The 139,583-nt window shown below is 56.7% G+C and overlaps 2 protein-coding genes across 2 annotated transcripts; one reads left to right on the top strand and one right to left on the bottom strand.

Moving 5' to 3' along the window:
• The first annotated feature begins 52,239 nt into the window (after positions 1-52,239).
• On the top strand, positions 52,240-121,516 carry SMTN (smoothelin). The gene is made up of 22 exons (XM_044444193.1): positions 52,240-52,354; positions 53,866-54,035; positions 74,447-74,595; positions 75,276-75,375; positions 75,984-76,062; positions 76,237-76,340; positions 79,212-79,305; positions 79,957-80,369; positions 81,068-81,122; positions 85,232-85,324; positions 86,551-87,144; positions 88,593-88,699; positions 100,399-100,557; positions 102,082-102,157; positions 104,214-104,366; positions 105,421-105,483; positions 107,603-107,666; positions 108,766-108,936; positions 111,350-111,473; positions 111,570-111,721; positions 114,438-114,506; positions 119,552-121,516. Exons 2-22 carry the CDS (start codon positions 53,985-53,987, stop codon positions 119,700-119,702), a joined length of 3,021 nt encoding a protein of 1,006 aa, XP_044300128.1. The 5' UTR covers positions 52,240-52,354; positions 53,866-53,984; the 3' UTR covers positions 119,703-121,516.
• A 1,073-nt stretch (positions 121,517-122,589) lies between these two features.
• SELENOM (selenoprotein M) lies at positions 122,590-131,162 on the bottom strand. The gene is made up of 5 exons (XM_044444360.1): positions 130,999-131,162; positions 127,830-127,865; positions 127,048-127,082; positions 124,734-124,812; positions 122,590-123,919 (listed from the first exon to the last, which is right to left on the bottom strand). Exons 1-5 carry the CDS (start codon positions 131,125-131,127, stop codon positions 123,728-123,730), a joined length of 471 nt encoding a protein of 156 aa, XP_044300295.1. The 5' UTR covers positions 131,128-131,162; the 3' UTR covers positions 122,590-123,727.
• Between the last annotated feature and the right edge of the window lie 8,421 nt (positions 131,163-139,583).

Below are 139,583 nucleotides of genomic sequence, written 5' to 3'. Positions count from 1 at the left end.
GATGACTTGCCTAGAAACGTGTATCTATTGCTATTTGATATAGGTATTGTGAAGGCTGACCCATTATTTTAGATCGTAAGCAGAAAGGAAAAATGGGTACTTTTGAAACAATTACAGTTTCAGGAAATAAAGAGGGATTGGCATTTTTCTGACTGTAGATATCGGCAGTGTACATTAATTACACTGATGGAATGCAAGACCTTTTTAAAAAGGAATTGCTTTTCATAATAGGCCTTTGTCCCATTAGTTTCAAAATCACTTGGAACTTAGATTAATCCAATGTACTCAACATTTTAGGTCCATATGGGCACATGCGGAAACTTGAGAAACTTTTATGGACACAGCCACAGAATGCCTAATCAGTAGATTGCTACTTTGCTGCTGTGTTTACCTGTTACATCTAAGGATCTTCTTTTGCAAATTCTTTTGTTTCATGTCTGTTAGTTACCATTTCTCTTTAACAAGTGATTGTTTCATTCAACGGAAGTGATGTCACAATATGGTAAATACTTTTAAAGCTAAGTTTTGGTAATGTTTAGTACTTGTTTCTTTTTGGTGGAAGGCTATTACACATGTTTGGTACTAGAACAATCTTCTGTATTCACATGTTCTTTTAAATTAGTTTTTGAATACTTTTTGAAGGCAGCCTTGTGTAGACTTAATTGGAATTGTTCAGAACTGATTTATCTAATGCATGTCTTGCCTTCACTTGATCTGCATTCTTCTGGAACAAGCATAGTTGGCATAGCTGTGTCAACTGCATAAAGGTACTCCTGGCTGTTGTCAAGGATCTCTACAGCTTTCCTGGAATGGGGTGGAAGGGATGGGGAGAGATTTGGGTGTTATTTGCATGTTGGTAACATGAAAACCTAATACAGATGACCTGTTGCTGCTTCATGTAGATGTTTAATAGCATGCAGGATAACTAAGATCCTGAGGGATATAGTAAGCTGACAACCAAGACATCAAGAAGTGCTAGCATGAGCTTCTGAAACTTTCACAAAGCTGTGCCTTCAGGCTGCATACCAGGAAGCCAACTCAGAATGGTACTATGCTATAGAAATTCACCTAGAGGTCCAGCCAAGCCAACAGAGATTACGCACTCATTCCTTCAGATTCTTGGCATAAATCAGGGCTCTATCAAGGCTCTGTCAATCCCCAGTCAAGATCTAAAGCTGAATTGAAATCAAAATCAACTGAATACAAAAAAAGCTGCATGTTCTGACGTCTAGAAATGCATTATTGGAGACTCTGCAGAAAATCTTCAATATGTGTAGCATAAGGATTTAGGTTTTTTCCCTTTTTTACTTTGGTAACTGTCTCACTATAGCTGTTCAAGCAAGCTAAATGATGAAGCATTCTCCAATCCTGATCTCTGCAGCCCTCTGACTGCTCTTAATAGCTAAGATCATTACGAGTCAAGTACATACATTGTTGGTCTCACTTTTCTAAGAATTCTGTCCATATCTTTTGGTTTTCTATATAGGAATGTCTGCCATGTAACTGGACATGCAGGTTCTAATTGCACCAACTAACATAAGCAATGAATATAAATCTTATCTGCCAAGTGTCAAGCAAATTCATCACAGTGGGCTAAGAGCTGTCCTGTCCATCTTTTGGTTTAAGGCAGTCATGGCGAACCTTTTAGAAGACCGAGTGCCCAAACTGCAACCCAAAACCCACCTATTTATTGCAAAGTGCCAACACTGCAATAAAACCTGAATATTGAGGTTTTGGTTTAGAAAAAACAACTCGCAGCCTGTCCAACAAATCTATGTATGTATCCTTGGCAACACACCGACTGTCCATGCGAAAGCTCAGACGAGTCGCGGCTAATGAGTCATGACATCACCTGGCGCTGCTACTCCTTTCTGAGCATGCACATGGCCCCTATGTATGCTGTTATCCGGTGCTTGGATGCTGGGGCGACTTGGCTCACGTGCCGACAGAGAGGGCTCTGTATGCCTGCTGCAGCACATGTGCCGTAAGTTTGCCACCACTGGTCTAAGGTATAAAACAACTCAGAACAGTCCTGCAAGCTTACTTTGTGCATACAGTAATGGTTAAAAAGTGTGGGGTGACAAGATAAATCCAGGCAGACAGTGATCTGTTTGACAATGAAAATATATGAATATTTCCCCCACCTCTGGTCACCCATATCCTAACCTTATCCCATCTCTGCCAAAATACTTCAGTTGTGTGCAATGGAGTGTGTGGAGCTTGGAACTACCTGGGGGAGTTGCACTGATGTCCATGAACCACAGCTGATGCAAAGGCTTCTGTGTTAACACTGACTTTTCCTAGGAGATCCAGCCTGATTTACTCCCAAGATCACCCCTGAGGACCCTGTGGCCAACTCGGACAGCAATTAAGCCAGCACCTATCTGTCATTGCATTGCATACTGATACTCCTTCAATGGAAGAAACAAAGCAACGTGATTACAATAGAAGAATGACAGAGCCAATGATGTCACTCTACCTAGTACAGGGACAAGATACAATTGTGCAATCTTTTTGTTATTTCTAACTAAACCTTGTATCCATCTTTTCTGTTCTTTTGCAACAAAATTCCCATGATGAGAACAGACTGGCTGAAGTTTCTGCCAAGAAACAAAAATGTCAAAACAACGCACAACTTACAGAATTAAATATTGAGGTTTTTTTTTTTTTTTTGGTAGAGCTATGGCGAATGGGGGTAACCTGAGTTGTTGTCCAGTGTATGTGGCAGCACCAGATTGAGGAAAGCTGTTTCAGGACAAATGGATGAAGTGAACTGACAACACCAAGAGCCTTTGTTCTACAGGAAGAAAACATGCATGGGCAACAAAAGTGGAATAGGCTAGTTCTTTTTCTTAATCAGTTGTCACTGGAAATTTTTCTGATCAGAAACAAACAGTGAACTAATGAGATAATTCTATGAGCTTTTATGGGTTATGCGAAGGTGGAAGAAGGTTTAGTGATAGAGAACAGATGTTGCCAATCACTTCTGAAGAGCAACTCTTAACCCTTGCAGTTGTATTTCTACTCATTTATTCTTTTAATAAAGATCTGTTTGCTTATGTGTTGGGTCTGTAATATATGATTTCTTTAGTACTTTCATTTTTGAATACACGACCGGCCTACCAACCAGAAAGACTTCTCTGTGAATGACTTTGGAGCATGTAGAAACTCAACAACTGGCACTAAAAGCTGCACATTACATGATTATTTATTTATTTAAAACATCTCTATACTGCCCCCATCGCAACAAAGCCTCGGGGTGGTTCACAACAAAAAAACAAAATCATATAAAAATTTATACACTAAAAATATTAAAACCTGGTGCATCTCGGCTTAAATTTTTTTTAAAATCCTCCATAATAAATTAACACTTAAAATAAGTTTTAAATAAAAAGGATTGCTACAGATACACTGGAATATTCTTACGGCACAAATTAAGCAAACTCTTAAGCAGTTGCCCCTTTCTTGACAAGCAAACAGAACCACATCACAGAGGAAGGATACTTATAACAACACACAGCTAGTTTTCTGTAGCTCAGTTGGAAAGCAGTACCAATGCTGAATCCATGAACAATTCAAACATTCAAGTGGAATGAACACACCCATACTGGCACTTCTTGAAGTATCCCAAACAGTAATACTATTTTCCATATAAAGCTTTGGACAAAGAAGAGGTCTTTGCAAATAGAGAACAGTTGGAGTTGCACGAAGTTTACAGGACTAGGATGTGCCTATTCGCAGGAAAGAGAAAGTATGGGAACTGGAGGTGGTTTGTTTGTTGTTTAGTGCCCTGGGGAAATGGCAAATTAACCATCATAAGGCAAGACTTGCTCTTTTATCTGCTTAGCTAGTTAGCAAAAATGATGTCAGATAGCAAGAAGAACGGGTAGAATTGATGCCTCACAATTAATAAAACAGTTTTCTACCTGTATAACTGTACTAATGGACAAGAACCATTTATGGAGCTTTTGAAATTCTTTGGAGCATGATCACATTGGCAAGGAATGCTAATTCTATGGAATATGCTGGTTTAGGAAGCACATAGTCTCTGATGCGAACCCTGGATACAGTATTCTCCAAGAAAAGGCTGAAGGGATGCTGACCATACAGAATGCATGCTATAGTCGATTGGAGCTGACTATGGATCAAAAACTTCCGCGCTCTGTTTCTTTGGGTGATTGCCAGGGCCTACTTGTTTTCCTGACTTTCACCATTCTCCACTGCTAAGTTTGAGGCAGGGTAGGCCTGAACAGCTTGCTATCTCTATATCATCTTTGCTAATCTACTGACCCATAATAGGTTGCAGACTATTGGGTATAATGGCATGAGGGGGGCCTACAATCATCCCAAAATGTTTGCTGGTATCAGAGGATGGCATGCTTGTATGGACTGTAGTGATTTTGAGCTTGATGTATTTATACTTGATCTAATAGGTGGAAAGATTATGAAATTTGTGTTTGTGGCTTAATGTGGTATATATTTAGATTTTCACATGACACCAGGTATCTTGGGAGTACTGATTATTCTTTTGATCCTGTTGCCATCTGCTATAATTTGAGATGGTTGATGTGTGCATTAATACCCTACAGCATTATTGAGATGAACAGGGGTGGAATGTTTTCCTCATTACAAACTAATACTTAATATCTCAAAATAATATGCAATAATTTCCAAATATTGTGAGCTACCTGAAATGTTTGCTTTCTTCAAAGAGCTCTTGATTAGTCCAGCAAATCAAGTTTGCTAACTCATGGAAATGTTTTAAAAGGAATGCTACCCACATATAAAACCAAAGGGAAACCAAAAATTTTAGCAGAAATGTAACTGGCTCTATATATGATACTATGATTTTTCTGGAAATAACTTATTTATGCGCGCGTGCACACATATATATGTGTGTGTATATATATGCTGCCTATAACTGCCAAAAAGCCTTCTTAGGTGGCTTACAACAACATATTGAACATAATAAAACAAAATATTAAAGATAGGTATAAATAAAATATTTAAAACATATTAAAACATCAATATAATGATAATATAAAATGTATTTACAGGTATTTTTTTTAAAGGTATGCCTTTGCCTGGCACCAAAAAGAAAATAAAGACGGTGCCAGGTGAATTTCCCTAAGGTGGGAGTTCCAGAGATGGGTAGAAAAGGCCCTTTGCCTATTTGTCACCTCTCTCACCTCCCTAAGGGGTGGTTCTCACAGAAGGGCATCCGGTACTGATCTTGGGGGTGTGGGTAGTTATAGATGGGTATAGATGGTCCTTCAAATAGCTGGGTCCCAAGCTGTTTAGGGCTTTATATGTCAATATACAGTGGTACCTTGGCTCACAAACTTAATCTGTCCCAGGACTGGTCTTGAGCCAAATTGGTCATGAGCCAAGTTAAATTTGCCCATAAGGTTCAATGTAAATAAGGTTAATCCATTCTGAAAATATTTTTTTAATCAGAAATATGTGAAGCAAAGTGACAACATCAAAGATTGTGGCCAACTCCCTGCCCACCCCAAGCAGGAGCGCAGCCATCTCCCCTCTCCCACATTGCAATGTGGTGCCCCCCACTCCCAACCCACCCAATCTGTCCAGAAGGACACCATAGTCAATGGTGTCAAAAGCCCTGAGAGATCAAGGAGAACTAACAGTGTCACACTCTTCCTGTCACTCTCCCTGCACATGTCATCATAAAGGGCAACCAAGGCCGTCTCTGTCCCATACCCAGGTCTAAAGTGTGATTGAAATGGATCCAGATAATCCATCTCCAAGCGTGTCTGAAGCTGCCAAGCCACCACCTGCTCCAGCACCTTGTCCAGAAATGAAAGATTGGTGATGGGCCAGTAGTTATCCAGTATCCCTGGATCCAGGCCTGGCCTTTTTAGGAGTGGTCTTACCACTGCCTCCTTCAATGGGGCAGGGACCACTCCCTCTCTCAATGAAAGGTTGACAGTCTCCTGGACCCAGGGCTATAACCCTGTCCACATCCTTGGGTTGCAACAACTGAAACTCATCCAATGAAGAAACGTAAGACAGTGCACTGGACACTACCAGAGATTGATGTATAGAAAAAATAGAGCTGAGCTCTTGATGAATCCGAGCAATTTTTCCAGCAAAGTGCTGAGCAAATTTGTCACAGCCATCGAGGGCTCCAGAGTCTCGTCTGGCAAACCAAGAGGCCCCAGACCACCCCAAATAACTCAGCTGAACAGCACTGTGAGGAAGCAATAGAGGAGGCAAAGAAGTCACACTTTGCCTGCTTTATTGCCACAAAATTGGCTCAATAATTAGCTCTTAAATATGCTTGATTGAACTCATTGTGAGACTTCCATCTGCACTCTAGTCTCCCTTCATGCTTCATTGCCCTCAGCCCATCACTGTACCAGGGTGCTGCATGGGCTCAGCAGAAAGAGAGAGAGTGGCTGGGTGCAATTGTGTTGATTGCCCAAGCCATTTGCCTATTCCATGGAGCAACCTGGATGTCAGCAGGAGCTCCCACTGAATCAGCCAGATAATCCCCCAGGGGATCTGGAAACCTTCACAATCCATCAGACTTCAGAGGCAGTTCATTCAAATTGATCCTCCAACTTTGCAGACGGGAAAAGGAGGTGACACTCTAAACCTGACCAGGTAATGGCCTGACCATGACAATGGGGTAGATGTTAACCCCACCACTTTGGAACCACCATCCTTCTTGACCATTGAGAAAACAAGATCCAGAGCATGGCCTTCCTCGTGTGTTGGGCCAGTGACAAGCTGAGACAGCTCCATAGTTGTCATAGCAGCCATGAAGTCCTCTGCTGCTCCAGATGAGGAGGCCTCAGTGTGGAAATTGAATCCCGAAGGACTAATATCAGGGGGACCTCAAAGCCAGATAAACAAAACTATGCAATCTACCATAAGCTCCTTGCAGTAAGGACAACATAAATTTATTTATTTATTTAGAAAATTTCTATGCCGCCCCATTCGCCGAAGCCTTGGGGCGGCTTACAAATAAATCAAAATACTATAAATTAACAATATAAAACAAGTTAACAATATAAAATAAGTCTGATTTCTGTATCACTTCAAACGGCATTTGTCCTGTTACACTAACAATGGACTATTCTCTTTATGCATGTGGTGAACAAGATACATAGAATCATAGAATAGTAGGTAGAAGGGGCCAAGAAGGCCATTGGGCCCAATCCCTGTTCAGTGCAGGACTCCAAATTAAACCATCCTTCTCAGACCAGATGTACTTGTGACCCTCCAGAGGGCTTCTGGACTACAACTTCCATAATCCCCAAGCTGTCTAGGAGCTGGACCCCTAAACATCTGGAGGTTACAGGTCGCCTGCGTCTGTTGCAGAAAGACAAGGCTGGAGGGGGATCATGCAATCACTTTCTATAGGGAAAGCAATTTTGCTGTCTGTGCATTGTAGTTTGGGTCATTCAGGTCACTGCTAGTGCAAACAAAACAGAATAACATGCTGTCAAATGGTTATGTTGCTGTTGCATTTCTGCATTAGTCACAATAACTCTGGTGATGAGGTACCATCACTCCAAAACTGCCTAACACAAAAACATGGTTGGCTAATGCATTCTTACCATTTCCACATTGCAAGTATATGATCCCATCTTTAATTCAGGAAATAAAATGTACATCAACCCACAAATGTTTGGGAAACCATTTCTTAAAATAATTTGACTTTATTCCTTGCATGTAGAAAGATAAGAGATTTTGACTGCTTATAGAAAAACTGGGAACCTAAAAGGAAGGGGCATTTTCAATTCTTTACTCTTTTTACAACTTTTCTGTCTAATGTACTTCTTTTTCCTTTTCCTTTTGTTGAATTCGGTATATTTTTATTTATTTATTTTTTATCCGGCCTTTTTCTTACAAAGAACTCAAAGAGGCTTACATCATTTTCCTCCTCTAAATTGTATCCCCACAACAACCTTGTGAGGTAGGTGGGGCTGAGAGTCTGTGACTGGCCCAGAGTCACCCAGTTGGCTCCACGGCTGAGCGGGGACTAGAAGCCAGATCTCACACTCTTAACCGTTACACCACAGTTTTTGTGGTTGTGGATGCTATATTATATGGAAACAAACAGTGGCATAATCAAACACTGAAGTTACAGTACTGTATTACAACTTTAACATATCTATATAGATACACAAAATATACATCTAAAAGCGCTAAAAGTTAAATGAAATAAAAATCCAGTCACTGTTAATTAAAATAAATGAGGTGTCAGTCCTGGTATCAGGATGTGATAGTTGTGATCCTCCCAGATAGGTAAGCCACAGAAGGTGAGCTGTCGGAGGTCCAGAATCTTCTCTTGGTAGAGCTATAGATAAAACATAGAGACCAAGTATTTCCAGTCTTCCTCAGAAGCATCCCTTGTCATAGAAGTATTATCTTAAAATTTAACAGCTACCATCAGGATAGAAGCAGCAGCTATTCATGCCTTATTTCAATGGATGGTTAGCAATGTACCCTTGCGGTATTGCAGCACCTTAACGAAACACTGCGAAAACATCTGGAAAATCTTTTGAGTGTCATCCATCTGTGCTTTCCTGATGCTCCACTAGTTAGCCCCCCTCAGTCTAATGCACATGCATGCAATCTCCATCAAGTATGGAAATTATTTACATAATTAAATATTTAATCATTTCATTTAATGATATTGTTTGGGCTCAACATCTTTAATATGTTTCAACTTGGCTTTATAATGTTATGCTTGAGAGAGTGTGGACAATAACCAGTTGGTTTCTTGTGTGGTTCCTCCTCCTTTCTCCTGAACGTGAGCTTGTCTGTTCAGCCATTCTTTGCAAGAGAATTACTGCTGCAGGCAGTTGATCAAATAGCAAAGAAAAGGTCTTACTACAGAACTGTGTAAATTATCATTTTTGTTATTAAATTTATATGCAGTTTATAGCGCAAGAATAGCCATATTCAAGAATAGAAATAGAGTGTGTATTTCAAGGGAGATTGAAGTTCAGTTAATCTTCCTGGATGAACCTAAGTCATTATCTTTTTATCTAGCCTGCTTCATAAATTGTGAGGATAAACAGAACTATGCATGTTGCCACAGGTACCTTGCAGTAAGGGCAACATAAATGTCTGATTCCTGCATCAATTCAAACTGCACTTACCAAACCCAGATTGCCTTTAGAAGTAAAAAGGAATGTCTGGACCATTTTAAAGCTACTTGCATTCCAGGCTTGTTAAGAGCTGACTTAAAAGCTATACTCACTGTAGCATGCCATAGAATGTCTTTTCTCTTTTCCTTCAGTTGTTGGATGTTGTAACATTCAGTGCTTATTTGGAAATAACCGTGTCCTCCTACCTCTGTATCTGTATGTACATTCACAGCTGCACTTTCTGTGCTTTTGTTACACATTGAACAGGAAAGAAAAACTTAAAAGCTGATATTTATTGATCCAAATGCCCCCTTTGGGTTTTTTATCTATAGATAACTCTTTAGCATGTGTCAATCTCATACAAATCCAACCCCCGCCCTCCAAGCAAAACCCATAGATAACAGGAGGAAACAAATTCCAATCTCCCTCCTCAAAACTTTGAATTCTACCATCCCATTTACAGTACTGCATGTTTCTTATGTTCAGTCACAGCATGTAATTTGCATAATTGCCACTAAGATCACAGAAAGATTTTTAAATTAAACCCATATATGGTAAAAGATGCTCAAAACCCGCTGCACTTACTGAGAACTTGGCAGAACCATCAAAATAGACAACTGTGCCTGCAAATTTAATTCAATTCTGTCAAGAAATAATCAACATCCCTCCCCTCACCCCAGCAACTTCTAAAGTCACATTTCACAAGAACACTTGTTTGCAGACTTCATCTCTTTACCAAGAGCTAATATCTAATTTTGGCAAAGAAGAAACAAAAGTTGTGATCATTTGTTGATTTCCAGTAATCAATAGATTTGGATTCATACACCCCCATAGCTGAATTATGCTCTAATTCAGACTGAGCCAAACTGGACAGTGTCTGAAATGTCAAATCATGTTCCAAACTGTATCTGGTGGCTAGTGCATACCTTTACTACATATCAATTGGGATTGGGGGTGCTCAAGGAGGAGGAAACAGAAGAGATAGAAAACAGAATATTCTATTTTAAAATGTGTATTAAATTTGTATACTCACCTGGTAAACAGATTGGGCAGCTTGCAAAGCAAAAGGAACAATTAGAAGACAGTACAGTATAAAACTATTAAAACTGGCTAAAGGTGCAGTCCTACTGAAATTTAGAAAAGAGTCCTTTGCTGGCTGGGGCTTGCTGACAATTGTAGTTCTTTTTCCTCCCTAAACTTGCAGAAGATTATGTTCTAAGTAATTTATATGTTGATAGGAACTCCACACCTCCATAAAAGGGAGTAGTGATTATTCCAAGTTGATGCACATTTCTCTTACTTAAAATATTTAGAGAGAACAAAAACATTTGAAAAGTGTGGGCAATAGCAGAGGGGAGTGCAGGCAGACACAGAAGTGAAAGCAGAGAAAAATGGTAATGAGATAATAGTGCAAATGAGTAGCAGTTCAGCAAATGAAGCCAATATCCTGAAATCTAAGGTGTTCTTTTAGGGTAAAGCTGGTAAACATTAAAAGTGTAGCAAAAGCCACATCTAATAGAATGCTGGCTGTTATGTAGCTGCGTGAAAATGCTTGTCTCCTTCAGATGGTAGTCGAACCTTACAGTGGAACAGAGAGTTAGTTTCAGTATTCACCTGCACACACATTCTTCCATAACCTGTCAGACTCTAGCTTCTTGGGCCAACCACAGCTTGTCCTGGCTAATGCATGCCTGTAGAGGGACCTTGGCCTTGCCCAAGAATACTGCCACCGAATCTATTCACTAGGAAAAGCTCTTTATAGCTGTATGAAGGGGTTTTTTTAAGTACAACTCTAAATGTGCACCCAAAGAACTACAGCAGGTGACTGCTTGTTATACACACCTTCCAATCTGTATTTCTACTTGTAGAGAAACCAATTCTCAGAAATATTGTGGTGTCTTCCTTGGTGCCATACAAAAGGAGAAAAACTGGACAGGAATCAAGGTCAGACTTGACCCATCTCTGTGGAGAATTCACATGTTCTGTGTTCTCATGGTAGGGGTAAAGAATGAAGTACTGGGATCAGTTTCATAGAATCCTAATTTCGTTCGATCTTTATTGCATTTATTTCCCCTTCCTGGAATAAAGCCAAACCAGTCAAGGACAAGTGTTGCCTAGCAGAAGCTGGAGACGAAGAGCAGTTCTGATTTAGACATGCAGGAAGCCAAGAGTTGCACCTGTAAGAGCAGTTTCACCAGCATCTGCTGGAATTACTGCCTTTATACTCTCTTAGCCCAGGTAACCCCTGTGGCTCCACATTCAGTATGAATGTCTATTTTTGGGAATTCTGAAATACCAAGTATAAATTCTGCTGGAATAACCAAAGTTACCAAGAAAAGTCTGAAGATACTGGGCAACGGTAGTGAAGGACCTTGACAGGAATCTTCTCTTGGCAAACTATTAGACAAAAAATAGGGAAGGAGGGGTGTTGCGTTAAGAGTGTCTCTAGAAGATTTATGAAGAACATCTGGAGATGGTCAGTTGCTTAATCTTTCTCTGGGTGCAAGAGCCAAAATATGCCCTGTACTTTAAGGCTCCCAAGATTAATAAAGCCCAGTAAACATTCCATCATGACAATGCATTTGCTTTTCTAAATACTCTGAAAGTTTGCTTTGTGTTTTGGATATCATAGATTAAAGATTACTGTGATACCCTCAAGCCATTTAACTTTTCATCTCTTTGGCATTCAAGCTACAATTCCTCCTTGTTCTACACATCAGTACATGAATATAAAACCCTAAACCTCTGAATACTTGTGCATGACACATGCACCAGCTAAAAGCTGTGTGTGCCTTTTTGGATTTGACTATTAATCATGGGCATTAATAGCAGTCACTCTGATTCTCTGTCCAAATAATTTCCCCATTTTCCCCATTTAGGGTCTGAGAGGAATCTTGCAACTCTATCCACTAATGACTCAGAACCTTGGTATATATAACATTTAGGTTTTTATGTCCTTGTAAATGTTTTGTTTGAAAGGAAAATAGGTTGGCCAGTCTTTCCAAAAACTTAATGTGGCTTGTTCCAGCTATGGAAATTGGTGGGATTAGTGCTTTTTTAAAACTCTGAAATCTAGTGCCATAGACTGGTTGGGCCTGGTAAGATCTCATTGACAGGGTGGTACAAAATACCAGCAAAATAATCAACTACCTTTTTCAGAGGGTTCCAGTATCAGACATTGTGAAGTTGCACATTGTGTTCAGTGTGATAAATGAAGTTGAGAGAAGAATTTTCCTTTTTCATCCCACTCTCATAATTTGGATGACTAACTAGAGATTGGTGGGAATGAAGTTGATTGGTGGGAGATTCAGGACAGATAAAACCTCACAGAGTACATAGTTAAATGATGAAGTTTGCTACCACAAATACTGGATGATTTTAAAGGGGGATTACACAAATAAATGGCTACGAGTCCTGATGGTCATAAGTTACCTTCTATAGGAAGGGCAGTAGGTCTCTGTCTTCCAGTTCATGGGGAGCATGAACAGGATGATTGCAGAATTCCCACTGGGGCATCTGCTTGGCTACTGTGTACACAGAATGCTGGACAAGGCCTTGTTCTGACCCAGCATGGCTTTCCTTTTACTTTAATTCTGATGAAGAATTACGGTTTTAGTCCTTGCATAAAGACATTAGAGAAATCTGCAGTGAACCCAAATGAATTTTGATTTCTGTAAATCTGATCTTCAGGTTCCACAGGATTGTAATCTAACTCATCCTGGAGGCACCAGGCTGGACTGCTATAAAGCCTTGCTTACAGGACTGACCTTGAAGATGCTGTGGGAACTGCCAGTGGTTTAAAATGGAGCAGCCAGTGTGTGGATTGGGATGGCTTGTTGGGAACATGCCTCACCAATCTGGGGAAATTTTCATTGACTGCTGGATAATTTCCAAGCCCAGGTCAAGATGCTCATGTTAAGGACCCCCTTTAGGACCACCTGCCTCCTTGTCTATCTGGATGTCATTATATGCACCACTGGAGACTTGGCAGGTGGCAAGCCAGGTGTGGGTTCATGCATGCATGTTGATTCATAGCTCATTCTCCATCCTATGCGCATTTTTCCCTGTCTAAATATGTATGAGATGGTGTATGAATATGTGTGAACAGCACTGGAGGTTGAAACTCCAAACAGTAGTTCTCTTCTCATACCAAAAACCTTAAAAAGTGACAGATGGCTGCCCTTTTCTTGGTGTCCAAAGTCTGCCACCTCAGCCAAGATCTTCATCCTTCCTTAATGATCTCAGTCAGGGTGGGCAGCTGAAGCTTTGGCTGCAATTTCTGTCAGCCCTAGTTAGTGAGCCAATGGGGTGATCATGGGAGTCATGAACTGAAATAGCTGAAGGACCCCAAGTTGTCCAGCTGGCTATAGCAGGAGGAATAAATTCTGCAGGTTAAACTTATCCCAACATAAAAAGTACAGGAGTCCTGCTAGAAAAAGAAAAAAAGAAAAGGCAGTTGCTTAAATAAGGGGCAGGCAGCCTTCAGAATTGAAGAACCTACTTTGTTTTATTAGAACCTCCAAATCTGCCATCTGAGTCTGATATTTTAAAGGTTTTTTAGTGCCTATGGAATTCTGAATCCAGGAATTTGATCTGAGTGAGAGAACCAAATGAATTTCACAGTTCTTTCACACACAGGATTGCTCCTTGATACTCCAAACTTCCTTGATTTCAGCAATATAATTTCGGGGAGGTGGGAATAGGGAATCATTTTGTTGTCACTTGCTAAACACTCAGGAATCAGAAATCCTTGCCAGTCTGTTTGTCCAGAGAACCATTTGTAGATCCAGATCTACCATTTGTCCAGAGGTAAAACCAATTTAAACCAGTTAGTGCAAGTGCTAGTCTTCAAAAATGTGGAAAGGGCTACAAGCCTTCAATCTTAAGGCTTTGAACTGTGCTGATTCAGAATTGCTTATGACCCATTTTCTTTTTCCTATTAAGAAAAGTGAAAGAATGGAGCATTGCTTTAATTAGAAGAAATATTTATACTTTGCTGTAAAAAGGAAAGGGCACAAGATGCCAAACAGAACAGTTTCAAGATTTATATCATTATCTGAAATGTTCATTTTTATCACATTAGAAATATCAAATAAATAAAAAGCACTCTACTTCAACCAAAGCTGCAAGATTTTGGCAGTGAGGACTGGAATCCTATTACAGTCCGAGAAATGTAATTAAATAAGCAGAGTTAGTGGAAAGTAGGTCCCATTTGATATAGTGGCATTTACTTGTGAATAGGTGTATATTGGACTGTGCATCTGAATAGATGAGATCAGATAAGAGGTTGTTTTGCTTCTGCCTTGGAAAGTCATTGCTTTCCCTTCTTTATTACGCTGCACCTGTACAAGTGGTCAAAAAGGCAGCACCAGCAAGGAGGGAGAGGAAGACTGGCACATGTCGATCACATGTATCAGGTGGAATCTAAGGAGGCATTATGAAATGGTTGGAGACTTTATGGATGGAGGAGTCCAAATGGTTTGAGCAAGGAACCATCTCACATACCTCAGGGCCTGAGTACAAGCTAAGAAGATAGCGGTGGACTATTTGTGGCCTAGATCATGTCGGGCTCCGTCAACCATCCTCCCTCCCTCCTGACTGTGCTTCCCAGGTCAAGCCAAAGGTGTGACCACTTGACTCAGCTATCAGCCCTGGGAAGGAGCAGATTTAAAGACTGACTTCCCCCTCCCTGCCAAAATGAACACCCAGCTCCACCTGCCAGTAGCCCTGAGTAAAGAATGCTCTGGCCTCATCCAGCAACCAAAGAGCCGCCAGGCAGGAACACCATCCTGGGATGATCGACTTGACCTGAAGTGCATTCAAATATCTCAGAACTCACAAGTTGTTCTGGCCTTGAAAAACTGATCCCTCTCTTCTCACTTCTCAAAGGGCTTCTTTTTCTGCTGCCTCCCTTTCTCTTGTATTGATATGAACCCATTTGGGAGAAAAGAATTGTCTGAAAAGCAAGCTAAACGTATGGCAAATAAATTTTAATTAAAAATAACATCTATATGGCCTTAGGTTGTCCCCCTTGATAGAAGAAAGCCTATCCAGTTCAAGGAGGTAGGAAAGGCAAACAGAGAAGAAAGAGAGGATCTTTTGGTACACCAGATCATATCCTGCAAGTAACATTCAGCCTGTCACAGCTACCTTCTATGTTACGGAGGTGCACCTCTCTCTGTCTCTTGTCGTTCTCAGTTCCTCTGCGTTCAAACCTTTGGAGACCTTCAATTGCTCTAAAGATTCTGGAGCTCCAGAATCTCCAACAAGGCACCTTCCAGATGTTTTGAACTTTAATTCCCATCATCCCCAACCAGCATGGCCAGTGACCAAGAATCCTGGGAGTTCAAGGGCACCTGCTTGCAGTGCCTGCTGCTGAAGAACATCTTGGCTCAGATGGCAAGTTGCAGGGGCAGGCAACACGAACCAGAGGTAGGATAGATCTGCAACAGCATCCACAGTGCTGCGGACATCCTAGAAGTTCACTTGGGGATCACCACCTTGGCAGAAACTGTGAAGTTTTTTTCTTCCCACTTCCCCATCCTATCAAAAGTATCTCTGCATGGCAAAGTCTACTTCTTTCTTTCTCAGGACATAATAAACTAAGCAATTTTTTGGAAAGCAGCCCAACTCTTGGGATGAGTGCTGAGAACACCCGCTTAGCAACTTCTCTTTGAATCATGGCAGTGCCTGGGGAAAGTGACTGCAATGGAAACACAACAGGCCAAGTATTTTTTAAATCAGTAAAAGGGATAAAATGTTCATAAGCATGTTTGTTTCAAGCACTTTTATCTCACTCTATAGCCAAGGAGGCAATCAGTAAAAGAAACACAGTCCTTCCCTGCAAGCTTATCTATCCATTCTTAAAGATGGAACACAAAAAGAAATGGGGTTGCAGAGGAAAGAGCAAAACAGCAATCTTGGGTATCAGTCCTGAAAGTTAAGTAGCTGGTCTTCTAATGACCAGTGGGAATGGAACCAGTTCAGGATAGGAAGAGCCTAAAGAAGCTGGTCTTTCAGCAGGGCAAGAACAATGGTTCAGGAGCCAGTTTTGAAGAAAGTCACTTGTGCTTGAGGTCTAGATTAAATCTAGATTGCCTTTTGGTGTCCCCTGTACCTCAGTGCCTCTGCTGACATGGTGATTCAGGATTTCCCTTTCTCCTCCCTTCTCTTGAATTGGCAGCTTTGGGTCTACCTGTTCCCCAGGCCAGGGTAGCAGGAAGTCAGGCTGGAGAGTTTGAACAGAAGAGGAAGAAGCAAGCTGGCCTGAGATCTCAGCCAGACAAGGGGCAGAGATCTCTAGGAGAAGAATACTGCAGACCCGCATCTTGAGCTGAGTGTGGACAAACCTTTCGGGAAAGGACCTCCATTGTTTAGCATCTTCCTTCCCAGGAAGCCAAAATCCAAGTAAGCACTGGAGTCCCTGAAACTCCTCACCCCTCACAAGCGAGGTGCAGGAGCGTAACCATAGAGCACCATCTATGGAGTGTACATCAATCCCACAAGGCCATTAAGTCCAGGGTCTAAAATTGCCCACCGGCACCTTGCTTGCGGAAGAGCTGGTGGAGTAGCACTGTTTTCCATCTCCCTCTGCCCCAGTCTGATGGAAGGGTTGCTGTCTGGTGGCGGTCGATGCTGGCTTTACCCCAGTAAAGCTGGCCTTGCAGCAGAGCTGCTGCTTTGCCTTAGCTTCAGGTTCCATGTAGCGGCTGAGACAGGCAACCTAGCTGGGCATGGTGGCTCCCTTGATATTAGTAGACCCTGGACCTGGCAGCTTTTTGACAGGGCCTCTTGTCTCCCTCACTGCAACACCCTTTATGAGGCACCAGGGGATGACTGTGTTTTCCCTCTCCAAATTGATCCAGCTTATTCTAAGCATGTTGATTTAGAATCCTATCTGACTTCAGTAAGACTTCCTTCTGAGTAAGTGTGCAAGCTTTTGTGTGTGCATAGACATTGGACTTACTCACCTGCCTCCATATTCTTAGTTCATGGCAACCTTAAGCACAAAAGGGGTTTTTCCTCAAGGACTTTGAACTTCTTTATTCAAAGACTTGATAAATAAATGGCGTAGATGAAATGGAATGTTACTGCTGCGCTGCGGTTTTTGGAACCTGCAACCTGAGTTTCTATTGTGCATTTCCACCTGCCTATTGATTTGTTCAATACACCATTTGCACATCTAATTTCACTTTGAAGTTGACACAGATTTCTATATATTCAGTGGGAAAAGTCTGTGTTTTGGATGGCTTGGTTCTGAGAAGACCCATGTTGTATTTCTGAATGGCAATATTGCACCCTAACCTTTAACTGAACCCAGCTGCGCCAACAAGCCATGCCTTGTTAACCACGGCAACTTATAAAGGGAACAGATGGTGTGTTGCTGGGTTGTGCATTGTGGATTGTTCAGCATGATTTGTTACCTTGGTTCGGTTCAGCCGTGATACCCCACATTTCAACAACAATCTCAATTAAGCAACCACCCACACTCAGTCTGTGCCCACGTTTTGTGTGTGGAGATCATGTTGTGTGAACACACTCACCCTCCTCTGGAGGAGACCTATCAGTCTGCAGGTGAGAGTTATGGTATGCCCTTACTTACCCCTTTCTTGTAGTGCCGCACCTTGTCCCTGTCACGTGTTCAGACCTTGCTGGGCAAGGACCACAGACACGTTTGCTCAACAACAGGCTGCTGTGCAGCCTTGCTATACACAACAAGCAAAAGTTCCTGGGTTCAAAATTCTTTTACCCCAACCTAACAACCAATCTTATGTGTGTCTTCTCAATGGAAGCCACATTGAGTTCAATGGTATGTACTCTTGCCTAACTAAGTACACTCGGGCTGCTGCCTACATTTCTGCCAGTTTCACTGGACTCTATTTCCTGACACTTGGGGATCCTGTATAGGAAAGAAAGGACACATCTGTAGACCAGATGCCCACCCATCACTGATCTAGAGAACTGCACACATGCTCTTCTCACTGGGAGGCTATTAGAAAACCTCCTTCCTATAAATGCCAGGCATGTTGTACTCTTGCCACTAAATCATGGACAATGAAACTAATGCAACTGGGACCAAACTGAGTTGGTGTAAGCAGAGGGATCTTAAGCAAGGTCTCTGAATGACAGCTACAAACCACCAGAGGGCGGCAGCAGCAGGCACCCCGCCTCTTGCTGGAAGGGATGCATGAGCATTCCGTGTGGGGCATGAAAACAGATTTCTTTTAGATTCTTTGGTTCAAATCATGGATATCATCCTGGTTTTCCCCTGCCTGCATTCATTCAATCCATGATGAGTCATGCCAAAACAGAGATTCTCCTGTGTTTTCATGGTGGCCTTTTAAATAATTCTGAAGAGAGGAGGGAAACTTTTTCTCATCCTCCACTTTGGTACTTCCTGAGTGAAGAGGAGGTGTGTGTATTTGGGAGTCAACTTAGAGGGGTTTTTTATTACTTATGGAATATGTCTTTTCTGGGCTAATGCAGAGAGGATGCAATCTGCAGTGACATTTAGAAGAGGGGACTGCCTCTGCGGACACCGGGCCATAGCAGGTGGGCCCACTTGTGATCATGTTCATTTGTGCAAGATCACCAAACTTTTTTTTTAATGATGATACCAAATTTCAGCCTCCCCTCTCCATTCATCAATATTATAATCTTCCCTGCAGAAACTGAAACACACACACAGAACTGGGAAAAAATCCGCCACTGTCCCATCAGGTTAGTTTTAGGTACACTGATGCCTGCCTGTTCTTTTGGGCTGCAGCTCCTTAACAGCCGTGCTGGCAGGAAGAATGGGCACTGCATGCCAACACATCCGGGGGCACTAGACAGATACAGGGGAATAAGCCCTGCCTGGCCTCATCCATGCTTGCTGGATGGGATCCTGGAGGATGCCGTGGCTTCCAGAGGAGCAGCTCTGACTCATCTACTCGAAATTATAAGCATCCAGGTGCTTCGGTGGAAAAATTAATGATCCTGTATAATTATTCGGTTCCAGAATGCGCAGGAACACTCCTCTTCTGTTTAGCAGACTCAGGTGACTTTTTGGAGACTTCCAGGCCGTCTTGATGTTTCCAGCACCACTTTCCAGAAGAAATCTTAATCCCAGGAAACAGTGTTTAATTCCTAGGAAAAGAGATGACTCTAGTGTATCCCACAACTTGCAATCTGGAAACACTTTAATCCCAATTCCTGATGCCTGAGGCCCTGCAGTGGTGAAGAAAATGCACTCTGCACTGGCCAGGGGCACTTTTTTGACTTCTTTGTTCTTGTGAGGCCCGCCATGTTATTGGACAGTGTTGGGGAAATCCTGTCTGAAAAGCATTACTCCTGTGTGCCTTTGCATTGTGGGATCAAATCCTGTCTTCCTTCTCAAAACCAAGCAGTCACTGTTTAAAATGGCCTTACTCCCCCGCTCCTTTCTCTCACCTTTAGCTGTGGGCTACAGCAGACAGGCCATTCAGTCCAAATATACATTGTAAATAGTCATTGTTGGAATTCAGTTTACAAGGAAGTATCTTTTGATAGCCCAGAGGCTCCATGTGCCCTGGCCAATTCAGAATGTCTAGAGTCTAGATAAGAGTCTTGAGTTCATGCATAGTTTCAGTAGCTTGAATTCACATGTCTAAGCAGAGCTGGAGATGGGTTCAAGCTACTGAGCTAAAGTGTCAATACAGGCAATTAGAAATACTGTAATCTCATTGTTACTTTGTGATTGACTGACCTTCCTTTATCTGTTCTGTATGTGATGACCTCAGAATCTTATTGTAATCTCTGCATTCTGTCATCAATTGCCCGGTACCTGTGTACCTATAAATGCCCTGTAATGGTATTGAAGCTTTGCAGCAGAGTTCACTCTGCCTGCCCGGTAATGCATTATCGTGAGTATGGACCCACGGGGAACCTGGGTAATACAATAAAGCCTCAGATGGTCTGGACGCTTGGACTTTCCCACGAACCCGAGTTTTATTTCCTCTTCTCAAATTGAGATTCTGGGATTCTGACAACAGTAATCAGGGATTCACCAAGGAGGTTAGTGAAGCAGGATGAGCATCCCTGAAAGGGGGCTTGCTAATAGCGACTGATCTTCTGTGCAGTGCAGGAGAGCTTTCTTGGGGGGAGAGCATTCTAGCTCAACTTGCCAGTTCACATGGGCCAATGGAGAAGGCGGGGAGGGGTGGCATGAACTCCCTCCTCCAGTTCCTTCCTCCACTTTCTGTGGGAGGAAGTTATCAGCAACACATGTTAGGAATCTCTTGCAGAGGCCTTATTTGGCAGAATTTGTCTCCCAAAAGATATCAGGAAAATTGACATCCCCATAACTACAACCTCATGTCTTCTTGAAACACTGGCAATTTGCTTTTCAAAAGCTTCATCCTCACCTTCTTGACTGTGCACTTGGTAATAGACTCCAACCACAGTACTCCTTTTATTCCTTGCGCCATTCATATTAATACTGATGAGGCTACTAAGCTCATCCTCCTGTGTTTCTGTGCAGAGATAAGTATCTTTAACATATAGTGTGACTCCACCTCCCTTTCTGTTCCTCCTGTTATTCTTGAACAGGTTCGTATTCACCCTCCTGTATTAAGAGTGTGTGCTGTTTGTTTCCCATATTCCGGACATCACAGACTTTTTGCTTTATACTCTAGCTTTCTTCCTATATGTTTTCCTATATGTCTTCCTATAAGACTAGTATTGGGCACTTTTAGAGCTACTCTCTCTGTTATGGTGCATAAGCCTTTGTCTATTGCTATGCCCCGTTGTACTTCTCCCTCCCCTGCAGGACTCAGTTAAAAGCCCTCCTGATAAACTTCTTCATACTCTGGTCAAACACACTCTTTCCAGTCCTTCTAAGGTGCAGCCCATCCCTTGCCAGGAGTCCACCTTCCAGGAAGCATAGTCCTGGTCCCAGGATCTAAATCTCTCCCACTGGCCCCACATTTACAGGCAGACTCTCACTTGGAGTATTTTGCTTTCCCTGTCTTTTCCAAGAACTGGAAGGATTGAAGTCCCAACCACGTGGGCCCCAAACTTCTTGATTTTTCTCCTTAAAGCTTCAAAAGCTGACATGATTTCTTCAAAGCTTTGCTCGGCACTGTCATTGATTCCCATAAATTTAAGAAGGAAGGGATACATTTCAGTGGGCTGTATCAGCCCTGGCAATCCTTCAGTTACATCACTTAATCTGTCCTCCAGGGAGACAGTATACCTGAAGCGTTCACAGGTCTTGCGGCATACATGTGTTTCCATCACACGCAACGGGGGTCTCCCACAGTTAACACTCTTCCCTTCTTGTTCTTGCAAGCCTTGTTCTTAGAAGCTCTTTGGTTGACCTTCAGCCTCTTGTTCAGTGCTGCATGTGATGACTTGCGGTTCTTCTATGGCAGGCTGCCCTCCAGTCTCATCCTCCAGTAACTGATAGTGGTTCCATTGTTCCACTGGTGCAGAGTATCTTCTAGTTCTTCTTCTGCCCCCGTCACCCTTTTCCAGGAAGTCTCCCCCTCGTTTTCCCGTACCTCAGGGTTCTCCTCTTCTGCCTCAACTTGCGGTTGCATTTCTAGTTCCTGGACTGCACCTCGCGGTTGCAGTTCCACTGCTCTGTCTAAAATCTCGTCACCTGCTCTTACTCCTTTGAGGGTCGAAGCTTGCTGCTCTAGTGCTCTCACCTTTTCCTCTCGCAGGGCTCCTGGCTTGCAATCGCCTTGTAGGCCTTGTTGACCGCAGACAAGGAAACAAACATGGCACAGACCGTACTCTTTTATTCGTATGGGATGCTGACGTCACCCGTCACCCGTCACCCTGTTTCCTCTGAGTCTAGCTGCAACCCTTGCAGTGGTGGGGAGAAATGCCTTTCCCCACCCTGCTGGGCTATCAAGTGCTTTGGGGTGGACTGGTCCTAACAACCAGTTCAGACTCATTTGCCTCCTCAAAGACCAGCTCTTAGTGAAGAATGGATGTGCTAGACCTGATTTGCTCATATGGATCTACTCTCTGCCTCCAATTTTTGGACTCTCCCATGGGCCTGGTGACAGACTGTCTGGAAAGGCCCTTCGAGAATCACCACAGCGCTGGTGGTTCCACGCCACACAGTGTCTCTGACCTCACAACTCTGGGCTGCATCCGTGAAAACCCACACACTTTTCTTCAGGTTGTGCCAGTGCAGTTTCAACTGGCCCCGCTTCTCCAAATTCCTCTGTACCTCAGGGGGTGTGCTCTTCTGAACTGGACAATCCAGGGTGCGGAGCTCTCCCCACTGCGCTTTTTGTGTCGCAACGAGTGGGTGCAGCTCCACCCCCGCCAGAAACCGTTGTCTGGCTGGTGCTGCCCATGAGCCGGAGTGGTCGGTTACCGTTGCCTTCCCCAGCCCACGGCCCCCCAGATGTGTTGGACTGCAGCACCTACCGCTCCCCTCCTGAATGGCCATGGCTACGACAGGGGCTGCTACCAACGCTATCGGGAGGGCAGCTGCAATGGACTGCCCCGGTTCACAGCCCAGCGCCATCTTGCTTTGGAAGGCTGAGTGGCAGGGATGATGGAGCAGCAGGCTCGTTGACCCCCATGCACCAAACACGGCCCTTTCAAGCAGTTGCCTTAAGCATCATTTTCTCAGCAGGGGGGACACTGCTGACGCTGTCCAGGGGGGCTCTTTCTCGGGGCTTAAATTGGAGGCCCTGGGATTTTCATGAGAGCCTCTAATTTTGTCCCAGTAGTAACTTTGCTGCCCCACCATGGGGACAAGTGCTTCCACTGATTCCTGTTAGATCAGGGAAAAATAATGTTCATGTTTGTGTTGGGAAGCCTAGGCCTCTGTAGCCACCTGGAGTTCAGTGGCAGAGCCGCTGGCATTCTCAGGCATTGCTGGGATGCCATGAGCAGAACAGCTGCACCAGGTGCTCCTTAGTGCTTCTCTCAAGAACTACATGGGGCAGTTTGCTTTCTCATGCCGTCCCTAGTCCCTCGGCTGTCTCCAAGTCATCTCGGCCATCAGGTGCTCTTCAGTATCCGTTTTGGCCCCAAAACCTGCCCTGGCCTTGCAGACGTGCCGGAGAGCTGCAGTCCATCACAGAACAGCAGCTCTCAGGGCCAACAGAGGTCAGGGCTGTCCCATCCCCACTGCCATCTAGAGCAGAAGGAAGAGAACATCCGGCATGACCCGGCTTTGCTATGTTGGCAACCAGGACAAACCAGGCTGCTTTGACCTGCTCCCTCCTCTCGGACACGGAGCTGCCTTTCCTTTCTTGGGCACAGCTGGACTCGCCTGCCAGCAAATTCATGAGCTCAGAGATAGAGACAACAAAGGAAATGGCAGGGGAGGGTGAAAAGAGCCACATGGGCAGATAGGAAGGGCCTGCCGGCTGCACTTTGTCCATACTGGATCTGAGGCCAGTTTTTAAAAATACGGCCCAGCAATTTGACACACTCCCAGGATGCGGCAGCCCTCACTCTTCTGAGTTGCATCCTCATGTGGTGCAAAACAGTGGCACATGGCCCACGCTGAAGGACAGGTGCTCGTCAGGTTGGTCCCCAGAGCAAGTTCCCCCGCCAGAGTCCAAACCTGCAGGAGGATGCGTTGATCCAGAGCAGCAAACAATTTGAGTAGTTTTCTTCTCCACAGAGAGCTGGTCCTCTGTGAAGCTAAAGGGCATTCAAACTGTCCCAAAACACTTTGCATGGCCACAGAGAACTGGCCGTAGTTGCTGGGGAAAATAATTCCCTCCCCAAGTACAGTGCGGGTCACAAGCCTGTGACGCAAGGTGGGAGCCAGTGACGGCCCCTGCCCATGCCCTGGCTCCCCCACCGCATCAGCGGTGCACAAGGAGCAGGAGTGGGGGCATGGCTGGAAGCCATCCCAGAGCAGGGATGAGAGGGAGTGCAGCCCGCCCCACTGGGTGAGGCCAGGAAACCGCCTCAGCCGACATCCGAAGCAGCCAAGAATACGTTTCCAGGAGAGCCACCTCCGAGGGGAATGGGATGTCCACCCCTTTCATAGCTCCCTGGCATCTGAGCTCAGATGTGAAAATCCAGGGAGGAGGGGTCGAGAAATGAAGAGCGAGCCTTCAGGGAAGGAGAATGCACAAAGGTGGAAGGGCTGGAGGAAAAATGTGAGAATCTAAGGAAGGGTAAGCAAACAGGAGAGCATTCTGTGTAGGGCGGGCAGCAGGAGGCAGGATCTACATGCTGCATGTATCTCCTGTATGGCTGAATAAACTGTCAATGTTCTTTTGATTCTGGCAGACCCCCAAAGGGCTTTTTCACTCTTGTCAATATACGAGATCAGCCATCCCTCTGCCCAATAGAAGGACCGGCCCTGGAAAGGGTCTAATGCTCATGAAAGGACCGTCCAGCTTCACAGCCAGGATTCATAAATCAAGCAGAGCAGGTTCTGTTCTGGCATCTCTCTTTGCACCTGCTGCTGCTCAACCCAACCCTTTTGGTCCAGCCAGTGCTTCCCTCAGTTCCCTGGAGCACGGTCCAGAGAACATGCAACGCTAGCTTGTTCTAGTGGCAGAATGCGGTGATCCCCATTGGGAATGTATCACCTCGGTCTACAGTCGTCTGAAGAAGGAGTTTGTACCCAGACCTCCAGATCACAACACGTGATCCCTCAGAAGCTGCGCCAGTAGCCGGCTGAGCCACTGAGCCTCATTCTGGTTGTCCCGCAACTCAGCACCACTCATGGCCACCGGCATATTCATGGCCCCGAAGCCTGGCTCAGTGCCAGCTCCGGATTTTGCAGGGCCTGCGCAGCAGGTTGCCAGGCCGGTCTGCTCCGTCAGGCCACAGGTGCACACTCAGGAGGCTCCTCATTTTGGTGGGACTGACAGCTCCGACCGATAACGTGATGCTGCTGAACGGTCCCAGACCCAGCTGCAGCCCGCGCCCCGAGTCCCCGCCTGTGCCTGCTGTGGGGGAGATCGCGTCAAGGGCAGCCGAGGGAGCCAGTCAACCCACCCGTGGGAACTGGGGAGAGTAATAACATCTCAAGGGAGGAGACTTAGAGATGGGGATCTGCTGCCTCCTGAGGAGGTAGACCTGGCAGTCTGTCGTCACAGTTCTAGGGGGGTCCTGTGGGGTCTCTGAGGGAGGAGTGCAGGTGTGCCTGCTTCCACAGCGCCCTCCCCCGGCACATAGAAACATAGAAACAGAGCGAGTCAGAAGGGGCCTCCCGGGCCATCCAGTCTGACCTCTGGCACCAGCCGTCTCCACTCACGACATGCCCACCATGTGGACGTCCAGCCTATCCTTGAACACCCGCACCGATGGGACCTCCACGACCTCCTGGGGAAGCCCATTCCACACCCTCGGGGTCCTGACTGTCAGGAAGTGCTTCCTGGCATCCAAATGGGACAGATGCAGGAGAGTTCATAAGGAAAGCCTTGCATGAAGAATGTCATGGGGTTCAACACTTTGCTTTGTCTGTGCTCAGAGACCTGCATGTGAAATGAAAATGTTTGGCAAAGAAGTGCTGGTGGGTGGAAGAAGCTCGGCTCTGGACAGATGCTCTCTGTGGGTCCCTTCTTCCGGGATCCTGCCTTCTCCCGGAACAGCCACCAGCTGCTGCCATCCTTTCCCCTCATGGCCTCTGCTCACTGGCTTGAAGGCAGAGGGCAAGGGAGCCCTTTCCGCTCCTCCACCCCCACCGTGTTCTGGGCCAGAGTAAGAGGCGGGTGGCAATGGGGAGAGGAGGAGCACATCCAGGGGCTCTTGGAAGCGTGCCCCTGCTGGGAGGTCGGCTCTTGGCAGCAGCCCCCACGCCTGCCTAGGTGCTGCTCCTGGGCCACTGCTGTTCTTTTCCTGGAGGAAAACCGCAGGCAAGGAGCCACTCTGAGTGCGGGTTGCAGGCGCCACCATGGTCTGAGAACGCTGTGGGTGGAGGGGAGGCGCTGTTTGGCCATGCGTGGAGCAGGAGTAGGGCGGCTCCCTCCCACCGTCTCAGCGTGTGGGTGAAGCAGCGGTGGGGGAATACAGGCAGTGGGTTGTTACAGGCAGGGCCGTGGTTCAGTTCAGAGGCTGGTAAGAGAAGAGAGCGGCTGGGAACTGCACCAAGGCTAATGCGCCAGCAGGTGGCGCCCTTCGTTCTGTTTCAGTGGAAGCAAGGGCGAGGAAAATGACGGGGAGGAAGGAACCGTCTGTTGCAGAGAGGGAGGCGAAGGGACTCTGGGAGCAGAGGCAGCCTTCCCCCAACTTGTCGTGCCCCAGATGTGTTGCACTGTGATCCCCCTGTTCCCCAGCCAGCATGGCTGTGGCAGTCCACATCTGGAAACTTGCTTGGCATTGCTTTCTGTCAAGTATAGGGTAGGGAATTTTTTTGGAAAATTCTGATTATAAGGGAAGTCTGAAGAATGACCATTTTTGGCTTCGCATTCAGCAGGAACGCTTCTTTCCAGGGCATGTGGAGTTTCTCCTCCAGCTGTTACTGAAGGCAGGATTAGAGGCCTTCTCTTGAGGTTTTAGATGCGCTCTGCTTCCAAGGATGAGTTTTGCTCTTTTCACTCTTGAGCTTGAGCCCAGTGCAGGACAAACTGGCAGGGAAGTGAATACGGCCACCTTTCCTAGCTTCGCGTCCTCCAGATGATCTGGGCTACAACTCCCAGCCATGCACATCTGGAGGGTTCTACGTTAGAGAAGGCTGAAGTTCAGCCATGTTGCATTCTTGAGGACATCTTTGCTGATAACGTTATGGTTTGGGCACATTCCCTGGAACGTTGTTCTTAAACATGGGGACGTGGTGGAGGCATAGAAAATCATGCATGGGGTGGAAGAAGTGGAAAGGGAGACCTCTTGCTCACTCGTTTGCTCACTCTCTCCTAACAGTAGAACCGCATGGAGTCTTCATGCGAAGTTGACTGATGAATAAAAGGATGGACTTCTTCGTGCAGTGCAGGGTTAAGCCATGGGAGTCTCTTCCACAGGATGCAGGGATGGTGGCCCATTTGGCTGGCTATAAAAGCAGATTGGCCCCATTTATTGTATTTATTTATTTATTAAAATATTTTTATGCCGCCCCATTCGCCGAAGCCTCGGGGCGGCTTACAACAATAAATAAAAGTAATTATAATATAAATTACAATAAATATAAACATTAAAAATCCAAAAAATACAATATAAAATAAGCCGCCCTGGCCAGATAAGATCAAATAATACTAACAGTTAAAATGCCGCTTAAATAAAAAGGTCTTCTCCTGGCGCCAAAAAACAAATGACGACGGCGCCAGGCGGGCCTCTCTGGGGAGCGCATTCCATAACTTAGGCGCCACCGCAGAGAAAGCCCTTCTCCGAGTACTTACTCTCCTAATTTATTTCACGGAGGGTTCCCGGAGAAGGGCCTCTACCGCTGATCTCAAGGCGTGGCTGGGCATATATGGACGTAAGCGCTCCTTCAGGTAACCAGGACCCAAGCCGTTTAGGGCTTTATAGGTCATTACCTATATTTAGGAAAATTTACCATTATTTAGGAAGGACAGAGCTATCCATGACTACTAGTCCTCATGGCCAGAGATGACCTCAAGTTTCACAGGCAGCACATCTCCCCTGACTGGATGCTGGGAACACGGGGGGCAGCTGCGGGCAGGTCCTGCTTGTGGGACTCCCATCATCTTCCGGTTGGCTGCTGTGGAAACAGAATGCGGGACTAGGTAAGCCTTTGCCCTGCCCCAGCCTGGCTGTCCTTAAGTGTTCCATGGCTGCACTTCCCTATTGCCACACAGCCGAGACAGGGCATGACAGTGGCAGAGTGTAGTTCCCTCCTCCCTGAGGAGCCACACGGCCGACACACAAGGGCGGGGGTGGGGGGAGGAAGAGCGAGCAGTTGGGGCTTCGGTTAGGGATTGAGACTTCCAGGGCAGGGTATATTGGATTGCAGTTGCTGCAAAGGTCGGAAGACCCCGCCTGCACATCTCTCTCCATGTTAGCTGCAGAAAAGTCACTCAGAAGTGAATAGGCAGATTCATCGCGTGTTACTATCCATGACTAGCACCAGTAGAAAAAGATGGAAAGAGTTGCCATATTCAGGGGCAATCAAATAATCAAAAAATCAAATAATTTTTTTTCAGGTGCTGCAGGGGCTGAGGACCTTTGCAGCAGCCCTGCATGCCCCTGCCAGTGGCCTGGCCTTGGTTAGGGATGGGGGAATGGGCCGGGCCATGCCTCCGCACCCTGCTTCCTTACGATGCTTTACAGCCCTTAGCGCTGCGACAGCAGGGGGCACCTGGCAGGCATTTCCTGCCATCAGCACCACCCTTTGAAGGAGGTGCGCATCCTCATCACCAGATTTCGAAGGGGAGGTGGGGCTGAGGCAGGAGCTGGCCAAAGGCACAGCTGAGTTCCTGGCAAGACACTCTTGAGGAAAAGCCCCTGCTCCATCCCTTTGCCCTCATGCCCACCAGGCCACCCCAGTGCTTGCTGAGGTTGCCCTCCCCATGGAGGGAGAGACGCCCAGTGTGGGGACGCCCCTAGCTCCACTGCTGCAGGCCCAGATGGCACAGCGCCCTTTGCCCCTTTCAGCTGGCTCACCAGCGGTGGCCATTTGGGTGGGGGAAGGACCATAACTCGGGGGGGGGGGATGCTTGCTTGGCATGGAGAGCGTCTCTGGGAAGGGCAGGAGAAACGCCTGCTGGGAACTCTGGGGAGGTGCTGCCACCTGTCTGCGCCCACAGTCCCGGGCTGGACGGATGCAGCCTCGCTCTGCTCCTGTCCCAACGAGTGCCCGTCTGACTGGGGTGCTGCAATGCCTTATGCGCAGGCTACCCTGGAAAGGGCTCCAAATGGCAGTTGGCGCCAAATAAGAAAGCCAGCACTGGGCCTGGAGCGACCCATCCGGAGGGCTCCAAGTCAGGGGGGAGGTGGCCTCTTCAGGCTTCTGCCAGCGCCCTCCTCCTGTCTCTGCTAGGTAGCAAAAAGGAAAGGGCTTCCTCGGCAGAGGTGCCCCCTGCTCCCTGCAGAGCCTCACCCGGAGCCAACGCTGCGAAATGTTCACCGGCCAACACCTGTTCACCCCCAGCATCTTCAGCTCTTGTGCACGTGAGTTGCTTTACTATGGACTGGATCCAGGTTTCGTAATCAAGGAGACCCCTTTGATTCAGTGGGACTCCAGTCCTTATCTGCAGTACGACTGAGGAGTCCACCCGAAGTAGCACTAAATTTGCAAGTCTCAAAGGACAAAGGGTGACATAAATGTGGCTGTGGGTATGTCATGGACGCAGGTCATTGGAGCATAAGTTCCATCCTCCAACACGGTGGGTCATTCACACAATCATTGTGGCTCAACAAGCCACTGGGAGTTGTTTAAGCTGCGGTGCCCTCCAGGGCGTGCCAGGGGTGAGAAGCCGCTCCCGGACACGGCTTGTCATGTCACCTGAACCGGGTAGCACAGCCAATCACCCAGCAAGCACCTGTGAGCCTTGTTTAACCTCCCAGCAACCCCTGCTGCCCGTGTTCAGAGGACACAGCAAACTGCCTGGCAGCGACCACTCCAAGCCTAGCCAGCCTATGCCTTCGCTCAAGCAGCTGTGGCTGCTCGGATGGTGAAGAAATCTTAGAGCAGGAGCAGGATCGTCTCCCCACCCCGCCCATCATCCCGTTCCTTTCCGCTTGTCTCTTTCCTGCTCCTAGCCCGCAGCAGCCCTGTTTCGCCAGTGGGGCGGGCAGGATTCCAAGGGTGCAGCAGAGGGATCTCCCCCTTTAGCGGTCCCTCTTCCTGCAGGCGCCCAAATGTCTAATGAAGAGCCACTACGTGCATTAAGAGAGGGTAGACAAGCACGGAGAAGATCCAGAGACACAACCAGAAAGGTCGTGATGGAAGAGGCATTCTGGCCAAGTCCGAGCACGCTGAAGGACTCTTATTTCCCTTCCTACATGAACTTGATGCACCCCGGAGGTCCGAAGGCGACAGCTGTGAAGTGGCCCCCTTTCGCACAGATTGCTTGCTAGTGAGGACCCTTGCAGGACTCTGGGGGCTGGACATGCTTCCCTGGTGAGCCACGGTGGCCTCTGCCTGCCACCCAGAAAGGCAGGACAAGCAGTCGGCTGTTTGCTTTGGGCCACTTGATAACTCGTTCTGTCTCTTCTGCAATCTTCAGGACAAAACCTCCACACAGGGAAACTCACCAGCCTTCCCCAGCCTGGTAACTTTTAGATGCAGTGAAGGGAATTGCCCAACTCACCTGGAGCATGTAGTTAGCCGGACAGAAACTGACATCTGATGGGGCAATGATCGGGAACTGGCAGCAGAACATTTCCACCTCCTAAGCACATTCTGTTCAAAGAGGGCTCCTCAAGCCAACAACGGCAGGTTCCCGTTGGAAACTGCTGCCCGGACACACAGCAAGAAATGTGCTTCTGCCTCCTGCAACCTCAGCTGGGAAGGCAGGTTTTTATCCCACTACAGGTGCTAATTAGCTCACCAGCGCCAGTGGGGGAGGTCGTGCTGCCCCCCCCTCGACACCGAGGCCGGCTCTTTGGTTGCTTTTGAGTGTCTCCCGGAGCTCCTCATTTACGAATCCCATCCTGACCACCTCGCTACATCACCCCAAGTCCCTGAGGGGTGGGAGGCTTTGGAGGTGCAGCTGCCACTCTTGGCCAGGAGGGTTCTGGGAGTTTTGTGATCCCTTTGCAGGCGTCCGGGTCAAGCAGAGACGCAGGGACACTGCAGAGCCTGCTGAACCCACATCGGCGCTGAAGGGCAAAGGCCTGCTCTTCCGCTCTCCACATTTCTGCCTCGCCCCCTCGCTTGCGGCACGTTTCCCCAGACTCCTTGCTCATGCGATCCTTCTGAGAAAAGGCACCCCCGCTTTCTGAAGGGCACTGGGTTGCAGAGGACTGGAGAACATCAAGCTAGGCCTGGAGAGGCCCTGGTTCAAATCCCATTCAGCATGATGCTAACTGGGTGTCCAGGCATGGCCACTGCCTGGCTAACCGACCCTGCAGGCTTGTGGTGAGGACAAAATGGAGGAAAGGCCCTCTGCGATGAACTCCGTGGAGGGGAGCTGGGCAAAACAGACTGGCCGCATGGTGTTTGCCTCACATCCATTAGCAGGGCACGGTTTTCCAGCGCAGACATCTGGCCGTGCTAAGCCAGTGTGTCCTGATTCCAAGCCTTCCTGTGCCGCCCGGCCCTGCCGATTCCCGGGGCGCTTCACAGCAACGCATGGAAACACAGCTAAGGATGCTTGCAGGGGGCTGCGGGGAGGCTCCCAGGGCACGGGGCGGGCGTTGGGCGCAGGCCTCCGCAGGGAGGTTTTGAGGCTGGTGAGCCGGAGGGCGAGTGGACCTCGCAGCCAGGCCCGTTCCCAGCGCAGGGAGTGTGCAGAAGAGCTCGAGGAATGCTGGCAAGCAGAGACAAGCGGCGGTGACGCACGGGGCACGTGTGGCTGAGAGCACGGAGAGGCCGGGCGGCACGGCCGGATGTGAGCCGGGGCCCGTGAGTGTCAGCTGCCTCTCGTCACCGTACGCCGTTGATCCCGAGTGACATGGCAATTCCAGCAGGATGAGGCTTTTGGCTCAGGGGCAGAGGGACACGCGGGCAGGAAGTGTGTTCCGCCCTCAAGAAACACAGGAAACGCGGAAGGCCTGGAGAGACGGATAAGAGCCACACTTCTTTGGATGGGACTCAGGGATGGGAAAGCCCCAGTCATGCAGAGGAGGAAGCACTCTGTACATACTCAGAGGCAGCCTGGTTTTATAAACAGGGTCCAGGCACACAGAGGCAGGGGGGATGAGCCAGGAGTGTGGGGAGAAGTGAGGAGCTGCTAGGCATAGTCAATTAGAAACATATCCAAGCATTATTTTAATGGTGCCAGTGTGCAATATACAAAATTCAGATCATGAGAAGAATAGATGTGGGGCAGCCTTTGGAAATTATCCCACTGGTTAAGCAGAAACCAAAGGCCATTTGGCCAAAGAAGCGTTGCATGAACAGTAGAGATAGCGAGGAAAGAGGAAAGAAAAGGAAATACAACATAGCCACCTTCCCCAACCTGGTGCCCTCTAGATATGTTAGATTTCAGCTCCCATCAGCCCCAGCCAGTATGACCTATGTCAAGGATGTTGGAAGCTGTACCTCCCAAATCGCTCTCTTCTCCAGCACCTTGGTGGCCTGCTCTGCTTCATGGGAGAGCCAGCCCTACTGGGATTGGGTGGGAAGGGTTGCTATTTGGGGTGGGGGTGGGGGGCTGAAGGTGTTCCTAACGTGCCCTGTAGGATAACTGCTGAAGGGAAGGAGGGCAGCCCCTCCCCAAGGCAACACGTCCAGCTGCACCTCTGCAAATGAGCAGCATAGTAAAGGCAGGGCTCACAGTGAGCAAGACGCAGGTGCCCCGTCAGAAGCCCTCTGAGCTGAGCCGCCATCCTCCCAGCTGAGCCATTCTCCAAACCGCCAGGCCAGGCCAAACCGCCAGGCCATGGCTCCCGGGTGCCATGTGAAACATGGTGCGGGGGGGCGGGGTTGGTCTGGAGGCCAATTCACTCGGCAGGACAGCTGCTCCTGCGAAGGGAATCTGCTGGAACGGGCTTGTGGATGCGGATCAAGGCTGGGCCTGCGATTTTCCACTCCCAACGGGCACCAGCACGTCACCATTGGCCACTACTATGAGGAGGTCCAAACTCTCTGCCCTGCTGGAAGCAGGTGCACCAACGTTGTATGGGGGAAAGTACAGGTTCCAACAGTGGCCTCTTGATACCTACCCATAATACACATTATAGCACCGAACTGTGAGGGCTTCCGCTGCTTCCTCTCTAGGTGCCTGTGACTGTGCATGGAATGTCAGATCATCCTTGAAAAGCCCCTGGGCATGTGCAGAGTGACTTTCCGTCTCTGGGTCACTGCAGGCACTTCATTTTTCTTTCTTTCGAACAGCAACAAGGAGCACCACCAGCCCCAGGACAAAAAAGAAACTTTTCCTGCATGGGATGTACGGGGCCACACGCCTTGGCACACGGTGAGTTTCGTGCCGGACACAAACCGCAGGAACGGGCAGCCATGTGGAGGCCAGCAGAGAAATCAGGGGCCCCCTCGCCCGGCGTCCCTGCCCAGTGGTGCCAGGGGTGATGGCTGCCTGGGTTCTCCTTGGGATGCTCCGTCCAGATCCCTTTCTCCTGCAGCCAATACCGAGCTGCCCCGTACTGGGCTGCCAGTTTGAGTCACGTGCTGAACCAAAGGGAGCCTGAGCAAGAGGGAGGCTGTGAGCCAGGTCCAGGGCAGGGCTGCGAGGCCCCCTCCCGAAGGAAGTAGCACAGCACCCCGGGCTTTTTGTGTTCGCTGGAAAGGCAGGAGGGGGCTGAGCAGCGAGATGGAGGCAGGGCTGGCAGGGATCCTGCCCTGGCTCCTTTTCTTAACTAGCAGGGGTACTGATCGCATCATCTACCAGCCCGCTGCCCCTTCAGAATTCCCCGTTCCTCTGTGCAATTCCCAGAGTAGCTGGAGGAAATGAATTTTCCCAGCAAAGTTGTTCCATGTTACAGTGCAAAGTATTTTGGTCTCCAGTGGGCCATTAAGAAGCATCGCTTTACAAAAGACTAGAGGCAAAAGCTGGTAGGGCCGGCTTGTTGTCCCGGATCAACCCAGCTGCCTGAGCATTTGGACCCTCCTTGAGATCCAGGTTGTGAGGGGCTATCATGATGAGCGCCCACACTTAGAAACTCTCCAGCACCCCACTGGAGGAGCTGAGACTGAGATGGGCAAAGCTGGGGGAGAGCAACAACATCCAGCTCTGGAAAGATGGGCTAGTGCCATTTCCCCAGCACTGGGAGAAAAGGGCCTGCAGCTACTGTGCTGGTGAAATGCTCTCTGCGCATGATCCGATCTTCTTCGTGTTTCCAGGCTGAACTCTGGAAAGAGAAGAAAGACGGCCAGATAAACTCTTGGACACAGGACTTTAGCCCGGCTCCTCTTCTCTCATGTCAATGGTGCCCCCGGGGGCTGGGTCTGCAAATAATCTCTTGACAAGTTCCTGCAGCTGTCCAAGGGCAAGGAAGAGCCAGCCTCCACTCCTCTGGAGGAGAAGGCAGATCCCCTGAAGGCTGGGAAAGGGAGGCAGCTGGATTTGCTCAGTAAACACACACGGCTGTGTCCTCTCAGTGACGCAACCAGCTGTTCAGCCTGCTCTCGACTGCTAAGTGCATGGGGCACTTTGGACCTCTCGCTTTTCCCGGGCACCATGAAAAGGGGCTCCGGAAGGGAGCCTGTCACCTTTCCAGTTGGGCCGATGTGTCGAACTGCAGCTGGCAAAGACCTGATACCAGCAGGTGACACTCCCCCAACAGATCTCCATTCCGAAAAATAACAACAGCTAAAATCCTAGCTCACCATTGGCTGGGAATATGTAGTCACTGATTGGATTCATATCCCAGTGTTTTCTTTTTTTAACGAGCTCAAAGTGGCTTGCATCCTCCTCCTCCTGCTGCTCTCGGTCTTACCCCTACAACGACAACCCTGTGAGGCAGGTTGGGCAGAGACGCTGTGATGGGCTGAGCAGGACTAGAACCCAGTCCTGTGCTCTTAACCGCACCACCGCTCTGGCTCCCCTCTCGTGTATATATTCACAAAGGATCGAAGATGGTTGTGTAATGGATGTTCCGTAACATTCAAAAGACAACAAGCCTGAGGATGAAAAAGGCAAACACACACAACCCCAGACCCAGCCATGGAAGCAGAGTTCCCCGGGACCTCTCTGAAAGTCCTCCAGTCGTGCCGTCAGGAGTGGCTGTGGAAGGAGCACCACGTACTGAGCAAACAGGCGTCCCTGCTGAATGCGGAGCCGAAAACGGTCCCTTTCCAGACTTGCCGTGTTATCAGGGCCCTCCGGGAGGAACTCCCAGCCCAGTGCTCGACTGAGTGGTGCTGCTGCCCTCCCAGGGCAGTTCCCTCTGGCCGTTGCTCCCCTGGAATGGCAGGAATTGCGGCCAAGCACGTCTGGGGAGGACCCGGTTGAGGAGGGTGCCAGGACCCTCTGCAGTGAGCGCAGAGGACTCCGGCCCAGGTGCAGGCGGGGCGATCGGAGGTGGCACGGAGCACTGGCACAGCGCAGCCGCTGGACGGAGTGAGGGGCACGGCGAGGCAGAGGCGCTCAGGAGTGTCCTCCGGCTTGGCAGGGTCGAGTGAGACATCCCCCAGTCTTGGCCCCAGAACGGCAGGCATGCTCGGCGGCGCTCAGGGGCCGGCTCAGCTGTCGGGCTGGCCCTTCCCCCACGTTTGAGTGAGGCATTGTATTTTTAGAAGCTCTGCATGGATGTTTCTCATATTAGTTTGGAAAGCAAACTTTTGAGTGCATGGAAAACTGCTCCGAGGGTGGCAGTTCTTTCGTGGCGCTGCCGGCGGGGCAGTTGGCTGCACGTAACCCAGCTGCGCTCCAGAGCTTGACCCGAGAGGACAAAACGTGCGTTGGCACTAAATGCCAGGACGATTCGTCCAAACTGGCCTTGCTGCTCTAAAAAGGCTACATCTGTCTTCTGCCTCAGTATCTTACGTATTTATTTGCTATTTATGCAGCATGTGTAATGTATGGGGTGCAGTGTGTAGTTTTTGCCCACCGTCTAAAATGCACGAAGGAAAAGAGGGTGGGGAGGGAGGAGGAAACAAACGAACTTGGATATCTGTTTAAAGTTATGCCACTATCTCTAATAGCGAACGTGGCCAGTGGGTAGCAAGAGGGTTGCAGCCTCTGGGAAACGAGGTGGAGCCATAAGCGCACTTAAAGAAAGGCCGAGGCTTTCCAGAATGAACAAAAAAAAAAAAAAAAAAATGAAATCTGACTTGAAAAAGCCCCTGCAGGGGCTTCTTCATACCCCCCTCCTCCACCTTAGGCCACTGAATATGAGGCATGTTTGGTGTGCACAGAATTGGTGCATTTTGGGGGGAAAGATACTGAAGATGAAACTTAAATACTTTGTCCACCTAATGAGAAGGAAGGACTCCCTGGAGAAGACCTGTTGCTGGGAACAATAGATAGCAAAAGAAGGGGGTGGCAAAGGATGAGGTGGCCGGATGGGGTCACTGAAGCAGTGGGTGTGAGCTTGGGTGGACTCTGGGGGATGGTGGAGGACAGGAAGGCCTGGAGGAGTGTTGTCCATGGGGTTGCGATGGGTCAGATGTGACTTCGCCACTAACAACAAGGGGGAAATGGGGAAATGCCAGGGGTGGGGATGGAACGGAGTATGCCAGAAAAGGGGTTCTGGGTCGAAGCCTGAACGAGGACACTCCGTGCCACAGTCCTTCATTGCCGCAGCTCTTCCTCAGCCGCCCATCAGCGTCTGCAGCCGAGCCCAGGGTCCCGCCTACTTTTCGGAGATGGCGAAGGGGGCTCCTTGCAGCAACAAGACTCATCTCGTGGGCGCCCACGATTCAGGTGCGGACGACTCTGCTCTGCCTGGCCAGCTGCTGCCGCTCCCCCCGTGCCAGGCCCCCCGTCGACGCCAAAGCCAGCCAAGAGGCTGCGTGGGGGAAAGGCAGGGGTCCCTCCCTGCAGAGCTGGAGCCGCCGGGCGGCCTCTCCCCCACCCGCCTGCCCCACCTTTGCCTGCACCTGGGGACACTTTGAATCAAAGGGTGCCGAGCCCCACGGTTCGTTCTGAGCATCAGAACCAGGCGGACTCGCGTTCTTCTGTGCACAAAGGCCCTCCCGGTTCTGACCCAGGCTGCTTCCACCTCAGCCGTGGAACTGAGGCAGCGGGGCGCAAGTCTCTCTGTGGCTGTCCTTGTCAAAATGATTGGGAGCGTGATGGCCCTGCGCCCCCCACCCCGGCGCTGTCCAGTGAGCTCCCCGCCGGCCTGGATCTGGTCTCTCGCTGCCCTCGCCCTGCAAGGTGCTCAAAAGTGAACTCGGCGGCTGCAGGTGTGCCGGAGACCATGCTCCACACTGAGTTTGTAAGTACATTCCTCTGTCCATCTGCTCAGAAGGAAACACTGTCGAATTGTGTGAGGCTTTCAGCCCGGAGCTGCAAGTCACAGCCGTGCATTTGGGAGCAGGAAGCCAGACCCTCGGGCTGCGGCCCAGTCCGGCCCACCTGGGGGCTCTGTTGGGGCCTCTGCGGTTCCCAGAGGTCCAGGGTTGCTCAGGCGGCCACGGCCCCTTCTGGTAGCCCCACCCTTTTCTCCTGATCACCAATCCTTGGCTGGTGTCCTGCTTTTGTGCGGTTTTTCCACACTGTGAAAAGTTGGGGTACCTTTCCTAACAGTAATGGACAGGAAAGGCTTAAGTTAGCCCTGGAACTTTGACCCCACCCCTTTTGGCCGTGGCCCCACCCACCACCGGAAGGGGGCCCCTGAGAGAGTCTTGGAAAAGGGTCTCAGTCCTGTTCCGGGGCGCTGGAGCAGGGATGTAGCCTGAAAACCCCAACGGGAGAAACTAATCCTAGGGCAATGGCAAAAGGACAGCCCAACCCAAAGGCGAGTGGGTGACCTCCCAGGGCTCGGGGCACAAAACTTAGGCCCCGCTCCTCTGGGTCAGCTGCGGCTCCCTTTGTTCGTGAGCAGCGCATCACCGAAAAGAGTTCAGAAGAGGGTGCCGATGCACATAGAACGTGCCTACGCTGAGGCATGTGCCTAGATGCAGCTCTGGAAGGCATGTCCGGGCTTCCTTTGCTTCCTTCATTCATGCAGTGCTCCACATCTGAAACAGGCCAGGCAGGCAAACAACAAGGCAACTGAAAGGATGAAGCACTGTGTTGAAACTGTCCGTAGAACCAGGGCTGGTCTGTCAAGGGCAACTTCTTGGAATACAGAAGAGCCCAAAGCACCCAGGGCAGGGCAGGGCAGGGCGGCCACGGCAGGGGCCCCGCATGCTGAGGGCCCTCCTCTGGGAGACCTCGGCTGCCACCCTTTGTCTTCCCTAATTGGGCAGGTTGGCAACGTGGCAGGACCTCTCGCAAGCATCCTGGTCGCAAGTCGATTAGAGCCTCCTGGCCCAGGCCCCAGCACCCAAGCCGTAAACACAGAAACAGAGCGAGTCAGAAGGGGCCTCCTGAGCCATCTAGTCTGACCCCCGGCTCCAGCTGGTCCGCTCATGTGCAAACCTGGCCCAGAACCAAACAGGTGGCCAGTGCAGTTCCCTCTGCAAAGGAGTTGCCTGCTGGAAGGGCAGCTCCTGCCACCAGCCGAGCTTCTGCGCCCTGCGCTGGCTCCGGCCCCCGGAGCAGCTGGAAGGACAGCCCCAGCGAGGGAGCTTGCGGTCGCCCCGTCTCGAGGCTACTGGGCCCGCAGTGCTGGGCCATGCGCCGTCCCTGTCCAGTGGGGCCAGAGCTGGGGAAAGGCACTCTGAGCTCCCGGCCACACGGGGCTCCAGAAACTGGGATGGACCGAGGAGCACCCCCTAGGGACGGACCCCAGCTTTCCGGGGAGCACAGCCCTGCCCACAGCAAGCCCCAGAGTGTCCATCTGGCTAGAATCCATGCGTGGCTGTTGGCCTTCATCCCAGAGTCCACTCTGGGACGTGCACAGGTTGGATTCGGATGCGGCGGGAGCTAGAGCCTTGTGTCCTCAGCGTGCCGATGCCCCAGGTCCCCTGCCGGCCACTTCTGCGGGCTTCCCATGGACGCTGAAAAGCACAGGAGATGAGAGGGGACCCCACGGAACCCCACACACCGCCACGAGGGGCCAGGCAATAGTCATCCGGTGGCCCCACCCAGCGGACTGGAGCGACTGCCCAGGGCCCTGATCCAGGGGAATATCAGGCTGATGGGAGCGAAGGCCAGGGAGAGACCGAGCTGGGCTCATGCGGCCGCAGCTCCCCTGCCCTTCTCTCAAGAGGGGCACCTGCCGGCCGGATGGAGGCTCATCACGTCTTGTAAGCCGGTTGAAATGCAGGCTGCAGTGGGGCTGGAAGCCGGAATCCTCCAGGAGCACCTGCGGCACTTGCGGCGGGCTGGTGGCGGCCAAGAGCCGCAAGGCCCGGAGAGGGCTCCTTCCGGATTTCCTCCCTGAGGACATCAGGGGCGAACCACGTTTACGCAGGGCGGCCAGGAGACCTGAGTGGCTGCCTGTGCCCTCTGCTGTCCAGGGGTGGCAACCTGGAGGCTCAGCCCTTCTCCCTTCTTAGGGTTCTTCCCCGCACAGGATGCCTTCAAGAAGAGGACTACCTTCTACAAAGGAGGACACACGGGCACCCTGAACCTCTGCTGTGGAAGCAGGGGCGGCCAACTTGCGGCCAATTTCTTACTTTGACTGCGCTGGCTAGGCCTGGTGGGAGGTGTAGGCCGAGACGCTCGGCAGCATACAGCCGTGCCAATGCGGAGCGACCTGGTCCACGACGGCTGGGCGGTGGAAACGGCACCGTTTCCCGAGCCCTCTCCCCGTGTGCTACGAGGACGCCGCCAGCCGGGCTGCAGGGCATGTGGGTTGTGTCTGGACAGGCAACCCGGCGGCTGGGTTCAGCTTCCTGCTGACAGCACTACTGTGGCTCTTTAACGGAGTGACGTCATTTCAGAACGTCTGAAGCCAGAAAGCGTGTGCCTCCAAGGCCTGAAGGCCTTCCTTGCGCGCTCGCTCGCTCTTCCGAGCCAAAGTATGCCGTGTTTCAGCTTGTACCAAAACCATCATAAATCTCTCCGTTTCCCCAGCCCTTCCTCCGTTACATAAATAGCAAGCTCTTGACCATTTTCACACTCGTTTTGCCTAGAAAAGCTCCCTGCAGCTGCAGTCTGCCTGGGTCGCCAGAGCAGCAGGCCCTTTCATCCATTTCTTGTGAGGGTTTGCACAGGCAGAAGTGCTGCTGACCTCTAAAGAAATATTAACAGAACTGGGGGCCCACAAACAGTTACAGGGCTGTGAGCAATCGCCTGCCTCCTCCACTTGCAGGGGCGGGCTGGTGGGAAGATCCGGCTCGCTTGCCAAAACAAGGAAAGATTCCTTTTTTTGGTAGAATTTGCAAGCCAAGGGGACATGGGGGAACGCGTGGATGGGAGCCATGCCGCCTGGCGGGAGGAGGACCAGCGGCGGAGATAAGGGCTGCAATGAGAAACGGTGACTTATTGATGAAAGTGAGTCACACGAGGAAAAATGTGCGTGCTGTTGACTGCATTAATAAGAGGATCCCTGTTTATCGGCACCCTCCCGGCTTTCTCATGGACATCCTGCCAGAACGCTTTCCTCATCTTGCCCATGTTTTGGCCTTTGGGTGGCGATGCTAAAAAAAAGAAAATCGCGGGGCAGCATCACTGTTCATATGGACAGAGTGTGGTGCAGGGCATGTGATGGGGAAGCTGAGCCGGTTGCGGTCCAGTCAGGGCCTGGAAGGCCGAATGCACAGAGCCGTGAGCTGCGTGCCGGAGCGCGGCTGGGCCACAGGCGTCCTCCTCCAAAGAAGCGTGCGCAGCTGCTGCCCGTCCATGGTCCCTCCGGTCCTGCGGAAACTCTGGCCCCACCCGTGTCCCCTGGCTCGGCTGCCCCGGAAGACCTCCGGCTTCAGAGAGGTTCCAGTGGGACTGGAGGCAGCTGCGGTGGACCAGGAAAGAGCTCGTTGGGGGGGCGGGGGGGAGTGTGTGCGTGGACAGCACCACAAACATCACCCCCACATGCAGCTGCTGTGGAAAAGGCAAATGCTAGAAAAGGAATGGTTTATTTATTAGATCTATATCCCACCTTTTCTTTTTTAAAGGATTACAGTAGCACTGGCGTTGTGCTCATGCTGTCCAATAAACTGAGGGGGCATCCGCCCTTGGAAGACTCTGTGCAGTTCTGATCACCTGAAACTGATCACATTATGGAGCCGGGAAAAAGTCATGAAGAGGCAGCTAAAATGACTGAGGGGCTGGCACAAATGCTCTGCGAGGAGCGTTGCAAGAATAGTTTTGCTAGAAACCCAGTGGGGCTTCATTTATCATAGTTAGAATCCACTTTCTTCCTTCTGTAAGGAACCCAAACTGGGCTACATGATCTCCCTCTCCCAGTTATCTTCACAACAGTCCTATGAGGTGGGTTAGGCTGGGAGTCCACGGCTGGCTCTCAGTCACCCTCCGAACTCCATTGCTGGGCCTCCCAAGTCCCCAGCTGAGCATCCTCCACGCCACACTGCACCGCAAGGTTGCACTTGGTTGTGCAGTGCGTACGTGTGTGGGGGGAGGGGAAGGGAGGGGATTGCTGTAAAGCATCTAATGTCAAGGAAGATTTTTTCCTTCATTAAATATGTTCTTTATTTAACCCCCCTGATTTCAGTGCTTACAATTCCCCACACAGCATGTATAATGTATAAACCTGCCCCCCCCCCAAATACTCCCTGCATCTGATGCAGTGGGCTGCAGGCCACAGAAGCTGGTGCCAAGTGGGGGGTGTTTGCCTTCCCCTTCTCACCTCTGGCAGCCCCTGAGGTGATGGACGGGGTGCTGCAGCCAATCCAGGAATGAGCTCAAGAATGAGGGGCAGAGCCTCCTTCTGCCATGAATGAGTCCAGCGACTTAAAAGCTGACCAGCCCAGCGGCCTCCCCCCAACGTACAGCACTGCCTCCTGCAAGCTGGCTTCCTCCGCCCCGGCGGGAGACGTGGAGGGGCCGGTCCCTCCTGAACACGGCTTCGCTGGGTGGTCCTCTGCTTTAGCATTGCGAGAGAAGGAGAAAATGCCCAATCGGTGCTCTCCGAAATATATAACTTCCACTATGCTTCCCCCGCAGCGGAGGAGACTGGTGGTTCCCATGCCAGCAGGGTGGTGTATCCACCAGCCTGGCCTTTTATGGTGCCATCCATGGTGCTGAACCTGCGCTCTCTTGCCTTTGGCCCTTCTTATCACCGGAATGCAGCCCTCCAGGGCTTCTCCACAATTAATTGTGACCCTTGGGCTGGAAGAGTTTGAACACCCCTGGCAGAAAGGAACACGCCTGCCTGCAAGAACACCCTCTTCCTGTCAATGTTTTGTTTTTTGCAAATGTTTGCACGTCTCCGCACCCCTGGAGCCAAATGGACGTCCAGGGCCTTGTTGCAGCCAGAGTCTAATGAGAGGCATGTGTGGTCACGAAGTTTTAAAACAATTAAATAGTTAAAACAGATGGAAAACAGACCAGTGATGTCTGGTGGTCATTCCAGCCGGTTCTTATCCCACGCAGTGACTTCTGCTCTCGGAATGGATACGAAAGAACCACGTTGCCCGGGCCACGGATGCGCAACAGCTTGGTGCTTGCTTGGAAGTTCTCTCCCAGCCGGGCTTGCCGCTGGTGGCCTTTTGTGCCCTCGGAGTGCCCCCCCCCCCGTGTTCTGGATCGAAAGGGCAGGCTGCGTGACGGTCCCGGGAAGTTGCTGTCACTCGGGGTCAGAGCCCTGGCCTGCATGTGGAAGGCTCCGGGTCCAGCCCTAGCAACCTCTCCAGGGAAACTCTAGGGCTGGCCTCGGGCTGAGAGCCAGGTGGATGCGCGAAAAGGCAGGTTGCGAGGCTCCTTCCAGGCAGGTGAGGCTGCAGCTGGGGAGAGCATGTCCGTTGCCCACAGCAGGCCTAGGGTCGTTCCCGGGGGTCTCCAGGTGGGGCCAAGAAGGCCCTTTCTGCAACTCAGAGGGCTGCTGCCGGGCACGAGTGAGATGGCAGGATGGAAAATCCCGCTGGCCACCCATGTGGAGAGCTGGGGAATCTCATGTTGGGGGGGCTACCCAAGGTGACGCGTCCCGGTGGCTGCAGGCCACTTCCTGTGGCAGAGGAGAGCACCGGGTGCCCCAGCTGCTGAGGAACATGGTTGCTGGTGCCCTCATGTCTGAGCTGCGGGTTTTCGGCTGTGAGCAGGATGGTACACAAAATGGACCCTCCACTGAAGGCTGCTTCCCACGTTTGGATGCAACGTTTTTCCTATAGGAAAAGCATGCTCAAAATAATCCGCCCATGAGAAGCTTTATCTTATGGAAGCAGCTCCTGAAATACAAGGAGGGCGTGAGAACGGAGGGCAGCCGGCCGGCCCCCCCAAGGGTGCAGCTGGCAAAGTTCCCCCATCCGGCCTCTGTGGCATTTGGGCTGCTCCACATGGCAGTGCCCCCCAGCTCTGGCATGGGACCATCCATGGGGTACTGCAGCCCCTGCATGCCTCTTTGGACCTGCCGGGTTCCTTCCCCTCCTGATTCCTGTTTGTTGAGGCTTTCGAGAACCAACTGGAGAGGAGGTGGGAGCCAGGGAGGACGCTTTACCTGTGCTAGTTGGCTTGCTTCGGCACAGGGTGGGGGTGGATGTTTTCCTGCTCTCCGTGTGAATTTCTCTGACCACCACCAGTTTGCCTCCTGTGATGTGGGCATTGGGATGGGAAGCAGTGGGCTGAGAACAGTGGCTTCGTGTTTTCAAGCTCAGACTCCACCGGCCTCGGCCTCATGAACAGGCTCTCGAGCATGTTTCTTTCTCACTGTTTTCGATTCTGGGAAGCATGTTTTATGACCGGTCATCCCCACAGCCACAGCCGTTTTGTGAGCCTCTGCATGGCTGTCACAGAATCCCCTCTAGCCAACAAGGCTCAGGGCTCTCGACCGACGCTAACGTGGCTTGCGGGACAGAACGTTGAGCTGGCACCAAGGAGGCCTGGGCTCAGATCTTCAAGCAGCCATGACACTTACTAGGGGATGCTGCTCTTTTCTTGTAGGCGGTCCTCCCTGGCAAGGTGGCTGTGAGAGGGAACCAAGCAGAGGAACAAGGTCTTGGGCAGAAAGCCTCAATAGAAAAGCCTCCATGGCAGAGGAATTTCCCTGGGTGAGTTTCTCCGGTGGAACTTTGTTTAGGCTGAACTGTTGAGCTCTTGCAATAGTGGGCCAGTGAAAGAGGGTGGGTACAGAGAGAGCAGGAGCCTAGGAGAGGCTGGATGGGGCTGGGGGGGAGTGGAAAGAACCCAGCCCCAAAGGAACAGGGGATTTGGGCAACCGCGCTTAGGAGGGCAGTAGTCCAAAGGAAAGACATGGAGGAGCTGCACAGGGGCAGGGAAAACAGGGAGGTTTTGCATCCAGCAAAATGAAAAAGAGAGCACCGGTCTCAAATCCAGGGAGGGAGGATGGAAACCTTGAAAGGGCGCTAATATAGAGACTCTCCAGCTCAAAATGCCACATACGTCAGACATCCCAAAGTTGCTTGGTTTCCACACTGGCTTTGAGACAACCGGACACCCAGGGTTGTTTTTCGGCACAGCATGCGGGAGATGCTGGGGTTGGTCCTGGCCTGCAAACCAGCCCTGAAGTAGTTAAGGGGCCCAAGTGCTGTGGATGCTGCGAGCAAAGCCAAGTTTACACCCGGATTTGGGGGCCTGCGCCAAGCGAAGCCCGAGAGGAAAAGAGGTTTCCATGATGGGATGCGTCTGTGTTTTTCATTCCAGTGGAAGCAACTTCTCTCGTCAAACAAACAAGGCTCCCTCCCACCGGCTTCCCTGCCAAGCCCAGGCCGAAGGCGACTGGTGGATCTCGGCGCTGGGTGCGCAGCAGGGAGGGAAGGAGAGATGAGAGCCGGCAGGGGTTGGGTGGCCACATCATACCTGGGGGGACGGCAGAGCCCGAAGGTGGATGGCGCCCTCCTGAACCCGGGGCAGCTGGGGAGAGCTGGGGGACGCTCCCCGGCCGGGGCTGCTGCAGGGCTGCTTGCTGTGCAGGCCTGGCAGGGCTGAGGCCCGGAGGACGCGGCAACAGCAAATCCGTGCTTTCCCGGGCAAGGCGGCCCCTCCTGCACGAGCAGCCCCAAGCCTTGCGAGCAGAGCAACGTTTTTCGGGCCCCCACCCGAGGAGTGGGCGGGGCGGAGAGGCACGTTCGAGGTTCCCCATGCAAGATCCGAGAGCTGCACTCGAGCAAACGGAAAGCTCTTTCCTGGAAGCCAGCCACGACAGGGCCACATCCCACCCTCGATGGACAGGTTGTACGTATGCCTGGCCCTTTTTCCTGTAAAGGGTCCAAAGTGGCTCACATGAGCCTTTGCATGTTATCTTATCTATCGATTTATTTATTAAATTTATATCCCACCTTTTTTCCTTTTAAGGAACTCAAGGTGGCCTACATAATTCTTTTCTTCTGTTTCATCTTATCCCCACAACAACAGCCCTGTGAGGTAGGCCGTGCTGGGGGCCTGTGACCGGCCCGAAGTCACCCAGCGAGCTTTGTGGCTGGGTGGCTCTCCCAGGTCTCAGCCCCACTCTCCTAACCACCGCACTGCGCGTGCCCTCAGCAACCCTGCAACCTCTGCCTGCGGGGCACTCTAGAAGCAAAATGAACCGAGTAAGTCAAAGCCCTGGGCCGAAGCAGTCCATCCCCGTCCATCTGGCAGCAGAATCCAACACCCGCGACAACGCGCGTTCTCCCTGCCGCTCCCTTTCCTTGCGCCTCCTGCCTTTTGGATGGCAAACCTGGGGGCTGTCCAAACTCGATCCTTTTGACTGAAGAGCAGAAACCGCTTCCCCTAATTAGCTCATTGTAATAAAGAAACGGGGCCTCCTGGAGTAGCTCTGGCCAACCCCCACCCCCAAGCCAGGAGCCCCCCTGCCAAAAATTCGGCCTGGTGAGCACACAATAATCATCCTTTGGGTGCGGTGGGGAGCAGGGGAGCAGAGCGGGGTCACGTGCCTCGGATCCCAAGAGAGAGCAAAGCTGGAGAGCAGATGGGAGAGAAGGCCTGGCAACCCGCGGCTCTCCCAGCCCCGTCTGTGTTTACTTGTACTAAAAGTGGAACGTGGGCCTTTATTTCGGGCATCAGACATACCTTTGGCGGAGGGTTTTCAGCACAAGGGCTCCCTGCTGTGGGATTTCAGCCACTGGCCCCGGAATGACCTGGCATGAGGGCGAACCCAAGCCATTTTCTCGCTGCCTCCTTCTGGACCCTACTGGGGGCACCCCACTAAGCTGCTTGGTGCGAGATCTGGAGGCAGGACAGGGTGCGGCGCCTGGGAATCTTCCCATGGCAAGATGTAGGGTGGCTTTGCCCAACCGTGTTTGGCCACGGTGTCTTGACCCTGGCTACCAAGATTTCTGGCACGGCCAGTGGGCGGGTTTCTGAGAGCCAGCCGGTTGGCCACCATGGCAGTGGACTGCTGGACAAGATGACCCCTTGGGCCCCCCTTCTCCTCTGTTCTTTCACTGGGGTGCAGAAAACCCAGACGAGAGCTGCAGCCTCTCCACTGATTATCCCATGGGGTCCACTCCATGGGGCAGAGGGGATTACTTTCTGCAGGCCTCATTCCCTTCCTGGTCGTTGCAATGGGCCCCAGACACGATCTGGGCATATCAACCCCACAAGGACATGCTAATGTTGTACATGGTTGACAGACCTGCCTTCCCCCACCCTGCAAAAGCCCTGGACATTGTAGTGTCCTGACACTTGTACCTTGTGGGAGAATTCAGAATGGCTTTGATCACAATTTCCCATTTGCTTGACAGACTTCAGCAAAACAGAGACTGTATATATCAGAGGAGGGAAGTAATTAAAGTGGAATGCATAGGAGAAGGGGATGTTGTGTGACACCACCTTCCCCAACCTGGCGCCCCAACCTGGCTGGCCATGGGTTGCTGAGTGCTGTAAGCCAGAGAAGAGTGGAGTGATGCTTGGCATTATGAGTGGACTGATCTCCATAAGGTACCTTCCAGTTGTTGGATATTCCAGGAAATGTACTGCTTGTGCTGAGGATTACAGATTTCTTGTACGTATGCTGACCGCATCAGCTACAGCTTGACTTGAGCCCCTTCTGTAGCTTGAGGGCTTCTCAACACTGCACATAAACACTGGTTTTAACCAGGCCATTGGTCAAGGCTTCCTCCAAAGGAGCTGGGGCAGGGTCCACTTGTTCTATCTGAGATCTTTATTCTTAACCTCTCATCGAATTACACTTCCCAGTGGTCCCAGAGCAGGGATGGGGAGCTGGGAGTGAGGCAGATGTCTAAACCATAACAAACCAATGACGGGAGTAAAAGGTTGTGAAGGAATTTTGCATGCTGCATCTTGTATGCTTTGAGAATTAAAAATGTCTGTATGAAGAGGGCCAAAGTCCAAACCTCAGGGCTCACAAACAACACAAATCTACTCCGTTTGCCATTGTCTGGACAAAATTAACTGTTGACTAGTGAAGCAAACAATCGAGCATACAAGACGTCCTGATTGCCAGACCAAGAACTGAGACGGTTGCTGATGAATCACGCAGAGGAAGACGAATTGCAGGGAGCAGCCACAGATCGTCTCCGTTCTGCACAGGGAGCTCTTGGGAGACAATCGCCTGGCCTTGCATGCCTGATCCATATCAGGGCACGTCTGCAGGTTTATGGGATCAGAGAGTCAACCTGCAGGGATGGGGGGAGCAGTTGCCCCCCCTTCTTACTCACCTGACATACAGCTCCAGATAAGGCGAGGTAGCCAGGGGTGTTTGCAGAAAGGTGAGCCATTGAGGTCACTTGGGGGGGGGGGATCTCAGGCTGAAGTCTGCACAAACCGAGCCTTAAGGTGAGGAGGCAGCAGGGGTCTTGCGGGCTCTGGGCTCCCACAGTGACACCTGCCACTGCCATGTTGCCTTGCCACAGTTTGGCCTGGGCGGCTGAGCATGCAGCACTCTCCTTCGCTGACGCAGGGAAGACGGCGGGTACCCGGGACTCGTCCAGGCCGGCCTGCCCACCCGCCCCGCCCCGCCCCGTTCCGGCCAGAGCCACGCGTGCGTTCGCTGCATCCCGCCTGAGCTGCTGCAGTGTGCTGCACGTGGGGCTGCCCTCGAAGACTGTTTGGACGCCAGCTGGTCCGGGGCGCTGCGGCCAGGCTCCTGACCAGGCCAGTCACAGGCTCCTTTCCTGCATCAGCGCTCTGTCAACGGCTCCGCTGCGTGCGGTGCTTTTCCTTCCTGTCGCTGCAGTGTTTCCATTGCGCCCTTAAGGGTCCTGTATTATTGTTTCAGTCAAGTTCGGGTTTATCTGTGATGTGAAGCCGTTGCGAGTGCCATTTGCTTGGCTTAGAGCCAAAGACAGGCATGGCAGGTGCTCTGCTCCGTCGCTCGGCATTTTATGCCAACACAAGTGGCCCATTGCAGCACAGAAGGGTCACATCTCGGCCTTTCCCACCCCCCGAGCCCCCACTGTGGGCTGCAGTCTGCAGGGGTCAGGCACCCCTCAAAAAGAAGAGAACGCGCCCGAGTGCCATCTGCCCCCAGATCCTGCGGCGGCGGCCCTCTCTGCAGTGCTGCAGTGCTTAATGGCACTCGCTCGCAGGCCACACGCCACCCCTCCGGCCCTTGTGCACACATTACATTTAGCCGACTGGGTGCAGTGGGGCTCTGCGGACGCTGTTGGGAGGCATGGGGCTCAAGCCACACGCCGCCCACCCCATGCTACAGGACAGCAGTGTTAAAGGACAGCCATGGCGGAGGGGTGTCCTTCAGTGGCAGAGACCCTCCTTTGCACGCAAAAGGTCCCAGGTTCAATCCTCGCCATCTCCTGGTAGAGCTGCAAAAGGACCTCTGCTGCAGACCCTGGAGCCGGCCTCCTGTCTGTTCCTGCTCCAAAAGCAGAGCACCGAATGCCCCAAGGCACCAGGTGAAACGGATCAATATCCTGCTAGGCATCCACAGCCTCACTGATGCTCAACCCCAGAACTATCTCTAACATAGGCCTGCCTAATTTTAAGGGCACAGAAACGTTAGCAGTTGCTGGCAGCCAACAGGAATGGCAGATGGAAGTCACGTGAGCAGTGAGGGAACCTACTCAGCAAGGGCAGCAGAAAGCTCGCTCTTGCCGAAGAGCAGAAGCGGCAACCGAATGGAAGATGTGGTCAAGTTTCAACCACCCTTCAGCTGCAAGGGCAGAGTCTCTGGGAGTGGCTGCTGTGTTCGCAGCGGCCTGACCATTCTGTGAGTGGAACAGCATTTACTCTGGCCAGGAAGAAGACTAGGTGGAAACATGGGCCTGTTACAAAGGTAGAAACTTGGTAGAATGGGAAAAAGAGGGCCGACTTTTTGCGTGGCCTCTTCCAAAGCACCTATAGCCGCCAACCTAAATGTCCACTCACATTTCACTTCAAGCAGAGAACACAGGAAGGCCGAGATGGCAGGTGCCAGGTGCAGCCGATGTAGTTCACTTGGCTTCCCAAGGTTTTTGGCAGAGCCGCTCATCCAGGTGGAGGTGATCTGCCTCGCACACTTGCTGCAAGAGCAGGGACTCCCACGGCACTTTAAAGATGGATGCAGCTCTTCCAGTGTGGAGTTCTGTGAACCACCTCGCGCTTCTCATCAATGCACAGAGACAGGGCTGCACTCAGCAGCAGGGAAGGCCAGGCGATCGCCAAGGACCCCCTCCAGGTGGGTCCCACGGGCAAGAGTCCCTTGGCACCACCTCATTTTTTGGCCTGCTAGTTCAGTGGCCTCTCGTGCTGGCCCAGAGGATGCAGTGGGGGAGATGCCACGGCCGCCTTGCTGCCTGTGCTTGCGGTGGCGAGGAAGAGGAACAGCACCAAGAGCAGCCAGTGCCCCGGCGGTGAGGAGGGAGGCTTGGGGGTGGGGCACTGGCAGTGGCTTGCCCAGGAGCCCTCCAAAAGCCGGGGCCCGTGAGGAGCAGAGTGTTGCAGAGAGCTCCACAGTGTTTATCCAATGGGGGGGGGGGGGGGGTCTCCTTGTGTGTAAAGAACAAGAACAAAAAGCAATCTTGTTTTAAAGTGTGGCCAGGAAGGGTTTTGTTGGTGATAATGCAAACAATACTGAGTCCTTGTGAATGCCAGTGGCCTTTCTTTATATTGCTTGTTGTATTGATGTTTTATTTTTTAAACTGTTTTAGTAGATTCTAATATGTTGTCAGTTGTAAGCTGCCTAGGAAGGCTTTTGGCAGTTACAGGTGGCATATAAATATGTGAATGAATAAATATACAAGCAAACACCCGGGCACAGGGCATGCCCACTCACACGGGCAGTGTGAGAAAAGGCCATTGTCCCGAGGCAAGCTGCCAGCGGGGGAAAGGGGCCTGGTGATGGAGCAGACTGGGACGGGCCGGGCGCAGCAGTGGGAAGGCGGGGGAAGTAGCGGGGCGGGGCCCCCTCTCCTGCGACCCCCAGAGCCAGCCACAACGCACGAGCCACCGATTGACACCTTCCTCAGCAGAAGCTGCAGGGAACATCTCTTGCTGGCCCTCGCCTGCTTCGGAAAACCTGGCCCTTTCGGCCGTGCCAGGACCTTTTCCCAGATGGGGCATTTCCTGGCTTGAGGGCAGTGGCTTCCCCTGCTGGACCCTCACATAATCTCCTGAAAACGCCACTTTTGGGGGTGGGCAGGGATTTGTCACTGTGCTCCACTGGCGGCTCTTTCCTCATCCATTCCATTTCAAGTCAGTGCAGTTTGCTTGCTAGCATCCGCGAGAGGTACGAGGGGGGCGGCAGGTGCTGGTGTTCACACTGCAGTGGAGACAGATGAGGCCCCCTGAGGATTTGATGGTTCTGCAAAGCACTGTCACCATGTTGGGGACGGGCATTCCAGGATCTGGCGCCTGAGGCTGGGGATCCAAAGTCAAAGGCTCGCACTGGAGCAATTCACATGCATGTTGTTTGCTTCGGGATTCATATCCCACCTTGGAACGATACTCGTCTTCCTTAAGGAGGCTCACAAAATCAGCACAGAACTTAGCGATGCCAAACGGTGAGGCAGCATCCGGAAGGCAGGGAAAGGACTGTGAGGAAACAACTTGCCCTGCTGCTCATTTCAGCCAATCTGTGCAGAACCTTCACCGACGCGCGTCTGAAATCTGGTCAGATTGTCACCCTGGACTGGGTGTTGTTCCATGAACGCTCGTGCCATAATGAACTGGGCACATGGTCTTGAAGGAGCTGTGATCATTTGGGATTTCCCTCTGGAACCTGTTCTGAGAGGGGAAACAGCGGAGTCCCCACCTCCTGCAGCAAGCCAACCAGCCCCATGTGGCACCCAACAGGCCAAAGAGGTTTGTCCGTGGAATTCAGCCCAGGGGGCACCCCCTCCATCTCCCTGCCCTGTCTGTGGAGTCTCAACACACGTTCGCAGGACGGGGGCCTTAATCCCGGCCAGCAGACAAGGTCAGCGTTTGCTAGGCGCAGGGCAAACAGCCGCTGGATTCCTGAGCTCCAGGGAGGCCAGTGCGAGACACGGCTTGGGGCTGTTTAGCAGAGAAGCACCTGTAAGCCCGCGTCCAAGCCCTGGGGGCGCGACATGCCCTCGGCCGTTCGAGACGCGGCTGCTCTTTGGCCCGCGTGTCCGAGGTGCCCGGTCCGCTCTCCTGCCACTCTCATCAGAATCAGCAACCTTTTCACGGGAGAAGGTCCCTTTACGGGGTCCCCCCGCCGGTGCCCACAACCCCTAGAGCACGAGCAACGCCTTCAGTCCCTAGGGGGCAGCCTGCCCCCACCAGCCTCCAGCCTTGCCTTTCTGCCGTTCAAGCGAAGCGGGGGCAGTTCTACGGCCTTGCCCGCTGCTGGTGCGGGGGGACCCTGCGCTCAGCAGACCTGCAGAGGTGCTGTGTGGTGGGCGCTGTGTGGAGGGCTGCCAGCGACCCCGGGCGCGGCGTATTTCCCTTTGGGGGGTTTCCTGCAACCACCTCCGGGCGATTCCAGCCCGCGGGGGCTGCCCGATAGTTACAAATGTGGCAGCATAAAAATGCGAAACATTCGCTAGGTGCCGAGTTTATACTCTTTTCGCCGCCAGGTCAAAACCTTTTTATTTAACCGTTATTTTAAAAATTAGTATTTTAATGCAACAGTCACGTCTTATTGGCTATATGTTTATTTTATTATAAAATTTGTATGCCGTCCAATTACTAATGTCTCTGGACGGCTAACAGCATAAATAAATTGATGACCCACTCTTGCCGCAATTAATAAAATACAACAATACAATTCAATATTAAAACTTATTAAACTATTGATTAAATAAAAAGGTATTAACCTATTTATTGTTTAGATTGTTTTTAATGTATTTGATTTTACTGATTGTGAGCCGTCCCAAGGTGCCATGTATACGGGACGGCATATAAAAGTTTTAATGCCTATCTGCCTCCAAACCTACCTGGACTGTGCTCCTTGTCTAAAAGCAGAACTACCAGGCCCGGCATGCCAAGTGAGAAGAGGCGGATCCCGACACGAGGAGGCGCGGCAACAAATTGAATCGGGCCAATAGTGGGCGGCAGGGAGCAGTTATGGGCGCGTTCGGAGAGAGGCGCGCGCTGCCGTTGGCTAATGCTAAAAATGGGGCGGTCCCGCAAGGCGGGGAGACTGGAACTTGGCTGGGCTGCGCGGGCGGCTGGTTCAGAGCTGCTTCGGGAACCGGAGAGAGTGGGTCGGTACCAGGACCGGAAGGCGGAGCCGGGCAGAGCACATGGAAGGCTGAGCCGGTGAGGTGTTAATTCGGATGAGGGGGGCGCAGGAGGAGAACGTCCAATCCGGATTGGGGAGGGCGTGTAACGCGTGTTGGCCAATCCGGAGCGGCGCGGGTTCCTGCCTAGCTCGAGGTGGGACCGAGGCTGACAGGAAGGGTCAAGCAAAGCCTGGTCCGGACGCAGAAGCCAAGTGGCGTCTCTGGGCAAGCCAAGGCGGGGCCGCAGGGACCCTTCCTGCCCGGGACGGAGTTGCGTGGTCCGCTGGGTTGCCGCCGCCAGCCCTGAACGGGGGTGCTGAACTTGGTCGTAGCTTTCCGAAGAAGGCGGCACCTCCACGCCGCTGGGGGGGGGGCGGGGGGAGCAGAAGACCGCGCGAGACAGCCCTGCCCTGCCCTGCCCTGCCCTGCCTGGCGCTGTCCAGGTCCGTCGGACGACAGCTTCCATCATCCCCAGCCAGTGTGAGAGTTGCAGTCCAACACATCCGAACGGCACCGAATCGGACGGGGAAGCCTTCTCCGGGATTCCGAATTCTGGTGACTCCACAGCCTGGGGGCCTTACCACTGGCCCATGGTTCCCCGAAGCCCAGCCAGTCAGCCCCCCCCCCGCCCCAGTCTTTCCAGAGGTTTTGGTTGTTGCTCCCATCGTATCCATGTGGCCAAGGCTTCTTCGTGGCAGTTGCAGTCCAGGCTCTGGGAGGCACCAGATTTGGGAAGGCTGGCCTAAGAGGGAGTTTCATCCTCTCAGCAAGGCTCTGGGCTAGGCTAGGCTAGGCGAAGAGAGGGAGGCGCGGAGCTTGAAGGCCGGCAGGGATCCGAAGGCTCTCTTCTCTGGTCCAGATCTGGCGTTCCACAGTGTGTGTTAGTATCTGCTTTTTAATTCCCATCAGCCTGGTGTTATGTTATTTCTGGACATACATGGAAGTGCATCTTGGTGTGTGCGATGACACTATCATGAGAAGGGCCGTGGCATTAGTCACTCCCACTTAAATGCATTTACTCATGAGTAAATCTCACGGACTTCCGCGCAGTTTGTTCCTGAGTCAGTGCTTTCAGCACAACCGTTGGGAAGAAGAGTGGGCGGGTTCACGTGCTGGCTGGTCGCCTTCCCGCGGGGCGCTTTGGAATCGTGTGTGTCTGAGCTGCCTGGAAAGCCCTCCGTGCAGCGCCGAGAAGCCCAGGCTGCGCTGCGGAGGCTCTTTGCCCGACCCAAGAAGCGGAGAGGGGGCTCTCTCTGTTTGGGATTGTGGGTTTTGGGATGCTTCAGAGCATTGGCTCAGAGTTTCCTGGAAAGGAGCGGGAGACATGGAGAGGATCTGCAGTGAAGCTGGCCCTGGCTGCGGCTGGCGTGTTCCCGATGGTCTCCGTTTCCAGTGCTGGGATTAGCAGCCTGTGAAACAGCTGCTCAGATCCCATTTGCCTTTCAACACCCGTTTAATGAGCCCGGGAGAAGATCTCCGGTTGCTAATCTCTCGTCCCTCCGGTGTCTGCCTCCTGCCCTGACATGGCTGTGATTTGCTCTCTCCTAGAATTTCTCTGGTGAGCCGGCGTCCCTCTCAGCACCGAACTAGCCGCCTCTCGGCCTGCGCGCTTTGGTGGCGGTGGAAGAGATCGCCGAGCGTTTGGGGGACAAAAGGAAGCCGGCAGCATGTCCGAGGAGGCGCTTTTGAGCATGGACGAGGGGACACTCCGGAAACTGGTGAGTTTCTCCCGAGAGGCTGAGTGTGGAATGTGTGTGTCAGTCGCTGCAGAGGAAATGGGAACTTCGTGGCTGCCTGCTTGCGGTTTGGGAGCCGTAGGCAAAATGCAAGGCTTGCTCTTCGGTGGCGCCAGGGAGAGTCCGAGCTGCTTGCCAAATCCAGGCAGGGGCTGTTTGCTCTTATTTGATGCAATGACATCCCGCTTTTCTAGGAGTCCGGGTTTCTTCGGAGGTCTCCCTTCTTGGCACTGACACCTGTTTACCTTCAGCTGGGGGGCTGTGTGTGAGCCCCCAGATCATGGCCAGGGTTGAGAGGGGTGACCAGTGAAACTGCCTGAGACTGAGGCATCCCACCCAGTCCCGGACAACCTGTGCTGTTTGGCAGCGGTTCTGCAAGGCCTTGGGCAGAGAGGGGTTCTCCCAGCCCTCGAATGAAGGTTCTTTGGCTGGGGATGGAGCCTGAAGTCTTTGGTATGAAAACAAGTCTCCAGAAAGAGTGGGCGGTCATGGGCAGGCCACTGGTGTGCATTTCTTCTAGCTATAATAATGACGGCAGCAACGTTGGAAAAAGGTGACGTCGGGGTTTCTGGAGCAAAGCCATTGCAAGCCCCTGGCCTGCGCTTTTCAGCTTTTTCAGTGTTGGACTTTTATTTTGTTAACATGGGTTTGATCAGTTAAGCTGAGGCTGCTTTCCTTAGCCTGGTGACCTCCTGAATGGGTTGAGCGGCAATCTGTTGGATCGCTCAGTGGCTGAGCTGGCTGGGAGCGGGGGCGTCGCTGTCCGATGCATTTGGGATCACCGCGTTGAGAACGGAGTTTGGCGGTAATGCCGTGCGCCTTTAAAGGGGAGTAAACTCCCTTGAACTCACTGGGGCTTGCTCCTCCATCGGCTGCCCTGTCAAAACGCAACCCAGTTCTGCTGTTTGCTCTGATCCTGGAGCAGGTCTGGTGGCGGCTCTTAGTGGTGGCGACTCTCTGGAGCCTCCGTGGCTGGAAGTAGTGGATCCCCGAGTACCAAGTTGCAGGGGAGCAGCAGCACCAGAGGGCGGTGGGCCTGGAGGAAGCAGTCCTTTTCCGCGGTGGGAGACAGGCAAATGGGCCATTTGGTCTCACCCAGCGGGGGCCTCTTCTGGTCTTGCTGGGGCTTGGCTTGCTAGAGCGAGCTTTTCAGGTCACTCCGAGGAGTGAAATTACGCTGCATTCTTACTGCACGGAAACGTTTCTTATTTAAAGGATTTTAAGCCACCTTCCCGGGCGGGTTATGGAAACAAGGACCCTTTGCAGTCCGGCAAGTGCCCTTCAGCCAGGGCTCATCAGTGTTAAGCATCAAGCACATTCTGAGTCAGTGAGTTTTCCGTGTTTCATTAAGAGCTGGGAAGGATGAAGCCTGGGAGGGAGTTCTGAAGCAGTAGTGCCGCCACAGAGAAGTCCCAGTTTCTGGCCACTGCCACCCTAATGGCGCTTGCTGTTGGGCAGAGACTGGGGCCTCCAGCACTGGCGTTAATAGTGGGCAGACTCAGTCTGGGAACGAACAGGCAGCCAGTGTAAACAGTACCTTCTCCGTGGCATTTCTCATTCTGTCAGGAAGCAGGTTGCTTGCAAACTCCCAACCCCGTTGAGCTCAGCATTGCTTTTCCCTGCAGAGGACTCTCCACTCGCCTCCAGCGAGTCCGGGCTGCCGCACGGAGCAAGTCGGAGCAGCACCCACCATTCATAATGCAAGTGGGAGGTGGTGGCGGCAGAGGTCAGCAGCGCCCGTCCCGGCTGCAGCTCCGTGCCCGTGCTCTGGGTGCTTCTCCGTGTTAATGAAGTCACCAGCTTGTGAGGAAGAATCCAGCGTGTGAGCCAGAGCAGTTCAGAAGCTCCTTGCCCTGAACGTGCTGTTGGATGACATAAGGAGGCAGAGTTGCCTCTCTCTTTAGGGAGGGACGGTTAAAGGCGTGACTCACCCCCCCCCCCCCCCACCGTGGGCGGCGGAAGTCGTCAGAACTTGAATCCTTCTGAGGTGTCTGCCGGCTCAGCTGGAGGGTCCTCGAGGGGGTCTGACGGCCTGTGTGCCCATTTTCACACCATGCAGAACGGCCCTGCATCTGGCAGGGCGAACGCGCAGTGGGGGAGCCCCCACTTGGCCTGAAGAAGGTCCCATGGACAATCCCCGCAGCACTTCTGGCCAGGCTGGGAGCATTGCCCGGGACACGGGCGTCTCCCTGCTAGGTGGGCCAGAGCCCAGGTCAGTTTCAGGCTACCACCCGCACGAAGAGGAGCGGGGCCGAGCCTTCCCTGGCCCGGGCCCTCCGGGTGTGTTGGACTTCAGCTCCCATCACTCCCAGCTAGCATGGGAGTTGCAGTGCAACCGCCTGGGGGCGCTCCCCCATTGGACAGTGCGTGCTGCTCCCCCGGGGCTTTTCCATTCCAGGCTGGAGCTGGGATTGGGGCCACCCTGGGCACGAGTTTTGGTGGGTGACGCGCGGAGCAACTGCCTCGGCTGCCGTCCCCGGGCACAGCTCGGCTGCCACCGCCCCAGCGTTTCTCTGTGTCTTTGCTCTGGAGGAGGCTGGGTTTCATGCTCTCCAGCAAACTCAGAGTCTCTCCTTTGTGCTGAGTGGGAGAGCATTTGCAGTGCTGCCTTCGCAGCAGCCGCATGGTGACTGTGCCACATGGAAGAAAGGCTGCAGCTTGTGCAGACACGTGTGCCCCTTTATCTTCCCTTCTTTTTCGGGGCCTGGGGGTCCATATACGCTCCTCCTCCCATCCCCACGGCAGTCCGGAGGGAGGGCTAGTGCTTGGGCTGGGCGTGGATTGTAATTCCTCTCCCCATGCGCCTCACAGCTAGACACTCGCAGCAGCCACCACACCCACCGCAGAGCACTCAGTATTCTGTTGCCAGGCGTGTGAAAACGGCCGTCCCATGCCTGTCTCCCTGGGATTCAGCTCTGCTGAATTTAGTGGGACTCCTGGGTTGACAGGCATGCCCAGCGCTGCACAGGAAGTCGCTTGTGCACACGGGCCTCCGGGGGGGAGGGTGATTCTGCCTCCCCGCTGTAGTTTGCTTGGTGGCCTACACTCTGTCGGGTTTTGGACTGTAAACTCCTTGGGGCAGGGATCTGCCCTCTCTGTGTGTGTGCTCCCATGAATGTTGCAGATGGAGGTAGCACTATGCAGATTGCGTTAAAGCGTGATTAGGGGAGAAGTCTCAAGAGGTTAGTTTTAGGAAGGAAAACGGTTACGGAAGAAGGAGGATTGCAAATGTTTGTGTAGGTTGGCCAGACACCTTTGCAGGTCAAAATGGAAGTGCGGACTTAAAGCGCTGCTTCCCCAGTTACTGGGTTCCGCATTTGGGCAGCGGTTGCCCAAGAGGCCAGGGATCCATGAACCTGGGGGAGGGGTCCCCAAATGGGGGTGAGACCTGCTTTCCTGGGGAAAGAGCAATTTAGCCTGTTCCGCCCCCAGTTTTTTTTAAGGTGAGTATCTTCCCCAATCCTGGAGCTTTGTTTCTGTTAAGGAAAACTGGGAGTACATGGATGTTTTCCCAAGCTGGCAAGCAGCTGCTGGGTGTGCGTTGCATAACGTGGAGGAACTGACGTTAGGAACGTGGCTTGAAGGAAAAGATTTTTATGCCCCCCCCCCCCATGCCAGAGTCCTGACCCAAGAGCAAAGCTCCCTCTTGCTTATTTTATCGCTGTCGCTTTTTCAACTTACAGCGAGCCAGAAGCCGTTTACATAGTGTGCCCCCTTTCCATTTTGCCTCACAACAGCCCTTTGAGGCCGGTTATGCTGAGTCGGGCTGGCCCAAAGCCGCCCACTGGGTTTCACAACTGTGAGCACGCACGCCCCGTTCGTGCGCTGCAGGTACGGCTGGTAAAAGCCATTGATGTCCACCTCCTCTAACTGGCACCTTCCAGATGTGCTGGACCATCAACCCCATTATCCCCAGCCAGCATGGATAGGGCTGGGGTCCACCTTGCAGGGCCGTTGTGTGGAAGAAATGAGGAGAAGGATCGTGTATGCTAACTGGAAGGGAAGGCGGGTATCAGTGGAGGCGGCACATCAAATGGGCTGCTGAGCAGCTGGACGGCCCTGGCAGGGGCCGGCGGGCACCGCCCTTTGGGCCTCTTGGAGAAATAACCCGGTCCTGCAGCTTGGACGGCTGCAAGCCCTGGTCCGGAGGAGGGCTTCCAGCTCTCCCCGAGAACCGCCGCTCTGTCCTGTGCCTCGAGATTCCGGCGGAGCCTTTGCACCCCCCGGCTTGTCTCATGGCGCCTGCAAACCAGCTGGCTTTACAAAGGAGCGGCCCTTTTGGCTTACCTGCTTCCTGGCCCTGCAGCCGTTGGTGGCTGGAAAGAGCCGTTGGGCTTGCACAAGGGGCTCTTTGTGTGGCTTCCCAGATCTCCCTCCTCCTCTCCCCCGTTGCTGCATCTTGGAGGTGATGAGTCCCAGAATGGGTTTTCTGTGGCCCAGCCTGGCCCTGCCCTGCCTGGAAAGGAAGTGTGTTGTTTAGACCTGAAGCAGGAGGTTTAAACAGCTGCCCTGGTGGTGACTATTCCTGCTCTGGAGGTGCTTCTGCCAGTGCAGAGAGGAGGCCGGCAGGGCGGAGCAGAGCACGGAGAGGGCCTGAGTGGGCTCGTGGGGTGGGGAAACCGTGGCTCTTCAGAGATTGTGGGACTCCTGCTTCCATCAGTGCCAGCCAGTATAGCGTGGCCAAGCATGATGGGAGTTGTAGTGCAGCATCTCGAGACCTCCAGCGGGCAAAGCGCAGGTTCTAGCGCCCATGGGGTGCTCGTGGCCCCCTGTGAGTGGAGCAGCCTTGCTCTGAATTCTGTCCGCACTGAGTGGCAGCTGCTCTCCAGGGACTCTGGATCAGGCCCTGCCCTGCAGGAGCTGCTGAAATGCTTGAAATCAGAGACTCCAAGAACCAACCTGCAAAGCAGGGGCACCTCACCTGTGGTGGGGAATGTTTTTCAGCCCAAAGGAAGCACTTCTTGGCGCATCACTTCCCAGGGACTGCACTGGGTCACCGGAGCAGCCGCCTCGCCCTTCCTCGTGCCCGCCCCGTCCCCCCGTACAGCAGTTTGCCTTAGTAAAAGGTCCCCTTTCACAGAAATTAGAACTCCTTTCCAAGGCGACTCGCTGAGTGTTGTCCGCCCCACCTCCACATTTTGGGCACTGGTGGCAACTCCCCAAATTCCTCCCCCTCCGGTGTGGCAGCTTGGCCGCGAAAAGAATTTCCCATTCAGAGAATGGGCCATTTTTGCAAAGGCGAATGGCAGCGTGAGGGTCAGGGAGGCGGCTGTGGACTGGATCCAACATCTGTGCAGATCAAATGCCTTTATTTATAAAAGCTCAGCCTCTCGCATTCAGCTGCATCCCTAAGCTGCCCTTTCTCCAATGGGCTCAGGTCTGCGTACACGGGTCTCCTCTTCCTTCCCTCCCTCCCTGCATTTTCTCTGCATGATAACACTTGTGAAGGTAGATTTTCACGCAAGCGAGAAGGTACGGTTGGGCTCTGTTGGGAGGGGATCCGTGACTAGCTCCCCATCGTTGGCTCTTTAAAGGGCATGGTGCCATTCAGTGGCTACCAGGTCGGCTCACGGGAGCAGATCCTGCATGCAGGTCTGGCTCTGTCCAGACGTGTCCTGTCTTTGTAAGGCCTCCTGCCCTGCTGCCTGAAGGGAACTCCCGGCTCATGAGAACCAGCCGGGCAGGCAGGTTGATAGGAGTCAGCCAATGCCGGTGCTCCTCATGGCAGAAAGTGCCTTCCCCTTTTGCCCCCTCCCATCCCTGGCATGCTGGGTTCAGATTTTGGCTCAGCAAAGGCAGAAGTCAACTCTGAGCCTCTGAGCTTTGCTTTCTCTGATCTGCAATTTTGGGAAAATACTAGTCTAGTTGGCAGCATCTTTGTGGATGATAATTGGGCATGAAACGCTTTGAACGAAGCATTTCAACATTGGAAATGAGCATTTATAAACGCCAGATAAGCCTGTTTACCTTTTCCACCCCCTGAAGGACACTTTGCCTCCCTGCCTGGTTCCAGCGTGCAGGCCTGTTTTGCCCCGCCGCCTGGTGCCAGGGACAGGTGGCTGGCGCGGCTCTAATTGGCCCAACCACGCTGTTATCGCCAACTTTTCTGTTTATTTGCACGGGAGTAACAGTGCTTGTCCTTCCCCCACCACGGAAGGTTGCTGGCAGCACACAGACTCCGTGGCACAAAAGCCCGGGTGTGAGATGCGTGAGGCTTGGTTTCTCCTCCAGTGCAGAGCCAGAAAAAGCTTGGCCCAGGGAGCGTGGCATCTCGGCGGCACGCCTCTGGAGCCAGGTTCCTGCAAATGTCTCCCCAGCCACCAAATCCTGCCAGAGCAAACTTTGCCTGCCTCAGCCCCATGGTCCTGCCCACCGCACAAATGCAGGCAGCTCTGTGCCCTTCACTCTCTGGCACGGTGCAAATAGCCCCTCCCCCTGGCAGCGGTGCAGCACGAAGCCAGAGCACTGGGGGGCAGGCAGGTCTGCTTCCAGTGAGCGTGGGAGCCCCTCCAGCCAGAGGGCCTCACCCAGAACCTCTTGGAGGCCAGCCGTTCTGGTGGCAGCATGGCTGAAGAGCAAACGTGCCACCCAGGTTTAGCTTGCAGCCCTTCCTGCCAGCAGCCAAGCTCTGGGAGAGGCGCTTGGCCCTGGCACTGGGCTCCCCTCCCTCTTTGTCCTGGCTCAGTTTACCTGGTCTGTCCTTTGGTGGGAAAAGCCAGCACTGCCTGTTCCTGGGAGAGGCTGGCAGGTGAGGGGCAGCATTGGAGCGACACGCCATGCGCCCCACCTTTTGGCCCCGGCTAGTGACAGGCCCTTCAAAGCCCTGCTCTCAGGTATGCCACCTTTCCTCCATCTGCGGTTCTGCCTGAGAGCCCGCTGGTGTGGGGGCGAAAGCATGGGGCTGCCGCTCGGGGTCTGGGTTCTAGTCTAGTTCTTGGCTGTGGAGCTCAGTGCGTGACTTTGGGCCAGGCACTCACTCTTAGCCGAGCCTGCTTTGCAGGGTTGTTGTTGTGACGGTGCAATGGAGCTGTGCACACTGCCTCGGCCCCTCGCAAGAGGACAGAGGGCGGGATAGAAACGCAACGGAGGGGTGATGCCCCTGCGAGACCCACTTGGGGCTCGGGCAGATGGTGCTGCTGCGCACCGCGCGGGGATGGCTGCTGCGCCTCCTCGAGCATGGAAGCCACACAGCCCTGCCAGGTTGGCCCTTCCCACGTGCGGTGTGTTTGTGTGCACGCAGGGGCGGGGAGAAAGTGAGGGGGCGCCGTTTCGAGGGGCAGGCCTCTTGGGGCGGCAAGAGGAAGCAGGGCAGGCTTCATTTCTGGGAGGTGCTGTCCGAGATTCCGCAGCCGGCTCAGGTTATGCAATGTAGGTGCTACGCTGAAATACTGCAAGGAGCCCAAGCGGGCAAGCATGATTTTCACTGCCTCTCTTTTGGCCTCTCGACCACGCTTTCAGGTGGGCTGAGCTGAGAGGGGAGCAGAGTCGGCCAGTGAGTGCCATGGCTCTGTGGGGCCTTGAACCCGGGCTCCCTGACACGCCACACTGGCACTCGGCGGGGTTAGGCCACTCCATGGCGGACCGGGGCTGGGCCTCCGTCGCGCCACACCTGCTTTGCCTGCCTGCAGAAGGTCCCGGGTGCGGCCGAGGCGGGACTCCGGCCCAAAGCCCTGGAAAGCTGCTGCTGCCCGCCTGTGTCAGCAGCACTGGCAAGAGGCAGCTGGCTTGGCGTGAGGCACTTTGCTGCGGTCTGCGAGGAAGCGGAAAACGAGTGGCGACTGGCTGTGCTGGCCCAGTGGAGCTGCCAGGTTCGGGGGCAGTCCACTGCGGATGCTGTTGCTTGGCTGAAGGGGCGGGGGAGGACCTTTGCCCGCCTGCCGCCCCTGTGCTTCGCCGGCTGGCTGCTGCAGGAAACGGGGTGCTGGGCTGCGTGCTCCTTGCGGCCGAGCCCAGCAGGGCTGCTCGCACGTTCCCCGTGCTGGGCCATGCATCCCTGGGCGGGCGGGGGGAACCGTGGGGCAGGTCCTGGCGGGGCCCAGCGTGTGCCTGCTACCAGCGCCGCCTTTGCAGGGAGAGCTCGGGCTGCATCGTGCCTCATGCATGGGGAGTGCGTTGCGCTCCCTGCTGCTTGCGCAGCTGTGCTCGCCGTGTCCCCCACCTTGCAGGCGGCCCTCGGCTTGCTGCAGAACTGGCCGTCCTGGCGCCGTGTGCTCCTCAGAGCAGCCAGGTGCACCTGCTGCTGCTGTGCCGAGTCGCTGGAGGTGGTCGGACGGCTCTCTTGAGTGCCAGCAATGGCCAAATTGGCTCAGGGCTTGGCAGCGGCCCCCACAACCTGGTGGGCATTTTATGGTGATGCCCTCCAATTCCATCATCCCCAATTGGCCATGCTGGCCAGTAATGCTGGGGATTGCAGTTCTGTGTGATGCGCTCTAGATATGTTGGGGAAGCCTGCACTAGGGGGCCTGAGGCAAGCCCTCTGAATTGTTATAACTCTTATTAGTGCCCTGCCTCGCAGGGCTGTTGCATGGATTTCAGTAGCTCTGCTCTCACTGCTTTGTACTGCAGAGTGTTGCTCTCTCTGCTTTGGTCCGGAATGATGCTGGTATTTATTTACTCATTAAGTTTATTTATTTCTATACTGCCTAGCAGCCAAAGCATTCTGGCTGTTTGTATTGGGTTCCACCTTCTCTCCCCAGCCCCCGTACGCCACTCTTGCTCCCCAGTGCTTGACGGGCTGGTAGTTGTGGTTGGCTTGGTGAGCCAAGAGGGAAGAGCCCCCGGGAAAATGGGTGTGTGCGTGTGCATCCTCTTAGCCGGGTGTTTTAGGGTTTAGCTGAAGTATTTTTATCATGTTCTTCAGCCAAAAAGTCTCTTGCAGTGGCTTATAATCAATACAAATGAGACAGACCTTGCCCATGGTGTGGCACCAAAGGAAAACCAGCTGGGGAGGGAAGAGGAGAAAGGCAGCTCATCTGTAAGCCTGGCTGGTGTACTAGTTCTGTTCCTGTCTGATCTCGGCAAGGGGCGGCATAGAAATGTTATAATAATAATAATAATAATCTCCTTGGCCTGTTACCGAACACAAAGCTAGAAGCACCTCTCCGCAACACTTCCTTGTTCCTGGCAAGCTGTCAATCCTCCTTTCTTTTCCCACACTTCTCTGCTGCTCCATATCTAAACAGATTCCAGAGCAGTGAACCATAAAAGAGAAAAAGAATAAAACACTGTATTCAACAGTTTAAAACCAGCTAGAATGTCAGTAAAAACCTTGCAGATCTGCAGCCAGTTCAGGCCGAAGAGAGAACAGCCTGTGGCAGGGTTGGCAAGGGCTATCAGTCTTCCCCATGCCGACCTGGCTGTGTGGGGTTAGGGTTAGCGCAAGCTGGAGATGGCTGGAAGCTCTGGGCTTCAGCTACCTTGTAGGAACCGTCCTGGCTGGCGGCTGGGCTCCTTCCCAGCTCCTGGAAGGACCCACCTTGGTGCTGAGGCAGATGGAAGTCCGTGGAGAAAAAGAATCTCACTAAGTGATCATGGAATCATTTAATAGCCGAGTTGGAAGGGGCCAGAAGGCCGTCGGGTCCAAGCCCCTGCTGGTGCAGGACCCCAAGTGACACCATCCACATGGATGGCTGTCCAGTTGCATCCTGGATGCCTCTCCAGGTCATTGTTCCATTGCTGTGCTGCTCTGGCATTTCCACCACAGGGTGGCCCTTGGAGCAGCGAGCCCGTGGAGGTGAAGTGCGAAACCGGAAAAAGATGAGATCTGTGATGGGTCAGGCAGAAGGCTGGCCTTGACCGGCGTTTCGTTTCCACTGGCCCTGCAGGAAGCCCCTGAGCACAAGCCCCCCTCCTGCGCATGTGCCTCAGCAGTGGGGGGGGGGGCACGGGAGGTGCCCTGGATCCTTTCTGGCCCAATTTCCATGCATTCGCCTAGGACACAAATGCGTCAGGAAATGCACACGCCTTTCATAAAAGCTGGCGGTGGGGACAGTAAAACCCAAACAGAATGGTCACACTTGGATATGTCTCTCAGAGCAGCGATGTGGATTTTCTGGGAAAAAATTCTGTTGCCCTAAATAGGTGGCGATCTCTAAGCATATTTATTTAACTTATATTTAGTAAATAGAACTGATGATTGTGCCACATCAACTTTACATGCTGCATAAATATTTCAGTCCCTGCCCCTCCAGAAGCTAAATGTAGTTCAGCAAAAATATTGGAGGGGGATTAATAAAATGCATTTAATATGGTATAAATAGTCAAATTCAGAGCTTAACTTGGAAAGTATTTTCACTGGAATATAAACATGCAACAGCTTGATTGCATACCCTTTTTCTTATGTTATTTGGTGTTTAAGGAAAAAGAAATACACTGAGAATATACTAAGTTTAGCTTGCAGGATGAGTTGCTTGCGTACATATACATTTATGCAAGCAGTTGCCACATTAAAAATGTTTTAAGAGTCCAATCTTGTGCGTGGCTACTAAAATGAAATACCATAAAGTTCAGTGGGGCCTACTCCCAGGTTAAGCCTAAAACTTTAAAAAAAAAGATTGAACAATATTATATTCAAGTTGAACTCAATTCAGCTTGCTTTGCTTTCATTTATTTATTTATTTAGGAAGCTTCTATGCCGCCCCATTTGCCGAAGCCTCGGGGTGGCTCACAACAATAATTTAAATTAAATTTAAATGTAATTAGTACTTCATTCCAGTCCAAAGAATGATACTATTCGCAAGGAAAACCAGAGTAATAAAAATGTCTTTTTTGCACAATTCTCCAAATTTGTGTCTTTGCTTGAAAGCAGTGCTGCTTTTTTGCACTGCTCTTGGGAACTGCTGGTGGCTTCCCCAGTATTACCAGTACCGAGAGGCTTGAAGGAGAGCTGCAGAATTATCTCCTACTCATTGTTGATCAAGCCCAGTGCATGCAGTGTTCACTCAGTCCCAGTTTGATGAGCGAGGTGGGCAGGAAACTTTTCCAGAATGCAAAATACAATAATAGACTCCTCCCCTGTAGCTTTTCGTTGAACATTTTCCATTTAGTAGGTGCATTCAGAACAATGAATGGGTGCTAATTACAAATACAAGGTTAGGCATGCTTGACAGGTTCAGAGATGCTTCTCAGGTCTTTAGCAAGGATGTGAGATTTCATTGACGTGCATCTGTGTCTCCACCTTGAGTGGGATTAACAGGTGGTGATAGCAAAACTGTTAATAGACCAACTGCTCCAACAGTTGGTGAAGATGATGACTAAGAAATAAATTCTGATAAATGATTGTCAAAGAACAACTCAGCCCTTTGCATTGTTACAGTTTATTAGTGTGTCAACCATTTCAGTTTCGGTTTTAAAAAATGAAAACCATGTGTATACCCTGTTCTCTTAAAAATTTTGCAAGTATGTTAATAAAACTGTCTACATAATATCATAATTAAAACACATTAATAAGCTTTGATTTCTCTCCTTCAAAATTCCAGACCAAAGAGTTGTGCAGTTTTGCTACAAAAATTGCCATGGACTACACTTTTAAAAATACTAAGTTAAGGTAACATGCTAAATCAGACAAACCTCTAGGGTGACCTTCCCCCAACCGGGACCCCCCAGATGTGTTGGGATGCAATTTCCATCATTCCAAGACGGCATAGGACTTATGGAAGTTGCAATCTGACATATGCATAACCTTTTTGAATTATTTTAATTTGTATAAGAAAAATGTCTGATACAAATCCAAAATGCTTCTATAAAAATTCAGGATCAACACAACTTGAATTCTGCTAGGCAAGTTAACACAGAAGGAATGCGCCCCTTAAACCTCAAATATTTGAAGCTCTCAGTGGAGCAGCTCCTACGTAGCTTCTCCCTTCGCCATGCAGGATCCTGATTTTTGGCAATGCTGAGGAAGGTTTCTGTGCATGTGAGTGAGCTGCCAAACTGTTTGTTTTGCTCTTGGCTTTTATCCTTGGACACCTGAGTCTGCTCACAGTTGCAAAATTAATAATAATAATACAATTAAAGCAGTTGTAAAACAAACTAACATAGTAACTTTGTGAGATACGTAACCAGTATTGGCCAGTCAATTAACTAGTTTGTCATCCTTACCTGTTCACTTGCGTTTAATGTTTTGTGTAGGGAGGACACACGTAACACAATTAAATTGTGGGCAAGTCATCCACTATAAATTTGGTTTTGGCATGCAACTTCCGGAGATCTGTTTGCAAGAGCGCTGAGCTGACCTGTTGCCATATTAATCTTGGAAGTGTTGAAAAGAGGACCTTTGATCCCTGCTGAGAACGTGGGTGTATCTCAGCCCCCCATGCACGAAATCACTTTATCTCCCTCTCCTGCGATCCAAAATGTGGCCGCTCCTTCTCTTCCCCTCCTGCTTGCAGCGGGGAACGTTGCTTGGGGGTCTCTGGCTCAGAGGCCGTTCTCCTTTCTCCTTACTTCCTTCTGCAAAGTGCCATCTGCACTGAGGGGTTTACAGGGGTTCTTATTTACAGTCCCCATCACTGGCGTTGAGCTGGGTTTATTTTTATGGCACTGCAGGAGAAGTTTAGGGGTTTGCCCCACAGGCGGCACTCGGAGACCCAAGACCAGGGCGGGTGCAGTGTGGGGCTTTTTGAGGGGCTGCTGGAAGGCTTCCTTCTCTTTGGAGCAGGATCTTTGGAAAGTGGCTGGGAAGGGGGCTTGGGCTCCTGTCACTCCCGCCACAGCTCCAGCTAAGCGGGGATTAGCCCATATAAGGAGAAGCCGCCCTCTGTTCCTTCTTATTTCCCTGCTTTCTCTCCCCCCCCCCCTTCCCACCTCCTCTCCTGCAGTCAGAGCTGTCTTCTTCCTGCCTCCTCATCCTGCCCTCCTGGTCCCGCATTCTTTGGCCCCTTGGCCCCTTTTTTGTATGCTCCCCTCTCCATAAGAGTTTTCGCCCTCCAACTTCTCTCTTTTCCCAGCCAGTGCATTCCTGAGGGTTGGGGATGGAGGGAGGGAGCTGCACGCCTTGTGGTGGGGGGAGGCCGGGAAAAAGGTGATGGCTCCGGGCCAGCAGGCGCAGGCAAAGCAGAGCTTGGCTTGTGTGGGCGCGTGCCCCCCACCTCCAGCCCCCCAGAGCCAAATGAACAGGGGAGCCCTGCGGAGGAGACACCCCAGCAGCTACGTCTGTTCACTGTGCAGCAGAAGGACATGTCCTGGGTTGGCAGAGAGCAGAGGAATTTGCCCCCCACCAGCATGAAAGACTTTGCTGCCTGTGTGTCTCCCCTGCTGAGCTCACCTGCTTGCCTTTCTGATCGGGGGTGGAGCAGTGAGCCAGCCAGCACACCTGTGCATGCCGAGTTCCTTTCGCCGGTGGCCACAGCACTGCCCCGGATTGGCTGCGTTGGATGCCTCTTGTCTCTTGTTCACCTTGAATCAATCATCCGGCTCCTGATGCAGCAGACGCAGCCTTGCCGGCCGAGGAGGAAATTTGGGGCTGCGGCGCTCCATGCAGTGGGTAGAGACCGTGGGGGGGCTGTTCCCAGGGACAGGAAAGAGGTGCCCCCTCCCTCACACAGCCGTTTGGGGCTGGGATGAAGGCCTCTCCTGGCTCACGGGTGGTTGATTCTGGGCAGGAGGTTCATGGCCATTTGCTGCAGCGAGTCATGCGGATGGCCTCTGAGTAGCGCCAGCAGTCCTGATGCTGTTTGGACAGAAGAAGGTTCTGCAACTCCCAGAATCCCCAGCCAGCATCATCTTCCTCCTTTAGCTGGAGGTGTCAGAACCTGGACAGCGACTCAGCCTGTGGGACCAGCGGCCTGACTGTGGGCCCTTTGGGGTGTGGCACGTCGGCCATACAGCCTGCCGCGGGAAGGCCAAGAAAGGTGGGAGGCCTGCAAGCGCGCTGGTCCTTAAGATCGTGGAGGGGCCTTCTGTTGAGGCTGCTGCCCTCAGAAGCATGTTTGGGGGTGATGCGAAAAGGGGCCTCTTTGGTGGCTGGCCCAGGATGGGCGACTCTGGGGGAGGGGGGGCAGGTGCAGGTCACTTCATGCAGGATGGACTTTGGCCTCTACATGGGCCCATCACTTGGGTGCTGATTTTTTTCTATTGCATTTATTTTCTTAAAACTTTTATCCATAAAAGCCTCAGGAGTGGCTGTGTGGTGTTTTTTGCACTGCGGCTTGTGAGCAGCAAGGCAGGGCAGGCATCACCTGAAGACGAGTTCGCAGGTCTTGCCATCTGACTCTCTCCGCATTTGTTTTTGCCGTGGGAGGGCGAGGGCAGCGCGGCTGGGTGAAAAGGGACCGTGCGGGGCAGGATCCGTGCGCAGGGCACCGTGCAGTGCCAAGGACCGGATGGCCACATCAAAGAGGAGGGGGCTGTCCTGCCTCCAGCCCCCTCTGTTGCCCCCTGCGCATGTGCTGGCTGGGGGGGGTGCTTGGGGTCCGACACTCCTGGCCTGCCCCAGCCAGGGGAAGGCTGCTGGGTTGACTGAGGGCGGCTGTGGGCCTGGGGGCCCGTGAAGGCCAGCAGCGCCCTCTTGCCGGTGAGTGGCCTGGTCCAGGGGAAGGTTCTCCCCTGCAAGCTGCCTGGACAGGTGACTGGGGAGGCCTGGTCTTGAACTACTGTGGGCGAGTCGCCCAGCTCCAGCCGACCTCGCTGGGCTGTTGCAAGAAGACAAAGGGGCGCCCCCCCCCCCAGATGTGCACTTAAGAAACCCGGGCAAGGCAGTGAGGCTGGCTGCTGTGCCCCATGGAGCAGAAAATTGAACCCGAGCCCCCTGGGAACAAAGTGCATCCAATTCCCCCAGCCTGCCAAGCCTGAGGTGATATTTTCTATTTTTGACCTTATCCCCCTCGGCCGGGCTGTGGGAGCGGCCAGGATGGGCCTGTGAAGCAGCCTCGCTTTCCGTCCGCAGCCTGCCCGACGGGCCGGCCGAGCCGCTTCGCCTGGTCTGCGTGGCTCATTTCCCCTGCTGGGTGTTTGCTCAGAACTGTTAATTTCCTGCCTGCCCGCCCGTCTTTGCCAGGGAGCGGGGCAGCCGGGGACAGCCAGTTCCAGGCTGGAAGGGCTCTGCGGCTTGCAGCACATCCGGCTCCCCTCGCTGCCGGCCGCAGCGCGGGGCCGAGCTGTTTGCTTTAGCGGGCCTGGGCTGCCGTCGGGCTTCTCGCTCCCTGCCGCCGCCGTGGGCTGGTGGGGCTGTGGCCTTCCTTACCGCCTCCTCCAGGCCCGGCTCCGGCTGCAGCTGCTCCCCCGTCCCCCCCCCCGTCCCCCCGCATCCTCCCGCTTGCACGCGCTGCCTGTTTTCCTGGCGAAGAGGCGCTGAGCCCGTGCAGAGCAGGGTCAGGCCCTGGAGTCCGCTCGCGGGGCTGCGAGGCCTCTGCTGGCAACATGGAGCGCCTCGGCCAGCCGGGGGGCCGCTGCCCACCTGGAGGGACGGAGCGGCAGACTCGGCAGAAGCCGCCTTCCTGTGCGTCCAGCCACCCTGAGGCCGATGAGGAGCTGGCGATGCTGCGCTCCCTGGGGTGCCCCTGCGTCATGGAGGGGGCAGTGCCAGCCGTGGGGAAGCGGCCTTCTCTTGGCCTCGCAGTTTGGCGCCCGTTTGCCCTGCTGGGATGCTTCACTCGCCTAGGGCGAGTAGCTGTTGCATGAGAAGCACCCTATGCAGCCGAAGCAAAGTCTCTCTGGCTCTCCCCCGTGGTTGCCGGGGTGGCCCTGGGGCCCTGCCCCTCGGGCCTCCCTGCTGGGCCTTCCCAGGGCCTGGGATTCGCAGGTGGGCCACACGCGCAAGCCTTGCGAAGAGGCGCCTCCCTCCTCAGAATGCTATGGCCGCCCGTGAAGCCAGCAGTCCTTGATGCGCCGCATGCAGGAAAATCCTGTGCCGCCGTCCTCACGGGGCTCTGGGGAGGCACGTTTACTGTTGTGGCTGCCGGGCTCGGCCTCCGGAGGAAATGCCACTGTGACATGTCTGCCTGCAGCTTGGCTCCCCGCAGTGCTTCCAAGGCCAGCAACAAGGGCTGCGGTGCGGCTGCAGCTGGCAATGGACGGCTGCTTCCTCAGCAAGTTGCCTCCGTGCCACATGGGCGGAGGTGCTGTTCAGGTTAGGTGGTGGAGAAGGGGCCGGGGTGGGGCATGCTGCACTGGGCCGACTGAGCCTGGGAGCGAGGATTCTTACTGCCTCCTGCACGAGATGTCAGTGGCTGCAAGTGATCCGCTTCCTATGACTTGGCCCCGGTCCCTGGCCTGCCCGCCCTGAAATTGGCAACGTGAATATCATAAGGCAGCCTGCCTTGCAGGGCTGTTGTGAAGGCAGGCAGGAAGTGCTTGGAATGCCTCTCCAGTGCTTGACTGGTGCTCTGTGCTTGACGTGGCTGCTGTCCTGTGCCACCTGGGCGGGGAGAATCACCTGCGCATCCCTGTGTGGGCTTCCCTGCTTCTTTGAGGAAGGTGCTTGGAGGGGAGGGTGAACGGAAGAGGGCAGCCAGTCCACAGAGGAGGCTGGGCCAGCCGCCAGTGGTTGACTTCAGAGGAGCTGTCTCCAACCTGATGCCTTCCAGATATTTGGGACTTCCATTCCCAGCATCCCTGGCCATGGGGTGTACTGGCTGGAGCTGATGGGAGTTGAAGTCCAAGCATCTGGAAGGGGAGGGTGCTTTGGTGTTGCAGCTTCTTGTAGTCTTTCAAAAGCTTCTCGGAACAGAAGGGGCAGAGGAAATGGAAAGCGCCTGAGGATTCTCTGCCGCTGGAAGAGCAGGCTGCGGGCCCGTCTTTGCTTTTTACTGGATGCGTGAGGTCCACCAGCCGGGCCAGGTGGGAAGCAGCGGCTCGGGGGCCAAGCCAACGACCTTCGGGACCCCTGTGCACCATCAAGAGCAGGTGTGCGGCCAAAGCCAATGGCGCACTGGAGACCTGGTTACTGTACCCAGGCAGCCAAGAAATCTGCTGGGCGATGCTGGGCATCCCTGGCTCCCAGCCTAGCCTACCTCGCAGGCTTGGTGTGAGGATAAAACAGAGAAGATGGGAGGTCATGTGCACCTCCTGAGGTGCCTTGGAGGAAGAGTAGGAGTTGAGTGCCACAGGCAAGTGAACAGAGGGTCGGGATCGCCTGGATGCCAAATGCCAGTCGGGCTGCAGACACGGCTGCTTTTGAGGCCTGTGTGAGTCGCTCTTCGCTTTTGAGTGCTGCGGCTTTCTGCCCGCCGTCACTTCGTGCATCTGGCCCCCAAGCTCAAAACCTGCCATTCTGGCTGGCCGGAGTTATCTGAGGAAGGGTGGGGGGGTGCTTGGTGTTCTCTGCAGGGCTTGGCTGTCACGGGAAGTCCCTTCCCTGCTCCTCCTGCCTGTGGTGCCTCCGAACTCGGCGGCTGCTGGGACCCTTCCCGGCCCAGACAAAAGGCAGCAGGAAGTGCAGCTGGCGAGGCTGAATGCTGGGAAGCAGCGTCCTGACGCCACCTGCAGCCGGGAAATGATCATGGCCCAGCTGCATGTGGGCAGATGAGGGCCGTGGAGCGCACGAGAGGTGCAGCTGGAATGCCAAGAACGGCCCGGACACCCGTCCTGGAGGGGGCAGGGAAATGAGGAGGGCTTGGCTTCTGAACTGGCTGCTACTCTGTTTCACTGCCACAACGTCCTTGTGAGGTAGGCTAAGACAAGCCTGAGAGACAGACAGAGAAGCGCTGATGCAAACTCATGCCATGTGACGTGGCATCTGGGCCTCCTCCCAAACCCTCACCCGGCTTTCCCGCTCCTGGTGTCAGTCTGAGGTCTTGGCTATTTAACCTCTGCCAGCACAGCCAGTGGCCAGCGGCACCGGGAGTTGGAGTGCCGAACCTCCAGAGGGCACCAGGTCGAGGGAGGCGGCTCCCTTCCCTCGGCTCGCCTGCCACGCTGGGACTCGTGCTGCTGCAGCGGACAGTTGGCCTTGCAGCGGAAGTGGGAGCCGCGCACTCCAGCGTCGCCTTGCCTCGCCGGGGCCCCGCGTCAGCAGGTGGCTTCCGCAATCCGCCTCCACTGGGCCTTGGCCCCGAGGCATCGGGCGGGGGGGCTGTCCTACCTTGCAGGGATTTCGGTGACCACCCATGTGTCTGCTGCTGAGCACTGAGCAGCCTTCCCAACTTGACGCCCTCTGGGGGTCGGACTGCAACTCCCACACTGCCTGGTGTGATGGGAGTTGTGGTACCAGGCATCTGCTGGTCACCCTGGTCTAAGGGACGCGCTGGGCCGGGCAGCATCGGCTGATGGAGGGCCGCGCCCGTCCCCGGGGAAGGTGGTCGCGAGAACAGAGGCAGCTTTGCCCCTGCACAGCTCCAGGCGGCAGCACGGCACGCCGCCGTCTGTCCACGCAGCACGTGCGCGAGGCTTTCCTCTTTGCCGGGCGTGTGCCGGCAGAGCATCCCGGCAGCCGGGCAGAGCGGCAGTTCGGGCCGGGCTGGGCCAGGCCGGGCCGCTTCCTGCCCGCGGCGGCACAACTGTCCATCTGGCACCAGCAGTGTGGCCCCTCGGCCGCAGAGGAGGGGCTTGGCCAGCAGTCCGCTGGGCAGTTCCTGTGTCGCACCGGGGGCTCGTGCCCCCTTGCCCAGCTTCTTTCCCTCGGCTGGGCAGGAGCTGCAGGGCGCTGGCTCCTCTCCTCTCTGCGGAAGGCCGGCCCCTGGCCTGCGGAGGCCCAGCCAGGCCATGCCGCACAGCGGATGGTGGGGGTCTCTGCGGGAGCAAAGGGGGATGCGATGGTGGGGCTGCCTTCTCGGAGGCCTTCGCCCGGGTTTTAAAACAACAGTAGCAGGAATGGCAATGTTGCTCCTGTGCCTAAGCAATCTACCCCCTGTGGTGTGAAGAGCTGAATTTTGCCCCCGCCATAAATTATGCAAATAGGGTGGCGCCCCCCCCCGGCATTATCGTGCTTGGCCAGCTTCCCGCCTCCCATCCTCTTCGAGCCGCTTCTGCCCGCCCGCCCGCCCCTGCTGGCGTCCGTTGGCGTAGGCCTCACTAGGCGCGCTCCACATCCAGGACAGCTGCACCCGAGGCCGCTTGCCCCTGGCACGTCCGAGGCCCGTGGCTTCAAGTGCTGTTCCGTTCGAGAGGAAGGAGCGGGTGCCGCCCATCCTCCTCCACCTTGCTCGTCAAACCCTTCCCTCCGCACCTGGAACGTTCTGCCCTGAGCGGCCTCCAAGGAGCCCAGCGTGTTAGCTGCCAGCGGATCGTTTCAGCCCACGCCCGGCCCGGCCCCGTCGCTGAACTCCAGCCTGGAGCCCAACCTCGGAAGCACCTGGTCCGGCACTGCCGTCCTTCGCTCCTTCAGCGATGCTTCTGCAAGCGCCCTGGAACCCCTTAGTGGTGGGACGTGGGGCTGCTCGGCCCTGCTTTTGGCGCTCCGGGAGGCCACGTTCTTATCCCCGCCCAGCTTTCTGCTTCTGCTTCCTTCAAGACATTCCGCTGGCTCTGTGTGTCGGCGCTGAGCTGGCGTGCCTCTGGGTAGCCTTGGCTGGCCCACGCGGCCTGCTTGTGGCTCCCTCCTGCCCCGGCACGTGGCCCTCCATGGTAGGCTATTTCTGAATGTGGAGGCTCCACCTATCCAGGCAGCTGAATGGAGAGGCCTGCGATTACCGTTGGCCTGGCCTGGAGAGGGCCCCAGATCCCCCCCCCCGGGGAGTGCCCTTTGGCCCCAGCCCCAAGGTGTGGCAGACCCGCTCCAGGGGGCCGGGTGACTTTCGCTGTGTTGCAGGTTCTGAGCCACCTTTCCAGCCCTGCTCCTTGCAGGTGTGCCAGACTATAGACGCCATTGTCCCCAGCCAGCACAGCTGGGAGAGGCAAGTTTGCTTGCTTCTGCCGTGCACCCAGAATGGGAGAGTCACCCCGGCTTGGGCCACCAGGAAGCGACTGTGGGGCTGCCCACGCACGCCTGGCACAGTGGGCCTTTGTCCCCCGGCCACTCCTCCTCGCGTGCCGGCCCGCCTTTCACGCAGCCTCTTGGAGCAGCTGCCCAGCAGCGAGTCATCTGGCAGCGAACCCCACGGGGCCTCCACGCGGGTTGCGACCAGCACGTGGTCTGCGACAGGAGGCGGAGGGGGCCCCTTTGTCCCTCGTGCTGCACGGGGTCCTCGGGTTTGCAGCCCCCAGTTTGGCTGCCTTGTTTTGATGCACACTCTGGGGGAGTCTCCCCCTCCCATGTGGCCTGTGCCGGGCCGGGGTCTCCTGGGCCCGGGCCAAGGTGCGGGCGGCTGTGTGTATGAGTCACCAGCCCACATGCCTGGCTGCAGGGACAGCAGCGCGCTCTGTGTGAGGGACACTGCGGCCTTTGTGTGCGCGGCTGGCCTCCCGGGGTGGGCAAGCGGAGGCGGCCGGAGTGCCCCCGGCCCGACTGGCCTCTGCCACCGCGCTGCTTGTCCCAAAGCGACCCCCGTTCGCTCTGCTTCCCCCTCCCCGCCTTGCAGCTGGAGGCCACGCTGGACCTGGCCGAGCGTCGGCAGATCCGCTCCGCGATCCGGGAGCTGCGGCGGCAGGAGCTGGAGCGCGATGAGGAGGCGCTGGCGTCCAAGCGCTTCCGGACGGAGCGGCAGGAGAACAAGGAGAACCTGCTGCGGTGAGTGTGGGGCGGGGTGGGGCCTTGCCCTGGGCCGCTGAGTTAGCACCCCTTTAGCCAGGCAGCTGCCCGGCAGTCACAGCGGGTCTCTGGGCGACTCTGAGGCGGGGAACCCCAGGCCTCGTGGGCCGATTCCCACCCCAGGAGCTGCCGCTGCCCGCCCTCTCCCCCACGAAGACACAGCAGCAGCTTTTTTTCCTTGTGCTGCGCAACCCAAATAGGCGAAATCTGCCAATCCTAAACCTCCGTGTTGGTCTTCTGCCACATTCCTGCAGCAAATGGTGACTTTTAAGCACTTTTCCCCTAAAAGTGAAATGATGTCACAGTGGAGGGGGCGTGTGTGCTGCCGTGTGAGGGGCAGATGCATGAGGGCTGTGGGGCTTGCGTGCCTCGCCCTTTGCCCACGCTCCGTCCCGGGCTGGCCGGGCGGACGCAGCCCCTGCTTGCCTGCTGCAATCGGGAAATGCTTGGGAGGTCCCCCTCCCCTCCTCCCCTTTTGCTGCCCCGGCTGACTGGGCAGCTTCTCCGAGCACTGGGTGCTGCCCCAGTGAAGCAGCCGCTGGAGAGGCGGATGGCAGCCCCCAAGGCGCCCCTCGCCTCAGCCCGGCCGTGCTCCCGGCCCGCTCTGCATGCCGGTGGCCGGCCCTTGACTGCCGGCCTCCCGGCCCTTGTTCCGTCAGTTCCCGGCGGCGGGAGGAGGAGGAGCGGCAGCAGAGGTCCTTGGATGTTCTCTCCAGGAAGCTCGAGGCCATGCAGGACGTGGAGCAGCTGACGACCCTGGTGAGTGGCCGGCACAGCCCTGCCTCTGCTGCGGGAGGAGGGAGCCGAGCCCGGAGCCGGGAAGGCCTCTGTTCTGATCGCTGGGCACGCAAAAGTGTGCTTTAGGTATCGTGTATGCATCCCATGTCGGTCACTTTGCATAGAGCCCTGTAAGTTGGTTGTGGTGCTGATTTTTTAAAAATAAGTAGATGCTTTTAATTTTTATCTTGCTAACAACAGCGACAAAGGAAAAAATATGCAATTGTCAGAAGTGGCACTTTAAAAGCCTTCCTTTGAGAAAATATGATGCTCTCATCTTCATAAATGTTCATTGGTCAGATGATAGAGAACAGTGTGTTGTGAAGAAATGTTTAGTTCAAGCAAACTAAATGATAAAGAAGTAGCTCTCCTCGCATCCTGTCCTCCAAAGCAGTGAAAAGGAGCAGTTTAGCATCAGCTTGGATGGTTCACGGCAGCCAAAAATGAAAGTCTTGCACAGTGGTTCGCTGAGGGAGGGGGAGCAGGTGTGTAGAAATCTGCAGGAAGCGCTGAGGGGCCCATGCATGCGCACGTGTGAAAGAAGCGGGCCCTTTTTTGTGGGCATGGCTGAGTTTTCCTTTCTCTTGCAGCTGCGAGGGGCCAGTGAATATGAAGAGCGCAAACTGATCCGTGCCGCCATCCGCAAACTGCGCGCTGAAGAAATCGAGGGTACAAACACACTGTAGCTTAAAGGGAGATGCGTGTGCTCAGGCGTGTTTCCACGGAATGGTGTGGAACTCCGATTCCACACCGAGGGGAGGCCCTTTCTCCCCTCTCCCTCTGAAGCGAGGCTCCCGGGGCTGGATTAACTGGCATGCTGAGTTTTCCCTTTCCTCTCCCAAGCCGCCACCTTGGCAGGGAAGGGTTACTACAACCGGAGGAACACAAAGGAGGCTTTGGAGTCCAAGGGACAGGAAGACAGCTCTGCAGATGCAAGTAACACAGAGGTGAGCAGGAGCGAGAGCGGGAGGAGGAGGAGGGGGGCGCTGGGTGATGCAGGCCTTCGCCAGCGCTTCCCTCCGGGCTCAGGCTGCCCTTTCCTAGGCGCCTGGATCGTGCCATTGAGGTTTCTGTGGCGCTTCTGATAGGCCGTAGCTGAGCTGGGGGGCACATCATCCAAGGGGAGCTGGCAGGGGGCATCTGCTGCTCCTCTCTCCACACCCAAGTGGCCTGTGAACAGTGCCGAGGGCTTTGGCAGTCGGATGGCGCCGAGTCGCGAGGCGTGGAAGCACAAATGGAGCGCTTCCTGCAGTGGCCACCTGGGGGCCCCAGTGAGAAGCCCATGGGCCGGCCTGGCAGGGGCTGCCCTCCCATCCCTGCGGCCAATAGTGGGAGCTACGCTGCTCCCCTAAGCATGGGGGCTCCCTTTGCCTGGGTGGACAGCAGCTCTTGATGGACTTGGTTGGTTTGTCCAGTCCTTTAGGCGAACCTCTCCTGCTCCCCGGAGGACGTGAGCCTGCATAGCACGCTCTGCTCCCTCTGTTCTCCCGCTCGATGTGGCAGCTGCTGCGAAAAGGGATCCGGAGGGTGGGATGGGCCACTTCTGGGCACCGCAGGCACGTGCTCTCCCCCGCCCCGTCCACGGGGAACCGCCAGCAAATTTTGCAGGGAAGTCGAGCATTCACGGCCGGGCGCCCAGCGAGCTTCTGCGATGGATTCCTCGTTTGGACATGGCCCGTGCGGCCCGTGTGCCTTGGCTTTTTTTAAATTTTTTTTTGCCAAAGCGCCACTTTGTTTGTGTTGCGGGGGCTGCAAAATGGCCACAAGGTCTCGCACTGCACACATACGATCTCAGCTGCAGTGAAGGGGCCTCGCCCACCTGCGCAGGGGTGCCTGAGGATGTCTGCGGACTCCTGCAGGCGTGGTGCTCCTGGCACCACCGGTGCCAGACGCTGCTGGCTCAGGACTCTGCTGGGGTTGAGCCAGGTGGGCAGCTCAGGGGAGGGAGGGTGGGTGGGTGGGCGGGCGGCCCTGTGTGAGGCTGACCAGTTGTGCTTGCCGGCTTCCGGGTGGCGACACTTCCTGGATCCTCCATGAGATGGCGGCATCTTCCCAGGAAGAAATGGTGTGAGGCTTGCCAAATCTTTCCTCTTCTCTCAAAAGGACCTCCACATTTGCATTGTACATACAATGGGGGGGGGGGAATCTCTTCTTTGCTCCCACCCCGCTAAGCGCAGGGGCTGTATTCTGCCTGGAGAGCCGGTGTGCTCACCTCCTGCCTGCCTCTGACCAAGCCAGACCTGTGTCTTGGTCTCCTTCAGCCATTAGCTGCGGCAGATGAGGGTGGGGGCGGAGCAGGATTGGGCCCGCTGGCGGTGGGGGTGAACCCTTTGCTTCCGGGCTCGTTCCCCTGCTCACATCACAGGCAGCCTCTGAAGCGGTTTGTGCCCGTGGAGAAGAACATGACAGGGTGCGATGCAGAGACGGGGGTGTGGGCAAGGCGCCTACCCCTGCTGTGGCTTTGCCCTGAATACCTGCCCTCTACCATGACAGAGGCTTCTTCGAAGGGGAAAACTGGGGGGAGTTGTAATCATGGAATGCCTCAGCGGCTCGGCTGCGTAGAAATCAGCCAGACAGGTGAACAGTAAAGCGCCGCGCAGGCACGCCTGGTCTTTACGGCCTTCCTCACGAGGTAGCAGGGAGGCGCAGGGCTCCTCTGAGCAGAGGTCCCCCTTCTGGCGCTTTGCCCACTTGCGCCTGTGGCCGACGAGCGTTTGAGGCGCATGATAATGGGAAAGCTTTGGCAGGCCTCTGGCACAGTCCGTGTGCGGAAGGAGCGGGGGATAGGAGCCCTGGCACTTTGAACCCAGGTCGGGGGGGAGGCGGTGGAGCATACCACCGGGGGGGGGGGGGGGCCGGGCTTGGGGCAGAGGTGGTGATTTCCAGCCTGGGGGTGAAGCTCGGGTCCGGAAGCTCATCCAAAGGTTGCGCTGCCAAATCTCCGCATTACCTAGGATGGGACCCCCTTGCCATGCTAGCTTTCTTTGTGGGGGGAGAAAGCTTTCGGGGGGCAGTGTGGAGGAGCATTTGGGTGGACGGAACGGGCTGTGCAGCCTCCATGGGTTCAGCAGCAGAGGCCGTCCGTGCACGGGGTTCCCCTTGCCGCACGATCTCTCCCAGCCTTTCCCCGCCTCAGAAATCTCCGCACAGTCAAGACTGGAGAAAGGGACTGGTACCCACCGTCGCCTAGCAACCCAAAGTTGGGCTGGAAGTGGCTTTTCTGGGGCTGCTTCTCGTTGCTTGGCGACTGCTCCCGCCCTCACACGGGCGGTCAGGCTGTCCAGTTGTTCAAGGTGTGCATTCTTGGCTCCGGAGTCGCGGGCAGGGCAGCACCCCGAGACGGATCCGACAAGGGGAAGGGAACGGGAACGGGAGTGGGAGTGGGCGTGCGGTGCCGGCGTGTGCGATGCTGCCCCCAGTGGCGGCCTTGTGCCAAACCTTTGTCTGCCTCGGCTTCTCGCTGCGAGATGCTACACCCTACCAGACAGTCTGGAGTGTTGTAATTTGCAGTACATCCCAGCAGATGTGGAAGGCTCCCACTTCACAGCAGAATAAAATCTGGATTGTTTAATCCACACAGGTTTAGCCCCGCTGGTGCTCCGAATTGCCCGCACAGGTCCGTGTTGCTGTGCTCTCCAACCCCGGAAAGTTCACCCTGCGCAAAAGCCGCCTTGACCCCTTTGGTGTTGTGCGAGGGGAAACCGCTCAGCAAGCCTGGCCAGTCGGGTGTTTTTGCAGAAATGACCCATGTGCAAGCTCTCCCTACTCACTCGGAGCCTTACTCACTGCCTCTGGGTCTTTGTCTCCCATCTCCTCAGGCACAGGAGGCAGCAGAGCGGGAGCTGATCAGGGCCCAGATCCGGGAGCTGCGGAGCCATCAGCAGGGAGAGACGAAGCCGGCAGAGGTGCCAGGTGGGTGAGGCCACGGCCACGGCGCTCTCCGCGTGCTTGAGCACTGTGCTGCTGCCCAGAGGAGGGGGGCCGCTGAGGGGCAGGTGGGGGGAGGCGCCTGAGACGAAAGGGTGCGCCAGGTGTGTGCGGTGTGCAGCGGCGGCCCTGCCGGGGGCTCTGCGTGGGAAGCCGGGGCTGACGGAGCGAGGGCTTGAGGGCGGGCAGCATGTCGTGCAGCCGTGGGGAGGGGGCGGGGGAGCCAGCACTGATGGTGCAGGGGACTGGGCCCCTTTCGAGGGTACGCAATTCCAAGGGCCACATTAATGCTCCTCAGTGTGCAGGCTGCACATTCGAGTGCGCAGCGCACAACCATTTCCCACACACCCTCGCCACGGCTCTGTGGAGGAGGCTGGCATCGCCCCACCGCCCTGATGTCCCGGCAGGATCCAAGAGAGAGGCCTCTCGCGCGGCATCTCGCGGCCTCTGCCGTCCAGACGTTCAGCTCACGGCATTGCTGGCCATCAGCCGCGCTGGCTGGAGGTGGTGGGAACAGAGGCCCAGAGCACGGATGGGCCTGGCGCTGGGGAGGCCCATCTTTAGTGCGTCGTAACCTGCTCTCTGCGCCGCTGTGCCGCACCTGTGGTCCTGATCCACTGCTCTGCCTTTTCCCAGCAGCCTGCTCATCAGGGACATTCCTGCTCCTGGACCCTGTCCCTCGCCAGCCTCCTTCGGAGTCATCCTCGTTCCCGGAGAGCAGCTTGGACGCCGAGCCCGGCTCCCAGGGCCCCCAGGCCAGCTCCCACGAAAGTGATTCCGGCTTGGCCTCTCCGCCCGCTGCCGAGGGGGAGCACGACCCAGCGGCGCTGGAGGGCAGCGAGGCATTGGGGCCCCCTGAAGGAGCAGCCATGCTGGGGTTGCCGGACGCCCCCGCCGCCGGAGGAGGTACCTGCGCAGGAGAGGGACCGTGCCCAAGGCTGCCCAGCGAGGAGAACGAGAACGAGAGGGGAGGCGCGCCTGAACCTGCTCCCTCTGCCACAGACACGGGGCAAGGCAAGAGCAGCGGCCCCCCGCCTGCTGCCCCCCAGGTGTGTTTGACTCCAGCTCTCAGCATCCCCAGCCAGTGCTCCCCGGGATTTGGAGAGCATCCACTTGGGGAAGGCTCGAGCAGAGCCGCCGTTCAGAGGTCTGCGGCCTGCTCCTGGCTCCCCCCCATGCCGCTTCCCCCTCAGCCTCCCCCGGCGGAAGTGGCGCTGCCCAGGGCGAGTTATGGGCGGGCTGGGGTGGCACGCGGGTGCTGGCAGGCGGCGGCGGGGGCTCTCCCCGGTGCGCAAGGCCGCACCAAGAGCCACGCACTGAGCCAGCATGCCTTCGGGTGGCAAAAGGGACCGTTTCCTTTGGTTTTGAGCTTCTAAATATCGTTTGAGATGTGGGGTCCAGCTGATGGAACTCAGCATGATGGGGCGGTCCAGGCTGACTCGAATTCCCTGGAGCAGCAGCAGCTCGCAGGGCAGACGCTCCCCACACGTGTCTCTGCGTTGGCCCCTAAGTTCAGGCTCAGCCTTTATAGTCTTTACGCCCTGGAAAAGGAGGGAGGTGCGCTGGGCGGCATCCGCCCCGCCGGTGCATCAGTGGCCTTCGCGGCGGAGCAGCAGCGACGGAGCTCGCCACTTCAAGGGCCGCTCTTGCCCTCGCCAGTCATGCTCTGCTGCGGGGTGGCCCTGCTTTTGGGGGGCGCAGCCCTGACGCTGCGTAATGGCTGTTCTTTGCCCTTTCTGTCCCCCAGCATGTGCCTCAAGCCCTGGAGGAAGAAGCAAGCGCAGCAGGCGAGAAGGAAGACGGTAGGGAGTCCCTGGGAGGAGGAGGGCGCGCATGGGCGTCCGGGAGCCAGGGGGCGGCTGGGGACGTGCGTGCCGAGCCTCACGGGCATCAGCGAAGGTGGAGATCAAGGCAGACTGCCCCTTCCGCCCTTCAGGCTGCGGCCGGTGAGGGGGCAGCGGGCCAGTGAGGAGGGCACTGGGGACCCGGCCTGGACACGCTGAAAGGGCCACTGTGCAGAGTGTGTGAGAAAGTTGAGGGCAAGGGATGTGAGGGGGGGGAGCTTGTGCGCTGGGGGGGGGAGGGGAGGCTGAGGGAGGCCCGGCCCCGCCTCCGTCCCTCGGCCCCCCAGCCTTCTGGCACCATTAAAGCAGATGGCGGCCTCAGGCGGAGGGCCCTTCCGCTGGTGCACGGCTGCCGGTCGTGGCGAGGAGGAAGGCCCCTCGCGGCGCGCTCTCTTCGTCTTCGTACTGTGCAGACCGGCCCCTCTGCTAGGCCAAGCTCTCTTCCTGCCCTCCATAGCGGGAAGTGCAGGGGTGCCTGGACACCTGGGCACTTGTGGGGGAGCTGGGGGCATAACTTCGGGGCTCCGAACAGCTGGGTGCCGCGGGGTGCCGGCCGCGTGGCCGTGGCCAGGCTCACCCCTTGCCTTTGCGTCCTCCTGGCGTCGCCCTTTTCGTGGGCACTTTGGCAAGTGGAGACTCCTCGGGCGGCTGCTGCTGCTGCTGCTTTTTAAAAGCTATTTTTTTTGTTGGCGTGGAGGCAGTTTTTGCAGACATGGTGGGTTTTTGGCATGCAAAAAGTCTTCAACAGTTGCTACCCCCGCAGGGGCTTTCCAGAGTTTTATGCAAGTCCTTCTTAGCTGTACCTGGAGGAACTGAGGCTTGAACCTGGAACTGTTTACATGCAGCGCATGTGCTGAGCTGTGGCCGGTGTGCCTTGCAGAGGGAGGCCTGCAGCTGTAATGCTCCGTTTTGGCAAAGGGTGACCCCTGTGCCCACGAAAGCATTGAAATTCTGCCCAGCGAAACCTGAGCTCCAGGGCCCGTTGTACAGTGTGCTGCATTTCCTGCCTTGTGTGCGCTATTCTAGTTTCCCCCCACTGCTGGAAATCTGTGGCTTGGGAGGTCCAGCGCGCATCTCCTGTACATGATCAGCCATAACTCTGTAATAAGAGGGGCTAGGAACTTGAGGAGTTTCTTTCAAATAAAAGCTGAGACGTCTGGGCAGCAGAATCCTGCACCAAATAAGCTATTCTGTGTTTCCCCAAGGATGTGCCAGGCACTCCGCAGCCTCCATGCGCAGGGCGGGTTTCCGAGGGGAGCATCAGTGCGGACTGCCATGCTTCTTCCCCAGTCTTCCCAATGTACCGCAAGTGAGAAAGCAGCCGGTTGCTCTCCGGTTCGGGCGGCGGGGGGGGAGTGCTGCCCCATGCAGGCGGTGTGGGGTGGCCCCCGCGGGGAACAAGGCTGCCACGGGCCGGGCACGTTGGCGGGGCTGCCGCTCCAGCTGTGGCCACCCGGCTGGAGGGCCTGGAATGCCTCTGGGGGGGCGTTGGGGGGAAGGGGGAGGGAGACGGCGACACACAGAGCTGGGCCCCCAAGTGCTCCGTCCGAGTCGCGTGCCTGCCGGACGGGGCCGGCGCGAGGATGCTGCAGGGCCGAGCACAGCCCCTGGGGACGCCGCACGCCTCGCCTGCCCGTGGCCCTCTGGCCTGGCGGCCCCCGCTTCTGCCACGTCGCCCTCCGCTGCGGTTCAGCGACGAAGGGTCCGTCGCGTGTGCCGGGGAAGCCTCACGGGCGGCAGTCCCTCCCGCAGAGCCAGCCGGGCTGCGCTGGTGCCAGGAGGGACCTAGCGGGGCGCCAGGGGCCAGTGCTGCCCTGGAGCGGCCCCACAGGGCGCGTGTGCCCCTCTCCGGGGCTGGGGCCACCTGCCCCCTCCCTGTCCTCTGCGGTGGCCGGGCAGCCGCGGAGCTTCCTCTGCAGGGCCATGAAAGGAAACTGCTCGGCGGAGTCAGACCTTTTGCATTCTTTTGCCCAATAAGGCCAGGAACGGCTCCTCATGCCTTCCTTGGTTGGCCCTCTCCTTGCCGCCTCCACTCCGTCCACAGCTCAGCTTTCTCCTCTCTCTCGCCCCTGCTCCCCCCCCCGTCCACCCCCCCAGCTGATCAGGGTGCCCTTTGCAGCCCACTCTCCCTTGCGTGCTTTTCACTCGGTGCCCAAGTCGCATCACATTCCAGGCTCACCCACTTTCCCGAAGGGGGGGGATTGGGGGGATCTGGCATGGGAGGCTCTGGGAACTGGAGCGCAGTCATGTATTGCCCCCCCCATGCCATCCCTGCCCAGAAGTTCAGCTCAGTGATGCCAGAGCAGTGGGGGCCCTTCCATGCCCCCCTCCGCCCCTTCAGGACTGGGAGGTTTCGCAGCTGAGAATTCCCGTGAAGCAGCTGGAGTCCTGCAGGGAAGAGCTGAGCTGGGGTCCGGAGGCCTTTGGGGGGCGTTTATTCTCTGAGTCTCAAGGAAGAAGGGGTCTCTCCACCTACCGGCTGGTGTGACTTCAGCCCAGGGACAGGGAGGGGCTACTTTGCACAGTCATGGCAAGGGGACGTACCTTCTGGTCCAGAGAGCAGACCTGCCTCCTTCCTCAGCCAACTGCTTTGTGGCTTGGCTCACTTGCTGGAGCGATTCCCTCGAGTACTACCTCCTTTTTCATGCCGTTTGCGTTCCGAGGCTCAGTTGGGGGGGGGGGGTTGGCAGCTTGTGTGGGCATAGAATAGGTAGACTTCTGGCTCCCACATGCTTCTCCGGTGCACAGGGTCTGGTGGACTTGCGAAGGCCATTGTATGTATGCCTTGCTTCCTTGAGGCTGCCCACTGTTGGAAGCAGGATGCTGGGTTAATAATAGGGTGCTATTGAGTGCTCAAAAGTGCATGCACGTGCTTGCACATTTCTACAGATGTCAGACTGGTGCTGATGGGGTACTCAGCCCCTGTGCTGAGCTGGATGTGGACCCATAAAGCCAGAGGTACCGGCAGGTGACCCTGGCAGCGGGAGTTCCTTCTCTCCCAGGTGCCTTGCCCCATTTGGGGGCTGCCTTGGAGGAGGGTTTGGAGATGACTGGGCTGCTCCCGGGGGAGCGGGGTGGGGGCACCCAGGGTGCCTTTCCTCCATGCTCAAATCCTGCACCGGCGCCTGGTCCGTGACGCAGGTGTTTCCCTGGGAAGGTGCAGGGCCCTGCCTCCATCTGCGGGTGCTCACTTGTGCGCTGAGCTGCCAGCGAGGGCGCTTCTCTGGGATGGCCCATCAGCAGAGGAGACGGCCGCCACCCCCAGGAAGGCTTCGCAGTGGGGGCCCCTTGGCAGTGCAAAACGCCTCTTGCTCTTCGGCACCAAGCAAGCCTATTCTCATTTCCCCAGGCTTTGGGGGACTGGGGTGCAGCCTGGGTCCCCCTTGGCCAGCATTCTGTTGAGACAGTGGCTGAATGGGAGGGCATTCTGGAGATGCTCACGCCCCCCTCCCCCCCGAAGGGGGTGGACCACAGCTCTCATCAGTGTGGCCAAGCTACCCTATGCTGAGGGATGATGGGAGCAGCAGTCCAGCAGTATCTGGAAGGCTGTGGTTTACTCACAAGGAGAACTGCCCAAGGGAGGGCCTCATTTCAGGAGCACATGCCGTGCAAGGACGGGGAAAGGGGGGCAAGCAGACGGGCCGCTCCCCCTTCTTTCTGGGCACTGTTGGCACGCGTGCGTCTGGGCGAGTGATCTCGGCAGGGCTGCGCTGGGGTAGCAAAGTGATGCCCCTTTGGACCAGGCCCCACGCCATTTGCATCGCTGCCTTGCCCGGCCCCGGGGGCTGCAGCGGATGCCCCCTCCCCGCTGCTGGAGCTGGTTGCGAGCAGCTGAGGACGGGTGGAAGCGCCCGACTCGGCCTGCCCGGCCTGGGCAAAGGCTGCTGCACAGACCCGGGCAGGGCCTGCACAGTGCGGCCCCCGGAATGGAAAGGGGGCTGGGAGTGGGGAGGGGAGCTCCTTTGAGAGGGAACCGTGGCCAAATGTGACACCGAGGGGGACTGAGGAGCTCCTACTCGGTCCTGGCCTGACCTGCTCTTTCTCCTCCCCGGCGCGTTCCTGTGCAGCCCCTCTGCAGGTGACCCCCAGGAGCTCAGCGGCCACTGACACGGAGTGCTGTGAAGCCACAAGGCCTGCGCCGTTCCCAAAGACCAGCGCAGGTGACTCCCTGGCCCCCCTCCGGCCTGCTTTTCTCCGGCTGCTTTGTGACCTCGCTCCGTGGGACCCCCGGGCACGGGGGACAGGGCTCCCCAGGGCTTCCTGGAGAGGAAGGCATTCCCAACCCAGTGCCCCGGAACTGGCAGTCCACCCACCTGCGGGGCATAAGACTGGGGGAAGCTGATTTTGGACACGGGGAGGGGCACCTTTCCCACAGGCAGCTCCAGCATTGTGTTCAGGGACCATCATCCCTCACCGCTGGCCGCGCTGGCTGGGGCTGATAGAAGTGGCAGGCTGGAACATCTGGAGGGCCACAAGGCAAGGACTGACGAGCCCTACCGGACCTGGGAGGGGGTCCTTCCTGTCCCGTGTTCCCACGCAGTGGCCACCCCACAAGCAGGCCAGGAGGCTGCACCTTCCTGCTCATCATCCCCGCGGCAGCATACCTGGTGCCCGCCCGGTGTTAGGATACGTGCGGCGGCCACAGCCCACCCTTCATGCACTCTGGGCGGCCTCTCCACACAGCCCCCGCTCTGGCTCAGCAGCTGTGGCCCAGGAACAGCGGAAGCTGCCCCGGCTGGAGCACAAGGCTCCGCGTGGGCAGGCAGGGGCTGCTCTCGCCTCAGTGGGGGCGCCAGGGGCCGGACCCAGAGCCCTCCATGGGCAGGGCAGGTGCAGCTGGGCTGCGGCTTGCGGCTGCCCCGTGTGCAGGAAGCTCCTGCTGGGTGTCTGGGAAACGCCGTGGGAGGGTTGTGCCCCCCCCATGGGCGGGCCAGCAGCCCGCAGCCATGTGTGCTAGGGGGCCTGGACTGCAAGCACCGCCCCTGGCCCTCGGCTGCACCGGGCGGCCTCTGGGCGTTGCAGGTCAAGCACCTGCAGGGCACCAGGTGGCCTAGCTGGTCATTCGCGTGGCTGTACCTGCGGGGCACCGTTTAATGGCGGGATCCCACCCCTCCAGGTTCTGCCTCCCTCCCTCCCTGCCCCCCCAGACGAGGCAGCCCCTGTGGGTGCCGAAGGAGTGGGCTGCCCTGGTGGGGGGGTCTGGGCCACGCAGCGGCTCTGGGGGCGAGCAGGGAAGGAAGGGAAGGCGCGCGAGTGCACTTCTTGCCGGGGTCCAAACTGCTCCCAGGAGGCCTGGCCAGGTTCCCAGCTGTGTGTGTAAACGCGTCCTGGTCTCCATGCCAACAAGCACGTCTTGCTTTTTCCACTCCCGCCCCCTCCCCTGCAGATCCTCGCCCGGAGAAGCCCTGCCAGAGGTCCGGCTCCGTGTGGGAGCGCGCGCGCAAGTTCAGCTCGGAGCCCCGCGCCCAGGGGACTGCCTCGCCAGTGCCCCAGAAGGGGGAGGGCTCCGGCAGGGGCCCGCGCGCCCCGCAGCAGCAGCGGTTTCTGCAGCCCCCGCGCCCGGCGGACTCACCTGCTGGGGCCCCGAGCGGTGGCGGGACCGGCACCGGCACCGGCACCGGCCATGCGCTGCAGGAGGGCGGCGGGCGCTGGGCAGGGCAGCCTCCACAGCCCTCTCCGGCCAAGGCTGGGGCTGGGCGGCCTCCGGAGGCGGGCGGTCCCCGGGGGCGGAGCCAGGGCAGCCAATGGCCGGGCAGCCCGCTCGCCCCTGCCCGGCAGCCGCTTGAAAACGCCAAGGGCGGCCGTGCGGGTCCAGAGCAGCCCCACGCGCCGCCGAGCAGCGCCCCGCCGCCCCCGGCCCGCCCCCTGAGCCCCGACCCCACGGGCGCCATGAAGACCCTGCTCACCATCGAGATCAAGGATGGCCGCAGCCAGCCCGTGCGGAGCCGCGTCGTGGGCGCGCCCGGCAGCCAGCGGGCAGGTGAGTGGCACGGCTGCCTGCTGCGGGAGAGCGTGCTGCGGCGCCGGTGGTGCCCGGCGAAGCGGGGGGGGTGCCGTGGCCGGCCACGTGGTCGCGGGGCCCAGCAGCGTGTTCTGGCCTCTCGCTGCGAGGAAGGGGAAGAGGATGAGCAGGAACAGCCCGTGCCCCGGAGGCGGGAGCAGGTGCTTTGCAGGCGAGGTTCCCCAAATTGCATTTTGCGCCCGCTCCGCTCCGCTCCGGTAGATGAGGGCCGCTGGCAGGATTGTGTGAGTTGGGGTGGGAAGAGCACGGGGCCCTGCACCCCGACTGCTCCTGTGCAGAGCACCTCCGTGCTCACTTTCTGCCTCTTTTTTGAAGCACAGAACCTTTGCCGTAAGACCAGCCAGAACCAAAATGAGAGGGATGCCTGGGTGGGTGGGAGCCCCTGGCTAGCTGACAGCTCCGCTGGAGCTCCAGGAGGGAGTGAAAAGTGGGGTGGGAAACACACATGGCCTCCTGGGGGGCTGAGCCCTGGACCAGGGCAACGCTGTGGCTGCCAGCCCGAGCCAGCTGCCCCTTCCCTGTGCTCTGGCTTTCCGTATGGGGGGACATGTGGCCCCTCCGTCCAGCTGTTAAGGAAGGCAGCAGGTCTGCTTCCCAAGGGTTCACGAGGCCAACAGGGTGGTGATGGGGGGAACTCTTGTTCCTCCTCCAGGTAACCGGCGTGGTGGGAAGGGATGCTGAAGGGGCTGGCCAGAGAGTGAGTGGGGCTGGGTGGAAGAGCAGGTCTTGTCTGGGACCTGGAAAGCTTCCCTCCGCCTGCCAGGATAAACTTCTGTCTATAGCCAGATGGGTTGGAATTTGTATTTTGCATGATTGAGTGGAAAGTGTTTTTGTTTTTATGAAACCCTCCAAGCCCAGCTCCCTTGGAGTGGTTCCAGCTCTCCAAGAGGCCAGGTGGTTCCCAGCAGCAGCCTATTTTGGTGCTGTGAGTGGGTCGCCCCCACCATCCTGACCACTCTTCCCCCCTGTCCAGACTGGGCCCATTCCTGAATGTTGTAAACAGTGGTAGAGGCAAAGAGGCCAGCAGCTGGACTGATACTGGGGTGCTAATCACAATTTTAAGGGGTGCCTCGGTGCTTTTTCAGTGCTGGATCCGACAAGTGTTCATGCACTTCAGTGCCTGGGGCTCTGTGCTGGGAGGAGGGGGCTGGATGGGTGGGTTGTGGTGGTTAGATGAGGAGTGCTCTACACTTTTAAAAGATCTGATTTATACCCCTCCCAGCCCAGGGGCTTGGGGTAGCGGGCAGCATGGCCCCTGTGTTGGAGCAAATTGCAGGGAAACCTTTGGGGGGGCCTTGAAGTTCTTTGGCCCATCTAACCCCTCTACATGGTCAGTTGTCCCTCCCCCCACGTGCCATTGCCCTGGCTGCTGGGTCCCACAACCGTGCCGTCTCCACACCCCACAGAGCTCACCCTGGGGCTGAGAAGTGCCCCAATCCGCATCACCACCAGCAGCACTGGCAGTGTTGGCACAACCAGCCATGGCGGCGGCGGCGGGACCAGTGTCCTCAAGGTGAGCCTCTTCTCCTTTTCCTGTCATGAGCGGAGCCGGCTGGAGCCGGGGGTCAGACTAGATGGCCCAGGAGACCCCTTCTGACTTGCTCTGTTTCTGTGTTTCTCGGTTTCCCTCCCTCTTCTGAACATCCCACTTCTCGCAGAGATGGGAAACCCAGCATCAGTTTGGATTTCCTCGCGGCGCTGAAGCTGGGGGGGTGCATGGGTGGGTGGGGAGGACAGCTTCCCTTTGGAGGGGCGAGAGAAGTGTTGGAGCCCCTCAGGGAACTTGGTTGTTGAATGGTGCACTAATAAAGAGGTGGGAGAGGAGTGTTTCGCTCTGATGGAAAGTGCTCCAGATGCGGGAGCTGCAACAGCGTGTGCGGAAATGCAGAACGAGGGCCGGCAGAGTGGAAATGAAAGAAGCGATGCAAGTGCGAAGCACCGTGCCCTCGGAATGTGGCTCCGGCGTGCCCTGTGCTCCAGGGCCTTCCGCAGGCCAGGCAGATTCCATCCTGGAGCCCCGAGCCCTCCCCGGAAGTGCAGCTGACCTCCTCCCGGCAGCAGATCCATGGTCTTTTGGGTGGCTGGGAGAGCAAGCTGCACCCGAGCCCCAGGCGCCACGGGGGAGGAGAGCCACGGGGCCCCCGCCTGCGATCAGCATCCGCGGAGCGCGGCTGAAAGACGGTGCTGTGGCGCCAGCGTGTGCCTTAGCTAGCCTCCTCCGCAGGCGCCTAGCGTGATGATTCCCAGCATCCCCGTCCACTGGCCATGAAGGCTGGGGTGATGGGAACTGAAGGCCCACACCTCAGAGGGGGAAGGCTGTCCTGGACCATGTTGGTTGGGGGATGCTGGGAACTGTACTCAAACAGTAGAGGTACCGGTTCGCTGGAGTGGTGCTTGTGTTCATTTGGCGTGAGCCTGCCTGGTGGGTGTCAGGCCAAGCAAAACACCAACTGCAGGATTCGTGCCGCGGGGAGAGGAGGTGGGAGCTTCCAGAGGGGCAGAGATGTGCTGCAGAGGGGGACCCATCGCATCTCCTTGCAAGAGCGGGTGTCAGTTGTAGGGGCAGTTTGTCCCCATGAGATTGAAGGACAGTCGTTCACTTGGATGGGGGAGCTGGGGGGGGGGTGCTGAGCACCACTCTGCAGGGGATTTCTCCAGGGCAGCAGAAAAGAAACAGTTTGAATGACGCGTTATGACCAAGCAGGAGAAAAACAGGCTTGTCCGGGGCAGAAGGAGGAGGAAGTTGCAGTAGCTGCAAAAGGACCATAAAAGTAACGTGGACTATAATACTGGAATCATTTTGTGAGTGCGCTTTCAAAAAGCACGTTTCTAGTCCTTAGGCTGCCAAGAAATGCTGGCAAGGGTGTGGGCATCACCTGCTGAAGCCTCAAAAGCCAGAGGGAGGCTGAGCGTGATGGCGCATAGTCACAAATGCAGCTTTATTTTTGCCTTTCCTTTCATGACCACCAGCACGGGGGTAATTGCGGCAAATTTAAAAAATGTGCAAAACTGCCTGCTCTGGCAGAATGCTTGCAGGGTGCAGGATGTGGAACCTCCGGCAGCAGGACATTCCCTCCCCCGAGCATCCTGGCCTGGGCACGAGCTCGGTGGCTGCAGCGTGGGTGAGCGCCCGGACGGGTCCCGCTGCAGGGGCAGCCGCCCACACCTGCCCCGGGCTGGTCGCGGAGCCCGCCTGCCGCTCTGCAGCTGTGTGCCCAGGGCATCTCAGCAGCCTCAGAAGCATGCGGGGGGTGCCTGCGCTGGCCGTTAGGTCCCGCGCCGTCAGCGGGTCCTCTGGCTGTGTGCTCAGGAGCTGCCTTCCCCACAGAGCTGCAGGGTGCCAAGTTGCAGAAGGCTGTGCCCCCTCCCCAGGGCTAGCCAGCCCAAGCTGGCGGGACTCCTCCCCCGCCCAAAGGAAGGTGTGATCCCTCCTCCTGCCCCCCCCCCGGCCACAGCAGCAGCAGCAGCAGCTCAAGGTTGTTCTGCGATGGCTGAGGCAGCGCCTCTCATTGCCGTTGACATTAGTGGACCCTGGGGGGCCTCGGCTGCCCCGTGGCGTGACCCCCTCTGCCCTGTCCTTTTGGGCTGCTGCGGCCGAGCCCCCAGGGCAGTGCAGCAAACCTGGCGCTTGTTGGGACGTGTGGGACCGGCCTCCTCACGGCCCTCGGTGCCTTCTGTCCTCAAAAGGCAAGCCCCCAGCCCTCTGGTGGTGCCCACCCCCCGCATGGCCCTTCCGCAGCCCTCGGGCTGGTGCCGAGCAGGCAGGCACAATCCCTCTGCCCGGCTAATCAGGGTAATGCTTCATCCGGTGAGTCCCTGCCCGCCTGTCGGCTCTCGTTAAGGTATTAGCCGGTGGCCCAGTCGGGGGGGGGGGCGCAGGAGGAGCCGCACGGCGCTGCTCGCTCGCACGGCACGGCGCTTGGGGGTGGTCTCGGGGCAGCCCCAGCGCCTCTTTCAGGTGAGGCGGGGAGAAAGCCCTCAGGCCGGGGCCCTGTAGGCCCTCGGGCGGGCAGTGGGGAGAGGAGGCCCGCCGTCCGTGAGGAGCAGAGGCCGCCTGTGGGCTGAGGAGTGCCAGGCACGGGGTGAGCAGGACGGTGAGGTGTGCTGCCAGGCCGGGGAACCTGATCTCCCTTCCAGCCGTGCATTATTCAGGAAGCGGCGCGGCAGAGCTGCCTTCCCGGCCGGAGCTCAACCTGGAAACGGTGACTCAGGTGAGCAGAGCGGTCCTCCTGCACCCTCTCGAACCAGGAGCAAGACTCCCGCATGCCAGGCAGGCCCTCTGAGGCCCCTGCCGCCTCCCCCTCCCCACTCATCCACTGGTCACTGCATCCCAGGGCTGGGAAAACCCCCTCAGTGGGAGAGGGGCTGGCCCCGTGGTCGTGGCAGCCTCGTGGCCCCCAGACCACAGCAGAGAGCTGGTCGGCCTGTGCCAAGGCCACAATGCTCGGACACAGGGGACTCCCGGGTGGTTAAGCATCCCTCCATGGTCGGGGACCCTTGCACTCGGAAAACTAGCAAGCCGAGGAAAGGGCTGCTGGATCTTGCTCCTCTCTGTGCGGCAGCGTCCCACCGCCACGGTTCGAATGCGGGTTGGGTCCTCTGTCTGCCCTTGACGTCAAGTAAACTTGTGCTGGTGCGCGGAGAAGGCAAGCCGCTTCCCGTTTGCCCTCTTAATTTTCGGGGAGCCATTGCCCCTCCCATACCTGTGAATCTAGCAGGGTCCTTTTTTGTTGTTCTGCGCCGGCAATTGTCTCTGAATTGTGGTGAGCCTGTGAATGAAAGCCCCCCAGAGCCCATGGCAGCCCTCTCAGCGGTCCTAAGCTTGAGGCTGGGGCATCCTTTCTGGGGTCCATCCTGCTCTCACTTGCTCTTCTTTTCTGCCTCCAACTTTGCCTAGTATGATCATCTTCTCCAGGGAGTCCTGCCTTCTCCTGCCCAAAGCACAACCGCCTCAGTTCTGTCCGTTTTGCTTCTTGGGAAAGCCCTGGCTTGATTTCATCGCGGGCCCGCTTGTTCATCCTTCTGTCAGTCAAGGGCACTGGCAAAATCCTCCTCCAGCACCATGTTCTGTGTTCTGGGTACATGGACTTCCTTCCATGTCCCGCTTGCACACCCCGGCCTGGTGACTGGGGACCCAGCAGTGCACCTGCTCTTGGCCTTGGGTGCCAGCGAAACATTCTTGTGCTTGTTGAGCTTTTCCAGTTGCATCACTGCCGACCTTCCGAGTCTCTCCCGGCTTCACACGTCTCAGCTGCAGCCGTCTTTGGAAGGGGTGACTGAGCCGAGGGGGCAAACGGCATGCTGCTTGCTTGCCTCCCTTGAGCGGCTGAGATTTGGGATTTGGTCACTGGGTGTGGAATTTGGCATGTGGAGATCCTTGGCACATATTTTCGCTTGCTTTCCTTCTTTTTTGAAAAAGCCAACGCTGGTGCTTATGGCGGTCATTGGCGACAGTGCCGGGCGCGATCCCCAAAGCCTGACGGAGGAATTCTTCTTTGGCAGGGTTTGCCTCCTACCTGCTTCCTTTTCCTCCTCAGTTGCGGCGCTCATCTCTTTAGTGGGCACAGAGCCTCCGCGCGCACAAGGGACGCGTCGTTCGTTGGACCAGGTGCACTTCGAGGAAGATGACTGGGGCTCCGGCAGGGTCTGAATGCACCTGGCCTTATAACCCACTGCCCATTTTTGATGCATTGCTGAGCATTTTTCTCTCGCTCTTTTCCACAGTGGTGCCTCCCCGCCTCCCCTCCCTTGCGCCCATGCCCCTGACCCGCCGTGCTCGAGGCTTCCTGCTTTTCAGCCCTTCGTGGCCTTTTCTCCAAATTCTCTGCTCGCAGCCATGTGCACATCAGTTTGCACATCTTGAGGAATGCGGGGGCTGCTTCAAGTAGCTCCCCATTTTTGGCTCAGCAGGTCACAGAGGTGTGTTCAGGCGGCTGCTTGGAGCCTGGACTGCCTGCGGGAAGTCCCTTCTAAATGGTGAGGCTCTGCGTAGCCCCCAGGGGGCACCCCTCCCCTGTCCAAGGTGGCTGCTTGGCGAGGGTCCGACTCCCCGCTGCCTGCTCCCTGGCCGGCCGTTCGGCCACCTGGCCCTCTCCATCACGCTGCCTTTGTCACTGGAAAGCTACCCGGGGGCCGGCGCGTGCCCCTCGGTGGCAGGAGGAGCAGGACAGCCACGCCGAGACCCCCCAGCCCTCCGCCCGCTTGCGCAGGTCCTGCCGCCACTATAAAAGGCAGAGCTCTTTGTCTCGGCACAGCAGTGGCAGAGGAGGAGCAGCAGGCCAGACGGCCTTCGGTGCTTCGGCTCTCTCGGGGCATTTGGGCAGCACAAGGAACGAGCGGCCCCTTGGTGCCATGCCCGGGGCGCCGGTCCCCAATGTGGGTCCTGCCCAGGAGCCAGTCCGGGAGGAGCCCCTGCGCGGGGCCGTGCACGAGGTCCGTCAGGAGCTGCAGAGCTGCCGCCTGGCCCTGGAGCAGCGCATGGAGGAGGCCCTGCGGGTCCTGCGCCCGCTGGCTGCCGCCGTCCGCAACCTGCAGGAGGAGAGCGCCGCTCTGCGGGCCGAGCAGGAGCGGCTCGTCTGCAAGGTGGAGCGGCTCCGCCTTTTCCTGGCGGAGGGGAAGGACCCCAGCACGCTCCTGCTGGAGTCGGAGGACCCGTGTGCCCACTTCCTGGGCACCGAGGAGCCTGCCGAGCCAGTGGCACATCCGCCCACCTTCTCCAGCACCCGGAGGCACTCGGAGGTGCACCTGTCCCGGAGCGGCAGCGCCGCGAGTCCCCCGGCTCCGGGGAGCGCCAGGCATTGCTAGGGGAGGCGTCTGGGGACTTAGCCGAGCGAGCGGGGCACCTTCCCCATGCCTCGGCCAGCCCTCTCCCCTCAAGGAAGGACAGACGGATGGGCATGGCCACTTTCCCCTTTGCCGTGGAAGGCCCTTCTTGGTTAGCAGCGCCCTGTGTGTCCCTCCCCCTCCCCCCCCGCATTTGAGAAGAGGGGTGCAGAGAAGGAGCTGGAGGAGCTGTGCCTGCTCGGGCGCCCACCTGCGGCCCGCTACCTGCGTGAATTCCACACTTGCCGCTAGGCAGATCTTTGCGCCAATCAAGATCGCGGTCCGGCTGAGAAGAGCTGCCTGCCTCCTGCCGCCTGGTTGCTGCTCCTGTGATTCTGTCGTCAGAGCACCCGAGCGCTTGGCAGAGCTGCTGAGCCGAAGGACAGAGGCTCTTCTCCTGCCTGGCCGGCATGTGGCTGAAATGTTGACAGAGGAGAGGAGAGGAGAGGAGAGGAGAGGAGAGGAGAGGAGAGGAGAGGAGAGCAGCGTGCAAATGAAGTCAGAGAAGCCAGATGACCTTAGCAATGGACAGGCCTGGATAAATTGGGCAAATGAAGTAAATTGGTACCCATCCATTTTGCATCCCTGGTTTTGCTTTGGTTGTGTGGGGGCGAGGGGGCTGCTGAGGGGGAAGGGTCCTGCATGCCTGACTGTCGGGGAATTCCCCAGGCGCTTTCCTCACCGTTTCACCACCTCTGCGGCTGCTGTCCAGAGGACTAGAAACGCGAATGAATCTGGACTCCTCGGCCCAAGTGCTGCCTCCTCTGCTTGTGGAATACAGAGAGACCTGCCCCACAGCTTTGCATCCTTGGGAACCCAGGCGGGGCAACTCTTTTTGCGAATGCGGTGTGCTAAGAAACGGGCCCTGTCCCTCTGTTGGGAGAAAAGGTTTCTCCGGCTCGGTATGTGCAGCAAACTTGCCCCGTCTGAAGGGCAGGAGCCTGGAGGGTCTCCGGGTGGCGTTTCAGGGCTCCACTGCCTGGTGTGGGCCTCCTGCTGTTATTTCTGACTCCTAATGTGCCCCCACTCCCCCCCACCCGCTGCACCCTGTGCCACACGCATTCTTGTGGCGGGCGGGGGGTGTCAGCAAGACTTAACTTTTGTAACAGGCAGAAAACACAGAGCCAGAGAGGGATCTGCCGGAATCTGAGCTGGTTTCGGAGCAAAGCGCACAGCCTTCAGTGGAGAAGTAGCGAGACGTCTGCTGCGGGAGAGCTTTGGGGTCTTGGCTCCCCACATTCCCTTCCTAACCATGCCCCATTAGAGACCCCACATCTTCTATGAAGAGAGGTTGACCGAATGTCGCATTGTAAATCAGGTCCTCTGAGCAACTCCAGCCGAACCCCTTGCACCCTTCAGGATGAAGAACAGGAATCTGTACCAGCACCCCCTTGGAGCCCCCGCAGGGGGGCTGTCATTCTAGGGCAGGGGTGCTTGGGTGCCGCTGCCCTTCGCTGGCCGGCTCGTCGTGGCTCCTGGCTGGCAAAGGAGGGCGGCGGGCGGCTCCCGTGGCCGTGGGTGCCCCTGCTGAACTGCCCCCCCCCCAGAGGAGGGTGGGATCGGCTGCCCTGCTGCGTTGGGTGGCAGCTGCCGGACAAGGTGACCGGCGTGCCTTGCCGGGCGGCTTGCGGTGCCGTACCTGTGCCAGCCGGAGCCCTCCTCCCGGCATAGTCCTCGTGCCTCTGTGGCGGGCGGGGAGGGGGGCAGCAGCTGGGTCGCCTTTCGCTGGTCTCCGGCCAGCGCCGCCCAGGCTCTGAGAGGCTCCTTCCCTCCCCAGCAGCCGAGCGCAGGGCTGTGTGCCGGGCGGGTGGAGCGGAAGGTGCTTGGCCTGCCGCGTCCTGCGGGGAGAGCCGGGGAGCTGGGTGGCGGCACCATGGCACAGTTGCAGAGGACCTGGGGGCGTATCTTGCGGCCCCCGTCTTCGGGGAGGGGGGCAGACGGAGACCAGAGCAGCCTTCCCCTACCCGGCGCCGTCCAGATGTGCTGGACCGCAGCTCCCGTGGGCAGCGTGGCCCGTGGCGGGGCACCTGGCGTGGCCCGCAAAGCACGAATCATTCCGAGATTCGGGGCAGCCAGGATCCGGCCTCCCCACCCGGCTCGTGGAGCTTTGGCAGGCCGTGTGGTCGTCTTGGGGCAACAGCCGTGATCTGACTGTGATTATGTGAACGGGTTCCCACAGCTTTGGGGAAAGAGATGGGGCTCTTTCCGAGCTGCAGCTGGGGCCTGTAGTGCCTCCCCGTGCGCTCACTTGGAGCTTACTTCTAGAAAGCGTCATCCGTAGGAAGACAACCCTGTGCCTCAGCAGGCCTTCTGACTGGAAGCAAGTCTCCCCAATCCAGGGACTCATGCAGAGAAGCAACATGCAGCCTCCCCTCAGAACCAAGAATTCCGCTCTGTCTGTACATTAGACATGAATGACTCTGTCACATGTGATGCAGGGGCATGGCAGAGTGACCCGCCTGCAGTGGAGGCTGACTGGAAGGAAGCAAGGCCTGAGCAGTGTCTCTCACAGAGATACGACAGGAGGACTCCTCTCAGGACAGCTGCTTCTGCTCTGCCTCTGCATCAGCTGCATGAACTACCTGGTTTGTGCATGGCAGAGAGAGAGCAAATCACTGGCCCACAACTGGAAGGGGATGAGCCCAGGGCAGTGACTTGGGCAGAGATGCAGGAGGAAGACTCCTGTGGGCGGCTGCTGGAGCACCGAATTATTCCCTGCAGTCTGTTAGTACCACTTCTGGGGCCCTCTGGTTTTGGTACATGGTTCCAAGTGCCTTCTCTTGGCCCATCTCCTTCCCTTTTTCTTCCTCCTCCTCATGCATGTGTAGCTTGAAGGAGTCAGTTCCTTGGGTGTAAAAGAAAAGTTTCATGTTGAAAGCAGAACACACTTACGGACTTTTTAAATGAAATGTTTGCATTTCCTTGCAGACTTTGGGGCTTGGGCTAAAGCCATCCTGACCAGAGAAGCAAATGAAGTTATCTCCGGCAGAGCTGAAATTTTGGTGGGTGGGGGCTCCTTTAGCTATGCAATTGCCCCGGGGCCATGGGGGAGTTCTGGGGGGGAGGCACAGGGGCAGCTCAGCGGGTCCTCGCTTTTGCTCATCTCCTCGAGGGGTGTCCAGGTCACAGGCACCACTGAAAGGGAAGGAAGCGCTGGATACTCAGACTAAACGATCAGTCATCATCCTGGTCGGTCACTGATTTTTCAGCCACTTGGCACAGAAGGGGGGCTTGCGTGGCCTGCTGGTGGGAACTCTGGACTGGGGGCTTGGATGGGCCGGGCACTTGGCTGTGAGGCTTACTGGGGGATTCTGGGGCAATTGCTCTCCACCCTCACAGCGCTGCTTGTGGGGACGACAAAATGGAGAGAACTGTGTAAGCAAGCTGGGCTTCCTTGCAAGAGGAAGGACGGGAGGAGTAAAACATCAATGTAGCGATAAAGAGCCCTTGTTTTTGGAGTACTTAATGCCCCACGCAGGGAAGCTGCTTGTGCTGCGATGCTGCAGTTTGTTTGGGGGGCGGGGGAGACGCTGAGCGTTTGCGGGTGCTCTTCTCTGCGCCCAGCACCCTCAGGATTGCCTCCACTGACGCCCAGGCCTGTGGTGTATTTTAAACCTGGCTGACATTCCGAGCTGCATTGTTTGTGGGTCATGCTGAAAGTGTGCTAGCAATGTGGGCCCCGGTTCCCGCACTGAGATGCCAGGTCCGCCCTGATCCCCGATCAGCAAGCCGCTTTCAGATAAGCTCTTTTAATCTCCCAGCAGAAATCCCCTGACACAGTTCAGCAGGGTCCTTCATGCTGCCCTGCGCCCTCAGCTGCAGAGCTTCCACTCCCGTGTGTACACAGGCCTGTGTGTCTGCTTTGTGTCTGCTGGGAATGCCGACGATTCCATAAAATGGGAGATTAAGTGCTGAACTTAGTTTCTGGAGAATCTCAGGTTTTAAAAATTTGACGAACCAAATTTCTAGTCCATGTGGTTACAGAACTCTGCTTGAAAGTAAGTGGTAGTGCCTGGTCACATTTCCAAAGTCAGAGCAGTTGTTGATTCAAATATCCTCTGATCAAAATGGTCATGGGATCCAGCTGTTACAGAGGGTCAATTTGTATTGCAAATCGTGCCTTAGTTCTGTTCAGGCAAACATTCGATCTCCACATGTTTTAGAAGTCCACCTCCCGGCATTGCTGAGCACTGGCCATGCTGGAGGTGGGGGCAGCTTCTGGGATTTAAGCCCCCAAACGCCTGGAGGTGGGCTGCCCTGGAAAGCTCCTTTCTCTTTCACTGGGGAGCAAAATGGCATAAATTATGGAAGATAGAAAGGATAGTAGATGGCAGAGCGGAATCATGGAAATACTCTTATGCTTGTGGTAGAATTGACTGTTTCAATTTTGAAACAGGATTTTGCTTTCTCTGGTGCAGAAAATAGCTCTGAATGTTTCTTACTTCCAGAATCCATCCAGAATATGTCCTTTTCTAAAAAGCAGGTTTCTAGCAGTCAAGTATTTCCAAAAGGTGAATGTTCGTGGGATGGTGTTTTTGTGCTCTGCGTGGTCATGTGCTCCCCTCCCATGACCTCTGGTCGCTTCCTTTGTGAGAGATCCCCACGGAACTGTTCTGTGGCCCCACTGCTCGTTCTGCCCTTTTCCTCAAGCTCTGCAGAGAAATGGAAAAATTCCATTTCTGCCAGTAATAGGAGGCCTTGATGAAAGCAGGATGGCCAGATTTTGTGTTCTCAGAAGCTGGATATATTTTGCTGCATACACTGACCCTCTGCAGTAGCTGGTCCCCATGATACCTTGGCTTTTAAAATCAGATCTGTGTCTTTGCCTGGCCAAATCCCCACCGAGGGAATGCACAGCAACCTCTGGGGCACTTTTACAGATGGCAGAATCCTAACTTCTCTTAGTGCAGCGCAGCTGACATGGAATCATAGAACAGGAGAGGTGGAAGGGGCCAAGGAAGCCCCGGGTCCAGCCCCCTGCTGTTGCAGGACACCAAGTCACACCATCCCACTCAGGTGGCTGCCCAGTTTCTCCTTGAACGTCTCCAGTGTGGGAGCGCCCACCACCTCTCTGGGCAGCTGGTTCCACTGTTGTATTGCTCTGACGCTGAGAAAACTTTTCCTGATGTCCAGCCTAAATCTGGGTTGTCGCAGCTTGAACTGACTATTCCATGTCCTCCACTCTGGCATTAGCAAGAAGAGATCTTGACCTTCCTCTTTGTGACAGCCTTTGGGGTACTCATAGAGGGATCTCTTGTCCTCCCTCAGTCTTCTCTTCACAAGGCTGAACGTGCCCAGTTCTCCCCGTCTCTCCTCCAGGGCAGTGTTTCCAAACCCTGGATCATTATTGTTGCCCTCCTCTGGACCCTTTCTAATTTTCTTGAATCTTTCTTAAATCTTGGTGCCCAGAACTGGACACCGCATTCCAGGAGATGTCTGATGAGTGAGGCGTAAAGGGTAGTATCCGCACCCACAGCCTCAGGGGCCGATCTGCAAAGCTTCCCTTCCAGGCTTGTCTCATGGAGGACTCACAAAGGTGTCCCTCGCAGAGCCTAAGGCAGGAAGGGCACACCAGCAGCCCTGGCTCAGCTGCTGAGTTTGTCTTCTGCACCAGGTACAGCCTGGAGCCTGCCCTTCGGCCTCCTGAGCCCTAAATGTTTTGCCTGTCCCCACCTGCCTTGCCTGAGTCCATCTTCGATGGCCTGCATAGCCCTGGGACCAGAGGTACATTTGACGCTCGTGTGGGCAAGAGTCTTCATGGCCCAGCCTGTGGAACTGCTGGCCAGGAGACCTGGGTGGTGTCCTCCTTGGTGAACTTTTCACACCTTTTAAAAGCACGCCTGCTCTGGCAAGCAATTTTCGGTCTCCTTGGTTGAGTTGCTTTGGCCTTGTGTTTGCCCGGGCTGTGCCTGTGTTCTGAATTAGGTTTCTGATTGAAAATTTAGATTGTTCTGTGAATGTTTGGAATGCGGCCACCAGCACATCTCCTGAGCTGACTTTGGCCTTGGGCTGAAAGTGGTTCCCCCAAACCCTGCTTGTGGGGGACCCAAGTGTGTGCTTGGCTTTGCAATTGGGAAGCATCATGGTGCACTCAGATTCTAGCCGCAGGCCGTGCGCCTCCAGAGCACTCCAGCGAGGGGTGTGCTCTGGAGTGGGCAGAAGATCCAGCGAGTGCCTCTTGCGTGGGCAGGGAGCTGGCAAGCCGCATCGGGAGCTGGGATCGGGTTGCTCGATCCACACACCTTGCCTGCCTGTGGACGGGCTGGTCCCACGGCAGGCTCTGGCTTAGCCGCTGAGCAAGTGCTGCCGTCACGGTACAGGAATCCCCGGGCGGCTGGGCCGGGGCTGCCGAGGGGCCGCAGCCGGATGAGCACTGCCGTTCTGTTTCAGATGGATGCCGAGCGGCCGGAGCACCCCGAGGCGGGGGAAGTGGCGCTGCCGAACGGCACAGGGAAGGAGAGAGCCCAGGCCCAGGAGCTGCGCCAGCAAGGGCGCCGGAGCGCCGAAGACCTGGGCAAGATCGAGGACGAGGAGGTGCTGGACAAGATGGTACGTGGCAGCTGGGGGCTTCCTGTGGTGGTGGTGGTGGCTTTATGCAGCGTGCGGCCCCTGCCAGGAGGGGGCGGGCAGGTCTAGGTGTGTCTGCAGCACAGTGGGCGAAGGGGTAGGGCCGCGAGTTGGGTCACCGCCTTGCTGGCACTGCTCAGGTCTGCTTTTGCTCTCTTTTTGAACCGTGCGCCCTGGTGGTGCAGAGGTGGAACAGGTGTGGCCGAACTTTCTGGTGGCCAGACCACTTTCCTTTTGAGCAAAGTCCGCAAGAACTGGGCCCCTTTTATCGGGGGAAAGGGCAACTCATGCTTGCGGGGACTCAGCTGACCTATGAAGTTTTGGATAGGATGAGAAAGTGGGAAGAGAAAAGTTTCTCTTCCGTTCATACTATCTAAAGCCACCAAACGGGCAAATTGAAAGAGGTCTTCATTAACTGACAGAATTTCCAGCCCCCGAATCTGGGGTTGCCACCAGTTTAGCCACCCTTAGAAAGGAATTTGATGACTTCCTGCAAGAGGATAAAGCTGTGCATGGTGCAGCAGAACCTCCATGGCCAGAGGCAGTGTATCTGTGTGCCAAGCTCTGGGGGAGCAGTGCTGGCTGTTGCCTTTATGCTCTGCTTCTTGGCTTCCCAGAGGCATCCGGGTGTGCTGTGGGAGGCCAATCAGGAGAGATCCTCTTGGTCTGATCTTGGGGAGCCCTCCTGTGGGGCCTGGGGCCAATAGGACCGCAGCCTTGCTTAGAAAAGCCTTGAGTTCAGATGGCACTCCATCTTCAGCAAAGGGGCACTGGAAATCCACCCCCCGCCCTGTGCAGCCAGCAAGGGGAGAACCGCATGAGCTGCTTTTTACGGTCAGAAAAGTGACCTAGGAGGAGGAGGAGAGAGGGCATTTGGTGGGCAGGGAGGGGAAAGGACCAGGGTCTCCATCAGCTTCCTCCCCCACTGCTCGAAAGGCCCCTCGCCAAATGGGCTGAAAAGCCTGCCTGGCGGAGGTGGAGGCACGTCCCCCGCACGGTTCCCCCTGCTCTGGCAGCTGCTGCCCAGCGAAGCACAGAAGTCGTGCAAGCCCCGAACGCGGAGCTGGCACCGTGCCGACGCCGAGGAGGGAGGGCTGCCGGCTCAGTGTCCTTGTGGGCAGCGGAGGCGGCCTGGCGCCCCCAGCACGCCAGCCGGCCCACCACGAGTCGAGCGGTGCTGCGGGGCATGGCGCCCCCACCCTGGGCGCCCAGCCTGCCTCAGGGTCCCTGTGGCATGGCGCCCGGGTGCGGGTGGGCCAGCGAGAGCTTGGCGACGGCTGCAGCACCCCGAACGGGCCCACGGGCTCTGGGAGGGTTGTCGGACATTTGTGTAATCCCTGCTTGCGGGGTTCGCATGGCGAAAGGGGGCGGACGGGGCAGGTGTCACGGGTCACTGTGTGTTGAGAGACCTAGCTGAGCTGCACTGTGTTGTGGTACCAGGTCAGAGCGTGTGCGTGTCGGGGAGCCTGCGGGGTCCCCTCTCACGCCTCAGTTCTGCCCCTGCAGCTGGATCAGACCACAGACTTCGAGGAGCGGCGGTTGATCCGGGCAGCCATGCGGGAACTGCGCCAACGGAAGCGAGGTACCCACTGGGGGGGCGCCCTGGGGGGGAGCAGGAGGGTGTTCGGAAGAGTCCCGTGCTGTTCCTGGCCGGAGGGGTTCAGAACCACACGGCAGGAATCTGCTGGGTTATAGTTCCCATCATTTCTCGGCCTGCACAGCTGGGGATGATAGGAACAATACTGCAACTCCTCTGCAGGATGATATCTTCGGGAAGGCTGACCCGTCCTAAAGGAGCAGGACAGAACTGGGTTGAGGGTCAGGTGGGGAGAAAGGGATGGCGTCCATGACGGGGTGCAGCAGGGGAGATAGCCCCAAAGGAGGGACGTTGGAAGAGGAAGGGAGAGGTGACCCATCGCAGCTTGGTAGAGCCTCCACGCACAGCAGCAGCGTTGCATGAAATGCCAGGCACCGGGGACAGACGAAATGGGGAGACCGTGATGAGGAGCTTCCAGGAGGCATCAGTCCCGAGAACGGAAGGCTGGTTCAGCGACCCGCCTTTGAGTGCCTCCTGCTCCTTCGCCTTGAGAAAGGACCGATTAGAAGGTCATGTTTTTCTCCGGCTCACCAGCTGATTTCCGCCCTCTGGTCCTGCTAAAGACACAAGACCCGCCCGCCCTGTTTTTCAGGCCAGTTGGCAACCCAGGTGCTGGGCTGGGTGGATGGCGGCCGCCCCCTCTAAGCGGGACCGCGCCTCACTGGCTGGCGTCGGAAATGCGCCTCCCTCTTGGTTGTGTGACAGGGGCTATGAAAGGCGGTGGAGAGGGAAGGGGGACGGGGGGGTGCCCAGCTGGGTAGGCAGACGACCTCGCTCACCCGGCTTCTGGAAAGCCCACCAGGACCACCTTGGGCCTTTCCGCTTGCACAAAAATCTCCCACAGGTGACCTCGAAGCGCCTGCTCTTCTTTCAAAACGCACGTGCGATGCGGCGGGGTGAGGCCCTGCCTGGCTTGGGACGGTGCCCTTGCCCTGCTCGGGGCGGCCGTGCCTGTTGGCCCCCGGGAGAAGCTGGCAAGGAGGGGAGCCGGCAGCACTGGCCACGCTCGCAGGGGCCACCGCTCCGTGGCAGTGCCCTGCTTGCGTGCAGGAGGTCCCAGTTTCGATCCCTATCCTCTCCAGAAGAGGCTGGCAACTCCTGCCTGTATCCCCGGAGAGCTGCTGCCAGTCAGTGCTGGTAATACTGGGCTCAGCATGTCCCACAGTCTCACTCTGTACAGCCTGTTTCCCCTTTCCTTGCTTCAGGCATCCCCTTATTAAGAATCATGAGGACTAGCACCCTTTGTTTTTAGGGAGAGGACTATAGTTCAGTGATGGAGCACCTAAGCAGAAAATCCACAATTCAATCCCTGGCATCTCCAGGCAGGCCTGGGAACAAATCCAGCCTGGAATCCTGGAGAGCTGCTGCTGCCAGTCAAAATGGCACTGTTTTTGCAAGGAAGAATTGGAATGAAATGCGCATGATGCAGGAATGGTGCCTAGCCTTGACCAGGTGAGGGGGTCTATTCCTCCTGGGGTCTATTCCTCCAGGGGGTCTATTCCTCCTGACGTGGGCAGGTGCCATTTGCTAGGGATACAGGAGAGTGCCGTTTTCTGAAGGGAATTCACGTGGTATACGCTGTACTTTGAACCTGGTACAGAAATCCAGCGTGCTGATTATGAGGGGACCGGGGAGTCTAGTTGTGTCTTGGGCCTGTTCAGGCAACTTCGGCCTGCTTGGCCCCTGCCGTGTCACTGCTTGCTCTGTGTTGGACAGGGATCTGTCTGCCATCCGCAGCCCCCCAGCTCAGGCAGCTGAAAGCAACCCCCGTTCCGTCACCTCAGCCTAACCTACCTTACCGGGTTGTTGCAAAGGTGCAGTGGGGTGGAGCAGGAGCTGCGGGGAAAGAGGGCCGGGCACAGTGCCCTGGACTCTTGGGGGAGGGCTGGGAGGCCCATGCCAGGAGCTGACTACCGGGGGTGGACGGGTGGACGTGGGCCCGTTACAGGGGCACCCCCGCAGCGGTGCCGGTGCCAGGCGGCACCCCCCTTTCCCCCTCCTCGCCTCTTTGGCCTGACCTCTCTGGACTTGTGCCTTGCAGAGCAGCGGGAGAAGGAGCGCAGCCAGCTGCTGCAGGAGGCCAAGGCGAAGGAGGCCAGCCGCACCACGGAGACCACCTCCCGGCAGAGCGCCGTGTCGGCGGATGGCTCAGCCGTCAGCACGGTCACGAAGACGCAGCGCCTCGTCCAGTCCAGTGAGCGCTGGCTCGGAAGGGTGGGGAGAGGCGGGTGGCTTTGTGGCAACGCGCTGGCACTGCGGAGACCTTTGCCCCGAGTGCCCCGTTGCCCAGGGCGGGCAGGTGGGTGCACAGCTTCCCCCGGTGGCCCGCCAGCTCCCTCAGCCCAGGATCCTCGCTCGCCGCCTCTTCTCCCTGGGGGAAGAGAGCTCTTTCGTCCTTTCCGCTCGGAAGAAAGAGCCAAGCCGTTCTCTTTGCCTGGGAGTCCCGCAACCCACTCGTCTCTTTCTCGCGCGGAACCTCCGCACCCGCCTGCTCGGGGCACTCCCTCTCTGCCCCACTCTGCTCTGCCTCCTTCAGCCACTGCAACAGCCGCCTCCTGGCAGGGTGGAAGCCTCTTTCCTTAGCGGCGTCCTCGGCACCATCTTCTCTTCTCCACGTTGCCAGCTTTTCTTCCGGGCCCCGGGCCCCGGGCCCTGCTCGGCTTTGCTGTGCCTCTGAGCCGACTTCCACTTGGCTCCGGGACCTCGCCTTCCATGCCAAAGCAGGGCAGGAATGCAGCTCGGGGGCACTGCTTTTGGCACCTCCAAAGGGGCCAAGACCCTGGGAAACTGTTCCTGGTTAGGGTAGGCAGCCTTCCCCCAACCTGGCGCCTGCCCGTTGTGCTGAATGGGGGCCGATGGGAATTGCAGTCCAACACATCTGGAGGGCACCGAGTGGGAAAGCTGAGTGAGGGTTTGGCCAAGGCAGCTCCTTGTGCCCCGCAAGGACGGCACAGTCTGGCAGCGGAGCAGCTTCCTCGCGAGAGTGAGGGGCCCTCCTCCCCATCGTCCTCAGTCCGAGGCCGGGCAGGCATGAGGCAGGATGCTCTTGCCCTGCATCCCTTGCACCTGAGCAGGAGGTGGATGCAGCAGCCTCCCTCCAGCTCCCGTGTCCCGCTCAGGTGTGCCACGTCCAGGAGCGAAGCATCTTTCTGCCAGTTGCATTTGCGAGGGGGCACTGGGAAGCAGACCCACCTTTGTTCCAATGGTCCGCCAACACCCTCCTCACGTTCTTTTGTTTCCCGTGTCAGATGACGGCAGCAAAACGTCCCGCATGACGACGATGGAGTCGAGCTACGTGAAGAGAGGGGGAAGTAAGCCCACCTTGTGCTTTTCACCTGAAAGGGGCCGCGGGGTGGGGTGGGGGGCTGGCAGGGCCATCTGAATGCATGGGCTTGATGGGCACTTGCCCGTGGGCCCCTTACTAATCTGTGTACGTTAACCCTTGGAAAATTGGAAAACCTCCCAAGTCAACAGCAGCTGTAGTTGTCCTGGGGGCCCCAGTGCGCCGCTTTGCCCGGGGCCCGTGATGCTGTTCAGACGGCCCTGGGTCTGGTCCTGGCCAGGTTACACAGGGCTGGTTGCAGGGTTGAGGCTGATCTGCTTTAGTGGGGACGGGGCACTGGACGGAGGGGAGGCGTTGTGACCCCGTTTCCGGCGGCAGACCGTGGGGGCTGCCAGAGGCAAGGGGCTGCCGGGCAGAACGAGCGCCCGAGAGGGAAAGCGGCCCTGCTGGGCTCCCCCAGGTGCTGATGCTGCTCCCTGCATGAGACGCCGGCAGAGTCTGGCCCTGCCCGCTCGCCGATGGTGTGGCGGCCACGCGTGGACCTGGCATCGTCCGTCCTCAGGGGTCGGGTGGCACCTCCTGCATGTCCCGCGCCCCGTTTCCTTTGCACAGGTGCATAGGCTCCCCCCCCCCCCGCCCCCACTTCCAAATGAAGGCAGCACGTCTGGAACAGTGGCAGGAGGACGGAGTTCCTTCCATGGTGCTATGAGGGGTGGAATTGGCACCCGCCACTCATTCCCGTTGGAGGGCCCCATCCCAGCACTGGACATGGAGGCTGGCGGAAGGCAGGAGGAGCGGAATGCCCTCATGCTCTCCTTGCCCTCCAGAACACGAAGGCGGCTGGTTTTGGCTGGATGGGTGTTTTCCCCATCTCGTGAGGAGGAGCAGATGAGACGCTGCCAGGAGGGTGGCAGTGCCCCCCCCCCCAATGCCCCCCCCCCCCTGTGGGGGCCAAGGACAGCCCTCCGCCTTCCGGGCCCAGCTAGCCCTGAAGGAACCCCCCCCCAAGCTGCGAGGATGAGGCGAGCCCCCCGCGGCAGGCACCCCGGCTCCTACCTCAGTGTGGGGCTGTCTGAAGTCAGAGCTGCGATTCTGGCCCCTCCTGTGCCCCTGGGCAACACTGGGAGGCCATGAGATGGCACTGTTAGCTAAGCCATTAATCATGTCTATACCCTGACTTTCTGCCAGGAAGGGCACTCGGCCCACTCGGGGGTATCCCAGAACGTTCTGTGCTGATTGGTTGTTCTTTCTCAGAACTGATTGGCAGTGATTTGGTGTAAAGTAACACGGTACTGTCTGTCTGTCCGACGTTGACTGGTAAAAATCTGTTGATCCTATTAGGGGCTGTTTCCTCTTTAATTAAAAGCTTCTTCTTTGTGGATTATACCTCTAATCAGGCCTTGACCATCCTGGTTCCCTTCAGATGTTTGGTACTTCAGCTTCCATGAGACCCCATCAGGAGTGCAGTAGCCCAAACATCTGGCAGTTACTAGTGTGGGCAAGCCTGCTCTAGCTTTTCTGTTCATCGTGGCTGGTGTAACGTCTGGATTCTCACTTAATTGTCCCATAGCTTGCCATGTGCCTTGAGGAGGGGAGGGCTGGGGTTATATTCCGTCTTTTCTCTGTTTTATAAAAAATAGTGCTCTTTGTCGTAAAAGAGAAAAGTGTCCATTACCACCCCCTTTGCAGGGAGCCAATTACTGGGCAATTAAGGGAGAATTCATCAGCAAGGCCCCACCTGCTCTGAACAAGTGAGCAACCACAACTTAAGCGGCTTCTAATTGAAGTTGCGGGGGAGCTTTGAAGTATGGGACTTAACTTGTCCGCAAATGTCATGGAAGGATCTTTGCTGCAAGGGAGTGGTTGGTTAAAGTGCATGGAGTGCCACGTGGATTTGTGCTTTAATTCGTCTTCCAATCAGTTCCTGAAAGTGTAATGCATTAGCATGAAGAATACCTGTGTGGAAGCCTGGGGGAGGGGGGTCAGCCCTGACCCCTTTTGCTGGGCGCCTGTCCATTGCCCTCCAAGTCCGACCCACTCTGCTCTTGCCGACCTCGAGCTTTCTGGCTGAATGGGCGCAGAGGCCGGTCTGCCGGCTTGTGCCTGCGGGGCCTTCCATCTGTCCTCCTGCCCGTGTCTTCCAGCAGATGGCAACACCTTCATCCAGACCAAGTCCTCCTACAGCTCCTCGTCCTCCAAGAAAGTGGGCAGGTGAGTGGGTGCCCCCTCTAACCCCCCCCCCCCCCCCCCCCCCCCGCAGCTCCTGCCTGTCCCCACGGGGCTTGCACCAGGCAGCACCCCTGCCAAAGCTCCCCCTGCCGCTCTTGCTCCTGCTTCCAATTGCCACCACCTTAAGGGCGATTTTAGGATGTCGCTTCCCAGCTGCAGTCCCGTTGTTAAACTGTTCAGACTCTGGGCATGCAGGTTCGAATTCTGAAATGGAAGTGAAAGGGGGCTGTTTGCTCCCAAAACGAGGCATTTTGGCCTCAGGCTGGGGGTTGCTTGTTGGGGGTGGAGCCCCTTCTTGGCCCTTTCCAGTGCAACAGGAAGGAAGCAGGTGTCTGAGGAAAGTGAGCAAGTATTTTGGCCTGCTGCCTTCATTGCTCTCGGCAAATATCAGACCCTCCTTTTTCAGCAGAATCTTTTGCACCTGAAAGAGAAAGGACATGATAGCCAGAGGCTTTTCCGGGGTGCAAAGAAAGCCTGGAGTGGCAGGAGAAGGAGGGCCCTGCAGGTCAAAGCGGGTCCCCGACTCTGCCCTGTGACAAGGCCCGGGCAGGGTCCCCTGGGGCATCTGGGGAACAGCTGTGGAGTTGGGTCGTCTGCTATTTATGCTCCACTTCTAATAAAATGCTCAACTTGGTTTACATAAAAGCTGTACTCACGATAAACTGACCTAAAAATAAGTTAGAAACAAAAAGCGCAGCCGAGCGGCAGAAAGAAACCAACAGAAAGCAAAACATTATAAAGGACATGTGGGAAACAAACATTTTCAGCCAGGAGCGGGAGGAAGCCGGGCAAGCGGCGGCCTGCCCCAGGGATGCTGGGGCCCTGGCCGCTCGGCCCGACGCCCCCTGAAGCCCGCCAGAGCACAGGGCCCAAGGAGGATCCCGTGGCCCCCGTGGCGGAGGGAGCAAGCCCCGCTCCTCCCTTTGCTTTTGGAAGCAGCCCTTCTCTGTGCCAGGCCAAGCAAAACGAGCCCCTGCACGGCTAGCCCTGGGGTGGGGAGCTGTGGGTTTGTGCCGGAAGCCCCCTCCCCCTTGCCCTCCTCCCTTTCTCATCCTGCCTCGCTCTGCCTGCCCACCGCCAGTGTCTTTGAGCGGGAGGACCAGAGCCCCGGGCGGTCCGGCAGCCTGGCCGCGCTGGAGAGGCGCCAGGCCGAGAAGAAGAAGGAGCTGCTGAAGGCGCAGAGCTCGCCCAAGGTGTCGGCTGCGCAGGCGCGCAAGGCCATGATTGAGAAGCTGGAGAAGGAGGCAGGCAGGTGAGGAGGGGGCGTCACGGGGGCGGAAGCTGGGGGCCGCCTTCTGGAGGGGCCGCCGAGGTCCCCCGAGCCGGACGTCACTCGGAGGGACAGAAGCTGCCAAGGAGCAGAGGATGGGCGGGGCTGTCCTTCCACTTCGGGGCGCTGGTGCCCCCCCTTCCCCACTGCAGCCTGCTCCGGCCCAGGTGATGGTGGAGGTGAGGAGGAGCCGCGGCCGTTCCCTGGCCCGGCCCTCTGCCTGCCAAGGGGGTGAGAGGCCGCGGGGCTGGCTGCGCGCCCGGGGCTCCCCTTGTGGGTGGCCCCGGTCGCTCGCTGGCACCTGAGGGCCTGAAGGGGTGCCCGGAACAGGCAGAACGTGGAAGGAGAACCGTGTGTTCCAAGGCGCCAGTGACGGTCTTGCTGTTGGTGAGGGACCAGAGGTCCGAGGGAGCGGGTGGACACGAGCCGCTGTCTTTAGCCCTCGGCCCCTTTCCGGGCCGGGCTCTCGGGGCTGCTTGCCGCGTCTCTGCAGGGCGAGAGCCAGTGCAGAGGCGCGGCTGAGTGGACGCCCCACTGCTTGGGCTACACGCAAAGCCGCCGTCTTTGCCGCAGCCGCACAACTTCCCTGCGCTCGCTCTGAAAGCTGTGGCTGTACTTCGGACAGATTTATGTGCTTGGCTCACGTGTGATTGCCTGTTCTGATGCGATGTTTTGCGTGAGGTCGCTTGAAATGGTTGTTAGTCACAAGCAATAAAAACATCTGACTGTTCCTGGGACTTCATTTGTTAAGGTTGCCCCTAAGCAAGGAACTCTGCCCTCTGAATGGTGCTGGGCTCGTCAATGCATTCTTTTCACTGGCGCCTTGGGATTGCATTTGCTGCTCGGTGCAAAGGACCGTGTGCTGGCTCCTGCCGGGCAGGCTTGCATGCCAGAATCCTCCGGTTTACATACAGAGGAAGGGAGCTGCCGGGGATCCTGCAAGCGCCTGCCCTCCTGCCCTGCGCAAAGGGGCAAATCATGTGGTGCTTCTGCAGTGCCTCCTGCAGAAGATAGATGGCCTGGGCTGGATCATTCTCCTCACGCAGCTGGTCGGCCAGCTGCACAAGGGAAACCCACAACGGGGCGGGGGGGGGGGCAACAGCACCTTCCTGTCCATGTTCCCCAGCAACTGGGGAATGCGGGCATGCTGCCCCAGCAGAGGAGGTAGCCTCGAGTCCTCCGTGGCTCTCCAGGAGTGTGGCTGACCCCTCCTGAAGGCCCTCCAAATGAATGGTTCCTGCGACATCTGGCGAAAACAGATCTCCTTGTTTAGCCGTGCGCAGTGGGAAGAGGTCCTTCCTGTATCTGACCTGACTCCCACGGAGTTCCAGCTCACGGGATGATCCTGGAGTGATGGGAGAGGGAGAGAAGTGCCCCCTTCTCCACACCAGGCCCAACTCTCTCCACCTCGGCCGTGTCTCCCCTTCCTTGCCTCGTTTCTGGGCTAGCGGTTGCAGTCACTGGAACTGCCCCCCTTCGGCACGTCGCTCGGGACCTCGGAGCCCCTTTCTGCCCCGTTTCCCGGCACTGCAGGATCCTCCTGAGGGGCAGGGCAGAGCTGTGGTCACATCGAAGACCTGCAGACAGGCAGTTTTATGTTCAGGCCGAACTCCCACCGCACGGCGGTGCTGTGATCCTGAGCGTCATCTACTCCGTGCCAAAAGAGCGGACGTCTCACGCTGCTGCGATCCAGTTCTTGGGTCAAGAAAGGCTGACTTCAGTGAGCTGCCTAAATTATAGGAGTGAGCCCGCTGGGCCCGCTGCCCGGTCTCTGCATGCCTGATGAACTGCCTCTCTAGTGTCTGAGGTCTAGTAGTCATGCTCTGTATTCCTAATCAAGAGTGCTAACAAGAGCAGCGGAATTCTCTGGAGGCGCCACATTCTGTGGGTTTCTGCTGCCCCACTGAATGGCAGCAGATGGGCAGCCCTGTTAACAGTTCACTGGTATGACATCCAGCTGATCATAAAACGATGCCGAGGTGAAGGATGTGCCCCTTTTTCTTTTTCATTTGTTCCTTGCAGGGCCTTTTTGGTGGCTGCACCTTCAGCGTAGAACTGCTTCCTAAAGGAAACGTGACTGATTCCCTTCTCCACTGACTTTCAGGGGGCTGGTTGTTTTTATCCGCTCAGGTCCCTGTTCATTTCAGTCTTGGTGCTTCTGAATACTTTTAATGCCCTGCTTTAAAATGCCTGGTGCTGTAAACTGGCTGAAAAGGGATATAAAAGAAGTTTCCATACACCAAGCACCAACGGGAAGGGGCTTCTTTCCTCCCTGTTCCTTCCGAGTGAGCCTGTGAGGGTTACCAGGGCTACCAGCTCAGGGGGGCTGGCCCCTCCGGCCAAGGGGGCCTCTGTGGGGCTGGGACACTCACGGTGCTCCGTGTTCCTCCCGCAGCCCTGCAAACCCTGCCGTGTCGCGGGTGGCCGTGCAGCGCTCCGCGAGCTTTGGCGTCCCCAACGCCAACAGCATCAAGCAAATGCTCTTGGACTGGTGCCGTGCCAAGACCCGTGGGTACGAGGTAAGCGGGCATCGGTGCCGCCGTAGGGTTTCCTCTTCCTGCTTCGCCCTCACCTCAGCACCCATTTCTCTCTCCCCTCTGCCACGCCGTCCGTAGCATGTCGACATCCAGAACTTCTCCTCCAGCTGGAGTGACGGAATGGCCTTCTGCGCCCTCGTCCACCACTTCTTCCCGGAGGCCTTCGATTACGCACAGCTCTCACCGCAGGACCGGCGGCGCAACTTTGAGATGGCCTTCTCCTCCGCAGAGTATGTATTTCTCCGCCTGGGGGCTGGTTCTCTCTCTGGGGGCAGGCCAGGGTTTGTCGGGGAGTGGGCTGCGGGCCCCCAGCCCGGGCTCCTCTCGCACGGCTGGACAGGGCGTGCAGCTCTGGGCACAACCCGCTGTTCTAGCAAGGAAACCCGAGCTGCAGACAAAACCAGCTCTGTTGTTTTGTGGGATTCTTCAGAGTTGTTGCATATTATCTTGCCTTACCAGCCAGGAGGAGGGGAAGGCACAGTGCGGGGCACACACAGCTTGGTCAGCCACCCCTTTAGCTCCTGCGACGGCAGCAGGAGTGACCCACACCTATTCAAACAACCCATGGCGACCATACAAGACATATTTTTAAAAACAGCCAGTGTAATGGCTTCAATGGCTGCACACAACAGCCGTCTTCCAAATGAACGAAATAACAAACAATAAGGGCTAGAAACTTGTTTGGTGCTTGAAAAGAAAAGGAGGCCAGGATTCTAAGGAAGCCAACCCCCCAGAAATCCCTGCAGCTTCCCTGCTCTCCTGCTCAGTCACACCCAGCAGATGTCCGTGCGCATGCGCAGTGGGACGCGGGACGCCTGCTCGGCAGGGCCGTGGGTGGGCTGGCAGTTTGCAGTGGGGAGCCCCCTTGCACACAGAGGCCGTCCCCAGCATTGCGATTCATCGGGTTCATCTGCTATACTTGCCCGGCGCGTGAGGTTGCTTTCGTGCACGTGGGGGGGGGGGCCGGGGGGGGCTATTTATATGCCCCCGAAGGTCTTCCCTGAAGGGCAACACAGTTGCTTTGCCTGGTGGGACACGCTGTGCTGCGAGCCGAGCTGAGCCTCTGAGGGAGGGGCAGCAGCAGACGGCTCGCTTCTGTCGGGCCTGGGCCTGGCTTGGCAGCCCCATGGCTTCCTGAGCTTGCCCTTGCCGGGCGCTGCCCTGGGAGCGGGTCCAGCCGAAGGGCACGGGGAAAAGCCCTTCCCCTCCTCTGCCTTCTCCTGCCTCTCTTGCCCGACACGTTCTGCCCTCCACGCATGGGGGTGGCGTCCCCCCAGGCCGGAGGGCGATGGGGGGTCCCTTCTGAGCAGTGCTGGGCAACCCCACCCCCCGCAAACAAGCGCAGCTCATTGCTGGCACCCCCTCAGCTCTGGTGCTCTCGGCACGAGTCCTGGGCTGATGGCACCAGTGACCCACCAGAGAGGCCAGGCACGGCTCAAGCCACGCTTGTGGGTCCAGCCCGTGAGCTGCGTGCCCACGGCGAGCGTCCCGGCCAGCTTCAGCGCTGTTGAACGGGAAATGCAGAGAGAGCTGAAGCCCCAGGGTGCCCCGAGTGCGGCTCCCACCCTGCAGAGAAACGCAACCCCCCCTCCCTTTTCATGGCGGCTGCTGATGGGGAGCAGGTGCAGGCGGCCCTGGGAGCTGGAATGGCTTGCCGGGGTCGGGAGCCCGGGAGTCCACACTGCCCGGCAGTCCTCAAGTCCCTTGTCTGTGTGGCTTGCTCTCCTGGGGGCACAACTCGGCCAAGGGGACCGGACTCCTGTCCTCCGGACATGGGCAAGCCTCAGCCCAGCGGAAGGGCCCCTTCTTGGCCCACAAGAAGCCGCAGGTCCGGTCCCCAGACATCGCCTGCTACGACCGAGAAAGCCTCTTCTCTGTGCTTTCAGCCCCAGAGAAATGCTAGAGGAGCGTGTCGATCCAGGCGGGGGGGGGGGCACTGCGAGGCCCGCCGGCTCTGGGCAGCCTAGCGCCCGGTGGCTGTAGCTGGCTCGTCCGGCAGCTTCTCCCCTCCCTGCAGCCGGCATTCCAAGCCAGCTCCAGCTCCGGCCGCTCCCGGTTCCAGGAGCCCTTCCCTGGCATGTTTGTCCTCTTGCAGATTGACTGCTAGGGTCGGTTTTATCACCTAGAGCAGCCGTGTCGGTGTGGCCCCCCCAGCCCCCCCCAGCGAATGAGAACCTCTCTGGCCCTCCGCTGCCCCGGGCGAGGGTGGGCAGGTGGGGGTCCTCTCCCTTTCACTGCGCTGCCCTGCGGCTTCCTGCCAGCCAGCCAGCTGCAGCGTTGGGCCGGCCGGGCCGGGGGAGGGAAGGGGCTTCCGCGCTGTCTCTCCGGCCTGCAGGGCTGCGTGCGCCAGGGACTCCTCCTCCCTCTCGGCCGGGAACCCGGTGCGTGGAGCCTGAGCGCCCCGGCCCCTCCTTCCACGGCCCGGACTCCAGGTGCCTTCCTGGCTGCTTCAGCCTCCCTTCGTGTCCCCCGCCTCGGCTTCAGGCACCCCCGCTGTGCCGTGGCACAATTCCAAGGGGGCGCAGGATGGGGCGGGCAGAGCGGCGGCCCCATCCCTTCTCCGTATGCACCCATACGGAGGCCAGCCCCACCTTGGAATGCGTGCAAGAGCAAGCGCACCACCCTCCCCCGCCCTGTCCGTCTTCCCTTCCTTCCCACCTGTCTGTCTGTCCTTGCCGGAACAGCTAGATGCCCCTGCACCCGTTTGCGCCCTCACCCCCCGCCCCAGCCGCACGCCCAGCCTCACGTGTATGAGGAATGAGCCCCGGTGTGCGCAGCTGCCCCCCCCCCATATGCACGGCATGCCAGCGCACGTGTGTGAACCTGACACAGGGAATGTGAACTGGATTGATGCATCTCTTGTGTTTCTCCCTCCTGTCTCTGCCCCCCTCTCCACCCTCCCCCCGTCTGTCCGGGCTGTGTTCACTGCTTCCCCCCCGCCCCCAGGACACGCGCAGAGTGCCCGCAGCTGCTGGACGTGGAGGACATGGTCCGGATGAGGGAGCCCGACTGGAAGTGCGTGTACACGTACATCCAGGAGTTCTATCGCTGCCTGGTCCAGCGGGGGCTGGTAAAAACCAAAAAGTCCTAACCCCCCTGTCCTTGGAGCTGTGGTGAGAATCCTCTTCTTTCGTTGTGCGTTTGGGGGGCGGGGGGGCACGTGCGCCCGTGTGCCGAACAGCCCTGCACCGCCTCTGGCCCACCCCCTTCCGAGCGCGCGGCCCAGCCTTCGCATGGCCCTCGGTGCGGAGCCCCCGAGTTCCACGGCAGCCTCGCGTGTGCCTGAAGCGCATTGGCCACGCTTTCCTCGGAGCCCTTGCTTCGGGGGAGCTTAAGCGCTGCTCCTCGTGAGGCAGCTGAGGGTCGTGGAGGACTGGTCCTCGCAGCACAGCCCTCGGCTCCCGTGTCGCTCGCTCGCTCGCTCGCTCCGGCGGCCGGGCTGCAGAGCCAGAAGCGGTCCAGGTGATGGAGAGCATCTCCTCCTCGGCTCGCCTTTGTTTGCTTGCTCTGCCCATATAAGCCTCGGAGGAGCCTGGAAAAAGTGACTCAGGCTGCCCTTGTTAACGTCTCCGGCTCCCCTTCCCCGGAGCCGCGTCCTCCTGGGACGCTCGGAGCGCGGCACGCGGCACGGGCTAAACAGAGGCTTTATAAGGGCAGCCCGGCCGACTCTTGGGGCTCACCCAGGTTTTTCCATCTCCAAGACAGCCCGCAAAGGGGAGCCCATCAATTACCTCTCGCCCCCGCCACCCCCCCCCCCAGCGTAGATATGACTCTGGGATAAGGGCTGGCAGGGTGGAAAACCCCGAGCGTGAAGGGGGAGCGGTGGGTGCCGGGCGGAGCGGCTGCGCTTGATCTGGGTCCAGCGAAGACGAGCGGGAGGAGGATGAGTTTGGAGAGCTTTTGCGCAGGAGGTGCCCTGCACAAGTGGGGGACTGAGGCCCCCTGGAGGCTGTGGGGGGACAAGTCCCATCACCCTCACCCATTGCCCGTGGCAGCTCGGGGATACTGGGAGTTGCAGTCCAGCACATCTGGAGCTTCCCAGCTTGGGAGAGGGTAGTCCTGGAGGGTCACGGGCTGCTCCTGGGTCGTCCTTAGGTGAACAGGCCCGCTGTCTCTCTTCCCTCCCTGGCCAGCCCCCAAGCACCGCCCCAGCAGCCCTAGTAGGTCGCTGGCTTGCCTCTGGCCAGGGGTGACTTTGGGGTCACTGCCAGCCCTCCCACTCCCTGGAAATGATCCGAATGAGCAGCCTAATTCTGCCAGGGCGAGGTTGGTGTGCCTGGCACAGCGCAGAGCCATTGACTGCCACATCCTCCCTTCTGAGCGAGGCGCTTCTGCACTCCGGGGCGGCCAGAGGGGCCTCTGCTCCCCCTTCTTCCTCACTGCTGTTTGCTGCAGTGGGGAGAGAAAGGGGGCAGGCTGGGAAACATCATGCATTTTTAAAGAAGGCATTGTTAATTTTAAAAAGTTATAATTACCAAGCTGCTCTTAAAGAATAATTAGGTTAATATTAAATCCAAATCAAAGCATGTTAATCCTACAGCTAATCTTTCAACTCAATCACTTCTCCTAATTGGATACATGGAGTTAAAAGAGGGTTTTCCATGTAACTAATAAACCTGTTGGGTTATATCTCAAATATGAACATTTTTACTCAGCCTACAAGAGTTTCTTTTTCACCTGGTGAAAATAAACTGCTTCCCAAGCGGGCTTTTGCTGAGCCATTGCTCTGCCTCATTCAGGGAGCTTTACAGGGGATCAAAAGCTTGTCTGTACAAATGTACCCCAACATTCCTTCTGTCACTTCTTTTCTTATAAGAGAAAAAATATATTAAGGAATAGCTGCACAAGTTATTTTATTGGTTGACAAACTGAGGCTTCTAGAAACTGCCAGATCTTCCTTGGACCCTACGTACTTGGAGGTATTTTTCACGGGGAGCAAGGCAGAGTGAAGCAGAAGGCAGCAAAACTGGGAGGGCGAAGGCAAAATGTTCGTTGTGCAGCTTCCTGTAATGTCACACTTAATACACTGGCAGGACTGCTAGTTTTGGGAAAGGCCCTATATAGGAATGTTTCAAATACCTATTCTGAAAGAGATAATAGGTTTAAAAAGCGACCCTTGGTTGGCAAAACCAGACTATCCTGGGTTTCTTCGCTGTGTGCAGTGGCCGAAGCTCCCTGGGTGGTTCATGAGCATGGCGTGGCCTGTCCGCGCTGGAGCATTGGTGGGAAACGCGCTTTAAGCCGGCCTTGTGTCCTTGCCGATTTAAACCATGCGCTTCTGGTTGCACTTCCTAGCCCCGCATGTGCCGCGGTCCATGCCCTGTGGCCGCAGGCATGTCTGTGAGGAACAGGCACTGGGCCGCTCCTGGGCAGTTTTGGTTTGGTGATCATTCTTCCACAAGTCCCTCAAAGGCTGTCACAAAGAGGAAGGTCAAGATCCCTTCCGGCTGGTGCCAGAGCGGAGGACAGGGAATGATGAATTCAAGTTGTGACAACCCGGCTTCAGGCGGGACATCAGGAAGAGCTTCCTCTCTGTCAGAGCAATATGACAGTGGATCCAGCTGCCTGGAGAGGTGGTAGCTCTCCCACACTGGAGACATTCAAGGCGAAACTGGGCAGCCATCTGAGCGGGATGGTGTAAACTGGTGTCCTGCAACAGCAGGGGGTGGACTCGATGGCCTTCATGGCCCCTTCCAACTCTGCTATTCTGTGATCTATGATAATTATTTCAGGGCTGGGGCAGGTAGGGGGTGCCGAGGGGTCAAGAAGGCTCCACACCTGTGTAAATGGAAGCGCGGCCTACCGCTCCCTCTTCTCCAGCCAGGGGCACTAGCTGTGGAGCGTCCACCTTTTCTGTGCAAACATGCAGGCCGTTGCACCTTACGAGGCTTTTTGTAATACAGTGTGGCAGTCCAGGAATTACCGGCAGAGAATCCCCTCTCCAGCGGCAAGTGTTCTGAGCACAGTCATGGGACGGTGGAGCTGGAGTGGCAGAGTGGCCCCACATACTTCCTTTTAAAATTGTAGTTCAGCTCGCTCTCTTTGAAGAAAATAACCCACAGTACTGAGCCTCAGCGCTGAGCCTGCCACCACTTTTGAACCAGGCGCCTGCTCCGCTTCTCCTGGCTCTGCATCTCACTCCTTCCATGGTCCTGTGGACCAGAGTCGCCTTGGTGTGGGACAGCCTCCCAGGCCTTTGCTGATCAGACCTCTTGGGGCTTCCTCTTTCAAATGCCATGAAATGCGCTCCTTGCAGGGACAAGGATTGTTTCTGGAGTTTGCGCACAGGCCTGGGGATGGGGGGAGGTGTCTGTGCCCCCTTTGGGGATGGCTGATACTGGCTGCCGTGATGACAGCTCGTGGCGCATGTGTGTGTGTGTGTGTGGGGGGGGGTCCTGGGAAGTGTAGAGTAGCGAGCCCCACTGTATTCTTGGGGAGCAAAAAAATGGCATTGCCATTTCAGGAAACGCTGACGGTAGTTTTGTTACGTCTGTATCTGCTTTCCCCAACCTGGTGCAGGGGCTGAACTTGATTAGGATGGCAGGAAATGAGGGCTGCCCCACCTCTGTTTTGGCAAAAGCTACCCAGGCCTTTGAAAGCACCGCTGGCCCAGGACTGGCATCGCTCCTGCCACGAATATGGCAGTGGGGGGTCCGGGGGAATACCCGGGACCGCCAAGCCGGGCCCTTGTTTGCAGAGCAGGTTGTGGCTCACGCATGGCCCAGGTTTCTTGGGACTCGGCTGCTCTCGTGAACCTGGCCGGGCTGGACTGGGACCACTGCCCACCCCAGCATCACACCGGGCAGGGCCAGTGGCGCCCCAGAGCACAGGTGCCAAGCGGGGGTTGCTTAGCTCAGAGAAGGGCAAGGAGGGGAGACGAGGGGCGCGAATGGCAGTGCCCAGTGCGGAGAAAGTGGGGAGGGACGGACTCTGCTCCCTCTGCCACAACACACCCCACGGATCACCCCATGGAGCTGGTTACTGGGAGGCCCAGGACAGATCGGGGCGGGGGGGGGTTGTGACGCGGCGCGTAGGTAAACTGGAATCCGCTACCACGGGAAGTGGTGGTGGCCTTAAAAGGGGACCGGGCGGCTTCATGGAGGAGGCGGCTGTCGGTGGCTACTAGCCTTGCTGGCCACGGGCTCCTCCTCCGCAGGGGCAGCCTGCCTGCACACAGCAGCTGCTGAGGGGCTGGGCGAGAGCAGCTCTGCCGGCCTGGATGGGCCTTGGCTCCTTGTGCCCTTACCTTCCGGCATTTACCTCCTGCATTGGTACCTGCTTTTCAGAGGAGAGGTGGCCTTGCCACAAATGCAAAAGATGGGCTTGCGAAGGGGAGGGGCACGGGGAGGAAGGAAGAGGAGGGAGGCCATTTGCCAGCCCAGGTGCGGGGTGGGGGGGCTCCCGGAGGGCCCAGAAATGCATTTGGCCAGGCCCGTTTCCCCTTGCTGGTTCCCACTGGAGTAGCAGCGCTGGCTTTGGTCCTTCATGTCCCGCGGCAGTGGGGAAAGCCGCATCTCCCCCTGCCGAGGCCGTTTGGTCCCCTGTGGTGCAAAGGGAAGACCCTCCACCCCCTCGCTAGCTCAGGTGGGCACAGCCAGTGGTGCGGGGAGCCGGGCGCCCAGGGCCACAGCCCAGCCCTTTCCAGCAGTGGGGATGCTCCCCCCCCACCCGCCGAACTCGCTCTCACCTGGGAGCTGCGCTGCAGCCCTTGCAGGAGTTGGGGGAAATGGGTTTTCCTGGCGCCATCAGGTGGTTTCCTCTTGCAATGCCCAGTGTCGCAGCCCAGCTGGCAGCACAGACGAGGCCAGCCCCTGAGTGGAGGGGGAAGCTGCCAGGGACCCCTTCGCACCTACTCCTGCAGGGCCCACTGCACTGAGCCCCTGCGCTGGAGCAGCAGCTCCTTCGGCCCCGGACACAATCCCCCGTGAGCTCCCGAGGAGGCCCTGCGGAGGAAGCAGGGGGGCGGCTGGCGGTAGGATCGGGCCCGTCTGGTGGCGGGGCATCGCCGTGCGCCCCCTGGCCGCCCCACCCCGCCCCTGAGCGCGCTCTGCCTTTGACAGGTTGCTCGTGGACTGCGTGCCGCTGGTGGACGTGGAAGACATGATGATCATGGGGAAGCGTCCGGATGCCAAGTGCGTCTTCACCTACGTGCAGTCCCTGTACAACCACCTGCGGCGCCATGAGCTCCGGATGCGGCAGCAGCACTTCTAGCCTTCCTCCCCGCCCTCCCGGGGCTGCATCTTCTCCCAGGAGCCCCCCCCCCCGGAACATCTGGCCTGGCCTTGGCGGGGGCGGCTTCACCCCCTTACCCCACGCCACCCCGCACTCCTCCCACCTCCCCTCTGGAAAGTCCCCGCTCGCGAGGGGGGCAGCACCCCCTGCTGCAGCAGGCTGGGCAGTTGGCAATTCAGGCTTGCTCGAAGGGGGTGGCCAAGAGTGTGCCCCCAGGAGGAGGCCAGGCCCTCGGCCTCCTCTCTCCACACGTGCTTTTTGTAAGGTTGTTGCTGTTCTTGTTGTTTCCTGTAAGTTATTCCTTTTTTAAGAAACGGCTCCTTGTCGCCGGCACAGAACTGCTCCTCCCTCCCCACCTGGCACGACAGAGGCGCCCAGCACGGCGCAGCGGGATGTGTGAGGCTCAGCCGCCGCCTTGGCTCCCCCCACCTGGGGCTTCCAGGCATGTTGGACCCCCCGGGTTGCAGCTCCACCCATCGGGGGGCCCCGGTGGGGAAAGCAGTGCTGGACCGTGGGCACTCGGGATGCTCTGCTGCGCTCGGTATGAGCTTCCACCTGCTGTAGGTGGCCTTGGGGGCCTGAAGCTGCCTGGGGCGCGGCCACAGAGAAGGGGGCCAGCCAGCCGCAAGGGACAGGTGGACAGCCCAGGCAGCTCCCAGAGACACCTGCGCTTCTCCTGGCCGCGACTGCACCTGCCACGGAGGAAGCATACAAATATTTTTGAGATAAGGGGGGGGGGGCTCTTGGTGCCCAGGGCCAATGAGTTTCTGACCACTGCTCCCAGGCTGGCGGCCACCTCTGCGGCCTCAGACAGTGGCCTTGTTTCTCAGCCCAGCTTGGCTGATCGGCAGGCCTTGAACCTGTGACCTTCTGCATGCAAAGTGCCAGTTTTGCGCCACGGCCGAGCCGTCCTTCCCTGGCCCCCTTGCAGGAGAGGCCCCCGCCTGGCCTCCCACAGAGGGGGGAGCTAGCCAGATGCAGGCTGCACCCGTGGAGCTGCCCCGCCCCCCTTTGCGCACCGCGAGGGTGTCACGGCTGGGCCGGCATGTGGCCCGGGCTTGATTTAGCGGGGCAATTCCTTTGCACCCTTGGCACTTTGCAGCCTGTGCCGCCTCCGGGCCACGAAAGGGAGCCGCTGGGGAGGCGGAGTGGTCCAGCGCCGAGGCCTGCAATCCTCGTGGGTGCCAGGAGCTCGCCTGGGAGTGCGTAAGCCGGGGGGGTGCCCAGCCCGCACGGGCTGAACTGGCCTCCCTGGGTCTCGCTGAGGCTGCGAAAGCAGCAGGGGAAGGAGAGGACTGCTTCGAGCCAAACGCGCTCCTCGCTGCACAGGGATGGTGAAAGGCGCATTCTGCACGGACTCGGGGATGCTCTTCCGGCACATCGTTCCAGCAAACGCACTGCTCGTGCATTGCCATTGCCGGGCCCTGAACCCCCAGCGGGTCCCAGCGCATTGCCCCTCTCGTGCACAGAGGGCACAGCAGGGCTTCTGCGCATAGCTTGCGTGGCTGCCCCGGCCACCTGCCAGCGACCATTCTGCTCCGCATGCCCGGCTGCCGGGCACGGGCGACTTTTGTCCCCGGAGCATGGCCGTCTTCCTCAGGGATGCGCCATTCCATAGGGTCCCCAAGGGAGCAGGTGGGCATGACTGGACTCTGGGGGGGGGGGGGTGCCCAGGCGAAGGGGTCGGTCTCCTTCCCGCACCGCTCGGCCACACGCTGGATTTGTAACTGTTCTGACACCAAGCACAAGAGACTGTATCGGCACCAGCACAACAATAAAGTTTGGATAGGCTGCTTCTCCGGTCTGCTTTCTGCCACAAGCTCTTCTCCCACCCGAGGGAGCAGCCCTCCCTTCTGCGGCCGAGGGGCAGAATCAAGCCGCCAGACCTGCCCTGGGCCGTGCCACTTCAGGCTCACAGAAGGGGTGACGTCCGTGCCTTGGACCCCCGCCCCCCGGCCAAAGGAGCTCCTGGTTTGTGGAAGAGCGTGTCGGGAGAGGGCAAGGCCGGGCTCCGGGCTCCTCGTGGCCACAGCACCCTCCCGAGCCTGCCCTGCGCCAGGTGTGCTGCAGCTGCTGCACTGCATTGCTGAGCCCACTTTTCCCCTCTTGGGAGGAACCTGCACGGGCTTACCTGGCTCCAAGGCATCACAACAATCCTGTGAGGTAGGTTTGGCTGAGAGTGTGTGACCGGCCGAGTCACCCTGCCAGCTGAGTGGGGACTAGAGCCCGGGACTTTGTCCCCAGTTCAGCCCTCTGGTATCTGGAAGGCAGTCGGCTGGGGAAGGCTGCTGGCGTCTTCCCCGTAATGAGCAATCCGAAACGCCATCTCCCTGGGGTCCTGGCAGGGCTGTCCCTGCCGCCTCGCTGTTGCACCTGGGCTCCCCCCGCCATGCAAAGACAACATTCCCCAGAAGGGCGCTGCAGGGCCTGGCTCCCTTTGCTTGACTTCATCCCACGTCCCTTCGCCCACGCCAGCCAGGCCTTCCCTGCCCTCCCAGACTGGCTTTGGTGAGGGCGCAGGGAAAGGAGCCCCATCACGGCCAGGAGGTGCCCCCTGTGCGCTCGGAGGGCTCACGTGAGAACTGGCAGGGCAGCAGCGCTGGGCTTGGCAACTGTCAACCAGCGCCTGCAAGGGAGCCAGCGTGGGATGCTCGGCCACCATTCCCCGTTCCCATGCGCTGACCTTGAGGGGCTGCAGCAGCTCTCCCGCCGGGGCACCATGCAAGGGGCTGCCCTGGCCATGCGGGCTGGGGGGAGGGGCCGCAGCAGCCGGCTCTGTGGAGGGCTCCCCAGTGGGAAAGCTGGTCGAACAGCTCATGGATCTAAGCACCCCAAACCCCAAAAAGGCGGCACGGACACGCAGAAGCACAATGGATGACTGGTTTTACTGGGCTTGGTTTGGTGATGCACAGTCAATGAAGGCTTGGCCCCTGAAGCGTTTTCCAGGCAGCTGTCCTCCCAAGCCTGCTGAGACATTGCTCATCCACCCTCGGCACCAAGAGCTTTCAACAGAGGGCTTCATGCTGTCCCATGCGGATGAGGGTACCGCTGCGGGAAATCTACGGGGACTCCTTCTGGACGCAGGGCGGGTGTGCTGGCCGACGAGGCCGGTGCGCAAGCCAGTGGGCTTCTCGGGATCTGCAGGCCCCTGACCCAGCACAGCTCAGCAGACCAGCCACAGAACAATCAACGGCAGGACCTGGCTCACCCAGGGCCAGCTTGGTCTCACAGGAATTGGGGCTGCCTGCTTATTGTGCCCGGAACATGGGTGCGCCTTCTTGCATGTGGCTTTTAGGCCCATTCCCTGGACAACAGGCACTCTGCACTGTTTTGAAAGTAAAATGGCTTCTGCCATCCGCATAAGTATGAATAATGCCCAGTTCCTTTGATTTTGCACATTATCTGTTCCCTTGTTATTCTGCTGGCACCTGGGACTGAAGAGCTGAAGATCCACACTCGGCCCACTGCAAATCTTCTGGCCTCTTGAGACGACTGACCTGCATCATCTAGATGCGTACTTTTGTGACCATGAGGACTAGAAATTTGCCTTAAAGGCAAGAAAGATTCTGTAGACTCTGCCATGTACACATTCATCTCTCTGCTCTTGGCACCAACTGCATTCAGCCCATGGTGCTTTGTGCATGGCAGGATCTGTTGTGCTATGATGTGTGTAAGCCATGGGAGACCAGAATAGCCCCCAAACGTGGTAAAGACGAAAGAATCCACCGCTTAGGCTTTTAAGCAAGTTTCTGTCCCTCATGGTTACAAAGATATACTGGAAAGCATCCAAATCAGGATGGGCAACTTGCGGCCTTCTGCAAGGCTCGGCCTCACCCCGGCTGCGCTGAGTGGGGCTGATGAGCGGTGGCCTCCAGATGTTGTGGCCCACCAGCTGCCCATCCTGGCTAAGATGATGCCCTGACAGTGGTTGCAAGAGGCGGCGTTCTTGTCAGGCGTACTGAGGTGGCATGCCCACATGCTGCAGTTTTCGGGATCACCCGAACCTAAAGTTCGCCGCCCTTGGTCCCTTTTCCGCTGGCGGCATGCTCACTCCCAGGTTCCTTGGAGGGAGGTCGGGCAGGGGCAAACTGGAACTCCTTGGGGACAGGTGAATCAGGGGCCTCCTTCCGGTAAAATCCCAGCTCTCGCACCAACTTGTTGATGTCTTCCCGGGTCATCTCGGTCAGTGGGATTCTCTGCAAAACCCAGCCCCAAAAGAGCCGCTGACCAGACTGGACTTGACCCTCGGCCCATGAGCACAAACGGCAGCGAGCCGGGCTGACTGGCTCCAGGGCGGCTCTCGGCGGCTACGCCAGGTGCTTTATCTGCACCTCTGCACCCGCTCTGCCCCTCACCCTCCAACGCCTGGCTGCAACTTTACAGCGGGACTCCAGGGGAGAAGCCCGCTTAAAGCTGTGCGGCACCTTAGAGGCAGCCGCCGTGGACTGGGGATGCATCCTGCGCTTTGGCAGGCACCAGCGCCGCAGCTCCCAGTGTCCTATGCACCCCGGCCGCCCCAGCACCCTTGCTGTTGTTGCAAGCCATGGGGCGGGGGAGGGGGGAGGGGGGAGGGACGTTGCGGGTGGGGGCTTTGCTTCAGGGCACGCTGGCCTGAAGGTACAGTGGGGTGCAAGGCCTCTCCCGCCAGCCAGACTCCCAGCCGGCCACGGGCTCCAGCACTGCCCGCCACCGAGCGGTGGAGGTTAAGCAGCCCCCCTGCATGCCCGTGCACAGGCGGTCAGTTCACAGCCAGGCAGACCCACAGCAGAGGGGACGCCACAGAACATTTCAAGGGGGCAGCCAGCCCTGTCTTCACTCCAAACTGGGCTAGTTCAGTGGCTGCAAAATGCTGAGGGGGGGGGGGGGGGGCTTCCCGAAAGAGGCGCATCCTCTGTGCCACATTTTGTCACAGACCTCGCCCCTCGCACAGCCGCAACCTGCCGGGATGGTGCTGAGCTCCCACGGCCGCAGGCTAAACTCGTGCAGTGCAAGCGCCCAGGGCTCACTCACCTCCAGCTCATCATACTTGAAATTGAGCAGCACCAGCTCGGGGTCGGCTCCAGCAAGGTGTTTCATGACAAGGTTGTGGCTACGGGCGGCTGTTAAGGAACTCAGCAGGACCTGTCAGAGCCTGACTTCTCCGGCACAGCCGGAGAATCTGGTGCAGGTGAAAAAGCCAGGAGGCGTCTCCAGACACAGGAGCGGAGCCAGGACGTAGGCATGGCCTGGGGAGAGGTCCCCTTTCGTATCATGGATCTTTTTGGCACGAGGTGCTATCCTGTCCTTTCATTTAAAAAGGGCCCTGCTGGATCAGGCCAAGTGCCCACCTTGCTTCCCAGTGGCCAGCCAAGGGGGCAGTCCCAGAGCAACTTGCAGGGCAAAGCCCCTCTCCAGGGTGTGCCTGTGAAAGTGCCAGCCTGCTGCTTCTGAGCTGCAGTGCAGCATAAGCCATCGGGCTTGTCCCAAGCACGTGATCCCCACAGATGTGCCCAGTTCCCTTTCACAGCCATCCAAGCTGGCTGCTGTTGCCACATCCTGTGGAAGTGAGTTCCGTAAGTCCCGGATGCCCCCTTGTAGCAAAGTACTTCCTTGCTCCTAAATGTGCCACTTATTCAGTGGTGCTTCAGTTTTAGCCTCCTCACAAAAGGAAAAGGACTTCGCTTTCTCTACTAAGTGAGGAGTAACTTTCTTAACTTTCTATGCCTCCCTTTTCCCTTTTGGGATCCATACCCAACATGGCATTCTGTGTTTGCATTTAAAAGCAGACAGCCCTTGGGGCACGTTTTCCAAACAGAGAGGGCTCCTTTGGGAGGTCCTCTCTGCTCTTTACCAGCATCCGGTAATTCCTCTGGAGTCACTGACTCCATCCCTGTGAAAGGCCCAGTCTGTCTCCACAATGTGCAGGTCTGATCGGCATCCGTTAATTCTAGTTTCTATACGCGTGTGGTGGCTCAGTTTGTACTGACAGCCAGAAGTGGCAGGTCACACCTGCGCATGAATTTCACATAACCAGCACACGCGCTCGGGGCGCCACTCTCGGAAGTTAGCACCATGTCTGCTGGGCCAGCTTTTCCCAACCCGGTGCTGTCCAGATGTTTTGAATGCCAATCCCTACCATCCCTGGCCATGCTGGCTGAGAATGATGGGAACTGTAATCCAACATATTGGGGACCAGCACAGCAGGGGGAACAATGGAATACAGTGGCACACACACCTCCATCTCACGCTGAAAATGTTCTCTCGAGGGTGCAAACAACACCCTCTCCTAGACCGACCTGGGCAGAAAGCACGTTGAAAGTGTGAGAAAAGCTCTGCTGGGCCAGAGTAAGGGTCGCTCCAGCCCAGCGTTCGGTTCAGCCAGTGGCCAAGCAGCTGCCCAAAGGAACCCACAAACGGGACATGGGTGCAACCGCACCCCCCACCTCATCCCCCAGAAATTGTTCCATGTGGGAATCCCACCTCCGATCCTGGAGGTCATGCAGAGCCGAGAAGAATCCTGGAAGCTCCTGCGGCTGGCCTCCTCCTCCCGGAATGTCAAGCCCCTTGAAAGCCTCCCACACTGTGGCCGTCACTGCACCACGCGGAAGTGGATTCCATAGTTTAGCCACGTGCCGTCGACGGCGGACTTCCCTTTCTCTGTCTCAGATCTCCTGCCATTTAGCTGCATGGGATGACCCTGCTGGGTTCCAGTACTAAGGGCAAGGGAGACCAGTGTCTCTCCCCCACCCACCTTACCATGCTTAATTTGGTCCACCTCTATCATGCCTCCCCTTGTCTTTTTTTCTAGGCAAAACGATCCCAGCTGTTGTAAGCTTTTATGAGGAAGCTGCTCCAATCCCTCCATCATTTCTGTTGCCCTTCTCTGCACGTTTCCCAGCTCTACAATATCCCTTTTTAGGGCACCAGAGCGTCACGCCGCATTCTAGGTGCAGTCGCACCGTAGATTTTTACCAGGGCCCTGTGACGTTGGCGGTTTTGTTTTCAGGTCCTTTTGCATCACGCCCAGCACAGACTTGGCCTCCCTCACCGCAGATGTGCGCTGTGTGAGCACTTTCATCGAGCTGCCACCTGGGCGCCAGGATCTCTTCCTTGCTCAGTCACTGCTCTTCTGAGCTAATGCTGCTTCTGATCAACTCCAGAAAAATCCCACTAATTTTCCCCACAGAGAAATCAGTCAGCATAAATCAGCCTCAAGCATGGAAGCACCGTTTGGCCTCAATACCCGCCCCTCCCCCCCCCCCCCATAACAGGCTTGCATTCTGGATGGAAAGGGCCTCCTTCTCCTTTCTAGCTTAGGTCTTGCACGGAGCACAAAAAAGGATACTAGAGAGGGAGGTCTTCTGTGATGAAGGCCTTCACCTGGTCAAGGAAGAGGCGGAGGTTAGACATGAAGCCTCACCGTGCAGCCCACCACTTATTCCTTTGCCTGGACAACTCCAAGCACTGCACAAATCACATCACGCAAAGCTCCCGAGGGAAAAGCTGCTGCTCTCTGGCCGAGAACACGTATGGTCAGAGCAATCCTACACGTGCCCGAGGAGAAGCAAGCCCCACTTTCTTCGATGGAGTTCCCTCTTGACCTCTGCGGAGATTCCTTCTGAACGGACACGCGCCGGTTAGTGAGTCCGGCAGGAGCAGGTGACCGGCAGCACTCAGACGAACTGCAAAAGCCCCGGACGGGCGGTCAGCTCAGATCTGCAGGCACGTCACCCCAAGGAAGGAGGGGCAGTGGTGGCCAAGTGGCCATGGGTAGAAACTGAAACACGGTAGCAGCTCTGCTACCAGAGTTTCCACCTCCCACTCCATGCTGGGGCTTGAGGATGCTAATACCGGCCTACCTGACCGGGTCACTGTACGGCCACACTAACCGATACACGGGCACTGAACACATAGCAACATTCGAAATCTTGACCTCTGTTTGCATTGCAAATGGCGGCTGAAGGAAGATTTGGACTGGGGCCACACCTGGAAGGTGGGAGGCACAAATATTCTGCTGCCCCACAGGCTGACCATCTGGTCGGGGGGGGGGGGGGCTCTGGGGCCCTGAATCTTAGTCCCTGGCAACAGGCAGAAGCCTCGTCACGCCTTTGCCCAGACTGTGCTTACCTCCTTCAGGCGGTCCAGCCGTCATCCACCGCAGGACTGGGGGAGGGGAGAGCAGAGCACAGAATCAGTGTGGTGCCTGCACACCACCCAGTGGCCACCCCACCCCACCCCACCCGCCCACCGGGGGGCACTTCCTGCAAAGCTATTCCGACGATGCCCTCCGCTCGAAGGGCTCTGGCCGGCCCTTTGTGCAGGCTCAACGGGGTCCTGCGGCATCCCCCCCGCATCCTGCCTGGGTCCCCGACCAGCACGACGAGACCAGCTGGGGAACAGCCTTGCAGGCGGAGAGGTGGGCTTGGGCTGCTGTTGGCCAGTTGAAGGAGCGCCTCACTCATGGCGCCCGACACCTTTGTAGGAAGAACATTTCCACGGGACACCGTGGCCGTGCTAATGCCAAGGCCGTGCTGTTCCGTCACCACTAGCTAACCTCTAGCCTGGTGCCCTCTGGGCCTGACGGACTACAACTCCCATCAGCACCAGTTCTACTCTTCTGGAGGTACTAGGATGGGGAAGATGGGTCTAGAGCAGCTTTCCCCCTTCTGGCACCCCCCAGGTGTGCTGAACGGCGATGTGAATTGCTGGCTGGGGATGATGGTGTCGGAGCCCCGTCCCCTCCAGGTTGGGGAGGCTGCTCTAAGCGCTCACACACACGCAGGCAGAAGTGTGGGCCCTTTGCAGCAGCTCTGCTTCGGTGCCTGTTATCCAGAGGCGAGGTGTCCCTGGACACGGCCCTCCGGTGCGTCTTGCTGCCCGGCGGGGTGAGCGAGAGGGTGGCTGTGCACAAGGGCCGACTGGCCTGGCTGAGGGATGTGTCTTCAGCACCGTCCCACTGCAGCCCGGCTGCTCAGGCCACCCCCACTTGTCCTGAATTGGCCCTGCCTCGGGATTCATGCTGCATTGCAGCTTCTCTGCTGATGTGGGGCCCCATGACAGTCCCACAGGTACATGCAACCTCCAACCCCATGGCTGTTCAGGGAACCTCTGAGCGATTTGCAAAGATGACTGTAGTTCTCTCTGCTCGTCCCTGAAGGGCAGATCCCTCAGCTTGCCCTAACCTGCCGCAGCAGCGGAACAGCCATGGCCACCTGTGCCCAGACCGACCGGCAGAAGTAAACACCCAGCCCAGGCAAAGGCCGAGTTGCCCCCGATCAGGGCACCAAGCGGCAAACGGTTCGCAGGTGGCTTGGACCTGCACAGCCCTGGCTGGAACGTAAACACCGCCATTGAAAAGCCTCCGGGGAGATGTGCAAAGCAAAGCACTTTGAGGAGCACCTGAGGTCTTATTAAGAAGCTTCCAGGTTCAAACCAACAGGGTGATCCGAATCTGATTTCCCACAGGGGCCGACCAGATGCTTAAGGGCACAATTCTGTGCATGCTCAGACAGAAAAGTGGCCTGCGACATCCAGCATTCCCTAGCGGGCTGTGCAACAACGGGAACTGTACGATTTTTCCCCATGTAAACATGTGCGGGACTAAATAAAGGCCACAGGATAGCAACCCCATCTCTCCCGCCTTTCCAGCAACTGGGATTCACAGAATAAGCCATGATGGGGTCACAGCTGTTGAATATTCAAGCCCCAACTGGGGCCTCTTGGGTTATCTGAATCTGAGAACTGGCCTTTTATTTAGCTATCTTGGCTCATAGCTGCCTGCAGAACAGAGGGAGACAGGACCTCATCTCTCCCAGTCCACTAGCTCGAATTAGGGCTGAAAAGCACACGCACTCGGCCCCAGTGTGTTCTGTGAACATATCTGAGAGCACCAAGAGAGCCGGAAGTCCCTTGAGGGCTGCGTGTTGCTTTCCATGACCATTTGGTCCTCTCTCTCCCACTCAGCCCCTCTGTTTGCCATCCAACACCCCGGCTTCTGGTCCCCACGCCAGCTTTTCTGATCGCCCACTGCTTCTGCTCCCTGGATTCATTCCCTGCACTCTGCTTCCCCCAAATACCCCATGCCAGCAAGTCCACCCTCACCTGCTCATGGCCGCACGTCTCCTGCACCCGTTCCTGATCAGTCTGTCCTTTTCAACGGGCAGGGTTCGGACAGGGGGGCTTTCACTTCTGGAGTAAAAGACTTCTGAAGCGCCCCGGAATAGGAGAGGCTGCTCTCGGCCTCAGCTGTTCTTACACCCCGTCACCCAAGGCTGGCCATGAGAAGCGAGGGCTTCTGATGGCAATGGCGGGGGGGGGGTGCAGTGGCTGCTCCTTCAATCAGTTCACTCTCTTGGAGGACAAAGTGGGGGGGAGGGCACAAGACGTGCTTTGCTCCTCTTAGACTGGCTGGCTGCCTGTGCTGAGGAAGATCCAGCTGCCAGGGAGTCGCCTTCTGCCACCCCAACCCAATCGTGAGACGAGCCTCCGGTCGGCCTGATCTGGCACTCCAGGGAGGCAGCTGCTGGGAGCACGCCAGCCCCTTCGAGCACCGAAGCCTTGGCTTTCAGGGGGGAGTGCTCGGATGGAGGGCTGCTCAGGCCGAACTTCCCTCTTCCTGCAGAGAACCCAAAGCTGCAGAAACATTCCTCCACTCCCCCTTGTCCTCACAACAGACCTGTGAGGGAGGTTAGCCTGAGAGTCGCTGCCTGGCTCAAAGTCACCCCATGTGCTACGTGGGGATTTGAACCCGGGTCTCCCCAGTCCCCACCCAAGACTGTGACTGGGTGGGGCTTGCATGGCTTGGTTTCCAAAGTTTCCCAGCCACCTAAAAAAAAGAACCACCCCCTTTAGTGGCCCGTTTCCCAGCTGCTTCTTAGCTATCTGCAGAGCAGCCCTGCAAGGCCGAGAGGCGCCCACCCACTCGCAGCCCTCCAGCCCCACGGCAGGAAGGGAACCTGGGCATGCACTGGCCGTCCGATAACTGAATAACGGAGGCTGAAGAGAATCGCTGGAAACTTTACCTACGTGACTGGAAGCAAGTCGTGGCTGAACCGAAGGAGTGGCGGGGGGCGTCCCTCTGGGCCGGCAAAGGGGCAGTTGGGGCAGTTGGGGCAGCTGGGCTCATCTGACCCGCCACAACAAAAAGCAATCTGCACATCCTCCGAGGCATCCCGCCCATTCCGCGCCTCCCGCACAAACGCACCCCACGGGGCCAGGCAGAAGGCCACCAGCTCCCATCTGCCTCCGTGCTTGCTGACCCCCCCACAACCTCCCCGCAACCTGGGGGCGTCCTCACCTCCACTTTGCCCCGCGCCAGCCCCTCCAGACGGCGCCAGTCGATCTCGTAGGCGCTCAGCGGCCCCAGTCCCAGCGCCGTCAGCACCAGCAGCAGCGGCGCCCAGCGGGGCAGCCGGACTCCTGCCATCGCGCCGCTCCGAGGCCGCACCGTCGAGCAACTGAATGCGCGGCGGCTGCGCGGCGGCTCCTCCTCCGCCGCCGCCGCCGCCGCCGCCTTTCTGGAGCCGCCCGCTGCTGCCACGTCAGCTCGGGCGGAGCCGCGGGGAAGGCGAGGCCGAGTCGGCGCCCGAGGCCCCGCACTCGCCGCTCCGCGCCCGCCCTCCAGGGGTGGGGTCCGGGGAGGCGCCGCCGGCCGGGCAGCGCGTCCACGCCAGCCTCGGCTCGGCTCGGCTCGGGGCGTGACTGAAGGCCGCGAGGGGACGTGCCGCGCAAGGCAGGTCACCCGCGCGGATGCGTCCTGGTGGTGATGGGGAGGCCTGCTCCAAGTGTCCGCTAGATGCGCTGGGCTGCAATGGTAGTGTAGTGTAGTGGAATGCATCTGGAGTGTCATGCATCTGGAGGGCACCAGCTTGGGGAAAGCTGTGATCCAGTCACCCTGGTGTGCATGTCGCTGCAGCGCTGAGGCTGCCCTGCTTTGGACGCATCGCGGGAGGGCGAGGCTCTCTGGAGAAGGCCGCCCTGCTGGGGAAGGGCGAGTGTGGGGTGGACTGAATGTGCAGCGGAAGCCGCAGCCTCCAGCCAGGGAGAGCTGAAGGGGGCTGCCACGGACCAGACAGGCCGGAGGGCTTTCCTTTATGCAGCGCATAACGGCAGCGGGATGCTGGAGCGCCTGCCCTGGCCAGGTGCCGCTGGACACGGGCCGGAGCCTTCGCACCCCAAGGGCCAAGTGCGATTTCAGAGCAGTTCTCTGGGATGCATTCCAGGCGGGAGCAATGGCAACCAGAGCAGGGCCAAAACACAAAAGCACCACCCCAGATGTGCTGGGAACTCACTGCTGGAGGCTCAGCCTTGAGAGAAGTGTTTTAGCGGTTCGGAGCAGCCCTGCAGAAGAGCAGGATTCCCACTGAGGGCCAGAAGCCTTTCCCTCAGCTTTGTGGCTGACCAAGGCCCAGGAGGGCCCTTCTGAGTCGCTCTGTTTCTATGCTTCCGTGTTTCTACTCGAGACCAAGGGAGGGATGCCTCCCTTTTGCAGTTTGTTGCAGGTCTCTGCTAAAGCAAGAATCCGGGTCACCCGGACTCTGGCTTTGCAATGCAGGTGCCCTGCCTGTGGACACTGAAGGGCAGCAGTGGACTGGGCCCAGGTGCTGAACACGGAGGCATCTTCCAGAATCAGTCCCGGAGCTGGACGGTCAGCAGATCGAACCAAGGAGGTTCTTCTGGAGCCTCCGTGTGGGCACGCTGGGGGGCTCAGGGAAATCCGCTTCACTGGGAAGGGGGGTCTTCCTCTCAGGACCAGTGCCGGAGCATCTTTTTCAGCAAGAGGGAGAGCCTGACGCACGCACTTGGAGGGACTCCCACAAGGGGACACGCCACATAATTGCTCTTGCTAATGCTGCTTCAACGGCGGGATGCGCCCTCCTCCAAGGATCCAGAAGGACTGCAGAGAAGCCCGACGCAAGGAACTTGCCATGTCTCAGGGTGAGGGCGGCAAATCCGGCCCTTCGAGTCAATGCCTAGGCAGAACTAAGCACGCAAAAGCGGGTGGGGAACCACCCATTGACCCTGCCCCATCGACCCTGTCGTGGTGAGCAGGATCCCCCCCGCCCTCTCCGCATGCTCAGTCCACCAGTCAACAATCGGCAGGACTGCTTAGCACTAGCCCTGGGAATGCTCGTCCCCGGAATTCGGAATTCGTCCTGGAGAAGAGCGCACCCTGTGCCCTCCCTCGCTGCTGACAACAGCAAGCGCCAGCAGAGCTCTGATCAGGGAACGAGGGAGGGACGGGATGTCCTCTCAATTAGTCACAGGTTGGTCTCACTGTGAAAATGCCAGGAAGATCTCATGAGGTGATCAAAGCACTACCAGGAGAGCAAAGTGTGTCCTTTTTCATGTACAGATGTTCTAGGCCAAGTCAGAACACCCAGGTGTTTGCCACTTGGCGCATGCATCCCATGGGCGGTGCGAAAGCTCGTGCCACCCACAAACGCACCTGTGAGGTGCCACCAGGCCCCCCGTGGCCCTGCCTGCAGGAGATGATCTCTGAGGCTTCCCTCCCCTTTTCCAAAGCAGCCGTCCACCCCTGTGAGGAATAGCCCGGACCCCCCATTTCTCACCCCCATTTTAGTGAAGCTCACCCACCCCTTCTCCAACCTCCCTTTCCATGTGTCAGTGAAAAATCGCAGTAGCAGAGGGGAGACGTGCACACATAACCACTTTGTCACTTGATCGAGGGGCAAAATTCAGAGACATTCCAGAGACATTTAAAATGAGCCATTCACTAGAGACATCCAGAAAGTGACTGGACAGCCCTCTGAGTGGGATGGTGTAACGCGGTGTCCTGCAACAGCAGGGGGCTGGACTCGATGGCCTTCATGGCCCCTTCCAGCTCCTCTATGATTCTACCCAAAGCCCCCAAATTTGAAGGCATGACCCAAGCCTAGAAACAGGGACCCAGCCTTTGCAGGGTCTTGTGATGCTTTAGTCATTAAATCAAGCTCTCCCATGCCCGTTCCCTCCGGATGTGTCAGACGGCCGAGCCAGCAGAGCCAATGGGAACGGGGAGGTGGTGAGGCGTGGCGTCCCACACATCAGGTGGGAGGGCCTGCGACAAGGCGGCGCAAGGTTCCTGCGTGAGGAAGCTGGGGTGTCGCCAGTGTGACCCTTCATGGCCTCTAGGCTGTGCAGAACAGCAGGAGATGCATCTGCATTATGATTATGGCTATTCATTTCATTTCTGTTCCATCCCATAGCTGGAACTCTTCAGGTGCTCTACAACATTATATAAAACAAAGCAGTAAAACAACAGAAAACTACACTGTTAACGTAATTTACATTATTTTAAAATATATTAGAATACAATAAAAAGACCTGGCAAGAAGCAGCAGGACTAAGATAATTTCCTCAGGCACCTGGGCAACCAAGGTGATCTTTAAAGGCCTCCACATGGAGGGCTGTGTTGACCTGGTGCCAAAAGGATGGCAGGTTTGCTGCCAGGTGGGCTGCAGCGGGGAGGCTGTTCAAAGGACGGGGGTCCGCCACTGGCGTGGTTCCAATCTCCAGTGTGGTTTGGGCAACTGGTTTCATATACTATGTGTGTTTGTTTATCATGTTTCTATCCTGCCTTTTTCTTTCAAAGAATGCAAGATGGTTTGCATAATTCTTGCATAATATCATACGTGAAAGCTTGGCTGTGATCTCAAGGAAATAGCCCTTCAAATACAAATTGCAATTGAAAAGCATACCAACAATGAAGAGCAGGCACCACTGCTTTACAACTCGTTTGTAATTTCTGTATTTGTATAGTTTATACTGTTCACTCCTGTGAGATGAGGTGCCCACTGACCCCAAAACATGGAGGACCCTGTGGCAGCTGCTGCGGGCCAACACAGCTGCGGAGGTTTTCTCGGGCACTCGCTCCCCGGCCCACGTGCCTTGCTCCGGGGAACTCTGTCGATGCCACTGGCTGCACACCTGGGCTCCCAGTGGCAGCCCTGATCCCCTCAGCTCAGAGACCTGGCGGGCCGGCCGCTCCCTGGGAACGAACAGCCGAAGGCGGTGTTGTTCTGGCGGGCTGGGGGCAGGCCAGCTCCCCACTCCGCCTGGCGTTGTTTGCCACAGCCTTCCTGCCTTTGGAAAAGCAGCAGCTGCTTCTGGCGTCGCACGGCAAGGCACAGGCGCACTGCCAGCCGGCAGACCCGGGAAGGAGCCTTGCCAGCAATTTCAGTGCCAGGGCAGGTTTCCAGCCCTGTGTGCCCTTCTTGGGAGTAGAGGAGCACAGCACTGTTAAAAACCTGCCTGGGAGGTACGTGAGGCTGGGGCTGATGGGCACTGCAGTCCAACCCACCAGGTCAGGAAAGGCTGTGACAGGTGCAGTTGTGGCGAGGTTCAGCACAGGCTCCCTCAGCCTGGCGTGACGGGTGAACATCTGGAGGCAGATGCATGCTCCCGTCCGCTGCTGCTGCTGCTTCCCACAGGATTCAGCGGCTGGATGTGGTGCGCTGGGCTTGGCTGCGGGCACAGGAGCGGAGGGGCCCCCCTCACCCAGCCTGGTACTCTGCTTTCAATCTACTGCAGGAGTGGAGAACACCCAGCGGCTGGGGCCTGCATTAACTCTCGGCTCCCCCAGTTCACGGGGGAACGCAAGCTTCGAAAACTGGCCTTTGTGCTCTTTGCAGAACAGAAGAGGAGAGACCCTCGCGCTAGCCTAAGAGGGGCCAATGCATTGCACACCCTTTGAGGCGTATCCTGCTCCTCCAGGCTGCGTCCTGCAGCAGGGCCCCGTCACCCCATCCAAGCTGCACCACCCATGCAAAGCAGGGATGCTGCGAGGTCCCAGGAGGACCTGGGGCCCAGGCCCAGAGGGCAAAACAGAAAATACAGCAGCAACAGGAATGCCAATATGCAGTGCGGGGCTCCTTATGTGCTAAAGCTGCTCTCTGCGTGGGTGCCTTTAAAGAATGCTGCCTCCCAAGGACACTCCTGTCTGGAAAAGGATGCCTGGAGAGTGGGGAGGAGAACACCAAGTCCAGGAAAAAGGCCTCAGGTAGGGAGACTCCAGGTGTGCATCACGCCCACCACTCCAGGCAGATCAGGTGCAGCTGAGCTTCAGGCCCCCTGCCCTTTTATTCCAGCAAGTGCCCCTGGACAACACGGTGGTGGGGCTGCTGGCTTCCCAAAAACATGGGGCCTCGAGTGACGGAGCCAGGGCTCCAGCCCTTGTGATCCATCTGCTAGCATTGCCTCGGATCCAAAGGAAGCTTATGCTAATGCACAAAGGGCAGTAAAAGTCGTGTTCAGGGCAAATTAATGGAGGGTTGTGATCCATGCTAGTCGGTGGGAGCAGAAAGGGCCACAGTGCCTTGCTTTGTGGGAGGTGCCTCATTCCTGAAAGTCATGGGGTCAAGATAGCCAGCCCTGCAGTTAAATCTATCTAGTGTGAATTCCTCCTGGCCAGCTGCCCCTACTGGGCCTCTGAGCAAGCTGGAAATTTGCTTTCATAGTTTATGCATCAGCCCAAGTGTCACAAGGCCAGAGCTAGGGAACCAATAGCTGGCCAAATGTTCCTGGGCTTCACCTCCCATCAGTCCCACCAGTGTGGCATATGACCAGGGATGATGGGAATTGTCATTTCATAACTCTGGAGGTTCACAGGTTCCCCACTCCTGGTGTAGGCAGTAGGAGTGAAAAATGCTGGGATCAACTAGTCACCCAGACTCACCTTTTCACTGACTAGATTCCACCCCATTTTGGTTCTTTCCCCCACCCTGCTGGTCTTTCTGATCAACCCCAGAGGCATCCTTCTTTGCCCCCGCTGCTCCCCCATAGCCCTGCTCAGGCTTGAACCCCAAAGCTGGCGCTCGCACGCCCCTCTTCTCTGCCAAGGAACATGGCGTGGTCGGCCTTCATTGGGGGAGAATGCTAAACTTCTAATAATAACACAGATAATAATAAACCCCGAAGGACTCCTGGCTTTGCAGCAGAGAATGGATGAGTCACAGCAGTGTGGGTAATGGAAGAGCAGGCAGGGAGCGGTGAGTCAGGCGGAAGTGCCAGGTCCGTAGAAGCTGCCTGCTGAGCGTGTCATGCGAGGGTGTCTCACAGGGGGTGCTCTCCACGCCTTGCCCCCGGGCGATTTGCAGGCGACCGTCTTGGCGATGGAAAGCACGGCCTTTCCCCCAGGTTGGGAGCCAAGCCGTGGGAGGCCTTGCAACGGCAGAGCCAGACGTCCCGCAAACGGGTCTGGACTGCGCGGGAAAACAGGTGCGGCACCGATCCCGGATGCGGTGGCTGCAGGCCCAGGGTGCCTGTTTTGGTGTCCTCTCCTCCCCAGAAAAGACCTTCTACCTGCAGGTGGGAAACTGGCATGGCCGGGGATGCTGCAAGAGGGGTTTTCACCGGGAAGCGCTCATCCGAGCACAGAGCCCACACCCAGATCCCAGCATGCAGCCGACAGTGTCGCAGCCCAAGCAGAGCTTTGGCGCGTGATTCTGCTGGTCATTAAGCCATCTGTAAAGCCAGCTCAGTTGCAGTGAGGGGGGACACCCTGCGGGAGGCCCTGAATCCCAAAGCGCCACTCAGTAGGAGTGTACAATGCCACTTACAGCCCCTCGGTGCGCCTTGTGCAGCCAAGCATCTCCAGGATGCTGTGGGGGCGGTGCGGGGGGGGGGGGCTGCCTCCCCCAGCAATTCCAAAGCAGCCTCCCCCAGGTCCTGAAAACTTGGCGCAAGATCCCTGGTTGGAGATGAAGTTGCCACCTCTCCCTACCCAGTGATCTTCCCGCTCTGGGGAGCGGGGGGGGGGGGGTCCCCAGTGACCCCTGAGTCCATGGGGATCTTCATCCATCCTGGCTTTTCTTTTGAGCTCTGCAAGAGCTGCCCAAGGAGCTCTGCGTGGTGCCGAAATCCAGTGCATCACGCGGTTGGAGCCATGGAGCGCTCCTAAGAAGTGGGAAGGGTGAGGACTCCCACAGAGAACCTCCCCCCCCCCCCGCATGTATGTGAGAAGTCCGTGGCTGTGGGCACAGGAACTTCCGCTGTGTGAGGAAACAGCAACGAGCTGCGGGCGTTCAGTCCTGAAAAAGCCCAGAATGGGTGTCTCACCTGTCACACATGAACAAAACCAGAGAAAGGCTGAACGGAAGATGTACGAGGCCCGCTGGACCTCTCCAGGGGTCTGCCTAGTCCAGCATCCTGGCCATACAGTGGCCTGGGAAAAGCCTCCGAGCAGGCCATGAGCGCATCAGCCCTCCTTCCTGTGCCAGCAGCGGCCGTACCTGCGCACGCCGCACCTGGACCGGGAGCCAGCCATGACTCCGCCCAGCGCCCAGCCGCTCGCCCAGAGGGACCACGCTCCAGCCCCGCTCCATCTGCAGAAAACTGCAAGCTAAAAATAACAGCCCTGGGCTATTCTGGAAGAGCAGAGCTTGAAAGGGGGTGTGCGCAGGGGTGGGAAAGTTCTCCGAGTGTCAGCACAGCAGTGCAACCTCTAATTTCACAAACATCACAAGGAGCCGAGTCGCTCTGCTGCGAGAGGAACAAAGTGAACTCGGCCGCCGGAAGTGGTGCTTTTCTCAGAAGGACCGACCCCAGTGAGCTATTGGCCCTAAGCGCAAGATTCCCCCAGCCCGGTCAGACTACAACTCCCATCGCATCCGCTCTGCCACGCGTGCTTCTGCACCAACAGCAGGGAGTCTGCTGCCCCTCCGCAGTTGTGCGCTCCGTAAGAACATCGGGAGAGTCCTGAGGCTGGGTCAGACCAGGGGTCCGTCCTGTCCAGCCCTCCGTCCCCACCGTGGACAGCCCCAGGCAGGACTGGAGCAGGCAGCAGCACCGGCTGAGGGGCCACGGCCCCCGGCGCACAGCGCATGCGCACGGCCCCATCGCCGGAGGGTGCAGGCAGCCTGCCCACGGCGCGACGCGCGCACGCGGCAGAAGTACGCCCGAGAGCGCAGCAGTCGGCCTCGACCGTGCTGCCGTGGCGGCTGTGGCCCGAACCGCAGGGCGGGCCTCCGGGCTCCCTCTCTCCGCGAATGCCCGGTTTAGAAGGACAGACGGGGCGCCTTCACCCCGGCAGCCCCTTGGCTTGCTTTCAAAACGCGGCAGTTTGCATCCAGTTGGGATGCTCCGGGTTGGAGCCACGTGCGCCCTCCCAGTATATGGAATGCTTGTCTGCCAGCCAGAGAACCCAGAGACTGCGGGGCGGCAGTGGGGAAGGGGGCTCCCAGGATGACGTCACGGCACGGGCAAGGGGGGGGGTCCGGGAGCCGAAGGGGAGCAGCTGCGAGGAACTCACTCCCCACTCCCTTTTAGCGGAGGGAGCCCGCAGCTCCAAGCAGGAGGTGCCTGGGACTGTGGGCTCAGCTCCACCCGCCGTCCAGAGAACCGGTGGGCAGCTGCGCCCCTCGCCTGCCAAGGGAAGCCCAGCGAGGGGGAAGCCCAGCCGGAGGAGCAGCCCCTCCCGGTGGCTTGCTCTTGAGTGTCCTGCCCTGGGGGTCAGCAGTGATGCTGCGTGTTGGTTGCTCCCCCCACTTCTCCCTTCCGGCCCCCTTTCATTTTGCACTGTGCCTTTCACAAGGTGAGCATTGAGCGCAGGCATCCTGTTGTTATTAATATTTGTAAACCGCTTTTGTGGTCTTTTTATTTTATTTTGGCTGAAGAGTGGGGCAAAATGCTGCAACCAAAGGGAGGAAAACTGCACAGAATGAGATCACAGTTTCCAAAGCCTCCCTGCATCGAGCCTTCCCTTCCCGTGCAGTAGCTCCCTGCAGATAGAAAAGCAGCACAGCAGGGGGCAGGCTGGACTGGGACTCCAGGACCGGTTTTGTTCCCTCTGCATGCTGCTGGAGCATTTGTTTCAACTGACAGGGAACTGTGTTTCCGCGTGGAGAAGCACTTCCCAAGGAGAGCCCCCCCGCCCTTGCAGCT

This window comes from Varanus komodoensis, unplaced genomic scaffold (genome assembly GCF_004798865.1).
Source record: "Varanus komodoensis strain SLA01 unplaced genomic scaffold, ASM479886v1 scaffold44_3, whole genome shotgun sequence".
NCBI lineage: Eukaryota > Metazoa > Chordata > Lepidosauria > Squamata > Varanidae > Varanus > Varanus komodoensis.
The sequence above is the reverse complement of the archived record's forward strand: the minus strand, read 5'-3'. Positions and strand labels throughout refer to the sequence as shown.

Bases quoted from the DNA above. Each gene is read 5' to 3' on its own strand.
- SMTN (XM_044444193.1), top strand. From the start codon at position 53,985: ATGTCCGAGGAGGCGCTTTTGAGCATGGACGAGGGGACACTCCGGAAA. The intron at 79,306-79,956 runs GTGGGTGAGGCC...GCCTTTTCCCAG, and splicing joins GAAGCCGGCAGAGGTGCCAG to CAGCCTGCTCATCAGGGACA. The intron at 100,558-102,081 runs GTACGTGGCAGC...CTGCCCCTGCAG, and splicing joins AGGAGGTGCTGGACAAGATG to CTGGATCAGACCACAGACTT.